This window comes from Ixodes scapularis, unplaced genomic scaffold, assembly GCF_016920785.2.
Source record: "Ixodes scapularis isolate PalLabHiFi unplaced genomic scaffold, ASM1692078v2 PGA_scaffold2__306_contigs__length_199485367, whole genome shotgun sequence".
Lineage (NCBI taxonomy): Eukaryota > Metazoa > Arthropoda > Arachnida > Ixodida > Ixodidae > Ixodes > Ixodes scapularis.
In genome coordinates this window covers 111,940,239-112,084,417 of record NW_024609857.1, presented here as the reverse complement: position 1 = coordinate 112,084,417, position 144,179 = coordinate 111,940,239, and the positions used below count along the sequence as shown (strand labels likewise).

The 144,179-nt window shown below is 45.3% G+C and overlaps 2 protein-coding genes across 2 annotated transcripts; both read left to right on the top strand.

Annotated features, from left to right (window-relative positions):
* Positions 1 to 32,165: 32,165 nt before the first annotated feature.
* Positions 32,166 to 32,852, top strand: LOC120849138 (the record flags this gene model as incomplete). Its single annotated transcript, XM_040221285.1, has 1 exon — positions 32,166 to 32,852. A coding segment is annotated over one exon (687 nt), but the record flags the coding sequence as incomplete, so codon positions are not given.
* A 30,102-nt stretch (positions 32,853 to 62,954) lies between these two features.
* On the top strand, positions 62,955 to 122,155 carry LOC120849132. The gene is made up of 3 exons (XM_040221278.3): positions 62,955 to 64,502; positions 121,340 to 121,686; positions 121,765 to 122,155. The coding sequence occupies exons 1-3, from the start codon at positions 62,955 to 62,957 to the stop codon at positions 122,153 to 122,155; spliced, it is 2,286 nt and encodes a 761-aa protein (XP_040077212.1).
* Positions 122,156 to 144,179: the final 22,024 nt, after the last annotated feature.

Below are 144,179 nucleotides of genomic sequence, written 5' to 3'. Positions count from 1 at the left end.
GTTTCGAAAACGTTTAGTGTAACAGTTTCGTGAATTCGTTCTTGAGTGTATACTTCATAATATAACACTTTTGTTTGAGTGTTTTATTTTAATACGAACATATTCATAACGAATATTATGTGTAAGATATATCATATGCCGTTTATGCAGGTCTGCTGTATAGCCTGAGTGACATATTATCTAGGGCTAATCCTGATGATAATTCGAATAATTAACTAAATTATCCTTTTTCACTTGTATTTAGTCAAAACAAACATATGGTCTCATTTAGAAACTTTTTGAGCGTCTTCGGAAACCATCCAATCAGTCAATGTTGTAAAGACTTGAAGCACATGCGAAGCGCGGGGGCACACCTTAAGTTACGACCCATGCTGCAGGCGCAATGCAATTCATGTGAAAACACGGATAATAATCTAATCATCCGTGTTTTCACACCGGTAGCCATGCGCCTTTTTCTATGTGTACTATCCTTGAGCATCCTCGCGCTTCCCATGCGCTTAAAATGCTGCTAAACATTACTGATTTAGTGGTTTTCAATGACGCTCAACAAGTTTCTAATTGGAACATTATTTTGCACTCAATTAAAAAGTTAAGTTATTAATTTAGGCCAAATATTCTGCCTGTTATGGGAATAATACGCCTATATTGAGTCAACTTTTTCAGGGGTTAATTTCCATAATTTTTTCCTAACATTTTAATGTGGTATTTTTAAAATGTGTATGTGATTTGGTTTTATTTTAAATTTCAAGTATTTTCGCCTCTTTCATTTCTTTGGAGTTCACGGTCGTAGTGTCACGGGAATCTCATAAATGTACGTTTCTCATTGAAAGAACTGTGTGTGTCTCTGTTCGTTCTTTACGTGTTTTATTCCTTCTGTGTATTCTGTTGTTTTTCAACGCCCTCTGCTACGCGTATTGTATATTATGTCACCCTGGCCGTATAATTGACCTAAATAATCTGCAGCTCAATTTACAATTTGTTTTAATAAATCTCTGAATTAAAATTAGAAACTCGACAATGCAAGAGTATACGGTCAATGTTTTTTTTTGTTTTTTTTACATCTAAATTAATTAATAAAATATAACATACTCCTCTACGACTCAAGTAATATGCCGGCATAATCTAACTGTGTTCCCTGAAACATTTATAAATGCACTACGTGTTCTTAATTAAGAAATAAATTAAAGAAAATAAACAATCACGTATCGCTTGCAATCGCAGCTCAATTTGGAGCGCGGACCTTTCAAAACGCCCACCTTCCAATTTTTATGTGTACGCACCTAATACTACTTCATTGAATTTTAGATAACCCTTATTTTGAAGTAATGTATTGACAAATTTAGAGCAGTAAGATTATAATTGGCAAACTGGAAACAAAAATGACACAAGACAGTGTATCACAGCTTCATGTATCATCAGAATTGCTATACCAAGACCGTGTTTACTTTTCAGAGCTCACATCACTTCCTTTTATATTCTGCGGCTGCCGAGACCGATGATTACCTCTTCATATGAATTTTAAAGAAGTGCGGTTTCACTACATCAACTTACTCTAACGTCCCATGAAACAGTAGCTAGAACGCGGTCTTGTTCCCTCCACGTGCATTTGAAATGTATGTACACGTTTTCCTCACCGAAGTAAAACAAAATCGAGAGCTAGAGGGTTTCAACATGCATTAACGGAATAATATTACTGTAAAAACTTAATCTTGCAAATCGTGGTGTCTGTAAGACATTATCATTCTCGCGGTATGGCAAAACATTATTAAAGCATATTAAATAGGATGATTGTACTTCCTATCACAAAGGAAACATTCTGCATTCTAAATTCCTCACAACATTAAAAAACTAAAACATAATTTTTGGCTTTTTGTTTCTAAACTTTGACTAAATTATTTCACAAATTACAAATGAATTATGCGACCCTTTTGGTGTCGGAGGCTGAATTATCTCTGCCCTAATGAAGAGATTTGAGCCACTTGAGACGTAGCTATGAAATACTACGCCAAAATAACACAAGGAGCAAGGCAGGAGGCATATCTGCCCTTTTTTACTTAACTGATGCCCTACTTCGGCAGAAAATTCTCCAACGTGATTCTGATAGCAGGACTTCGACAAAGAAGCATATATTTAAATTCAATTTGTGGCTTATAAACACGAAGGTGACCGAGGCACAGCAGAGAAGTGCGATGTTTTGGCTACGTATAACCCTATTGACTTTTAATCCCCTAATGCCCCATGCGGTTTGCGCTTAATTTGGTAATAATTGTATCTCGTCTAGGTTAAACCGTTATTTCTTACCGAAGTCATACTGCCCGATCCGGTGCAGAGTTTTGAGAAGCGAATGATAAATAACAGAAATGCCCAATAAAAGGGGTCTTCAACGTGATAAGATTAACTGAAACGGTGCAGAAATGGCCAGTACAAAACTGGAATGGTCCTGCGTAGTTAATAGTAAAATGTTTCTTTAGCTTCCTTGAAATTATTTCCTTTATGTGGTATTAACAGCGGAAATACGAGACTAAAGGATAATAATAATGATCAACCAACTAGTCCACCAGATGATCGTAATGAAATACTTTTCTCAAATCAAAAATATGTTTATATGCAAGCAACGCCTTCTTTTTTCGTCCGTATCATCCGATTACTCCAGAATGTAGATAACTTCAATAAATACTTTAGATTAACTGTGCTTAAGCCTATACACTGTAAAAATAAAACAAAATATCCAACTATTTTGATTTGACAAGCTCCCACCCTCCTTCAACATAACACTCGCGTACACATTTACAAATTACCTTGCTTTCGGAGGCGGTAACAATACTCAGGTAAGGCTGGCATTGAGAGCTAAAGAAGTATCAAAGTTTAGAGTAATTTAATGATTTGTTTAGTTTTAGTTCTTGAACTTACACAGACTTATTTCCAAATGCAAATGTCAGGGCGAATTCGCCGTTAACTGGTGGGCTTGTCGGGAAGTCCTTGATGCAATTAGCAGTGCCTCCAAGTACTGGATCCCACTCGTAGTTTCTGTACAGCGTGTACCAGGTCTCCGCTAGTGGAAAGCACTTGTTAAAAAAATATTAGCTTGATTAGTACGCACAAAATTTCATCGTAAACTAATGCCAACGCCAGCTCTACCATCTTTTATCAAAAACATATGCAGCGAATGTGTAACATGACCAGCCACTAAACAAAAGATCGTTATATTAGAATCGATCTGCCGTAATGAATATGCTACCTTTCCACAACGTTTGCCGCTATAGTTACATTCCAATTATAAAATAAAGATCTCAAATGGCACGATTATTTTCAATCGACGATACAAGTCTTATATCCAAACAATCTCCTGAATTCGTCCCAGGAAAATAAAAGGTAGAATTACTATAGTACAGCCATCAGTCCGCTCAAGAAATTCTAAAATAGGGCATCAAGCATATAGTTTAGGTTATATCAACAAAAACATTGAGGCTCTAATTTATTGAATTACTGTCCATCCAGTTACACGCTATTGGTAATAATTTAGACAAAACTCTTCTGGATGCCTTCTTGCTTTCACTCCTATCAAGCCGCGGCCTTAGTGCTCCAGGTAAGGTGTCAACAACAGATATAGCAGTGATGCTGTTACTGTAAAAAACAAATTGCTGTTATTAGCAAAGTAAACTATTACGTGTTTATACTTGTAATTTAGTAATTTAACAGTACTGTCAGGCGGTAATTTCTAGAAAATAATTTACTACTTTCGTAGTTATTTCTTTTCGAGTCCCATCTTTGAAAAAAAATTATGGATCACCAGTCGACAGCGAGGCAAACACACACGGACGGGATCAAAATGCTAAGCGAATGAAGAAAGGCTTTCGAATAAGACATGGCTGGAAGGCCACGGTTGGCGGCGAAAACTAATTGAAGTCCATTCCAGGCTATAATATCGAGGGCACGTCGCTACGAAGATAAAGAGATTCTAAAGCCTGTCACGGGGAGTCACGAGTTAATTCTAAATCTCTTGCCAAGGATCCACGACTTCTCCTATGTTTCCTTGTCCTGCGTGGATAAAGATGCTTTTTGTATGTTCCAATCACCCCTAAGCGGGTAGTGCGGTGGAAACTGCGCGCTCGTTGAAACAGTTGTGCGTCGATATTTTTTTTAAATAGATCACGCCTCCGCCAATACCGAAGCGCCGAGAGCGTGGGTAGTGCCAGGGGATGAAAGAAAGACGGTTGACTGGCCCGACGAGCTATAGCTACCACCGCACTCTCAGCTTAGGAGTGAACGGAATATACGCTTAAACGACATAAAATGAGAACAGCAGGCTAAACTTGGAAAGTTAAGTCAGGGAACAGCAAACGCGCAGATATAGCCGCTGGTTCGTTTGGGAAGGACACAGCTCAGGAGGCGCTCGCCACCCCTTTCCTTCTGTGTTGGCCTGTCTCCTCAGAAACCACCCGGCCCCCTTGCGTGACAACGCGTGATAATTAGCGCTCTTCTGGTGTTATTGAACAATACTCATTTTGAAGAATTCCGTTTATGCGCCCAGCAGTGGTCTTGAGAGGAAGCGATTCGACTACGTCCAAGTCAAAAGACAGAAGTTCTAGTCATTTGCTCAACCTTGTGCAAACTGGCATCGTGAACGATGGATCCCGTTCACCAAAAGCCCCACCAGGGACAGTTTAGCACATGTCATAACAGTCGTTAAGGCTTCATAGAAAATCCAGCTGCCATGGCCCGATCACTCGAAGTGTACGACTTCTCCAAAATCAGGAGGATACAATCACGTCAGACATTACCCGATCAATTTCAGCGTTGACTGAACAGCAAAATTAGTGAACAGTCGATTTTAGTCATTTCTTAAAAGGTAACTGCAAAGAAAAAAAAGTTTTTTTTTAAACAGCCTAATTGGGACAAGCATGTCACAAAACAAACGTTCCGCGAAAAAAATAATTTTTTTTATCAATATTTACGCCACAGGACGTAATTTAGTAGAGTCAGAACCTCTCCACATTTGAAACTCCCGCTCTTTCCACCCCCGCGGAAGAGGAGTACGCCCCGCCCCTCACTCTCCTTGCGTTGCGGAGTTGAACGACGCAGCGTCTTGACTTCCGGCAAGATCTGGCAACTACGCCAGGCCGCGGTATCGTTTTGGTTTGACGCGGTTTGCGAGCACATGTAGCGAAGACGTGACCGGACAAGTGCCCCTGTGATGTTCCCGGAAGACGGAAAGTATCGTTCGTAATCGTCGTGCGCACTTTGAAAGCGAAGGAAGTCACAGAATCCACGAGTGCGCAACCACAAGCCAAGGTTCACGACAGCGCTGCGTTGGTTTCGGCGATCTCGTTCTGTTTGGTGCAACACGGCGATGCGACAGAGCTGAAACGTTCGTGGTGTGTGTAATGCGGTGCTAACACGGAGCGCAAATTGGTTGTTCGTCAGCTGATCCAGTCAAACTGGTCCGGGAGGACGCTGGGAGCGTTTTTAAAAGTAAATCTGCCTCGTTCTGTTTCAAAATGTGGAAGTTTCCCGACGCATACCGTGAGTAGAAAGCTGCGGGCGTTTTCAACAAAATTACGTCGTTTTAATTGAACATTGGACTCCGAATCGTTGTCCTAAATCTGCCGTTTTTATGCTTCGTGTTGTTGGACTGCGTTTGCACAGCGACGTGTTGCGCTCGCCATGCGGTGTGAATAAATTTGGGCAAGATTTCGTACCTGTCTACAGATGCATGAACTGAGACCACTTTTTACGTAGTGAACATGGTGCTTTTTTATTTTGTGTGTCTAGTTGTGGACGTTACGTGCGCCCGGTGCGAATCTCGATGGCCTCCGGAGCGATATGACGAGAACGTAACTAGGCACGTTGGTCGCTACGCGAACGCCCGATTGCCTCCAGCCAAATAGCATTCCTTTCGGGGCGACATGGCTGCTGGAAGGCTCACTGTCGGGATCACGCATCTGACATCTTCGAAAAGTCAGCATTTCCACGCGCAAACAACAAAACAAACGAAAAAAAAAAAAAAAAAAAAAAAGCACGCTAAGCAAGCAAACAGGAAAACGAAAGAACCGCGCTATGAAAGCCAAAACCCCGCGTCGCTTCCTATCACTAACACCTGCGACAGCTGCTGAACACACACTACTTCACTTCAAGAAGTCTCACTCAAGCACCTGGGTCAGCACGAAACGACGAAACACTGATCACTTCGGCGAAACGATTAGTCGAGGTAGGCGAGACAGGCGGGAGCAGCGACTTCGGCGGCCATGAAAGAATGGCGAAGCTTTTGTTTGTATGAATCCAAACGGAAGTGCCCGTCTTGTAAACCTTTTGTAAAGATAAATAACTCTCATCACATGGGTTATTCTTTAAACGTAAAAATATGCCGCTCAAAAGGAAATTGCAACATGTAACAAAGGTTTAACAACCAAGATCTAAGCTGTCAATCAAACTCTTAGCCAATGAGAACCTTTTGGGATTGACGTCACATAATCACAACTTCGTGGCGCGCGATTTAAAACGGACGAAATAGCCGCAAACTAAAATGAGTCTCACGCAATAAATATTGCTGTAAAAAATGTTTTTTCTCGCGGAAAAATTGTTTTTTGACATGCTTGTCCCAATTAGGCTATCTAAAAAAAAACTTTTTTTTCTTTGCAGTTACCCTTTAAGGGACTCTGTATTATGTTCGGAACTTTCGTCGTCACGGGCACAAATTGCTGCCTGAAGGAATTTAAAATAATTTGGATACTTTTCAAAAATGAACATTCAGTCTGCGTTAATTTGCAATCCTATTTACATGCGCGTATTTCTGACGAAAGTAGTGAGTAATTTAATTACTTTTCCAGAGTAATTTTGCCATCTGTGGTCGACAACTTGAAACTCGATCTAGTTGAAACTAGGGAACCAAAACGCCAAGTAAAAAATACCTGATCCTCATCTTGATACTTCCCAAGTGCTGGATTTAGCTCTGGCCAAGACGAACTTGCGCAAGTCCCATAGATAAATATTGCAGTGATTCCCGCGAACAAACTTGTGTACATGCCTTGCATGGCCATGTTGACCCACAAAATCAGGTTCCGTGGAGTTAGGGCCCCGAGTAAACCCACTCCGGTTTTATAATGGCGATGATTCACTAAATTGTTTTATGCTTTACTGAACAAAGTGACGGCACATCCGGCGCGAATTTCCAGAATATTATCTGCAAGAAGAAGAATAAAAAACCTTTCCACCTGTTTCTCCCTTTAATAAATGTTTCAAACTTTTCAAATTATCCTCGTAGGCTATCCATCATTTGACTTGCTGGTTCTGAATTGTCCTCGAGTTTTTTGTCAGTAAATACCAGTAACGCTATAAAAATGAAGTTAGGATGTAATTCAGTGTCCATAAAAGAAACAGACGTGACCGTACGTAAAAATATCTTTTTTGTTCTTAATGTTTTAGATAATTGAACCAACACACACCGTCCAAACAAGACAGGTATGAACATCGCCTTTTGTTAAACAAAATGCTTTTACCTCTTGGAGGAATGAAAGACACGGGGCTCATTAATATCTATGTTCTGTTCTAGAATGAACCACCCAGCTCGCGCTTGTGAGTTTCGTGGAAAAAAACGTGCCAACAAGAATACAAAAAGATGTCCATGAATGCGTTAAAACTAGGTATTATTAACAGCACAATATATTGGATGGCGGCTACTGGTTCAAAAAGAAAACGACGGATCCAGAGCAGTGGCGTAGCCAAGATTTTATTTCGAAAAGGAGGGGGAAGGGGTTCAACGCTTTTTCTCCCCCCCCCCCCCCCCCCCCCCCCCCCCCCCCATGGCGCAGGGTGAGCTTGGCATTACGGACGCTCAGGCAAAGATTAGGGAGGTGCTGTTAAGACAATTCAGGTAAAGCTGCATTGTCATTTTTCAAAACGGAGCAGGCTTCATTTACAGGAATACGGGCGTGGTGGCTCACTGTTCTACTGTCGTCGTAGTTGCGGCCCACCAACTTTCAAAGCTTCCTTAGAGCAGACAACTCCGTCCGCTTTTTCAGGTAGCATTGCCTTACCAACGCTTAAAGGCCAGACAAGACACTAGGATAGCCATACTTTCACAAAAAAAACAATTAAGCAGCAAGAAAAAAAAAGAAATCGACGCTGGAATGTTAGAGCAATCTACCGCCCACAAACACTAGGGGCCCATATATTGGGCGCAGGTAATTGAGAACAATCACAAAATGAAAACTGATTATCTAATAAACGATTAACGAATTTGTGCTACAGAACCAGATGACGAAAAAAAATGTTATCTTTGCTGGGTCGCTTTATTTCTCAGCGTGGTCCAAAGACAGCTGCAGCATATTCTCAGGGTGATTAGAAGTCATCAGTCCAAACTCGTCGGTCCGTCATTCGGAGAAATTACATGACACACCATACACAAACTCGCAAATCACATGCCGAACGTGGAAAGAAAGTTGACTACCCTTGCGCCTATGCGTAGTTGGAATATGAAGGCTCGTCTCTTCGGAGTTTTTGATGTTCCGTGCAGCAATGACATTAATCTAATAAGGAATTACATCGGATGCCACCTACATGCAAAGCAGAAAGCAAGACGGACTTCGCATCTGTGAGCGACCATCGAGATGGGCGTTTCGATGGAGGGAAATTTCGCAAAGTGAGAGAAATTTCGCAGAAAATAGGAAAATTTTAGGCGTCCAATGAAAGAAAGAAAAACATGAAACGCCCGTCACGTCTGCGCTACAGGCAGTCGCCCTCTTTGCGGAGGCCCTATTTCAGAACGTCCATCGTCTCCTCAAAATCCTATTTACTCTGCCCGTAACAACGACGGAAGCCGCTCGTTCTCTTCCCTGAGACGTTTGAACACATACCTGAGAGCGTCCACTTCGAATGAGTGACCACTCGTTGTAGCGCTTTGTAATGTTTACCGCGACATTGAATTTCAAGCGGAGGACGCAATGGATATTTGTTTCTTCATGAACGCAGGCGGCTGCATTTAACTGTGCAGGCGCTTGGCATAAATGAGATTATCAAGAGAGCCTGTAAATCGCTTTCTGAAATAACTAGTCACAATTACCTTTTTATTCGAGGTAATTTCTAGGCGAAAGCTAATACTTTTGATACACAAGGTGTGCGTGACCGCAGCGCCACCCGTTTGTTACAGTGCAATTGTTTCTTACAATTCATTTGTTATTCTTTACATCCCTGACATTGTTTTATATTATCACCATGTGTTTTTTTTGTTGACTTTAGTTTTATCAAACTGTGTATTTCAGTGAAAATAGTTTTCTATAATTTGCTTTGAAATTGCCATCCTTCACCCCAGAAATATTTTGAAATATCCCCTTCTCTATATTGTGTGACCAAGTTCTGCACCCCATCTAATAAACATGAATGAAGCAATATTGCATATTTTATTAATTTGAGCACTTCTTACCTCACAAATATTTTTCGCGAAGGTATATATTTTGGAGAATATCCGCGCTCCTCAGTTCCTCCGTGCCTCGCGCAAAACTTACTACAGCGGCAAGCAAGCGAGCAGGGGGGAGGGGGGGGGGGGGTGATGGATCCCCAAACATTCCTCCCCTGCCTAAGCTACTGATTCAGAGTAACGGAAAATTAAGCCTTTACTTTTGAGCCCACGTAACGCGACTCTTTCGAAACTCATTATTGAGTAACGCTTTTAGTTACATGTTGAGCGAATAACGAGTAGCGGTATTTGGACACTTTTCTTATTAACGATTGCATGTCTTATTCCTATCGAAGACAGGCACCGAAACAAACACAAGGACAAGAAGAGACGTAAACACTGGGCTTTTTCCTGTGGTTCTTTTCTCGTGCATTAGTCCCAATATTATGATATTTCGTGAAACTGGTTATTTTATAAGGCTTGGGCTTTGCATTATTTTTGTTTAAGTCAATTTGAACACCGTCTAATTAGGAAGTCCGGTCTATCATAAGGTTTTTATTGCGACGAGTGTTCCACCACGCATACCATTAAAAAATTACCAACAGAGTTGCAAAAATTATAAAACAAATTAAAAGAAACAATGAAGCGGAATTCAGTTCGAATGTTTGATAAAAGTAGTTCGAGCTTTCCTGATGCATTGCGGAGCAGTAGGCTCTCTCCGGTGGCGGACCTTATGGTGAAGGAAGTCAAAACAAACTTGTAGATAACTGTTACTATTTTACATTTGATCTTTCAGCTCAATTCGGACGGCCGATGTCTATGTGAATGGTATTAAACTTATTTTTTTGTGAGGTGACAAATATTTCATCATAAAAATGGTGGTGTCATTATTGAAGACATTAAAAATTAATTGAAAAAAACGTATTTGACAATGCTGCATAAATTTCCCCATTAAAAATAAAACTACTAGTTTAAACTTCATATATATGTTGGGAATGACTAAGTCACATTCAGTGAATCCAGGGATTGCGTTTCCTTTCTTATTAAACAAAGGCCGATCTGGAACCTAGCCCGTAAGCATTGGTAACGAGTGTATCTCGTGTACGTCAGTACCTGATTTAGCCGGTGAAATCCAAAACTGATAAAATGGCAATATAACTTTCTTGGCGCAGAAACATTGAACAGAAAGAGGTATGCATTCATATTTTTCTTCAAGATATATGTTCACTCTAAAAGCGGGATACACACTTCAAAGGCAGGCAACAACATTCTATCAGTCTCTATTGAAGGACACAATTCGAGCAGACGAATCATATGTGATAAGCCGAGATGCTTATTTTTCATGGAATTCACAAGGAATTCCTGATATCGATTTCAATTATCATCTTATACATCTGATCGCTACACTTGCAACATGATAATTTGCCACTTTTTGACATATCAAAATATTTTCTTTTTCTTATTGAAAGAAAATTGCTCTATAAATACAAAATTAGCATCATAGTGATACAAAAGACCATCCTCTTTCATTCCTGGTCACTTAATGTTGTAATACCATAATTCCCAATATACTTACAAACCCTCGTTCTACAGTACAATGCTATCCCTTATTCGCGCCACAGAGCTGTTCAATATTTGTCTGTTAAATACATTGACTGTTCAAACGAATCTCGGCATTTAGGATGGGTTAAAAACGCTATTATTTATATTAACTACCACGCTTAACATACATGCTCAGGCAAGCTGTGACACCGTCTGCATCACTCAGAACATGTCGCATCTAGCCAACACACATTCATTTTCCGAGGCCAAAAATGAGGATATTAACATCACGTGCAACATTGTATAGAAGCCTGTGCATATCTAAATTCTGCTGAAGCTTGAGCTTCTTTGTAGCGTCGGGAATGCTTGCTTTCAGCCAGAATGAACTCCAAACGCCTTTGAAGTGGAACCCCCATGGCTGACTGAGCTTTGAGACAGTCGAACGGTCTCATATTCAAAATTAAACATCTGAAAATGTTGCAGACTGTTTTGTTTCTGGAATAATGCAAAGAGTGTATGTAACATATTCGCTACAATGAAGAACACAGCCACACCTTTATTTTTAAAGAATAGCTCTACTGATTCCGAGGAAGGCATCCTCAATAAAAAATAGAGTTCTTTCGAACTACTACACAAGACATGTCTCGAGAAAACTGCCACAATTAACGGGTAATTGATTACCTAATTTTCGCTGACGTCAAAACTGCATACAAAGGAAATGAATTAAAATAAACCCTATTTGTTCCTTTTTTCTGTTATTAAGATTTGTCGTCAAACACAAAATTATTTAACACTTGGCCTTTTATTTTGACGTTGGTACAAAAAGAAATTGGGAAAAAATGTGGCTGGAAATTTTTGGAATGTTTTCGGTAAATATTGCAAAATTTTTACCCAAATTGGTAGCGATTGAACTTGAGCTAGGTCATAAGAATCACTTAAGTAAATTATTATTTTCAATACCGATGACTACTCAGTATGATCGTTGGTAGCATTGGGGAACCGAATCATATTTATCGCTTAATAAAGGGCATGCACTCATGCATTTCTCGATATTTTAGTTGTGCATGACAACGTGTGCTCTTTAGGGTACTTTCTTTCGTACACTATCTAACCAAACAAGCTGGGCGCCACCGAAGTTTCTGTGGAAATTGAAATAATAAATGGCTAAGGACCGATATATAATATAATATTGAGATTATTGGTTGAAAATTATTAGGATTATAAGACATTCTCAAGAGAGGTGAGGTAGTTCCATAGGCGACTAATTTGTTTGAAACAAACATATCATTTTAGGTAGCTGATTGCACAAAACGTTCTGCTGGTAAGCCTATCAACTGCACTGTCCGCCCAGTGCAGTTGATAGCGGGTAAGCCTATCAGCGCCACTGTCCGCTTCGATAGCATGCTAGTGTTATGGTAAAATTTACACTAATGCTAAATATTTTTAATAATATAGCTTATTTTTCTTTTTCGAGACATGTGTTTGAGCATTCCGCGATGTTTGCAAATTTCTGGGTTGTACGTCGCATTAAAACTTATGAAAAATGAGAAGGAAGGAAACTGAAAAAAAAACAAAAAAACTCATCCCTGTGAGCATTTTAAAATTACATTTTGAAACTTTTCTTGGTGGACTGATGAATAAATCGGTGGACTTTATTTGCAGATATATAGGTATGGCCCGTGATAACGACAAACGCGCCCAGGGCGTTCCAGTAAAAGTTGTTTCGCAATCACGTTCATTGATCTTATTTTATGGCGTTGAAATGCTGAGGAACTAACTGAATCATGGTATTATCATTACTGAATATACGTCGAAATAAAATTTATTAAAAGCAATACTCTTGAAGCCCACGCTAGCAAACAAACCCCTCAAATCATTCTTTTTGCAATTAATATACGTGAAGATACATTTGAGAGCATTCAATCTTACACAATGTAGCAGGCGCCGAAGAGCGTAACACAAAACAGTGGCGGACATAGTTCTTTCGTGGTCTGCAAATACATTAGGCGAGGAAGAAACTAAACCAGTAAAAACTAGTTTAATATAAAACCATTTTGGTGGGCGAAAACGTATGTTGCAAGTTTTCGCTTTTATTATTTTTGTTGCAAGTTATTATCTAGAGTAGATACTACTTTAATACCGTCTTTTTAATGTAGGCGTGAAAATAAAAACGCAAGAAGGAAGTTGAATAAATATACAAAAAAAAAGTTTATTTCGAAGACTTCCATTGCCAAAAGAGGTTGTGAAGCTGGCAGCGTCAACAGATATGGCAGATGAATTCAACAGCAGTAATAATGCTGCATAGGCTGAAGGACGCGCGTACTACACAATATTATGTTTGTTTATGCAGGTTGCTGCGTTTGGCAACACCTCTAGCGACAAACAATATGGCTCACTAATATACATATCTAAAATCTTCGGAAAATACCATATACTGTAAACGACTTAGTTTTAGCGGGCTCATATTTTCGCGAATCGGGCCAAAGCTCAAAATTTGAAATTATTCGCGGGTTCTGATTTTTGCGAATCGAGTGTAGCTTCCGTAGCGTTCACATATTGCCCGAATTGTTCGCGGGACGTATTTTTTGCGAATCGTAGGTGATTCGCGAAATTCTAGAAAATTAGGTCATCGCGAAAAATTTGTCGTTTACAGTAATATTGAACTTCATCATTAGGGAGCCACGTCAACACAAATACATTTTTTTTAGATCTTTTCTCGCAATGACCAACTTGATTTTGACATCACCTAATGTTTTGTTGTGGAGCTTCGGGAGCGTATACATCACCTTTAGTTTTCATGAACTATACAGCAACGTTGGTTTTGGTAGATTTTAATAACCTTTCCTTTTCGATGCTTGCACACCGGAAACATAAATTTGAACTCGAAATAGCAGACGCGTAAATCATATTTTTAGTGCGACTTCATGTCTGTCAATGTGTTTTGTTCGTAACATTTAAGTCGCTAGTTCCTCTATTAAAAGAACAAACATAAACACGAACACATCCGTTGCTCGTAATGTTTATGACGCACTTAAAATTTGATTTATAAAACAACTTCCTCCTTCATGCCTGTATTCTGACAGAATAGTTCACTCGTCTGTCTTCCATTTAAATATGACCATGTTTCCACGTCGACCCCTTAGTCATAGGCTTTTGTTGGTCTGCCTTTTTCCAGAGAGAGTCATTTGTAATAAATATGCAGATTGGATCTGCCTTCTATGTAGGATTATATTTGTTGGCAGCGTTTCAATGGAATTTACAGGCTCGCTTTTAGCATAAGAATATTTGCAGAACACGTTGCTTACACACTTGATTTAAGTTAGTATATTAGAATACTGTTATATTTTCAATTATTCCAGTAGCAAGCTCTCAAAAATTTTTCGTGAACAACACTGCACTAAGGGTTCGTTTAGACCTGCGGATTCGCGGTGCATACCCGTGTTGGCGGCAAGCTCATTTTGGAGCCGGGTGCAAATATCCACTCATCGCTGCCGAAAAATTTGTCTCGGTCCAAGATCCATATGGCCGCCAGCGACGAGTGGATTTGTCCAGCTGGCTGCATAATCCGCTCGTTACCGGCGCGGATCCGCCCGCGCATACCGCAAGTGCAAACGCACACTAAGTGTTTGATTGCAGAAACTGATTAATTAAGTCAATGTACTGATCGAGTAGGTCAATCTTAATAGCCATTGTACGGGTTGGCTTTTCATGTGACCTAAAATGTCCGTGAGGACCCGAAACATAAGCTACAACTCTCAATGTACTATCAATGCATCTCAACTATAGTTGAGAGTCCAAATAATTATACGGCTGTTTTTAAATATGCTTCGAACTTTTGAAGACGTTGTCGTACACTAGCAGAAAAATGCCACATTTTATAGAAAATGGCAAGAGTCATATTTGTTTACTTCATTCGCCTTCATCGCGTGGTGCCGGGTTACCAGGGAAACCTGACTCCTTCGCTGAATATGTCTTTCCATCTAATCTATTGTTACATATATGTTATGTTCGTTTTTTAGATCCTTATAACTCCTTTTTCAACTTTATTCCGCATTCAATTTAAACCGAGTGTAAACCGAGGCTAAGTGCTCACCCAATTCTTTTTGAAAACTGAAAATAACAGAGATTTGTTTATTCATTCCGTCCGTCGTCAAGTGGTCTTTATGTTCCTGCGAAGAATGTTCCAATAAAAATTATATTAAAATCTCATTATTGAGAAGCACGAAGTAAGCTAATGAATGATCTTTTCGAGATATTGATGCCATGTTTGGGCTTGCCTGGTTGAGGCGTTTCCGAATGTCTGACACGTCTCGTACTACAACGTCCCAGACAGACCTCCAAACTAGGAAGACACTCGCGGTCATTAAAACACTACTGTAAAATAAATTAAGTTGTAAACTTTAACAGTGTGCAATATCTGCGTCTAAGAATTTCGGGGTGTGGTTAGACGAACGTACTGATTAATCCGTCTATCTCTGTCTTTCTTTACCTTCGCGTGAGATATTTTACTTTTCGTGAGCAAAAAGGCGTTGTATTGCTGCAATCTTGAGTATATGGTTACTGGCAGCTGAAAAAATGCAACGGAGTGGCAAGTTTTGGAAATCTTCTTATCCCGTGGCACTCGATGAGATAGCAGCCTTTATTGACAAAAGCGCGGAAAACGAATCTTGAATAACAAAAAAGCGCGAACATAATCTACAACGCTTACAGGCATCCTGCTGGGTTATAGAGATCATTTTCATCAGGAGAGGACGCGCTTAATATCTCTAAACATCTTGTTACAACTTTATAACCCTAACGCATTTTCTGCTGCTGTGTTGTGGTGTATGTAAATACAAGAAACATCTATCGCAAATTAGAATTCTTATTGATTTTGAACAAATTATAACACAAATGAGAGACTTGGACAGTTTCCTTGTTTATGATTGAAACGCCTTTTTTCCGTAATTCCTCGTGACTTTCTTTTTCTGTTCCTGTCAGAGATATTCCTCTTTTTAACGCATGACCATTATTATTGCGAAATGATATTACTCATAACCTGCGAAGTCTAGCTGTCCATATCAATCCTCATTATTTGCATTTCAACTCGCACGACTGTTTCAATGCAGTCATCTTAACAATCTTCCAAACTAAGCTGTGCAGAAAACGTTTAACGTTTTTTGTTGCCACTGAAGGACGGGTTTACATTTTAGATCGCAAATGTCTCGAAGCTAATTTGTCGCATTATATAATAAAATAATTCAGAAGGTAAATACACCAGTTTTATTTTCCGGCTGCTGTCGCTCCTGGTATACTTTGGTGCAGTACATCAGAAAAGATAGAAGAGAAAATCACTGCAAGTAACATATTTATCTACATGGCTCTCGGGAACAAGATCGCACGCGTTATCTGTCCTGGTGAAACGTAAAGCTCGGGGGGAACCGAAATATATTTTTTACGTCAGAGGATATCCGTTTTTGTTCTTCAGATACGGCAAAGGCAACTGAATTAAGCTTGACAACTTTTTTCTTGGTAAATGTTTAGCTTACTGACGACAGTGCAAACATTGCTAACCCGGATATTATAAGTATATTAAACGGTCAGGACGACTAAACATTGATGACACTGAGTTGATCACGGCACAAAAGAAATTGTATTTATTACTACGTGCACATCCCATACAATCCTCTGAACTTTGCAAGGTATCGTTTTTCCTAACTGTTCTTTTTAATTTTTAATAAACATACCTTTTAAAGCCCCTTATACCGTCCTTAATGCAATTCTAGGACATTGCGACTGCGCAACAAAAATTTCCTGCGTCATTAGGAACAGGGCCAAAACAAAACCATAGAGTGTGTCTATTTTGATGGACGGTACAAACCATAGAGTTATTATAATAAACGCTAGAGGCTCAGCTGGCGCTAGTGTCTATGGGACTTCCGGTTGCAAATTGAAGCAGACAGCATGCAGTCTACTTTTCCAGTCTTCCTGTGTCTTCCTATGGCAAAACGCGCATGAATTTTGTCTCGTCGTCGGAAAATAACATGAGTAACGCTTGTTATTTCAGTTGTACCGGATAGTATGCACCTTTATTACTATTGTAAAAGTGTAATTGCTTTAGTTACAGCAATTTTCTTTAACCACTGAACGATGTTAAACTTCGCTATATTTCAGGCCCAAACCTCTCTTCCATGGCAGGTATGTAGAAACGACCGACGATTCTAGGCAAAATAACGATCGAAAGGAATGTAGAGTGTGTTAAAAGTCCGCCAGCATTCCGTTGGTGCTTATATATGGCTAATATGCCTGTCCTCTCACTATAAGAAAATAACCCCGTCGTGCATCTTTACAAGTGGCTAAAAAAACGTTCGAAACGTAAAGAATAAAGTACATGGGCTACGAAAGGTGTGTTTTCTTATTATTTCCTATGTCGGGCAGTTTTTATCGCGCACCTGTTCTCTGACTTCCCCCTATTTTCAAAGATTTGGAGCGCGCTGGTGATGATTTGTGAGCACAGAACAAGCATCTTCGCACATATTCATGAGCAGGAAGAACAAAGCAGCCCTCATTTATTGCAAATCGGACTATATTACATGACTTTCAATTTATTTTGATCGCCTGCATGCAAAAGGAGTTACTTATCCAGTGTTATTGCGTAGTTCTTGTCGTCTCTCTTGGTTTTCCACATGTCCTTCGTTCGTTTGGCACGTAAATCCCCCATGCTGGAAAGCGCCGACGCCGTGTTCGCGCTAACAGTGTCCGACAGTCCACATAAGTACATGTACCAAACAGTTTTAGTAACGTTTTTTATGCCACGATTTTAAAATAAAAACGCCGTAACTGACCAATTATTTCATCTGCGTGACTGGGAAATCTTCTAATGTGCCTATTAGGTATGAATTGTTCGTGATATTTGCTCTTATAATCGAGCGCGGAGAGGAAATGCACCCGTTTTTTTCCATAGGAATACATTACCGGAAGTCAATTTCGGACTGCTTGCTGTCTGCTTCAATTTGCAACAGCACACTAGCGCCAGTTGAACCTCTAGCGTAGATTATAATAACTATATCGTACAAACTGGCCGGTCTTGCAAAGTCGTTTTTCGGCCTTGTGCGTGTCTTGATCAGTATTAAACAGTATTAAAACTTTGCGGCATACCCATTTGAACTTTAGCAAACAAATTTTGAAACAACGTATTTTTAATGAATTGAAAGTTTGTCAATAGTAATAGAATCTCTTGGAAGCAATTCCAGCTTAGTTTATTATAACACAGATTGTTTTTTTTTATCGATCGAATACCCTCAATGCTATAAGACTGGTATTTTAGGAAAAAAGAATACACATCAGTGGTGTGCGAATATTCAAAATTTTGAATAGTAGCTTCGAAAATTTGTTTATATAATTTTCGCTTCAAGAGCAGTTCTAATATTTGTGCTGTTCGAAGTGTTGGGAAACTGACGGCCGCGACCTTGTTTGCAGTCTAAAACTCAGTAACAAACGAGTTATAAAATAAAAATATATACTTCCACATGTGGCAAGACGTTATAAATATTAATTAGATTGGGAACTTTTAAATATTATCATTGTAGTCTTTTCATCAACTTCACTTAATAACATGCAAAAGAAACCGAGCAACTAGCACCAGTGACGCCAGCGCCATCTTTGCTAATCTTCGCGCCCTGATTGCATGCCCTCGTTTCTCACCACCCCCGTGTAGAGACATAAAGTTAGAAAAACAAGTTTAAAATAAAAAAAAAAGCCTTAGAAATTTTTTATATCCTGCATAATTGCTCAGCTATATTTTTTGCGAGAAACTCATAAACACCATTTCAAGGCATTTAATATAAACGATTCCGAAAAAATATTATATTATTACAGCGACAAGATTAGGGAAGGACATCGACACTGTAAAAATGGCGGAAGCTCGGATGATTGGCAAGATGAACTCAAACGACAGCGTGAAAAATCCAGTTCAGAAGTATTTCTCTAAACTTCCTTCTCAAAATGAAGTCCGGGGTGAACAATGCAAAAAATGACTGAAGGCACCAACCGGAACAAAAACCCTTTCAAACCACCCGAAGGAGCTTGTATTCGGCCTACGAAAAAGAACGCGCTTCACGTGAAAAATAAAAAAAAAGACTGCTGGGCAGTCTACGCCGCTGCCGTCCGCTTCATCAAATTTTTGACTACACCGAAGGCGAGACAGATATCTCAGAAGATTGCACCCGTCATCGCGAGCGGCTGGCACTCCAACAGTATCGTCAAGGAAAATGGCTTTGTCGAAATGCTGAGGTGCGCTACGCCTGAGCATAGCGTTCCTTCTAGCACCACGTTCTTGAGGTCGGTAATTCCCGATGTGTGTGCCGCAAAGAAGGCTCAAGTGATGAAAACCTTCCGATCAATCTTTGATGCTGTAGTCGACTGCTACTGTTTGACCACCGACAGCTAGACCTCGCTCGCTTGTCAGAGCTACGTAAGTGTAACGTGACACATAATGGACAAGAAGTTCACTCTAAACAAAGAGGTGCAATATTACACCCTTTGTCCCATATAATAATACACCCCAAAGCTTCAGTTCGACGTACATCGTCAGATCGACTTACGTCGATTCGACGGTACTAACTTTCACGAGAGGCTTGAGAACCGTGTGGTACAACTTATTGAAATTGTTAATCTACGTGTTACTGTCTACGAAAATAATGGGGTTTTTCTTGGCCTTACTGCAAAACCTCAGTGTTTTCTTTCTGTGGTCTTTGATACGTCTTTGGCTATTTAAAACGTTTTATCGCACCGTTTTCAAGTCCCTCGTAAAGTTTGGAGCCGTCTGTTCGACTCTAGTGCGCTGTACGTCGAACTAAAGTTTTTGGGTGCACTATATGGGACAAAGGGGTGTAAGATGATATTCTTTTTTTAGAGTGTTCGTGCAGCACATTTAAACTCTCACATGTGGTCCAATGACCAAAGACTACACCGCAGGGAACATTCGCCGGTTTCTGCAGAACGTGATTAAAGATTGGGGAGTTCCAAAGATTTGCCAACCTATATTGTCCCTGACGATGGCAGAAACTTTGTCGGTACTGTGGAGCATTCGCAGTGGCACAGAGTTCAGTGCTTTGCCGACACTCTACAGATTTTCATCACTGTCGCAAAGAAGCATGCACCTGGATTCTTTTCAGCTGTGTGTAAAGGCACGTTCAATAGTTGGCCACTACAAAAGAAGCACCCGAGCACGTGCCCGATCCAACATACCTCGGCAAACCTCACTCATGAGGGCCCTCACTCACCCTCACTCACCCTCATCTTCACAGGTGAGGTGAGGGTGAGTGAGTTTCTGAACCAGGAAAATTCATGAGTGTGAGGGTGAGTGAGGGCCGTGAGGGCTGCGAGGGCGGTGAGTGCCGTGAGGGCCGTGAGGGCCATGAGGGCCATGAGGGCGGTGAGGGCGGTAAGCGGTATGAGGGCCATGAGTGCGTGAGGGCGGTGAGGGCCATGAGTGCGTGAGGGCAGTGAGTGGCATGAAAGGCGTGAGGGCCGTGAGGGCCGTGAGGGCGGTGAGTCCATGAGGTGGTGTGAGGGCCATGAGTGCGTGAGGCCCCTTCAGATCGAGCATCTTCCTCAGCAATTTTGGTGGTAATGGCGGGTTGTTCTCTAGCTTTCCCTAGATCGACACGAATTGCTGAGATCGGGTCCGGCTCGAAATAAGCAAGCAACTCGGAGCAATTCCACTGCGTTTGAAGCGGCTGCATCCAGTCAGGACGCAACATTTTCACGTGATACCTCGTGCTGGTGATGATGACACCGGAAGGCTTGGTTCTGGTTTGAAATCCTCGTTTTTTCTTTTTTAATAAACTGTTTCAGAAAGGTGCATTAGTATTCTTAACGTGATTTAATTGTATAAAAACACGTTCATAAAGCGTAATTGTGTCTAAATAGTGCAAGAAAAATAAAATTTTATGATAACGATGGCAAATTGCAGCAATTGGTTGCTGCGTGTGATCGCGGGCGGCCCGTGTTGCTGGTGTTGCGACGTAAAGTTTCTGGGCGAAATTGCCCCATCTGAAGCTGGCCTGAGTGGCGTGATGGCCATCAGTGCGTGAGGGGCGTGAGGGGTGCGAGGGCCGCAAGGGCGGTGAGGCGCGTGAGGGCGGTGAGTGGCGTGAGGGCGGTGAGTGGCGTGAGGGCGGCGAGTGGCGTGAAGGCGGTGAGTGGCGTGAGGGCCGTGAGGGCGGTGAGGCCCGTGGGGGCGGTGAGGGCCGTGAGGGCGGTGAGTGGCGTGAGGGCTCTTAGTGCGTGAAAGCCGTGAGGACGGTGAGGGCCGTGAGGGCGGTGAGGGCCGTGAGGGCCGTGAGGGCGGTGAGTGGCGTGAGGGCGGTGAGTGGCGTGAGGGCCATGAGTGAGTGAGGGGCGTGAGGGCCGTGAGGGTGGTGAGGGGCGTGAGGGCCGTGAGGGGCGTGAGGGCCGTGAGTGCGTGAGGGCCGTGAGGTTCAGTGAGGGTGAGTGAAGGGCTGAAGGTGAGTGTGACTGTGGGGGTGAGGGTGAGTGAGGGGCTGAAGGTGAGTGTAGCTGTGAGGGTGAGGGTGAGTGAGGGGCTTAGATGAGTGTGGCTGTGAGGGTGAGGGTGAGTGAGGGCGACCTAAAACGCCGACCCCTGCGACCCAATACATGCAAAGAAGTATGCAGATGGAACCCCTCGAAGTCATGCAAGACGTGCCTACGCGATGGAACAACGAACATGCGACGATGTCCAGGCTCATTGAGCTTCGCACTGCCTTCTCTGCAGAGCGTTCTGAGTTAGTGTGGAAAACCTGTCATTTGCGAAGTGGAGGCTAATGGCTGGACTGGTCAGTGTACGTCATCTAATTCAGCAAGCAACGACGGAACTTTCTGCGACCTAATATCCAACACTCTCGCAGGTGATTTTTTTGCCAGAGTGCACTGAGATGACTCAGATATGTACATTTCAGAAGCCAATGAAGTAGCCTCCTCTGCAATCAGCCTGCTGCGAAGTCTCAAGTCCAGGTTCGTAGATGTGAGGATCTCTCCGCTATTGGGGCTGGCAACACTGGTCGATCCTCCCTACAAGGCAATCTTTCACTCCACACAAGCCAAAATTGTGGGTGAGTATCCTGCCTTTTTCGAAAGTTGACAAACTGCACTCAACTGGAACAGCAGAAGCCAGAGGGCATGGAAGTGCTGCAAGTACCCCAGAAGAAGCAAACTCTGTGCGGACGGCATAACTAAAGTCAAGATAGCTTCCGAAGAAACACGGCAGTTGGCTGGAATATCCCAGTGCCAGAAGAAAGTAAATGAGTATCTGAAAACCCCACTGCTTGGCCGTTCAAAGGTGTATATGTATTATTCCTACTTGTCTTTTCTCGTATATTAGTCCCAATATAATGATATTTCGTGAAACTAATTAATTTATAAGGCTTGGGCTTTGCTTTATTTTTGTTTAACTCAATAAAAACACCATCTCATTCGGAAGTCTGGTCTGTCATAAGGTTTTCTTATTGTGACAAGTGCCCTACCATGCATGCCATAAAAAAATTATCAACAGGATTGCAAAAATTATAAAACAAATTAAAAGAAAGAATGAAGCGGAATTGAGTTCGAATGTCTGATGAAGGTAATTTGAGATTTCCTGACGCATTGCGGAGAAGCAGGCTCTCCGCGGTCGCGGAACGTATGGTGAATGAAGTCAAAACAAACTTATAAATAACTGCTCATTTTGTAAATTTGATCTTTCAACTCAATTCGGACGGCAGACGTGTATGTGGATGGTATTAAAAATATTTTTTCTTTTTTTTTATGAGGTCACAAATACTTCTTCATCAAAAAATGTGGTGTCATTATTGAAGATATTAGAAATAATTGAAATAACATTTGACAATGCTGCATACACTCTAAGAAAAAAGTTGGCCTCAAGGGACTAACGGCAGCATTTGGTCCTCTGAACTCCCAGTAGCTCCCCGAAAGGACCATCTGGTTCAAGCTAGGTACCGTGCGCAAAAGCTGGGGACTAACTGCGCTCGACTAGGAATAATCGATAGGCGTGCGCGAGCAAAAGCAGCCATTAGTCCCCCTCAGACAGGGTGCATCTGTATGATTTAGTCCCCGAAGGAAAACGGAATGTTCGCCAGGAGGGCGGATGATATTTCGCTTGTCTTGGGGATCGGCGAGACTCAGCCCAGCACGGCTGAAAGTGTTGACAAAACTCGGACGAAACTGGCAAATTTGTTTAATTTGCCACGAACGTTCAGACATTACATGGTACAGCTTCGCGCATATTGCGAATGCGAGTTAACGAATGTGTTGACTCTACTTCACCCAACTATCTCGTCAAAAATGATCTGTTGACATTTCACAAGTCCCATTCACGTAATTTGCCTTCGCGCAAAAAATGAGAATTTATCCAAACGCAACACCTCCAAACACTAAGACTTTTTTCTCCTTAATGAATCTTAAGAGCTTGTAGAAGACGCGCTTTCAACACCGGAGTCTTGCAGTCAGAATAAATGGGCACTTCAATCGCTAAAACTGAGTTACTGGAACAAGTCGAGCCTCGTCTCCCCGTCTCTTCTTAACCAACCTCTCTAGGTAGTCCAATGCCGAACTCAAACTTTGCAACGACAAACTTGATGCACGACACGTTCTACATAAAAAGCACAATCAGAGGCAGTATCTAGACGCCTTCATACGATCGTCGTCGCAGTTTCAGATAAAATTCCAGATGAACAACGAAGAACGAACCGCGCCCGGAGCATCATCCATGGCAACACCCTGCTGATACAAAACAAATGCGAACTAAAAAAAAAGGCCCCCGAGAAAACTGAAAAGAGAGAAAGAGAAAGAAAAACGTGTTTGCTTGTACATCAGTTGACCGGCGTGTTGAAAATGGCGACCTTTGACCTTCTCCTGCCCTTGGGGCATTGCTTTGACCGTCTGTTGTGTGTAGTGGGAGGGGGAAAAGAGATTTTCGTGTGCGCGCCCTTCCCCCTGCCACCAACCCGCTACCCCGCACTCTTTCTCCCTCGGGTCCCTCGGGAAAATGGGAAGGGGTCTTTGTTTGAAAAGAACCTGCTTTTAGTACAACCTTCGTCAGAACTTAGAAGCTGGTCGCCGTTTTTTTCCCTGTGTCGTCTCCGACCATTGCGGGATCCGGTTTGGATTCGTGGTGCTGCAACACTGCGCTTTATCTGTTCTGAAGCCACAAGACAAGGGAACTCGATTAAGGTATGTCAAAGTAATTTTGTTTATGGTATATTCATTAACTCCGGCTTAAGAGAGTGTTTTATTTTGAGCGCGTTCTCTAGCTCCCAAAGCGGGCGCCGTGCTCTATTCTTTTTGTCACCATGGTTGCTTATATTGTTATGCAGCACAGAGACATGATATTCAATTGTATTGAGCAAAACGCCAGTTTTACCGATGGCTTATTTTTCTGCGTCTTGCAGACCCTGGCAGCATCGCTTTACCATAAAGGCCTGTTCACACAAGCAGCAGAGACCTACAAGCATAGCGCTGACCTAGCGGTAAGCGCGTGCTGACGGGAGCTTTCACAAGCTTTGCATCGCGCCGCCAAAACTGTTTCGCGGCAGACAAAAAGTAGCTCACGACAGGTGAGCAGCGCTACTTCAGCGGTTCACTGCCTGCGAGAACCGGCCTTAATGGAGACATTGATTCGATCGTACAGACTTTCACGTTGATGGCGGGAGCCCGTTCCGTCACTTTGAAGCATAGTTTGTTCATGCACACGCTGGGTCTGTAATTCGGAGCGAACGGTCTACTAACATATAATATTGCGCTGGTCCGCTGTCAACAGATCGCATGTTAGATGTGAACCATTGTAGCATTTTCATAGCCTATTTGTTACTTTATTATGTGTGTGTTATATCTCAAACTTTTGTTGAGCGATTGGGTATTTCAAGCTGTCCCTGTTGCTAATCATCCAAATTCCTCGCAAACAGGCAAGAAGCTGTCTGTGCCCCAATAAACGGTGCTTGGACGACGACCGGTTTGGACGGACGTCCGAGTTTTCAAGCCATCGTCGACGCAAGTGCACTCTTCGGAATTTCGCCTTATCGTGGATTCTACCGCTCATGAACTTCGACTTCAGTCATCCTTGAATGTGATGTGTATCTACTAGGCAATAAAGCTACGTTTAACCTGAACTGCACTATTTCGTTTCGGAGATGTGTGACTCGGGACCAAGTGTAAAAGATAAACCTTTAGTCCCAGGGGTCTAAATCCGAGGGCGCAACGTTTCGACCCAGGGGTCCAAGTACAGGGGCCTAACAGTTGGTCCGCGGAGTTCATTTAAACGGTGTAACAATTTGTCCTAGGGGTCCAAGTGCAAGGCCCTAACAGTTCGTCCGCGGGGTTCAATTGAAACGGTGTAACAGTTGGTCCCGGGGGACCAATTGCACGGGCCTAACAGTTGGTCCTTGAGGTGCAATTGAAACGGTGTAACAGTTAGCCCCAACGGTGCTACTGCGACAGACTGATGGAGGGGTGCAACTGTTAATCACCTTGCCGTTAGTCCCCGAGGGGACTAATTGTGGCAGCGTACTTGCTCCCCTCAGGGACCCAAGTCGCGCTACCCCTTTTCTCAGAGTCTACCTTTCCACATTCAAAGAATAGCTACCTCTTTAAACTTCATATACCTGTTGGTGATGGCTCAGTCACATTCATTGCAATCCTGGGATTGCGTTTCACTTCTTTTCAACCAACCTTCTTATCGATCAATCAACCACGAGATACAACGAGTGTATCTCGTGTGCGGAAGCACTTGATTCAGCCGGTGAAATCGAGGACTGATAAAATGGAAATATAACTTTAACATAAAATGATTTGCATTCATACTTTTCTTCAAATTATATATTCACTCCAAAAGATGGAGACGTATTTCAATGGCAGGCAACAACTTTCTATTAGTCTTTATTAAAAGAAGCAATCCAAGCCTTCCCTTCGTGATGAATATTTTTCATGGAGTCCTCAAGGGTAATTCAGAATATCGACTTCAATCGTCGTCTTAAAGAACTGATAATGTATTTTCACTTGCAATGTGATAATTTGTCACTTTTTGACATATCAAAGTTTTTTTCTTTTTTCTTATTTAAATAAAATTGCTTGATGAATACAAATTTAGTATCATAGTGACACAGTGGACAATCCTATTTTATGCGCTGTCACTCACTTTAGTAACACCGTTGTTCCCAATATATTTACAAACCCTCGTTTTACTCCACAATGTTATCCCTTATTCGCGCCACTGAACTGTTCAATATTTTTCTCTTAAGTGCATCGAACTGTTCAGACAAATCTCGGCATTTAGAATTGACTACAAACGCAATTATTTTATTAATTACCACGCTCAGCATACATGATCAGGCGAGCTGTGACATCCTTTGCATCATTTAGAACATGTCGTATCTAGCCAACACATTTATTTTCCGAGGCCAAAAATTAGGATAATATTATCGCGCGCAACACTAAACAGAAGCCTGTGTATGTCTGAATTCTGCTAAAGCTTGAGCTTTATTGTTGCGTCGAGAATGCTTGCTTTCAGGCAGAAAGAACTCCAATCGCTTTTCAAGTGGAACTCGCACGGCTGGCTGAGCTTTGAGACAGTTGAACTGACTCTCATATTCAAAATTAACCATCCGAAAATGTGGCAGCCTGTTTTGTTTGTGGAATCATGCAAAGTGTATAACATATTGGTTACAAAAAGAACTCAGCCATAGTTTTATTTTAAACGAACAGCTCTTCTGATTGCAATAAAGGCGTCCTTATTAAAAACTAGAGTTCTTTCGAGCTACTACACAGGACATGTCCCGAAAGAACTTCCACAGTCAACTTTTAATTGATTACCTAATTTTCGCTGACGTCATCAAAACTGCATACAGTGGAAATGAATTAATAGAAATCGTATTCGTTCCTTTTTTATGGTCTTAATATTTGCCGTACAAAAAAAGACTTGCAAAAATAAAGTATTTTTTATTTGGCCGTTCATTTTGATGTTTCTTGTTACAAAAAGACATTTGGGAACAAAAGTTTAGCTGGCAATTTTCGGAATGTTTTTTTGTAAATATTGCAAATTATGACTCAAGTTGGCTGGCATTGAACTCGAGCTAGGTCAGAATAATTATTTAAGAAAATTATTAATTTGAATACCGACGACTGCTAGGTATGATCCTGGGTATCATTGGGACACCTAATCGTATTTATGGCTTCAAAAAAGGCATGCACTTGTGCATTTCTCAATATTTATTGGAGTATGTCAACGTGTGGTCTTTAGGGTACTTGCTTTCGTGCACTATCACGCAAAAGAAGCTCGGCGCAACCCACGTTTCTTTGCAAATTCATTCAATAAATGACTAAAGCCGGATATATTACATAACATTGAGATGAGTGGTGAAAAGCAAGCAGGATTATAAGACATTCTCAAGAGATGTGAGGTAGTTCCATGGGCCACTAATTTGTTTGAAACAAACATATCATTTTAGGTAGCTGATTGCACAAACGTTTTGCGGGTAAGCATATCAACTTCACTGTCCACCCAGAGTCTGTGCCCTTCGTTTACATGCGGGTGGTATGGTAAAATTTACACAAATGCTAAACATTCTTAATAATTTTGCTTTTTTCTTCTTTGAGACATTTGTGTGAGAATTCCGCGATGTTTGCAAATTCCTGGTTTGTACGTGACAATAAAACTTATGAAAAACGAGAGGGAGCGAAACTGAAGAAAAAACAAGATTGAAAAATAAAAAAACACAGCCCTTCCAGCATTCTAAAATTACATTTGGAAACTTTTCTTGGCCGCAGGTGAATATATTGGTGCAATTTATTTTCAGATATATGGAATTATATATATATATATGCAATTTATTTGCAGATATAGGTATGGCACGTGATAACGACAGAAGCGCTCATGACGTGCCAGTAAAAGTTAGTTCACAACCATGTTCAATGATTTTATTTCAGGAGGTGGAAATTCTAAGGAACTAACTGAATCATTGTGTTATCATTACTGATTATAACCCGAAATGAAATATTTTAAAACAATATACTTTAAGCCCACTCTGGTAAACATACTCTTCAAATTATTTTTTTCCAATTAATATACGTCAAAATACATTTAAGAGCACCAAATCTTCCACAACGCAGCAGACGCCGAAGAGTGTAACACAAAACAGAGGCGGACATAGTTCTTTAATAGTCTGTAAATACATTAGGCGAGGAAGAAACTAAACCAGTAAAAACTAGCTTAATATTAAACCAGTTTGGTGGGCGAAAGCGTATGTTACGAGTTTTCCTTTTATTTTTCTTGTTGCAAGTTACAAACTAGAGTTTATACTTCTTTAATACCGTCTTTTAATTGTAGTGCTGTACATAAAAAAGCAAGGAAAAAGTTGAATGAATATAAAAAAGTTTGTTTCAAAGACTTCCATTGCCAAGAGAGGTTGTGAAGCTGCCAGCTTCTTTAACAGATATGGCATCTGAATTAAGCAGCAGTAATAATGCTGCAATGGCTGAAGGAGGAAGCGCGCACCACAAAGTATTTTGTTTGTTCATGCAGCTTGTTGCGTTTGGCAACACCTCTAAGGGCGCACAATATGGCTTACTAAAATATATGTGTTTCGTTATAGAGCTTTGGGTAGCTGTGCATCACTTTTAGTTTTCAAGAACTAGAGCAACGTTGTTTTTTTTGTAGATTTTAATAACCTTTCCTTTCCGATGCCAGCACACCGGAAACATAAACGTTTGACTCAAAATATGAGACGTCTAAAGCATATTTTAGTGCGATTGCATGTCTATCAATGTGTTTTGTTCGTAAAATTTAAGTCGCTGGTTTCTCTAGTAAAAAAAAAGAACAAACACAAACACGAACATATCCGTTGCTCGTAATGTTTATGACGCATTGAAATTCTTATTTATAAAACAACTTCTTCCCTCATGCCTGTTTTTTGACATAATAGTTCTCTCTTGCGTCTTTCAGATACATACTACCATGTTTCTACGTCGACCGCTTAGTCATAAGCTTTGTTGGTCTGCCTTATTTTAGACATAATCATTTGTAATATTTATAAAGATTTGATCTGTCTTCTATGTAGGATTATATTTGTTGGCAGCATTTCACTGGCATGTGCAGGCTCGCTTTTTGCATAAGAATATTGGCACACCACGTTGCTTACACGCGAGATTTAAGTTAATTTATTAGAATACTGTTATATTTTCAATTATTCCAGTAGCTAGCTCTCCAATATTTGTCGTCAACACTGCACTAAGGATTCGTTTACACTTGCGGATTCGCGGGCGTACCCGTGTTGGTGGCAAGCTGATTTTTCAGCCGGGTGCAGATGTCCACTTTTCACTGGCGAAAAATCGATCCAGGACACATATGGCCGCCAGGGATGAGAGGAGTTCGCCACCTGGCTGCATAATCCGCTCGTTACCGGTGCGGATTATGGATGGCCTCGCACTCCTGCAGGAGGAGCGACCAGCGCAGCAAGCATTGGTTCCTTTCCTTGTACCGCATCTCCCAGCAAAGAGGATGGTGGCCACTAACAACTTGAAACTTACGACCCGTGAGGTACGGGCGAAGCTCATCCAGAGCCGACTTGCCGGCAAAAGCTTTCATCTCTTTCTATGAGTTGGGACTCGGAACCTTTGAGGGAGCGACCCATGTACACTACAGGTCTGAAGTATCCATCTTGGTTCTCTTGAAATAGCAATGCTTCTAGCCCAAGCTTGGAAGTGTCGGTGTGAACTTGGACGCCAAAGCGTACGTCTTCCGAGAAAAGCTTAAGAAGAGGTGGTTCCTTTAGGACCCCAAACGCTGCATCTTGTTCTTCATTAATGAAGTCTGTTTCTTTCTTGAGAAGTTTGCGCAGAGGAGCAGCAAGAAAACTGAAGTTCGGGATAATCTTCCGAAAGTAAGATGTTACGCCCACAGAGGATTGAAGTACTTGGATGTTGTGGGGAGCCGGAAACCAATGGACAGCTGCACACTTGGAAGGGTTTCGTAAAACTTCATGCTTCTTGACAATGTGTCAAAGGTAGATGACTGATGAACAAAAAAAAAAACTTCTTTGGCTTGAACTTCAGGTTCGCTTCGTGGAACCTCAAACAAATGGTTTGCAGGTGCATGACATGCTCGCACAATGTTTTGCTGTATACAACACAATCGTCCAAGTAGACAAGTGCGTTGTCGTACTTGGCATTCTCAATGATAGCGTGTACCACACGCTGACAGGAAAACGGAGCACCCTTGAGTACCAACGGCATTCGGAAGTACTTATACAGGCCCCACAAAGTAACAAAGACCGTTTTTTCGACATTGTATGGCCGCATGGAAATTTTTAAAAACCCGGAAACCAGGTCAATGACAGAGAAAATCTTGCTCTCCGTCAGACTTTGCAAGGCGTCTTCAATTCGCGGAAAGGGGTAGACAGTGTCTTCAGTGACCGCTTTGATTCTTCCGTAGTCGACGTACAATCGTGTTGATCCGTCCTTTTTTGTTACTAAGACCAAGGGGGATACCCACAAGCTGCGCGATGGTTGCACAGCTTTGGCATCGATTGGGTCTTTGATTATCGCCCTGACGAGATCACGCTGTACCGGCGACAGTCGACGTGGCCTCTGGGAGACAGGTCTCGCATTACCTGTCGGAATGGAGTCCTGCTCAAGCCGACAATTTTCAACGTCAGTGCTTGTTTACGCGAAGCAAGCCAGGTTTTTCTCAAGAAGATTTTGAGTATATTGAAGCTTTTCAGGTGTTAGCGTTGAAAGAATGTTAAACGTGGCACCCTCAACCGATAGTGGGTGGTCTTCAGGGCCAGCGACTTGGCAGCAGCGGCAGCGGCACAACGCATCACCTAATTGTCTCCTGTATTTACCGCAGGACAGTGCCCGGCGAGCAAAAAAAACCGAAGTAACTGCCGAATTCATCTGCATTTTCGCTGACACATCGTTGCCGGCACAAGCAAGATAGAAGCCTTCGCACGCCCCCGTATCAGTCGCGGCGTCACAGCTGACGACTACCTGTCCGATTGGTTCATCGACATTCCACGTCTCCAGAGGAGGACTACAAAAGCTCAGAACTCAAGCAACGGCGCTTCACTTGGCAGCAGCGGCAGCGGCACAACGCATCACCTAATTGTCTCCTGTATTTACCGCAGGTTGGGTACCGTATCTTTATCTCATTTGTGTGTATAACTGCTGCTGCTGCTGCTACCTTTCCGTGTTCTCAATTGTGTTTCTAGTGTATGTTTTTTACTTTTTTTTAAATGTCTAAGGATATGACTAAGTTGGTAAATGAACTAAAATATGAGCTAAAGAAACAATTTAGATCTATGAAAGATGCACTAGAGAGGGATTTCAGAACTGATCTCCGTGAGATAAACACTGAGCTGAAAAGCATAAGCGATGGGATGAATTTCGTGAACAAGGAGTTCGAGGCAATTAAGCTGAAGCTCTAGTCTGTCATAAGTGAGAACGCCATTCTCAAAAAAGAAAATGCTGAACTCACGCAAAAATGTGTCATGACGGCCGGACTACTGAAAGAAAATGAACTCAGACTTGTTCAGTGCGAGCAGTATTCGCGACGCCACAACATCGAGGTAAAAGGAATACCTAAAACCGAAACTGATAACGTTAATGATCTGGTATTTAAACTTGGTGACCTCATCGGAGAGCAGATCGCCCTTTCTGATATAGAAGCATGTCATCGTGTTCCCACGAGAGATCCGACAAGGAGCAACGTGATAGTGCAATTTCAGCGGCGACAAAAACGAGACTCTGTTCTCGACAAGGCAAAGAAAAAAAGAATTACTTGCCAAGACTTCGGACTGCCTGAAACATCGCCTATCAATGTAAATGAACACTTGTGCCCCGCCCTGAAAAAGTTGCTAGGAATGGCGGTCTCAAAGAAGCGTGAGCACCAGTGGCGATACGTTTGGGTACGTAACTCTAAAATATTTGTAAGGACGGCGGATGGGACCCCTGTCATTACTATTTCTGACTCTGGAGATCTTGATAAGATCCGCTAAATACAGCTGACGTGTCTCTTTCTATTTTTCCCTTTTTACTACCATGGTGAAAAATTTAGGTGTTCTGACGGTAGAGTGTCTAAATATCTTCCTACAAAAACAGACAACTAGATCGTTGAGTTTATTTCATTTAAATGTGCAATCCGCCAGATTAAAAGAGGATGATCTTTCATTGTTTTTTTGACTCAATCCAAACTTCTTTTGATGTTGTCATGATGATTGAAACGTGGTATAGGGATGATGATAATTTTTCTGTTCTTCCAGGCTACACTCATTTCTTTTTAAACCGCAGTCATAGTCGCGGTGGTGGCGTTTCATTACAAACTCGTGCCTCTGGTTTTGAAATACTCAGTGATTATTCTATTGTGACCCGAGATTATGAAATACTTTGTGTTAAAAAAGGAAATCACATTTACTCTGTTCTATATCATCCTCCAAATGGTAATGTTTTGAGTTTCATGCAATTTTTAGAAGCGTTGTTTTGTTTTGCTAATCAAGAGAGGTGCCTCTTGTTTCTGGGTGGTGATTTTAATATAAATATGCTTGAACATTCTCATCTTAAAGATGATTTTCTTGGTTTATTGACTTCAAACAATTTTTCCAATGTAATTATCCCTCCAACACGCGTCACATGCACCACATCGACATTGCTTGATCTATTTCTAACTAATCATGATGAAAATAATATTAGTGCTGGTGTGCTTAGTAGTGGGATCGGCGATCACCTTCCAATAATCATGTTTATCAATAAGAGTATGTCAGATAGCGCAGTTTCAAACTTTTCAACAATGTCTCAAGACATAAGTTCTAGGACACTGGAAGAATTTAGAAAAACAATCAGCACTATAGACTGGAGTCTCATGTTTAATTCTACAGATGCTGATGGGTGCTAAGATTTTTTTATAAGTACTTTCAAAAATGCTTATTCCACTTCATTTCCAATCAAATGCATCCGTCGAAACAAGAAAGCTAGGAAGCCGTGGGTAAATGGTCACCTTTTGAAACTCATTAGAAAGAAAAACATACTTTATGACTCTTTTGTGAAAACACGAGACGAAGAAAAATTACGCGAATTCAAAAAGTTCAGGAATTTTGTTAACGCTCAATTAAGACAAGCTAAACAGCCTTATTACGCGGCTAAATTCGACTCATCCTGTTTAAGGCAGCCCGATATAGTCTGGAAGCAACTGCATTCTCTTCTGCGTAGCCAATCTAAAGATACAGCCATCGTTAACATGACTATAAACAATGAAATTATTTGCGGTAGTGAACTTGCAGATAAATTCAATGATTACTTTGTGAGTGTCGGAAATAGCACTTACAATAGTAATGCCAAAGATAACGTCTCCCGCACTAGCGAAACTATGTTTTTGAATCCCACAGATACTGCAGAAGTATCCTCGGTGTTTATGAATATGAAAAATAGCCGTAGTCGTGATTGTGACGACCTCTTAATCAAACCTGTTAAATTGGTACTAGATTTGATATTACCATGCATAACTCATTTGTATAATCTCATATTATCATCTAGTGTATTTCCTAAAAACATGCAAGTTGCTAAAGTTTCTGTACTCTATAAGGGCGGGGATAAAAATGACATGAGTAATTATCGCTCCATATCGATTCTTCCTGTATTTTCGAAACCAATAACAAAGATAATATATTCTCGACTATTAACCTTTTTTGAAAAATATTCTGTGTTGACGGACTCGCAATTCGGTTTCAGAAGGTGTAGGTTTACAGAAACTGCTTTATTAGTACAAAAAGAGACAATATTAGAAAATTTCGAGAGTAAACTTTTAACGTTGGGGATCTTTGTAGATTTCAGTAAAGCATTTGACCGGATAAATCACAGAACTCTTCTTGATAAATTAGATTGTTATGGTATTCGAGGAGTTCCATTAGCACTCATTTCGTCCTATTTACAGTACCGTTCCCAATACGTTCAAATTAATAATAACAGATCTTCTATGCAACGCATTAGTTCCGGGGTCCCTCAGGGAAGTATTCTAGGGCCATTATTGTTTATCACATATGTTAATGATACTGTAAATATTGAAACGTCTGCTAAATTTAATATATACGCGGATGATACCAGCATATCTTTTTCTGGTTCTAGGGAAGGGGTGCTCACTTTCAAAGCGAATTATGTTTTAAATATATTAAAACGTGGGTAGTTATGAATTCCCTTGTTATTAACACATCCAAAACAAAGGCAGTTTTATTTCAGTGTCCAGGACCACGCATTAGTTTGTCGCGCGATTTGTTTCTGGGGGATTGTGCGATAGAGTGCGTCGATAGTATAAAGACGTTGGGAGTAATATTTTCTTGTCACATGTCCTGGAATAATCATGTTGCCTATATTCATAAAAAGATATGCAAAGTTGTCGGAATACTGAATAAATTCAGGCACATACTTCCGGTAAATATCAAAAAACTAATTTACAATGCTCTGTTTTACCCTGCGCTCTGCTACTCCCACCTGGTATGGGGTTCGACTACAAAGGCAACATTAACAAATTACGCCTATTACAGAAAAAGGCACTCAGGATAATCGAAAATGTTCCGCGTGACTATCATTCCCTTCCTCTTTTTGAAAAACATAAGGTCATTGATATAACCAATTTGTATGCACATAGACTGATAGCTAATTATCAACGATCCGTAAGAGAAAATAATGTCATTTCTTTAGATCTTGGTAATCTAGAAGCAAACGAGTCTGGATATCCACCACGACGTGGGCCCCCCTGGCGTATTCCCTTTTCAAGGACAAATTTTGGTCTACAAAGATATCGCCACCAGTTACCACTTTTATTAAACACACTGTTTTCCCGTGATATTGAAATGCACTCCATTAGTCAATGTTCCATTCAAGAAGCTTTATAATAAGTAACCACCACTTTCTTTGTATACTGTTGATTGCGAAGTTGAATTCTTTATGTTTTTCTCGTGTTTATCCTCTGTATATGTGTATGCCTATGTATGTGTGCACATATTCGTTCTTTTTGTCTGTATGTGCCGGTGCCGCTCTTACCTTGCTCTGGGGCGCTGGGACTCGTCAAGCTGCAGACCTGCAGCTTTTTTTCCAGCGCCCCTGTCACAAATGTACCGTTTGTGGCAAAAATAAACGAATTTGAAATTTGAATTTGAAAGCAATGGGGCGAACCAGGTCCTCCGGCGAAGGCAGCTTGAGCAAGTTAAAATAGACTCAGTTTCGTCGTCGCCAAGCTCGACGTCTTCAACCTTTGTGACGCCTCTAGCGACTGCGTCAGTATAGAGCCTCTGGTCGAGATGACGGCTTGGTCACGAATACGTAGAATGTGCTCTTTGTCTTATTCATAAACATTGGTTCATCTAGAAGACAGCGGAGGTTGTAGAGCAATTTCGTTCGGCTCCCTTCTAGTTTTGTTGATTGTCCTCGGACACGATTCTTCAAGCTTGCTTGAACAAGCTTTCGCGACCGCGGACGTGCCAGCTTCTCCGTAGCCAAGATCACCTTATGGCATGCCGTAGGCGGAGAAATCGAGAGGCTATTTGCACCCCAATCGGTCATGGCCTTGCACGCTGTCAGAAAACGGTCACCAAGGAGCAACTTCTCTTCCTCCAGATGTGGGAGCAGGATGAATGGCTGGTTCAGCGTCTGGCCGTCATTGCCGAGATTCGTGAGGGATTGACCACTTGCAGACAGAAAGGGATAGAAGAAGCTTTAATCAGAAGGTGCAACTGGTCGGAGATAGAAACGTTGATGAGAATTTTCATTGCCCCCGAATCCAAGAAAGCTGTCAAAAGCTGTCCTTTCAGTGGAGCGTGAATTGTTTTTGTGTCCACTGCTGAGCCACATGAGATGCGCCGAACTACTGATATCCTCTCGCAGGCGTCGGAGGCATAATTTTGTCATTTCCTTGCGTCGGTGCTGCAGCGGACTCAAAAGGGCCGTTGCCACTCCAACATTTCCGGTATGAGCTCCTGCCGACACCACGTGACGAAGTGGCCGCTCTTCGTACAATTCAGGCACAGCGAACGAACTTCAGGGCGTCGAAACGGAGACCGCCGAAAGTCCTGCTAAGCTTCTAACGGGCGTTTAGGCGGCACGTGCTGCTTTTTTGCTTCTCGCGTGAAGAAAGAGGCTGCTGACAACTGCGTCGTCCGCGTTCTGACGAGGTAGCGACCGGTCCTGCTTTAAGAGCAGGAAGGAGAGTGCTTTCTGGGTTACCTGCGCAGCTTGAACTGACTCTGCAGTTCAAGCTGCGCCAGACACAGCCGGTTGGCATACGACTATTTGGTCGAAGTGGAGGAATGAGTCCAGCAACTAATCTAACGAAGCAACGAGTCTGTCAAAGTAGTGCTTTCGTGGTTTGTCAGAGAGTATTGCCAGGATAACCCTGTATTTCTCCCCCTTCGTCTCCTGGTAGTTGCAGTCGTCGATGAGCTCCAGTTTGCGGAAAGCGAAGTCTTTGCATGACCTTGCCGAACGCTGTCTTGCGCCGAACATCTTCTGTTTCGCTGCAACTTCGTTGTCCGGGTTGTAACGACAACGGAAAGAGGTCTTCAAGTTCATTTGCTCCCACGTCGTTACGCTAGTTATCTTCAGGCGGTACCTCATCCACATGAAGGCGTTCGATTGTAGCTTGGACACAGTAAATGGGATGGCCTCACTTGGTGCGACTCTAAACGTCTGGAACTAGATATTTATCTGGTGAAACCAAGCGATGATGTTCTGGCCTAGCTGAGGAACCGAGCTGACTGCCACGTTGGTCAGCGACTTTTTCGGCCGGTCTGATGCGACTGCAGTGTCTACGGCTGATTCAGCTTGAACAGGAGCTTTTTCTTGGGTGCCTTGGGCCTCTTTTTCTTGGCGGTATCGATCTCGGATACGTCCTCGGTAGAGATCACGCTGCATAGCGATTGTGCTGACGAAGTGCTCCCCATCTTTGCTTCGAGCTGATCAAGACGATCCATGAAAGGTGCCAGCAGTCCACAGATTGAATTATCTGTTGCCTGTAGGGCGCGACACGTTCTTTAGTTACTAGATCCGTTGCGCAGAGGTCGCATTCTTGATCTCTGTTAGCTGTAGGCGTTACTGTATCACCTCTCCTTTCAGGATCTCCGTGTCGCTGACTACTAATTTGTATGCGGCGTATTTGGCGTCGTCATTGACCCTTCGAAAGGCTTCGATGGAAGGTTCCGTCCTCTTAAAGTTACCTTGAAACTTTGGCCATCCAGGTGATAGTGGTTGGTGAAGACCCAATCGAAGTGAGTGCCGCCCCCACATAGATTGTTAACGTGAATTTTCTGAAGACTCGAGTCCCCGTTCGGCCGTTATGTCTGACTATTCGTTGTGGTCTTGAAGAGAAATGAGCTCCAAACTCAGGAAATTCACGTGATCTCTGAGCTTTCATGCACAACCTCTTTTTCATTTTTATTCTGTTATCCGGCACCAGCGCCAGCGCTCGCACGACACGCGCGATCCGTCTTTCGCGGCAATTCAGACAATCCAAGGTCATTACATAAGGGTTTGAGTTTTTGAAAATGAACATGTTTGCAAAGTGTTTAAAGGAATTGAAGCGGAAACAAAAAAAATGTAGATTACCTTTAAAGTATAAATAAGGTTTAAATAAAAACAAACTTAATACCAGGATTTCGATACAACACAACAGTGCCAAAAATGCTACGAACAGGTTAAGGGAGAGCACGTGCTTTTTTTTTTTTGAACAGGAGACACTGCTTCAAAGCAATTCAACAGGTTCTAGGCCTTGACGTAGAAGGCGGAAAGTGGATGGCCCTTCACCTGCATATGCCTCTTTTTTTTAACACTCGCGGCACGGGTAGTATGTTTCTGCACTGTACAACTGCCGGTTTTAGAAATTTATAACTGAACGCTAATGTGCCTGAAAAAATAGGTTAGAAAAGCTATGAAACCTTAGCACGGGTGAATGTGGAGGTTCCCCTTCACACAATGAATACAAGCCCTTTCCACCTCTATTCACGGTTGTATGAGGATTTGATAATTGGCCAAGGATAGGGAGCTCCCTAGAAGGACCTAAAAACAACCAGAGAATGGGAAAATAAGATGATTGTACTCTTTTACTACGGGTTCGAAACGAAAAGGTGTTTCTGAGTGTGATGCAAAGAACCGTCCTAAACGGGCGCATATGAAATTAAATGAATGACCTGACAAGAATAATTATCAGTGACGCACAGTTTCTACACACAGTTCACAGTGCGCTAGAAGGTCCCCTGTTATTAAATATGTTCAAGATAATACAGAAGACAAAATGTAGAAGTGGACGTTATTACGACGGTAAAATTTTCAATATATATTTTGTTTAATTTTATTTACTCCTTGAATTTCGGAAATGCTTAAACGCACTTAATGTATAAGACTAGACATTACGGCTTCATTTGGGTTAGAAATCCACATCGAAAATTTATAACATCGATAGTGTTATGTATTGACGGGTGGCGCACTCTGCCGAGCGGGCGGCAAACGAGATCCTCGCCACTCCGCGGACACCAGGAATCTCCACCACTCCTCAGCAGCCAAGCCGACTTTGGATGCATCGAGCTATGTGTGTCGCTGTCTTCTGAAGTGCCGATGAACGATGATATTCTACAGAACTGTTGTTAAGCAGGAACTCAGTACTGGCGACTAGAATGGACCACTGAGTTTGCTGAACCGTAAAACCTGACGGCCCTGACGCAGTGAAATTGGGCTTTGTTTTAAGTGCAGGAAAATTGCGACGTTTGGTCGCATCAAAATGTTCCAGCGCGCATTTCCTGAAAAATTGAAAAGTTCAATGTTACCTACGAGGCGAGACTAAACTTTTACCTCGAAGCAAACGACATCACCAAGAGAGAGAAAGTGTATGTTTATTTACAGGAAAGCAAAGAGGTCAACCTGCTTGTGAGTGATGGTTTGCTACTCTGTCTGAAAAGAAAGAGAGTAGAGAGACAGCAGACAGAATAGAGAAGTAAAACAAGAGTGAGGTCACAAATTGATATGTATCCCCCTCCCCTACACAGATCACACATATACACAAGCACATATATACGCACTCAAAGGTTGGCGAAAAATAAATAGCCGCACGTAAATTAAAAAAAAGAGTGATGTTGGTTCTCAGCTCTTGGTCCAGGTGAGTGTTCAAATCAAATAGGAAGCCTACCGCCTTCTTGAGTGTTTGTGGTGCTGCTACTTCGACCTGATCCAGCTGCTACTCACCCCAGCAACACCCGCAGTGAAGCTCTTCGTCCAGATAGTTGCCATCTTGAAGGAATATTTGGCGCCACAACCATTGGAGATGGTGCGCCGCTACGCGTTCTACAGACGGAACCAGGGTTTGGACAAATGGGTGGTTCTAATTTGAACCCGTTCGCATTTTTACCTTCTCGTTCTTACCTTCTCATTTCAACCCAGCGCAAAACCACTTTCGCGTTTCTCCCTTTCTCATGCGCGGCCGCCTGGTGTGAGGAATACGAGAAGAGTAAGCAATGACAGTTGAAGCGGCAGCCTGAAGCACACGCGAGATAAGGGCAGCTGAACCGGCAGTAGAAACAGATGTCAACGCCGTTCGCCAGAGCCAAGACGAGTGAGCGAACTCTCCCAGCGACTCGGCAAGAGAGATGCAGCCCCGCGGGAAGAGTAGGAAAAATGAGACACGTTTACAACTCCCTGCAATGCCGAATTAGAGCGCATCTCTTGCGGTAAAGGAAAGGAGGGTACGGCCCTTCCCTGTCCTGCTTCCCTCACATTTAGCTGGAAATTTTCGCTACATTTCCCGCTAAATTTAACGGAAACAATTCCCCGCTAAATGTAGTGGGGAAGTATCTCCGCTAGATTTAGTGGGGAATTTTTTCCACCAAATTTAGCGCAGAAATTCGTCCGCTCAATTTAGCGGGGAAAGTTTTTCGTTAAATTAAGTGCAAATTTTTTCAGCTAAATTATATTTTCCGTTATATTTATCGGATATTTTTTCCGCTATATTTAGCGGAGAACTTTTTTCCGCTGAATTTAGCGGGGACATTTTTCTGCTAAATTAAGCCGGGAATTTTTTCCGGTAAATCTAGCAGAAAGTTTTTCCGCTAAATTTAGCGAGGAATTTTTGTCCGCTAAATTTAGCGGGAAAAATTATCGTCTCCTCCACCTCCCCCTCGTGATGTCACTACTGAACCTCGTGACATCACTCGTGACCGTCGTGACGTCATATTTGACGTCATTATGGGAAACGTCCAAACGTCCCACAATACAACGCGCGGTTGCGCCGATGCCGGTGGCGACGGCGACGCCACTCAAGCCGGAAAGGCTTTGAGCGGCGTCGCTAAAATGCGCATATATGCAAAAATGTCCAGACACGCGATTTTTTTTTTCAAAGAAGGGGTGCAACGATTTTAAGATTAAAAGAATTTGCACCACGTCATTTCTGCGTTGTTTATGGTGTCCCGGAGGATAGAGAAAACATCTTCCTCATTAGGAAATGTCGCGGTTCCGCTGCATAATCGCAAAGCAAAAGTGAAGCTTTTTCCCCCACCTGCTGCCGCGAGTGGCAGCCGAAGGAACTACGGCAACAAGCTTACGTGATCTCGCTCGGCTCTAAGCTGCAGCATAACAACGGCTAAGGTCAGTAGAGAGAGAGAGAGGAAGCGTCCTCCGAGAGAGCACATGGGAACCTACGCAGCACCCTGAATTACGTCATTAGGAGTGCGACCAGGTGTGACCCTGAAGCTGACAGTGAGTTGAGGGGTGCCAGAAATGCCAATATTTATCTTTTTTTTTTCTTACACAACAACTAGGATACGCAGGTGAAATTTGTTTTCTGTTCTTTACGTCAGATGTGTCAGAGGGCAACTTCCACAAATTTTGACCGAAGTCCGGAAATCGTTGTGCCCCCTCCCCTCCTTTAAGGACGCCCAGTACCATTTGTGCAGAAAGGTCGACCACATCGAGCGCGTGAGTCGCTTGAAGCAACGACGGCCAGTTATGGTGGTGTCCGAGAGGACCGCGGGATTTAAAGCGTCCAGGAGCAAGGCGATCATATTGAGCTCGGGCTAACCACGTGGTGCGTGCTATACAAACCACCTAGGCGCTCCACCGCTGCAACAAACAGTAACCACCGGACGTCTATGACCATCGAAGACACTCCATCTGACAGGGAGGTGGACTCACGGACAGAATTCTCAATTATTTTGGAGCAAACCTATCAGAAGCTCATGAACGAAGATGCCGTACCGTGCGAGCCATTCGAATTAGAAGTTAGAAATTTCCAGGGCCATACAGTGAATGTCAAGTGACGTACGCCATGTCCATGTCCAGTATGGCGATTCCGTGGGGAACCTGAGCTTTCTGTAGCACAGGGACAGCGGAAAAACCTTCTCGTCAAGAACTGGTTTGAGCCCGGGGGAATGATGCTCCTGGGAGTGCATCTGGTGACGGAACCCTCGGTTGAAGGCGTCTTTCCAATGTTTGACAGCGTGTTGAAGCAGGGATTTGGGAAGTTCATGGGGCAATCGGTGATGTTGCACCTATACCCTGCAGTATCTCCGATCTGAATGAAACACCGGCGGCTACCCCCTTTGCGCTCTAGCCTAAAATTAGCGCCTAACTTGATTGCCTGATCGAGCTGGGAATCTTGAATCTGGTCACGCAACCGAAGTGAGAGACACCGATATTGATAGCCATGAAAACCAATGGACGCATCAGAATATGAGGAGACTAAACGTACACCCTCTACAAAACATCGTTTTCTCACCTATACCAAATACATGTCGTGCAGCACCTCCTATCATCGCTCTCAGAGGGTAGTCTTTGCAAAACTGGACCTGGCAAAAGCCTACCAGCTGCTGGTGGTTCACCAAATGGCGGCAGGCGCGCAAGCAACCACAACTCATCGAGAAGAATTCTGGGTAAAGCGACTACAGTTTGGCGTGAGTACGGCGCCGGGAATGTTCGAGAATTAATGAACGACCCCTTGTAGGAAATCACCGGCATTATGTCGTACACTTGTGAAGTCCTCATTGCTGCAGGCATCACGAAAGATTTCACTGACCGTCTCCACAAGGTTCTTCATCGTTTTCCTTCTGCTCGAGTCCAGGAAAAAACGTGATAAGTGTCGTTTCAGAGTGACATGAATGAGGTTTTTGAGTTTCACCATTGATGAGACGGGCCAGCATCCAAAAAACGAAAAGTGAACACGATCCACAACGTACCGGTTCCACCTAACGTACCGGACTTCCACGCATTCCTAGGATTGCTTAACTTCTACCACACCTTCCTAGAAAACAGGGTAGCGGAGGCCGAGCCGCTACACCGGCTGCTCGACAAAAGACGCTCGTGGAGGTGGTTGGCTCTTCCTGAATAGGCTTTTAAGAAGTACAAGGAACCGCTGTCCTCAGCAATTTTGCTCCAGTACTGCAATAAAGCAAAAACGGTTATGCTTACATATGACGCCTCACCTTACGGCATTGGAGCCGCACGCAGCCATCTACTCGAAAACAACCACGATGTTTACATCGCATTTTACACCTACACACTAACATCCATAGAGCGGAACTAAGCACAAATTGATAAAGAAGCACTAGCAATAGTGGCAGGTGTGAACAAGGTCTTTCACTATCTGTGTGGCAAGAAGTTTAAGCTGTAACAAGCCACAAGCCAGTTTTGGGACTGTTCACGCCTGCAAAGCAAATGCAACACATACAGCCTCCACGCATGCTGTGTTGGACAGTCCTGAATGCCTTTGACCCTATCCTAGTGCATCCGAACCGGGATAGACACTAAACGTACCGACGCGTTACGCCGTCTGCCACTTGCTGTGCCGGAGTTTGTTCTGCCACTACCCCTTGCAGTTTTATGGGTGGAAAACACACCAAATCCTCCACTTCACGTCAAGGATGTTGCACAAGTGATAATTAACGACCCCGTCCTATCAAGGCTTCTTAACTGGGCACTGAAAGGATGGCCATGTGCATGCTCTAGGGCAGATTTCCAGCAGTTCAGGATACAGCACAGTGAGCTCCCGGTGTACGAATAATGTATCCTATGGGGCCACAGGGTAGTTATACCCGAGGAAGGAGGGAAAGTGCTTCTGGAGGCCGCTCATATCGGACACCCGGGCATTGTACAGATGAAGGCCCTGTCTCGCGATTGCGTGTGGTTGGCCTAAATTGACGCAAACATAGGAATCAATGTGACCAAAAGCACGACATGCCGGGAGTCACGACCTGCTTTTTTTCGAGCTCCAGAGCACACGGGTGAACTAACCAGGGCGCCTTGGTACAGGTTGCATATAGATTTCGCTGGACCGTTCCCGAGACAAGCATTCGTGATCATTGTGGACTCATTCTTCAAATTGTTGGAGGTAGTTCCTGCGTTGACTGCGACGACGCGTAGCGTCGTGAACATTTTGCGACACCTCCTCGCTACGCATGGAACGCTGAAAGCAATAGCATCAGGCTGTGGAGCTCAGTTTACTCTGAAGAGTTCCGTATGTTGATGAAAGCTGGCCTGATTTGACAGATCTCGTTATTACCCTTCCCCCAGTGAACAAACAGGCAAGCAGAGGGTATAGTGCGCACGACAAAAGACGCACTACGGCGTACCGCAATGGGTGACTAAGGGCAGTCCAGCCGTTTTAATGCGATAGATTTTTTCTTCTACTGCCCCCCCCCCCCCCCTCCCTTCCCGATTTTGTAGACGTTTCTGAATTCCTAATGCGCAATTTTCCCGCTAAATTTAGGGGAAATATTGACGTCTTATGACATATACACCGATTCGGTTTCCCTGCTAAATTCAGCAAAATGTTTGATGTCACGTGCCCTAACGTCGGGGGACCTAGTAACCAATGTAGTTTCCCGGCTAAATTTAACGGTGAAATTGGCGTCACATGAACTATACACTACTTAATTTTCCCTGCTACATTTAGCGGGAACGTTGACGTCACGTGACCTGACGTAACGTGACCTGCAAACCAATTCAGTGTACCCGCTAAATGTAGCGGAAAACTTGACGTCCCATGACCTGTGCACTAATTCAGTTTTCCAACTAAGTTTAGCGGGAAATTTGATGCAACGTGACCTGACAACACAGGTCCGACAAACCAATTCAGTTGCGCGGCTAAATATAGCGGAAAAAAGTATGTCACGTGATCTATGAACCAATTCAGTTCCCCCTCTAAATTCAACGGAAATATTGACGTCACATGACCTATACACTCATTCAGTTTCCTGGCTAAATTTAGCTAGGAATTTGATGCAACATAACATCAAGTCTCGGGACCTACAAACCAATTCAGTTTCCCCGTTAAATTTAACAGAAAAAATTACGTTACATGGCCTCTAGATAGTTTCCCGTATAAATTTAGCGGGGATTTTGATGTCGCGTGACATGTCATCAAACGACCTTGAATCCGATTCAGTGTCGCCGCTATATTTAGCGGAAATATTGACATCACATGACCTCTACACCAATGTCGACAAAATGCGACGAAATGATGCATGAAGTCCTGCACCAGACGGCACCAACCACGGAGAGTGCCAGGCTGCAAGTTGAATACCACTCGGTTAACCGGATAGCAGTAGTGCAGAACAGATATCAGCGGAGGTGCCAGTGAAAGCTGCTAGTGCAATTAGACAGAAGAGACCAGACCTCGCTTGATTTGTTGGGAGCGTTGGAAGAACTTCCCTTAGGGGAACGGGGTGTCATGTACTGACCGGAGGCGCCGTCTGACGAGCACATGACGAACGAGAACGGCGCTACTCCGTGGACATCAGGAGTTTAGTGTTTATTGAAACTTTTTGACAATACAGGATTGTCATGGTGGTGAGGCAAAAGGTGAAAAGAGATCACCTGACCACGCCCCTACCACCAGACTACACTTGCAGCAGATGCAACAGGCAAACGAGTGGTACAGTGATACAGTTACCTATAAACAAAAACAAAGAATACACAGATAGTAACTAGATCACTACACTACATATGCTCGTGCAATGAAAAAATAAACAAGCAGCAATATACAACAAAAACATATGACCTAGATTACTACAATTACATCTGTACACATAATTTAGAAGACCACAATATTATGCTGAAAGCCGAAAATAGGTTTTGATTGTTTTCTGAAAGTCAAGAGGTTGGAATTGTGATCGATTACATCGATTAAAATCAGGATGGAGGTTGAGAAGTGTAGGAGTCTGCCAAGATAGTAATTGCGTGCTGTAATTTGTTCTACTTCTGATTTTTTATTAAATTTATATTTCTAAAATTGTAGTGTGCATCACTATTCGTATATGTAGAAAGGAATAGTTCACGGTCAGTTTTAGCTTGGGAGAATATAACCTCAGACGATCGTTGATTATACAGTGCCTCAATATTCAGCATACGATGTTGTTCAAAGTATTAAGATGTACGATCGCGGCTTCATAGGTTTTGGAAAAACCGTTTGCTTTTTTTCTGTTAAGTGTAAACTAGTCATATAACATTTAGATGTAACCCGCCAGACAAGTAAAGAATAGTGACGTCGCGAACGAACAGTAGTGAAGTAGAGCTGGCGCTTTAGCCATATTGGTAGTAAGGCATGAAATCTAGTCAGCATACCAATAGACTGTGCAATATTACGCTTCACAAAATTTACATGACATGTCCAGTGAAGGTTTTCATGAAAATGAATGCCTAAGAATTTGTATTCGTTAACCCATTCTGGTGACCGCAGCTGAATTACTATTTCGGTCGTAAGGTTCAGTGCTCTATTAATTGAAGAAAAAGCAATATATTTTGCTTTGTTAACGTTTAGAAGCAGTTGATTCGCATCACGCCACTTCGATAAGTTTTTTAGCCACGCGGTTTTGAGAGGGATAAGAAGTGATTAACCTCTGAACAAAAAAAAAAAAAGAAAAACTCTCGTGTCATTGGCGTAGAGTACTGCCTGGTGTATGGGGGATAGCAACAATCCCATTGGTATAAAAAAGGAATAGTACAGGTCCTAATATAGATCCCTGCGGAACACCGAATTTCATATATGTAGTGTGCGAGGCTTAACTATTAGCTACCACAAACGAATACGATTTGACAGATAACTGCGCAACAGATCAAGCGAAAGGCCTCTAGTTCCGTAGTGTGGCAGTTTATCAAATAGAATATTATGTTTGATAGAGTCAAATTAAAAGCTTTGTTAAAATCTACTAAGCTGCCTATAGTGTAGGATTGATTTTTTATATCGCTGATAAGTATTTCTCTGATGTTCAGTAAAGCTGACTCAGTCGATTTACCTCTCGTAAATCCATATTGGTTCGCAGAGATTAGTTGATATTTATGAAGAAGATTAATTATTCTGGAATTTATTACTTTCTCTACTTTTCGTTAGAAAAGTGGGAGTATTGCTATTGGCCTGTAATTGCTGATACTATCAACAGCACCACCTTTGTGCAAAACGGAAATTCGAGCAATTTTTATATTTTCGGGAAAGATTCCAGTAGATAAGACAAGGTTGGTGAAGTCGCAGACTACGTCTGATATTAAATCTGAAACGGCTTTATATGGCACCGCTTTTATTTGATCATAACTGCTGGAACAACTATTTTAAGATCGCTTATTAAACTGACAATTTCTGTAGGGGTAGTAGAACGAAAAGAGTGGAAACTCGAGCCGATTCCCGGCCCAGGAGCTAGGGACTACGACGACTGCTCAGTGGCACCTCAGTCACACACTTAATTTAGACATTTATCATAATTTCACCCTTTATAAATAACTCTACAATATAACCTAACATTTCAAAATTAATAGCAACTCGAAATACTTTTAAAAACATTTTGAACAGCTGCGGCTTTGGCTGCGGCTCAGTGGATTGCTTTGGGGCCGTCGACTCGGCGGACGGTGGCTTTCCGGTCACGTCGCGCAAAAGGTCGGTTGGGCTGCGCCTGAATGGCTCGTGCGGGCTTCTCGTCACCCTTCCGTTGTTAGAAAGGCGAGTCCTTTTACTGACACCGTATTTTGCTTGCTTTTGGCTACAGTTGGACGCACGGGCTAAAGCGCGACCTAATTGCTCTGGATGAAGCCTCAGCAGATGCACATGTGCTGTGTGCTCGTGCAGTGAGAGCGCCAATCAAGGCACTCAAGGCATACTTAATTTCATATCTCATGTGCATCGCTGTCAATGCTGGTGGCGCGAGCGCGTGGCTCTCGCGCCAGCAGCTTTGACAGCGTTGTACCTGGCGCCAGGTATGAAGCAGGGTACAGGTAGCCTTCATGCGATCTTTGCTTAGGGTGAGGCCATCCCTAGCAAAGCGCGCTCACGAGGAAAATACAAAAAAAATGGGATGTGTCTATACCATGAAGGCTTTTCTTTTTCACCACTCTTTATTGTCGCTTCAACAATTTTGGTTTCCAAATTGGTACGAAATGAAGGAACTAAATTCTCGTAATCTCAAATTGACTTGTGCTATTTTCGTTTCCCAGCTAATGCTGCCAGGATGTTTGGCCACAGCAGCTACTGTTGCGTAGCCTGGTGCGGAAACAATGGAAGAACGTGCAAGAAGCTTGGAACAAAGTTCCGAGTTCCACACGAGACGACAGGTTGTCCTTTGTTTTAACAACGTACTGGATGCATAGTTCTAGTGAAAACCGGAGAGAAAGCTGAATGTTTAATCAAAACTCATTTCAAATCTTAAATGTGCTTTACTTCTGTTAGTACTGAATTTAGTTTAAAACATTTCATTCCATGATAACCCGACTGTGGTGGACTTGCTTCCCAGCTCTACAAAGCAGAATGAATTACAACTTTATTGTTACGCGGTGAATTAAGATGACATGCAAGGGAAGCACAACTCGGTATTTTTTTTTTATTGGGACGGCAAGATTTTTTGATGTTTATATAAATGAGCAAGGCAATAAAACTAGCTGATGGTCAATGTCAGCATTAGTATAAAAGTACCGAACACCTAAAAATAGAGTTACACTTCTTTTTATAGCATTGCACACCTTTTAACCAGTCTGTAAAATAGTGTATGTGTGCAGTCAACAAATATCTACAACCTTCTGAAGCACTATTAGCTTGCTTATCACCTCCTTGTGAAACCACAAAATGCAAACCATTGCGGTCAAATATTTTATTTTGAACAAAGAAACATAGTAAAAAATATTGAACTGCACATCATCTTGCAGGTAAATGGCGTGGCTCAAGTATGCCAAAAGAGACGACCTTCTGCGAAAATCGTCCAATGAGCTACATGCGACGTATTTCGTCTGCAGCAGTCACTTCACAGCGCGTGACTTCATGGACCTTGGGCGAACAAAGCTAATGAAAACCGCTGTGCCTTCAGTTCGCCCATCGGCATATTCAGATACTGAGAGAGCTAAACGTAAAAATTTATTTAACTCTCTATATACGAGAAGTATATTACTTGTGTAAAACTTTATTTAAACACCATGCTGCTTCTACGGCTTCGCAAACTAACTTCTAATAGATGAAGCTCTTCCAGACTCCATGGAAGCGACAGCCCCACCGTGCGGCGCAGACCCCATGAAGGCTACAGCTCCATCATACAGTGCAGCCTCCAGCTTCCCGCCCAAAGGTCCTTCAACCGCTGCTCATGGTGAGGAAGGGCTTGTGTTGGAAACAACAGCCTGCGTCTAATAGACAAACTCTTCCAGACTCCATGGAAGTGACTGCCCCGCCGTGCGGCGCAGACCCCATGGAGGCTACAGCCCCATCTTTCAGTTCGCCCTTGGAGTTCCGACCAGTGACACCGTTCACAAGGTCCTCCTCTGAACCAGTTTAGAGCTTGTAAGTGTCCCATTTCTTTGGTTCACCTGCGTGCCCATATGCTACTACTAATATAACTATAATTTATGTGTGTCAAGGTGGATATTAGTTTGTCTACTTATCCGGTGATGGGGCTTTTCATGCAAAACCTGTAATATACCTTATATGTTGTGTTGTCGAGGCATAGGGTAAAAATCTGTAAATTTAGCCAACATAGCTTTGAACGTACATTTTCCCATGACTTGTAATTGTCTGTAGTTTAGGGGCATATTATCTACTTGCAGATTATGCCACTTTAAGGTAATGTTGGCTGTGCTGGTTATAAGCAGAACTGCTTACCTGCTTTGATTTCTTTTTCTTTCTTTTTTTTTGCCGTTTCAGGTGTTTCTACGCCTCCTCTGCGCAGTTTTGCGTCGAGACAGAAGGACATTATAAGGCTTCTCCAGGCCAAGGTTTCAAAGTACCGGAAGACCATCGCAAGGCTGCGGAAGCAAGAGAAGAATATGCTTCGATCAGCTTCGGAAGCTCTCGACATCATTTGCCCTCACGTGACAGACGATGTATTATGGTGTTTCACCTACTGTCAAGCCATGTTAAATTAAGATCCAAGGGCAAGGGAAAACGATTCCCGTTATGGTTGAAAACGTTTGCTTTTCATTTCAACTTCCGTAAGCCGCAGGGATACGTTTTTTTTTTGTTTTTTGTTTTTTTTTTGTCTCCCTATTTTACTCTTCCTAGTCATCGCACCATAAGAAGAGGGCTGTCGGATGTCAAAATGGCACCTGGAATTAAACCAGGTATTATGTCATCCAACTTTACAAAAACACAATCATGGAATAAGCGCGATCGCGTCTGCACTCTCATCTTCGACGAGATAGTGTGAAAAAAAAGCTTGTCATATGACGTGTCACAAGATGTTGTTCATAAATTTACGGATGATGGCTGCGAACGAACCTCAACGATTGTCGACATAGCCCTGGCTATCCTTCTTTGCGGAGTTTCCCGGAGATGTGTTCAACCTGTTACCTATACGATTGGGCACACGTCTGCGCCACCCACCGTAATCCGGAACCTGTTGGTCTCACTCACCGAGCAGTTGCAAGATATTGGAATTACAGTTAAAGCTGAAATTTGTTCCAAAGGGCTTCCAATGCAAGCTTAGCAAATCAGCTTGGTGTCTTTGTGGCGCAGCTTTTTTTTCGTAAAAAGTGAACGTGTTTACTTCATTTACGATGTTCCCCCTTTTAGTGAAGACAACTCGGAACAACCTGCAAGCCCACAGGCTTCATATAAAAATGAAATTGAGGACTGGGCAGATATTTTGAAACTGTACCACTCCACACATGAGATGCGACTGCGGTTGGCACCAAAGTTAACCGAAAGACATATTTACCAGAAACCTTTAAGTAATATGAAGGTTAAGCGGGCGACTCAGGTATTGAGTGCTTCAGTGTCCCTCGCGCTTTTAGCTCTTATCTATGCTAAACAGCTGCCTGAAGCAGCCACGTCAACTGCTAAGTTTTGTGATCGCATGGACAAGCTGTTTGATTGTTTGAATAGCTCCAGTCCAACGAAAACGGAGCACAATTTGCGCCATGCTATTTGAAAAGCGCAGCCGGATTTAGTTGAATTTCTCAGACAACAGCTTCCATGGATTGCGTCTTCGAAGTTCGAAGGCAAACGTCAACCACACACTATCATTGGGTGGCAAATTACTATCAAAGCCGTCTTGCTGCGGTGAGAAGATGTTTGCCATAATTAAGACTTTGAGTTTCTCCTCACGCGCCGACTTTAACAAGACCCACTTGAACATATGTTTGGACAGATAAGACAAAAGCAGGGATGCAACTCGAATCCCAATGTGCCTCAGTTCATATCTGGGCTGAAACACATTTGCATTCAGAAGCTCCTCAAACTGTCACCGAAGGAAAATGCCGAGGAGGATGAGACGGACCTCCTCCAGGAGTTGTCGCCATTTTCACTTAGTAGCGAGTCACTCGTGGATGTTGTGCAACTTGTCCCACAGGACGACTTTCCAACTTTGAACAACATCCCTGAGTTGGCAGCCCATGAGGAGTCCCATATGTTATTGACAACTCTGCCACTTATTATGCTGCTGGCTTCCTTGTTAAAATTTTTACTGAGAAGCCTGCAGAAGGTTGTTGTTCTGACTTGCTTAGGGATGAGCACAGTAACTCTGATAAGCCACATCAGTGTTTTATGATGCTTAAAGCGTGCAACTTCCCAGGGAAGCTGTTCGGCAACTTGACTGTGCCATCAAGCGCAGCTTTCACACTTGTTAAGCAGCTCGAGTCACACTTTCTTTCTAATACTGAAAGTGTAGCGCGCCTCGGAAGTGTTTGTCAATCATTGTACATAACTTTCCCACGTGTTCGTGATTTTAATTTTCGCACTTCAGGGTGTCGTGCACGGTTTTTAAAAAAAGTTTTGGAGGATTCGATTGTGCTGGCATGTCCGTTTCGTCAATAGAAACCTGGATAAAGTTCGCTTTCATTCTCGCGTCTCTGGTGTACAGCTTGAAAAGTTCAGTGGGTAGATCTTCATTCCGGTAATGTGTTTCAGCCTTCATGCGGCATTTCATAAGATACCTGCAAGAGTAAAATTAATTTTTTGGGGATTTTAGAGGCCGTGCAGACAGCACACTAGGCTTTTGTTGGGATTATTTGCAGCAAGTAGGTTGCACTCTGCTGGTATATTGTAGTGACTGCTTTTTTAGATGGTCATGTCTGTTTTTTTCCTTTATGGGCACGTGCATTTTGTAAGTTCCCATTTTGATCTTCGTTAATACTCTCTTACGTCACTCATCTTGGATGCCACTTCCTTTTCTTTTGAACATTGTTTGTGCTTTAGATATATGTGAAGCGTGAAGGAGATTGAGATCAGGCTGTCTACCAACCTGAGGCAAGCCTGAAATTTTCAGGGAATTTCGAATCACCTGGAAAAGTCAGGGAATTATCAGGAAAAATGTCAAAGGTTGGCTAAATCCGGAAAAGTGACCAGTGAAAGCGGCAGAGTGGTGCGGAACGAAGCCCGGCGATCAGGTGTCGCCACGGCTCTGCTGAATAACAATGCCCAAAATGTCATCCTTCGAAGGAAGGAACAGCCAGGCAATTTTATCGAAATAGTCAAGAAAAACTTGCAAAAATCATGGACTTTTGAAGAAGCCATTTGGTAGACACCCTGTAAGATGCATTTAATTAGGCAGTGCAGATTGCATGCCAAGCCTTGGTGGAATCATTTCTGATGAGTGGGTCTCAGGTACACAAGGCACCAGCCTGCTTGTAGCAGTCTTTTTTCAGCCATTTCATGTGTGCTTTTTATGATAGTGGTCATGTTAAACCTTACATGTTAAATGTTATATGTTAAACATGATATGAACGTCAAACCCCCGCAGGGGGCACCTGTGAAAGCAGGTGTTTGGAGAGTGGCGTCTCCACGGACCCCGAGCCCCGCAGGTGGCGCCTGCACCTTAGGTGCTAGGTGCTTGGTGAGTAGCGTCACCACGGACCCCAGCCACGTGGGCCACCATACCCGCACGCAGGGGGCACCTACTTTAGTAGGTGCTTGGTGAGTGGCGTCACTACGAACCCCGAGCCATGTGGGTTCGCCCACCCACGTCTGGCTGTGCGTGGCGTACCTGTGTCCGGGAAAAGGAGACCCTGGTGGTTGAGCTGAGCCCGGGCTATGTTTGGACCTTTCGGGGCCCCCCGGGCGAGGCAATACACCGCTTCGACCCCTGCTTCTCGTAGACGGGTGTCCTGGCTTGGCCCGACCAGGATGATTCAGTCAGTCGCCTCTTCTACCCTCTCCTTCATTCTTTCACCTTTCCTCTCACTTCTTTCTCTTTTCTTCTGCACTCTCTTCCTTCCTTTTTCACCTTCTTAGGCGGCAAGGGCTAACCTTGAGTGGAAACAGGTTCTGTCCCTGGAACCACACTAGGGTATAGTGCCCGGGCAACACTGGTAGAGTAATTGTGTCAGCCAAGCCTTTCTTGCTATGGCACATTACCTAACCCCTTGTTGGGCTCCGTGGTGGGCGGTGCACCCGGGCACTGAATTTTCTCCCCCATCTCTATGGGTCTGCACAAAAAATTCTTTCTTGATCGGCCACCGAAAAGGGGTCGCACCGAAGCTTCTACTTCGCACGAGACACATTCTACACCACCTATATTCCCGAAATTCTTGGTACTCCACTCTGAAGGTGACAAACCGCTCTTGAAAATGTCACCATTTCTTGTTGCAAAAGTCCTTGAGAGTGTGATTGGAAAGAATTTCAAGGCTAAAAAGCTGGCATCTGGCGATTTACTTGTTGAAATTGAGACCAGCCACCAGAGTTCTGTGCTACTTGCACTCAACTCTGTGTCGGACTACAAGGTTACCGTGACACCCCACAAGAGACTGAACACCATCCAAAGAGTCATCTCGGAGGACGACGTTCTGGACGCGTCTGAGAGCGAAGTAGTGGAGGGCCTTTCTGACCAGGGGGTTGTAGCTGCAAGGCGCATCTCCTTGCGTCGTGACGGCCAAGAGTTGAAGACTAGGCACATTGTGCTTACCTTTGAGGCCCCCACACTTCCCGAGTCCGTGAAAGCCGGATACCTTTACTGCAGAATTTGTCTGTACGTTGCAAACCCCAGAAGGTGCTTCAACTGCCAAAGATTTGCACATGGCTCACAGAACTGCCGTGGAAAAGCCACATGTGCTAAGTGTGGCAAAACTGACCGTGCAGCAGACTCTTGCTCCAACGACGCAGTCTGTGTAAATTGCAAAGAACCCCACCCCGCTTACTCCAGATCGTGTAAGTCGTGGAAAGATGAGAAGGAAATTATTACCCTTAATGTGAAAGAAAACCTCTCATACCCAGAGGCGCGTCGCCGCTTCGCGTTTTTGCGCAAGGGTGGCTTTTCGCAGGTGGTGCAGCGGGGACCTGCACCACTGAAGGTTGCAGTGGCAACTCAGACATCCTTCCCGGATGCTAGGAAGCCATTGCAGTCCCCAACACCCCAGCTGAAGCTTCAGTTTCCTGGGCGTCCACTCTAGGCTGGAAGGCCTACATCCTCCTCCAGCGAGAGTTGTTCCTCTTCCACGGGGCAGCAGCCTATCCCCTCTCATGTAGAGGGCTCACAGGCTGTATGTCCTACCCAAGATGGGTCGGCTGTGTCCGCACCTGTCAGTGCTTCGCGGTTTCCTTCCAAGGAGAGGGGACCACGCTCCCGACCGAATTCTTCGGAGGGAGCGTCCTCATCCAAGGAGCGGCACGATTCTTGTGCCACTGCTCCAACACCCAAGGGGCAGGAGCAGGTGGGTTTGGACGACTGCCTGCCCAGTACCTCTGCTCCTCCGGTTGGTGGAGGTCGGGGCCGGGGTTTTCCACCTCGCGCCCAGAGCCTCCCTAAACCGGCTAGAACAGCCTCTGCCCAAAAGGCAGAACCAATGGAGGAGGGTGCCGACCCATCCACTCCTGCGTCTGACCCAGACGACATGGAGTGGCAGGTCCCCAAGGGCAAGCTCAAGAGCAAAAAACCAATTGTACCACCGAAGTGACAATTACACTTTGCAAGACTGGTATGCTCTCTCAACAGGAATATCATCTTGCATCTTCAGTCACTACACTAACCTCACATCACCAAGTTATCTTGCTCATTCCCATTGCTCCACCTACTCCTAGGGACGAGCCAAGACAGAGGAGTAACGGCGACTCCCTCGCCAGTGGTCTCGGCCCAAAGTCTCGACGCCCTTGGAGGTCGGAGGGGGCAGTTCCATAAAGACCAACCAGAGGACCACTGGCGACTCTCTCGCCTGGGGCTTTATTTTAGAGCGCAGCCCTTAGGCGCCCGTTTCCAGCTTGAGCGGCGTCGGCGTCGCCGTCGCCGTCGGCGTAACCGCGCGATGCATTATGGGTAAATTACCCCGCTCAATCTAGCGAAAAATTTCCCCGCTAAATCTAGCGGAAAATTTTTCCCGCTAAATCTTGCGGAATAATTTCCCCGCTAAATCTAGCGGAAAAATCTCCCCGCTAAATCTAGTGGAATAATTTCCCCGCTAAATCTAGCGGAAAAACTTCCCCGCTAAATCTAGCGGAAAAATTTCCGCGCTCAATCTACCGAAATAATTTCCCCGCTATATCTAGCGGAAAAATTTCCCCGCTAAATCTAGCGGAATAATTTCCCTGCTAAATCTAGCGGAAAAATTTCCCGCTAAATCCAGCGGAAACATTTCCCTGCTAAATCTGGCGGAAAAATTTCTCTTCAGGACAGGTGACCCCCAGGTCACGTGACCCCCACGTGACCTTGGCGAGGGGGTCATGTGACCCCTCCAAGGTCACGTGACCACCCCTCCCCCCGATAACACGTGAACCTCAGTACCCTTCCCTCCTCCTCCTCAAGAGCTGCGCTCTAATTCGGCGTTACAGGGAGTTGTAAACGGCTTTCATTTTTTAATTGTTTTTCATTACATCATCATTCATGTCCATTTCGACTTTTACCAAATTTACCTCCTGTCACTGGCTCGGTTTTACTCTAGCTCCCATTACACAAAGCTTGTGACGTTCTGGTAAAAAGTTAACTGCCTAACATTAATCATCTCTGTTTTTTCACAATGGAACTGTCGTGGGCTTTTTTCCAATTATGACGACATCACCTGTTTAATAAGTGAACACCACCCCGCTGCCTTTTGTTTGCAGGAGACGTACCTTAAAGAAAGTCACTTAAAAGTTCTTAGACACTTCAAAGTGTTCAGAAAAGATAGGTGAAACGCATCTGTAGCTTCCGGTGGTGTTGCAGTGGTTGTCCAACGCAAGGTGCCGTTCACTGAAGTGGCTTTGCAAACCTCTCTCGAGGCTGTGGCTATCCGTTTGCTGCTTGACCACGTGATTACCGTATGCTCAGTGTACATCTCCCCGGGATGTCGGCTGCAGTACGAGGAGCTAAATAATCTAATAAGGCAGCTTCCGGTGCCTTACATCATTTTAGGTGATTTCAATGCACACAATCCCATCTGGGGAAGCTATAGAAGAGATTCTCGAGGGGCACTGGTTGAACGGTTTCTTTTTTCGACAGGATTGTGTCTGCTCAATACAAAAGAAGCCACTTATTTTAGTTCAGCAACTTGTAGTTTTACTTCCATTGATCTTTCGTTTTGTCATCCTTCTTTGTACCCCCTGCTTCTATGGAAGGTCATTCCAAATCCATATGGGAGTGACCACTTTCCACTCATTTTAAAGTTCAACCATCCTCCTGCTGGTCTTTTAACACGTACCCCTCGTTGGAAGCTTGAAAAGGCTGACTGGTCAATCTTTACAGAAGCCTCACTTATGGCATGTTCATCCCTTGATGATCTTTCCATCGACGATGTCACCGAGCACATTACTCAGCATATCTTGCAGGCCGCTATGCTAGCCATTCCCATGACATCCTCACATCTTCCAAAAAGGCCAAAGCTGTGGTGGAACGAAGACTGCCGCCAGGCGAAGAAAGAACAGAATCGTGCATGCGGTATTCTCAGGCGTTATCCATCCCACGGCAAATAACCTGATCGGCTTTAAGAAAAAAAGAGCGCAAGCAAGGTATATCCGACGGCGAGCCAAGCGGCAAAGCTTTAGAGGGTATGCTTCCTCAATTAATAGCAGTGCGACCTCGAAGGAAGTTTGGGACCGTGTGCATAAAATTGAAGGCTCCTACCGGGTATTTTCTGCCCCACTCCTGAACCAAAATGGAGTATGCCCTGCCAGCCTAGAAGAACAGGCGAATGTCCTTGGTGAGCATTTCGAATTTGTTTCAAGTTCTCAGCATTATACTCGGTCATTTCAGCGACACAAGCTACAGGCAGAGAAAAAGACAGTTCCTTTGTCAGGTGGCTTGCAGGAGCCCTATAATTCACTATTTACACTTTTTGAACTACAGCTGGTACTTCGTTCATCCAAACAGACCGCTCCTGGGCCAGACGGCATTCATTACAAAATGCTTCAGCACCTCCATTCATCAACTCTTGAGCTTGTTTTATATTTGCTCAACCGCATTTGGCTTGAAGGTTGCTTCCCCTCATCTTGGAAAGTGGCTCTCATAATTCCCCTGCTGAAGCCAGGAAAGGATCCTACCTGTGCATCTAGCTTTAGGCCGATAGCTCTCACGAGTCGTTTTTCAAAGACACTAGAAAGGATGATACATAAAAGGCTTATATTTTATTTCGAAAGAAACAAGCTACTTGACCGTTACCAGTGTGGATTTTGCTCAGCTCGATCGACGGTTGACCATCTGGTCCGCTTTGAGACTGCTGTGCGAGAGGCCTTTGTAAATAGACAGCATTGCTTCTCTGTCTTTTTTTTACTTGGAAAAGGCATTTGATACAACTTGGCGCTACGGCATATTGCAGGATTTGTTCAACATTGGTCTTCGGGGCAGAAGGCTGGGTGCCATCCATAGTTACCTCCGGGATCGCACTTTTCATGTGAAGCTTGGGGCAACTCTTTTTAAAGAATTCTCGCAAGAAAATGCAGTCCCACAAGGCGGTGTGCTCAGCGTCACACTTTTTATCGTAAAAATTAATTCAATTTCTCGTATTATACCGTCATTTGTTCAGTACTCACTCTATCTTGATGATGTAGAAATGTCAGTCTCATCTTGTAATCCGTCCATCTGTGGACGTCGACTTCAACTTGCGATCAACAATTTGGTCAAATGGGCAGATGTAAATGATTTTAGGTTCTTCCGAAGAAACGGTTTGTGTGTGCTTCTCTCGTCGCCGCGGAATTTTACTTGAGCCTCCCTTAACTATGTATGAAGTCATTATTGCAGTAAAGAACGAACACAAGTTTTTAGGTCTCATATTTGACTTCAAAATGACATTCATTCCACGTGTTAAAAGCCTCAAAACGAAATGTGTAAAATCACTTAATATACTAAACGTCTTGTCACACGTATCCTGGGGGGCTGATCGGTGTTGTTTATTGCGCATCTACCGCTCAGTCGTACGGTCCCGATTAGATTATGGCTGTATTGTGTACGGCTCCGCACGGGCATCGGTGCTCAAAATGCTGGACCCCATTCATCATCAGGGGCTCCGACTTTCGACTGGTGCTATTCGCACATCTCCAATACTCAGCCTATATGTAGAGGTAAATGAGCTCTCACTGGAGAAAAGGAGGTTTGAATTAGGCTTCATGCACTCTCTGCGAATTAGGTCTGTTCCTGGTCGCCCGACCCTGGACTGCATAGAACAAGTACACTATGAGCAGACTTTCATAAACAAGCCTTCATTTGTTCCACCTCTCGCCATGAGATTTCGTTCTTCTGCTGAGTCCGTAGGGCTGGATGTGCTACCCTCAGTTGTGCAACGCTTGAACTCCGTAGCTCCTTGGGACCTCACGCCCATCCACTGTGAGTTGAAACTAACAAAATACAACAAGAAAGAGACCCCTAATGAAGTTCTGAGACAAGAATGTTTAGAACTCCAGGACCAGTACCGAGACTTCACAAGTTTCTACACTGATGGGAGCAAAACTGATTCCTATGTAGGCTGGTCAGTGGTAGGGCCTTCCGTGAAGTGTGTCCAGAGAATGAAAAATAATGCCTGTATTCTTTCCGCAGAACTTTACGGCTTACTCCTTGCCATAGACCACATTCTTAAAAAAAAAGATCCGTAAGTCAATTGTTTAAACTGACTCACTTAGTGCTTTACGAGCTCTGGAAACAACGGGGGATGTTCAAAATCCGCTTGTTCTAGAAATAAAGAACCGGTTCCTTTCAGCATCAAAAAGGAAGAAAGAAATAACATTATGCTGGGTACCTTCCCATGTAGGAATTCCTGGGAATGAGGATGCTGACCGTGCAGCGAGCACTGTTAAGGATCGACAAGTGGATCTGCACAAGATACCCTACAGAGATTATAAACATGCCCTGAAAAAATCTACAAAGTTCAAATGGCAGGAGGAGTGGAACCAAGAAATGAACAATAAGTTGCATGCCATAAAACCTTTAATTCAAGAATGGGAGAGTGCACGTCATCATGAGCGATTTTATGAGGTGGTATTATGTCGACTCCGAATCGGTCATACACGCCTTACCCATGGGCACCTTTTGCGAGGGGAGGATGCTCCAGAGTGTGAACACTGTCACATACCATTAAGCATCCTGCACATTTTACTTGTATGCCGTTTGTATGACCAAGAACGCCACAGACACTTTGCTAAGGTTTACCAAGAGCATACACCATTACATCTCGCCCTTTTACTCAGCGATGAGCCGTTGATTCCACACAAGTGTGTTTTCAACTTTCTTAAGAATGTAAGACTGCTGGACCAGCTATAATTTTAATAGTTCGTCATATTCATTGCCACATCTTATATGCTTGTACTCTCATGATCACTGTTTTATTGAATTACAAACTACTATAGCTCTTTCTTCTCTTTAACCTTGATTTCAGCAATAGTTCTAGTTGTTGGCGCATTATAGCCTTGGTCGCTGCTGCGCTATTAAACCCCAATCAACCAACCAACTATGAACGTAAAACGTTTATTAGTTCGTCGGTTGGCTCTCAGTTAGTATTATTTTGGTGATTATTGTTACTTAAATCAGTAGGAGCTAGGTATGCTTAACTCTGCAGTGAAGGCTGCGTTAAGGTTATTTCATGAGTATGTGACAGACTAAGTAGGTCTATACTAGTGGCAATCTCGTTTAGGAATTTTCTTGTCTGTTTTTTTTTATTGTGGTCATTGTGCATCTCAGAATTGTTATGCTGACCTTTTATTTGCATACAAATTTCATTGGATAAACGAGCTTTGATACTGCATGACGAGATTTTTTTCGTATCTGTTGCTGATGTTGCATATGTTATATGTGTGTGTGTGCCTTCCATGGAACTTGCTTGAGAATACAAAACAGGTTTTTAATGCAATTGCCGTTGTAATTCCAGTTGCTTGATAAGATTTTTATGCATGCCATAATATGCTTGTCGTTATTTTTTATGTATGTTTGTGAATACTTGCTACAACCTGCTTGATTTTCTAGTTTTTGTAATTATATCCGAGGCACGAACTGCCCATCATATTTTTTTGTTTCGAAAATAAACTGTCGATTACTTCCTGGTGGTATTCTTCTATACAGCACAAACCTACAGGGCTTTCTGGTTTGTAAAGTCAGTGTTGACTGTTTATAGTATTGTCCATTAGTTTTCCGCATTAGGATTCACACATAGGTGTGAAGCAATTATAGCTGAAATTTGGCATGCGAGAATAGTAGGAAAGACATAACTCGCGGCAAACCAGATGGTGCAGGCTACCACCCAACACACTACGCAAAACTAGATATCTATTCATCCGGTAAGTTTTTTTTTTATTGTGACTCCATTCATTGAGTTGGGGACTACGACGGCCGCTGAGTGCGCTCCTTGCCAGCTAAATGGGCCGCTGGGGCCTATGGAAGTGTCCGCTCTTTACCTTGTGTAGATTACTCTATGGTAGTAGGGTCAAGAAACATAGTACGGGTAAGGTTGTGCTTTATGTGCTTTTCCAAATTTCCAGTGGTCGTTTGACCGGAGGCTCCAAAGGTTAAAAAATGTCGATTAAACTCATTATCAAGAGCCTTTCCACTTAAAGTTTCGTCGCCTATTTTTCATTTTAGTTGGTACACTGTTCCGTGTTCTCTGCAATAGGCCTTTGATAGTACGGCAAGTTTTCTGCGGACCATAGCAAATGTCTGCGAACTTATCAGTATAGTAGCGAATGCGAGACTTCTTAATATCAACCCCTATTTTGTTTCTAAATTTTTGGAACGCTTGCAAATATAGATAAGTCTCTGCTTAATATAAATGCATGATATAGTTTGCTTCGTGCCTTAGTTCTGTGCAATAAGTCTAATGTATCCATGACTTTTTTTTTTTGCCTTTTTATTTTTCTTTAATATTACGACAGAAAATGCACAATCATAGAAGCTGATAACTTTGTTCAGGAACAAATCGAACACATCATTGAGATTTGCCATCTGTAATAAATCACTCCAGTCCACTGAAGCTACAAGTTGACGAAAATGCTGATATTTTTTCTCTGTAATAATTCGCGCGGAAGTGTTTGTAATCATTTGTCTGGCAGTATGCGACAAACTTTCTGGAATGAAACAAAACAGTGATAAATGATCACATATCACTTGTGAGTACCCCTGCCTCACTGTCGTTTTTATAACAGCTCGTTAAACATATGTCGATTAGTGTTTCTCTAGAATCTGTAATGCGAGTGGGTATATCAATTATATTTGAGAAACCGTTTGAGTATAGAATATCAATAAATTCATTAACCACAATAGATTTTTGCAAAATGTTAATATTAAAGTCGCTCATTACTATGACAGTCAATTTGACGTCGAAAAACATTCTAGCACAGGTTCAACAAGTCTCCACATTGCTCAGCGGCCGCTCCGACATTGGCCGCATTAAGCTATGATTGCCGGTTATCTCCTAAACCACTGGTAATTTATAATATTGTAACAAACAGTTGATGTAAAACAGGGATTAACTAGAAAGTATACATATAATTTTATTCTTAAGGAAAAGCAAATTCGTGTTCGCAGTTCGAAAAATAGGGGCATCGTATTTGAAAATAGATAAATGAGCATGATTACATTCTAGGATGCACGAATACTGAATTATATATAGTACTAAATGGCCTAAATATTTATTCAAACTGTCGCCCGACGTATTGTATATCCAGCTGCATCGCTAAAATAAAAAGAAGGCATTGTGATACAACATATTTGATACATATTTTGAACAGAAAGAAAAACTGTATACACGAACTCATCTCTGTTACGTCACGGCGCGGTAGTGGCGCGTCGGGCGCATTTCCGGTCTTGGGCTGTGGGCAGAAGGCCCCAAGTGAGGCATGTATTCCTGCGTTGTTTTGAAAGGAATTTCACGAAAACCTATCTTCTTGTGAAAACGCCGCGACTGGGACTCTACCAAAAGAGTCGAGAAAGGTTTGAAGATCAGTTTTCATGTGCCCGGTTCGTCCGAGAACGTGGATATGTGCCGTGAAAATGGAAAACCAGACGCCGTCGGACACCGATTGCTTGGGCGGAAAGCACTTTGGGTTGAATTCACGTATATCTGAGGTCATCACATTTATTTGTGTTGTTCCAACATGAACACCGGAAAACCCTCAAGTTGTACGGACCACCTGCGGACGACGTTCAGTGCGCCTTCAATTTCAAACGGCCGCCTGATCGTTCGAACTGTCGTCTGCTCTTCCACACGCTACTGCTTGTCGTCTGGTCTTTTAGACGACACCCGCCCGTAGACTAAATGTTGGCCCGGTACTTGCGATAAGAAGTAAGTGCAGGCCTCAAAAGACTTAAGTGGTGCAGGCCTCAAAAGACTTAAGTGGCCTCAAAAGTCTTAAAGTTGGTAAGCAAGTTCGATGTAAACTCTAGACACTGGGAGATGTTGATCATTGTTACCAGTGGCCATTGTAGTGTGCTGTAAATAATCCAGATGACGTTTTCAGCTGCATTTGAGATGGTGCCGCGCGCCGCGTGCTTGACAGCGGCACGCGCTGATTGATGTAGATATTGAAAATACAAACAGTCTTGATCGAAACTCCGAGCTGGCGTGTCGTGTCTTCCTTTACCGGTGTGCCCGCTTGGTCCTCAGCCACCGACCATCTCGCGTCCCACGCGCCACGGCAATGTAAGCCTTTCCAGCATCTCTACTGGCCTTTCGGGGCGCTGTCTTTATCCTAGCTTTCCCTGTCTCTTACCACCCACCCGTAATGGCCCCACGCGACCACTACATTTTGGCTACGAGGTCTTTTCTTTCATTTTTTTTTTTCATTTTCGCCTCTCGTGAACATTTGATCAGACTCCGTGCCGGAGATGAGTGGTGGCAACACCGGCATGTATGGTTTTCTTTTTGTGTGTTAGTTAATATTGTAGCGTTCAGAATGTTAGGTCCTTTTGGAATATTTGCATCCACCACATCTTTTCCGTGCGAAATGTAGTACATAAAATAATGTCGACGTATCGCGACACTCGTTCCATTTCGTCCGTCAACGTTCCATTTCAAAAATCAGTAGTGGTTACGCGTAACGCGTTCGAATGGTTCTTTTCCTTTTACGCATGTAGTGCGCACAGCACGGAAGCGTCCATCTCTTTTTCGTAACTCAGAAAACTGTTCCCGTTCTCATTTGGGGTGAAATTTCTATTATTTTTGTCAATCTTTCAAACTATCTCGCAACGGTAAGAGGATGGCGACGGCTTCCTTACCGACGCTACCACCATTTCTTCCCACGCCAGGTGCCCCTGCGCAGCCTTGGCTAAGTTGGAAAACGTCGTTTTTCAATTATCTTGTGGCCATAGAGGCAGATGAAAGCTCTCCTAAGCGCAAGCGCACACTACTGTGGGCGTTGCTTGGCTTGGAAGGCCAACGAATAGTTTCGACATTTCCTTCAACAGTCCCCGCCAGCAGCGCGGCCGTTTCTGAATTTGATGAGCTCGTAGCGGCACTTGATGAGCATTTTGCTGCCAAAGCTAACGTTGTCGTCGAACGCAAGCAATTTCTCAACCGCGTCCAATCACCGGGAGAGAGCGTCCTCGACTACCTTAGCGCACTCAGGCAACTTGGTTATTTTTGTGATTTCGGAGAGTCCTTTGAAAACCGCATCGCGGAAGTCTTTTTGGCCGGTTTAAATTCATCGGAGGTACAAGATCGGGTAATCCGAGAGTCTGCGGAAGCTGGACTACCCAGCCTCGAACGTATTGTGCTTCTAGCACAGCAGTTCGAACAGGCGTCTCGAGATTGCGATCGGTACCGCCAATTTCCCTCCAGTTTATCGCGTTCTGGAACGCCGCACGCCGTTCAGGTCGTACAAGGGGTTTTTATTCAGCGTGAACAAGATGGCCGACGATCGAATTCGAATTTGAACATCCAAGATCAAAATGGAGAGCGGCGGCATGCCATTTCCTGCTCCCCCGCAAATGTTTCCTTCTCGCCGCAACACCAGTCGCGCGAGTCGCGCGCACACACCCGCACTTTCGTGAGCCGAGTACCGCGTGATGCTCCGCCGGGCGCGCGCGCTCTTAGGCACGGGGCAGAGTTATGTCATTTCTGCGGTCGCCGACCCCATTCACGTGAGGAATGTCCTGCTTCAGGATTGTCTTGTTTTTCTTGTGGCAAACTAGGTCATTTTTCAAATGTTTGCCGGAGTTCTCCTCTATCGTCCGCTGCCAGCGATCGTCGTCAGCTGGCCTTTCCGCCGAGACGTGGTCGGGCCGCCGGTCGCCGGTACCAGCGGCTTGGAGTTGGCCGTAACCAGACAACCAGCCATGAAAGCGTGGCATTTTCTGACGAAGAGGAGCAGCAGCCGAAAATTTGCACCGTCGGGTCACCGGAGGTCCTTCCAAAAGGACGCGCCGACAGTCGCCCACGGAATTTCACCGCTGATGTTCATGTGAATGGATCTACATTACCATTACTCATTGATACTGGCTCCGAAGTTTCAATACTTTCCGAGAGCATGTTTAACAAGATTAACTCCCAGCAGCAAATCCGGCTAAGGAAACCACCGCGCACTCTTGTGCACTACCTCCGAGGGTCCATTCCAGTCGTGGGATGTTTCCAGACCAAAGTCGGCTTTAAAGAGCGATCCGCCGAGATACTTTTCTACGTTGTTCGCAATGGCCGATCCCTGCTTGGGACAGATGCCGTGCATAAACTTCGTCTCATTTTGTCGGGTGCTCCACTCAAATGTTTCCATATCAATTCTGCGGACTCTTGCGCAGCCATCCCAGGCCATGTAAGGTCGGCCGAAGTTCCGCAGTCCCCAGGTGCGGCGGAGCCCAGTCCTCCGCCGAGTACTTCAAGTGCTCCCTGCAAGCACCCTCTATCATCGTCCACTGTTCACGGCTCTCAGCCATCCACGTCGTCTGAGTACTACTCAAGTAGAGGCGTCTTCGGAGACCAGACTTCAAGGGATCCGTCGACGTCGCGACCGTCTTTGCAACCTTCCTCGGTGAGCGATGCATCGAAGTTACCTTCTGGTTTTGAAGAATTTGAGGATCTTTTTTCTCCTGAATTAGGATTACTTAAAAACCAAACACACACAATCACTGTCCGGCACCATGTCCCGCCGGTACAGGCTAAACTTCGCCGCTTGCCGATCACGTTGCGTGATGCCGTCAGTGCGGAAATTCAGAAGCTCGAGTGCCAAGGCGTTATCGAGCGCGTAAACGCGTCGGAATGGGTATCCCCCATTGTAGTAGTTAAGAAGAAAGACGGTGGAATCCGTATGTGTGTCGATCTGCGAGCGCCAAACCAGGCTGTCGTTATTGATTCTTTTCCACTTCCGCACATTGATGAGCTTCTGAACTCCCTCAGTGGAGCTTCCCATTTTTCTAAGTTAGACCTTGCGTCTGCTTATCACCAGGTCCGTCTCGACCCCAAGAGTCGTGACTTAACGGCATTCATTACCCATGAAGGGCTTTTTCGTTTCAAACGAGTTTGTTTCGGTCTGGCGTCTGCACCAGCGGCCTTCCAACAGATCATGTCTAAGATATTAAAACATTGTCCAGGAGTCCAGTTTTATCTGGACGACGTCATTGTCTATGGCTCCTCTCAGAAGGAACATGATAGAAATCTCAGACAAGTCCTCAAATGTATTAGAGAGGCCGGCATGAAGCTAAATAAAAAAGCCGTTTTCAATGCTACTGAACTGTCATTCCTTGGTCATCGTCTGTCTGCGGAGGGTCTAGCACCCCTTCCGTCGAAGATTGACGCGGTCCTAAATTTTCCAGTTCCATCGGAACCTTCGCAGTTGAAGGCCTTCCTAGGTCTAGTAGAATATTACAATAAGTTTGTCCCCCATTGTGCTACTCTGGTAGAACCCCTCCGAAGGCTTCTGCGCAAGGGCGCATCTTTTGTCTGGTCGACCGACGTAGAGGCCAGTTTTCAAAGTGTCAAGTCCTGCCTTCAGCAGGCTCCCATTCTTGCAATGTTCGATCCAAATCTTCCAGTTGTCGTCTCCACAGACGCGTCCAATTAGGGACTAGGTGCTGTTCTCCAGCAGCAGCATGGGAGGAAACTAAAGACTGTTGCTTTCGCTTCCCGCTCTCTCTCCGAAGCAGAGCGGAAGTACTCAGCAGGAGAGAAAGAAGCTCTCGCAATCCTCTGGGCTTGCGAGAGATGGCACGTTTATCTTTGGGGTAGACATTTCGAAATTCACACCGATCATCAAGCTCTAGTCACATTAATGTCCACTCAAGGGACAGGTGTCCGTCCACGGCGCATCAGTCGCTGGACGGCTAGACTTTTCAACTACAATTTCACCATGAAGTATCGCAAAGGAAGCGACAATGTAGTTGCCGACGCTCTGTCTCGCCTTCCGGTCTCAGATACCGAAGAAGGCATGGCTTTTGAGGAGGAAGTGGTTTCAATCGTCTGTGCATGCCTCACAGAAAAAGAATTCAAGGAAGAAACTGCAAAAGACCCTGTATTGCCCATTGTCATGACATATCTTTCCAACAAATGGCCTTCAGAGGACAAGTTGCCTCCAGAATTCAAGCCGTATTTCGTTGTAAGAGACCAGCTCTCAGTCACCGATGCCTTGTTGTTCCAAGGAGAGAAAATAGTGGTTCCGTCCACTCTCCGCGATCAAGTGATTGATGTAGCTCACGAAACCCATCAAGGTATCTCGCGCACCACCAGTATCATCAAGGAGCTTTACTGGTGGCCGCATTTAAGTCAACATGTCAGGACGAAAGTTCAGAACTGTTCGGTATGTCAGTCGACAGACAAGCCTGCAAAGGCACCTCCAGCACCTCTTCAACCAGTTGAATTCCCCAACCGTCCATGGGTAAAACTGGGCATGGATATAGTAGGTCCCTTTGAACGAGCCCCAGCTCAAGAGAGGTTTTTCATTACACTGGTAGATTACCACAGTAAGTGGCCTGAAGTGGCACCAGCCCACAACGTCACGACTGCCACAGTCATAAAGTTTTTGAAGTCTGTCTTTGCCCGCGAGGGTTTGCCGCAAGAGATCACGACAGACAATGGTCCACAATTTATTTCAAAGGAGTTCAGCGATTTCTTAAAGACGCATGGCATCAAGCATGCAAAGTCATCCTTCTACCATCCCCATGCTAACGGGCAGGTAGAGCGATTTAATCGAGTTCTTAAGTCTGTCATTCAGTTGGCACTCGTCCAACATCGTCCGCTTTCTGAAGCCATTACGGAATATCTTAGTGTTTACCGAAGTACTCGCCATGCAGCGACAGGAGAAACACCAGCATTTCTTCTACATCGTCGCACTCACCGAACGCGACTGCACCTCCAAGGGCGAGGGACCCCAGAGTCCACCGTCCCTTCACATGTCATTCAGGAAGAACTTCCTGACAGAGTCAAAGAGTATCAAACAAAGATGAAAAAGTATTCAGATGCCAGGCGAGCAGTTAAGCACCCTGCTTTTGCTCCTGGTCAATCAGTAAAGGTTTTCAAACCCAACATTAGAGGAAAGATGCGAAACAAGTATGCTCCACCGCAACGCATACAGGAACAAGTAGGGCCAGCCACATATAGATTAGATGACGGAACCACATGGAACGCAGCCAAAATGACACGTACCACGTGGAAACCGCACCAACGTCAGCCGTTGTGGCTTATGGACGATGACATATTCCCCACTTCAACTAGTGCGGCCCCTGTTGCCGTTCCTGCATTTGCGGCCCCTGTTGCCGTTCCTGTTTTTGCGGCCCCTGCTGCCGTTTCTGTTTTTGCGGCCCCAGTTGCCGTTCCGGTTCTTGCGGCCCCTGCTGCCGGTCCTGTCCCGACGGACCCTGTTGCCGCCCATGCTTCTACGGCACCCGGTCCTGGCCATGTAGCTCTGGTGCCTGGCGCTGCCCATGTACCGGATGTACCCGGTGCCCTTCACGTTCCTGCTCCCGCGGCACCCTGTGCCGTGCAAGGTGCGGTGGTCTTCGGTGGCCTTCCCGCCACCCCAGTCCCCGGTGCCATTCCTGATTTCGGTTACCAAGCGGCTTTCCGCGCCGCCGTACCAGGCAATCAAGCCAGCAGCCAGCCACCAGTCCCGCCGGCTGCCCCGGCTGCAGTCTTCCAAGAGGCCCCCAGGGTCGCTGTCCAGGAGGGTTCTGAACCTTCCGTTCCTTCAAGTGGTGCCATATTGAGCACCGCATCAAGTTCATCTCAACTGGGACTCGGGTATTGCAGCGAGCTGCCATCATCTAGCTCCGCAACGGTCTCGGCGGAGTCACTTAACTCCGTGGGACCAGAGGTCGCCACACTTTCCGAGCCTCCAATGGACCATACTTTAACAGAGGGCTCTAGAGATACTCTTGACGTGACATTAGAATCGTCACCAACAGCAAGTGATCGTGATGGATCGGAGCCATCCACCCCTACGACTCCCCAGGCATCTCCATCGGACAATCATCGCCCAAGGCGACAGAGACGTCTGCCGGCACGATTGAGAGACTATGTGTTAGAGTTTTGTTCACCCAGTCCCACTACGGGTAGAACATTTGACATTTTGTGTTACTCCCGTATGCAGTATTTCCTTTCGTTATTATATTAGTTTCTGTTTATTTTTTTCGCTTATGGTGATTAGTAGGATTTTGTGTGTGCGTGAACTCTGTATTTTCTTTAAGGAGTAAGCTGTTTTCTTCTCTTCCCTAATAAATTATTTAACATTTATTTTTCTATTAAGGGAGGAGAAGATGTAGTGTGCTGTAAATAATCTAGATGACGTTTTCAGCTGCATTTGAGATGGTGCCGCGCGCCGCGTGCTTGACAGCGGCACGCGCTGATTGATGTAGATATTGAAAATACAAGCAGTCTTGATCGAAACTCCGAGCTGGCGTGTCGTGTCTTCCTTTACCGGTGTGCCCGCTTGGTCCTCGGCCACCGACCATCTCGCGTCCCACGCGCCACGGCAATGTAAGCCTTTCCAGCATCTCTACAGGCCTTTCGGGGCGCTGTCTTTATCCTAGCTTTCCCTGTCTCTTACCACCCACCCGTAATGGCCCCACGCGACCACTACAGCCATCACCGACTTGTTATGCCTGATTCACTTGGTCCGATTCTGCTTGCGAGTTTCAGTATCGACGTCGACCATCTCAGCTACGGTCCACGCTTTTGCAGCGCGAGCGACGTCGCGACTGAAAATTACCAGCGAAATCTCATCATGCGAATCAGGCTTTAGCGTACATTCTGTGGCGTCCACGCGGAATGAATCACCGCATGCCAGATTATTCACGCGAAGTTTTGCGGTGTAACGAGCCTCGGTAATTTCGCTGAGGCCACTCAAGTAGTCAGGCAAGGTCAGGAAGACGTAGAATTAACAATTCGAACGTGAAAAGGGGCAGGGGACTGACACCGACGTCGAAAACATCGCATTTCAATGGTTTGTTCATGGGCGACGCACTCTAAAAAAAAAGGGTGTAGTCGGGTGCATCGGGCGCAGATGCACCCTTCTTCTGAAAGATGGACCCCGCGTTGCCCAGCCAGTGTACTTGTACACCGACAATGAGCATCCTCCCCTCCCTTAAAAACCTCTAGATGTATCAGTGCACCCCCACGCTAGCCACGCGCCCAGATCAGCTTGTGCTTGGATTCCCCCTTGGGGGTCACTTGTTGGGTTTCGAAGTTGCTTAGGAAGTATGAAGCTATCTTGTTCATTCGATATTGACAGTAGAGTGGATGCTATGCTTGTTTTAGGCCAATCAGGTCTCCGGGTAGGATCACGTGACTACAGTCTCCATGCTAGAGAGAAGGCAGAGCACGGCACCTGCCTGAAGGCCAAGGCCACGGCTAACATCCACTGCACTATTCGGGTTGAACTTTTCAGAGGATATAAGTCACAAATCCTCCCGTTGTGTTAATTTTTGGGCTGCCCCTGAAGATAAGCCTTTGAGAAGTCACCCCCCCTTTGGCCTTGAAGAAGCTGCAATTTTCATACTCCTCTCTTTTTTTTTTCTCCCCAAGCTGAAAGCATCGAAGAAGGAAAAGGTTTCACGGATGGCGCAGTAGCTTTGTTCGATCTCGGTGCTTCCCGGCCTAGTTTCCTGTGTGCTGTGCCGCAACCTGCGGGGCTGCCGTAGATTTCGTCCACGACGACGTATTCGAGTGTACCAAGATTTCCTGTGTTTGAAAAATCCTACCCGTATATCGGCAACAAGCGAGCAACCCCAATATTCTGGGACACAATATACTTGCGCCCTCTCTTGGTACCCTATTGGAAAACCCCAATATGAACAGCGTATTATGGATATTGGTAAACAATATCTTTTTATTGTATTGCAATACAATATAGACAGTGTATTGGAAAACATTACATTTATTGTATTGTATTACAATAAGGATTTGTTATGGGATTCCAATATCCATAATACGCTGAAAATATTGGAATCCAATATTGTATAAACCCTTATTGGATCCCCATGTGTCGTATCGGGATCCAATAAGGGTTTACGATTCCAATATGCTCAGCGTATCATGGATATTGGAATCTAATATATTATATCGGCTACCAATAAAACTATATACGGGTTGCAATATCACGTTCAGCGCAACATTTCTCTGCAACGCAGTTTCTTCTTGTGTGTATTTCTGAGTGATAAATTTAAAAAAAAATGTTGCTGTTGTCAAATTGTGAATAAAGAAGCAAAACACTGGACTTATCCATACCAAATATATTTAACATATTCCTGAACTGGAGGATCTGGCATTTACTGCAAAAGAAAGTTAATTGTTTAGGACTCTCATTCAAAAACTCGATGTTTGAAAACAGATTGTGAAATCCTCACCCTAATGAAAACAGCACCTGCTAGCTGTAGCCATATAGAAACTGCAAAATAAAAATTTGTGATTAGTTTGCGACAAGTAGCAATCCTTCACCAAGCCGGATAGATTCAAAATTATGTCTGCGTATGATTGTGGAAAAATAAGCTTCAATGCCACTGCTACAGGTCAGTCTGAGCTCGGTCAATTAAATATACGTATCCGCTCGTCTGGCTTCACTATTCCTGCTTCGCACCTAACTAGAGTATCTGGAATGCTCACCTTTGAGGAAAAACGAACTGGTGCTTGCTTGTTTGTAGGCCGTGGAAACTGGAAGAGAGATTTACGGTTAGTTGCGTCCAAGTAGCAGTTACTTTGAGTAGCCACGTAAAGTACACTAAGTCTGAAAGATTCAAAATTACATGCGCGGGACATAGATATCCTCTTGCGACGTAACTGGGCACGTGTCAATGTCGCCCGCTTGTATTACAGAAAAATAAGCTTCAATGCAGGAGCTCCCAGTCGTTCTGAGCTCCGTCAAATAAAAATGCTGTACCGGTCGTATGGCTTCAGTATTCCTGCTTCGGGAATCTGGAATTCTCACCTTTGAAGAAAAGCAAACTGGGACCTGCTGGCTCATAGGCTGTGGAAACTGCCAGAAAGATTTGCGATTAGCTGCGTCCAAGTATCAATTTCTTTGACCAGCTACCTACAGCACACTAAGCCGGATAAATTCAAAATTACATGTGCGTGACATAATATGCCCCTTGTGACAAAACTGGGCACACGTTTTGTCGCCTACAGCAACACTGAAGCCAGACAGACAAGCGGTACGGCACCTTTAATTGACGGAGCTCAGAACGAGTAGGGACGCTTTCACTGAAGCTTGTTTTGCTGCAATACACACGTGTATTGCAGCACAACAAGCTTCAGTGAAAGCGTCCCCAGTCGTTCTGTCAATTAAATATGCCGTACCGCTCGTATGGCTTCAGTATTGCTGCTTCAGAGGAATCTAGAAAATCTAGAATCCTCACCTTTGAACGAGAACGAACTGGTGCCGGCTGGCTTGTGGGCCATAGAAACTGCAAGAGAGATTTGCGATTAGTTACGTCCAAGTAACAAATTTTTTTTGGTAGCCACCTACAGCACGTTCAAAATTACATGCACGGGACACAGATGCCTCATGCGACGGAACTCCCTTCGTCCTTGTTTTCTGTTAACTCTGCTCACCTTCACCACTCGCCTCCAATTTCTGCGCTACTTCTTTAATCTCGATTCCCTGGTTCCCAAAGGCCATGCCACGGCTTGCACCAGTCACGGATCTGTCAGCTCTGCGACTGGCGCTATTGTGGCAAAGACGCCACAGCACCTGGCGCTTGATGTGCTCTTTCAATATTTTGAGCACGGCTCAAAACAGGTGGATGGGTGTCTGGTATGCCCTTTGCTTATTTGCGGATCGTTCCGAATCAGAGGGTAGGCGCTTCTGCGACCTGGGCGCATGCTCGGTATTTTACAATAGTTGAAACCAAACTCTGCAGGAATCTTGAAACATAACAAACATAATGTGCACGCCAAAAGGCATAGCAAATGAAACACCCATCATCTATCTATTTTCGTTTCTTGTCCGCAAGAAGCTGTCGTATATGTAGCTTCCTTGCTTAAGCCGTTCCTCCCTAGTGTCCCGGTTGGGTCTCGTCCTGATGAATCGTCGGTGGAGACCTGAGGAGCGGTCAACATCAGATTAGACCTTTTTGAGACAGAACCATATACTTGCTGAGAGCAAGTACACCCAAACGAATCTCAGGCATGTATTTTATAGTGCGTTTCAAATTGAGACGCATGATGTAAAATGAGACGTCAATACTGCCGCACCCCTTTTGCGAACCCAAACTTTTGAAGGCCTTGTCCCCCTTGCTAGGGCGACAAGGCACATGAATCCCGGCACGTGGATGAAATTTTTACCTTAACATCCCGACTCAATGCCCATCCCTGAATATTCGACCACCACACTTTTAGAAAAAAAATTTTTTTTTAGAAAACACCGAGTCATTTACCACCCCTACAAACGCCTGAACCAAGCATACTCGTACCGTGGCTTGTTTGCTCCGTGCCGCCCCCGAGTTAATTCGGGCTGACAATGTTTTTTTTTTTTTTTTTTTTTCAAATTGAACCCACATTCTTAGTTCTGGGTTGTCTTGTAGAAACAGGTGGATACTTTTATAAAGCTTCCTCCCTATGCGCTTCCGAGTCAACATTTTTGCAATGGCCAACCCCCGGGCTTTGATTTTGCGCTCCTTGATGAATGCTGAAACTCATATAGGCGGGCAATAGCTCGCCTTGAAAATACTAGCTTTTGGTGGCCGAGAACAAACTCGTGTTCCTGATTGGCAGACACTTGCTGCCAAGAATTTCTGCACATATCCTAAAGATTAGTCTAACACAGATGCTTTGGCCGGACAGAGACACAAAAGCCTGAAACAAGACCACTATACAGACAGGACATAGAGTGTCTGTGAGGAATGAAACGCACAACTCAGATAGGCGTCAATCATTCACCTTGAAAACACATGCCATGCGCGGCGAAAAACAAACTTCTGGCCTTGATTAGCTGGTTCTTGCCACCAAGACCTGCATGTATAAGAAAGAACCCGGTCTTAATTAAACTTGGGTGCTTTTGCAGAAGAGAGACAACAAAGTACTAGTGCAAGACCACCAAACATAGGAAATGACATCCAAAAGGAATGAAACACAAAACTGATATAGGTGGGCAATAGCTCACCTTGAAAATACTTGCTCCTTGTGGCCGAGAACAAACACGTGTTCCTGATTGGAAGCCATTTGCTGCGAAGAATGCCTGCAGATATCCTAAAGAACCGAGTCTTAGTCTAACACAGATGCTTTGACCGGATAGAGACACAAAAGCCTGACACAAGACCACTATAAAGACAGGACATAGAGTGTCTGTGAGGAATGAAACGCAAAACTCAGATAGGCGTCAATCACTCACCTTGAAAACACTTGCCATGCGCGGCAAAGAGCAAACTTCTGGCCTTGATTGGTTGGAGCTTGCCACCAAGACCTGCATGTATAAGAAAGAAGCCTGTCTTAGTCAAACTTGGGTGTTTTTGCAGAAGAGAGACAATAAAATACTAATGCAAGACCACTACACATAGGTTATGGCATTCAAGAGGAATTAAACACAAAACTCATATAGGCGGGCAATAGCTCACCTTGAAAATACTTGCTCTCGGTGGCCGAGAACAAGCTCGTGTTCCTGATTGGAAGCCATTTGCTGCGAAACATACCTGTAGATATCCTAAAGAACCCAGTCTTAGTGTAACACAGATGCTTTGGCCGGACAGAATACAAAAGTCTGGTACAAGCCACAAAAAGCAGGAAATAGTGTCTGCGAGAGATGAAAAAAGACCCAAGTGGAGAGGCTCGTTCTGTTTCAGGTTAGTCAAATAGTGTAGCTCATTTTGCTAGAACGGTGCATATTTGCTAAGAAAAGTATCTATATTTTGCCCCATTTAGCAGAGTTTACTGCCAAGGGTACCTGCACACCAGAATAAGTCAGAATAAGTCAGTTTTTTTTTCTTCTTTTGATGAGCGACAACAGAATCCTAAACAGGTGATGAAACAAAATATGAACCCAGCAAGACAGGCTAGTTTGCCTTGATGCAAGCACAGTGCCTCGGCCAACCAAATGAGGTTCTATTCTTTATCACTGGTCATATTTGGTGGGAATAGTAAAGTAAATGAAAATAAGGCAATCTCTCTTGCAGCCGACAGCTGCAAACAAAATTCATATACCTCGATGAACGACCTGGAAACAAAATTGGGTGGTGGCCAAGTGGTTTAAGGTGTCAAATTTCAAACTTACACACTGTAGTTTTGGTTTAAGTCCTCCTGGTGTATATTTTTATCCTTATAACTATATTTACATTGTTTTTTTGTATTTTTGAGGCACAAGTACTTAATTGATACGCTAATTAACCTTTAGAAGCGTTTTAATTACACTCCATGCCTTTCTAGTGCTCGTAATTGATTCTTGGTGAAAGCGGTCTTAAATTTTTCTTTTCTTGCTGTCGCTGCTGCTTGCTTTCTCACCTTTAGAATGCTGACAACTCGACACAAAAGTAATGAAAAATGTGTTTAAAATGTCACGAAGATCAGCATTTCCAAGCTGTACCCCTGCTTCATGCCCCGACCATGCCACCATACCATAGCTGAGTGCAGTGACAAATGGTCCCAGGTTTGTCACCCGACCGTATATGGGCTTACGGTGTGGTGCGACTCATGCCGCACCTATGCTTCGCGATGGAGCCAGTGAGCGAGGTGTGGCACACTAGAGCTGTGCAAGCCACAGCTTTACAGCCTGCAAAGCGTGGGAAGATCTCTCTCCCTTTGCAGAGCTGGCATTAGCTCACCGAGAAGCTATTGCAAGCACTAGAAAGCCACCGAGTGTGAATAAAAGCTCTTCTGAAAATGAATTAGTGTGTAAATTATGCATCTATATGTTAAAACTTAAAAAAAGTATATATGTATATATATATATATATATATATATATATATATTTAAATACTAAAAAAGTCAAAAAAGAAAAAAAAATGTTTCCAAGTGGGTTTGCACCCAGAGCTCCACGGCCCTTGAATTCAGTTCCCTAAAGCCCTCTTCAGACGGAACAATTTCGCCCAGCAACTTCATGTCGCAACACCAGCAACACGGGCCGCCCGCGTTCACATGCAGCAACCGAATTGCTACGACTTGCCATCATCATCATGAAATTTTATTTTTCTTACAGCATTTAGACGCACATTTATATCCTAAAACATGTTTTTATATCTTTAAATTGCACTGAGAATACTAGCTCATCTTTTTGAAACAGCTTATTTTCATAAATGATCCATTTCAAACCAGAACTAAGTCCTCAGTTCTCATCATCACGACCACAGGGGTGTCACGTGAAAATATTGCATTCCTGATTGGCTGCTGCCGCTTCAAACATTTCCGAGTAGTCAGAGTTGCTCGTCCGCTTCGAGCCGGACCCGGTCTCAGCAATTCGTGTCGATCTAGGGAAAACTAGGGAACAACCCGCCAGCAGCCCCAAAATTGCTGGAAAGGTTGCCCCGTCTGAAGCGATCCTATACTCTGTTTCATACATAGAGTGCAACGCAGTCAAAGCTAGCGCACCGGTTTGCATTGCTGACCGTGCCTACGTTCGCTCCATAAGATAGTGCGTCCCCAGCAAAAAAATTTTAAAAAGTCGGAAAATGTGCCTCCTCGGGGCTAGTAACTGATAGTGGCGTTATGATTTCTACGGAGCACAAATGTTTTTCAAGGAAGAGGAAAAGATAATGTAAAACCACCTTAAATTGTTTTCGTGTTCATCCGTGCAACAGCCGCTGCGGGTTTTCGGGTTGTGTGGCACTGGCTGGTTTTGAGAAGATGGCGTGTTACGCAGCGAGCTCAAGTACCTCTCCTGCTCGGATGTTTTCGAAGATTCGTGAACACAATCCCCGGAGAATTCGGTCGTGAAGTCCTGGAGACGGCCAGTAACGACACTGGAGTGTGCCCTGTACTGTCGCGAAGTGCAAGGCGCAGTACCTATCTGGCAAGGTGGCGTCCCCGAAGCAAAGACCTTGCAACGTGAAAGTTTCGAGCACGGGGACCGTCAAGCATGAAGAGTTCACACAGAACGCCATTCGCCTGAAGGTGCATCGCAAGTGCTCCGAGAGGAAGATTGCTACCCTTGACAGCTATTTCAAAATAAACTGTACAGGCCACAACTATTGTCGATTAACGTCTTATTATAAATTTTGGGACAAGGCCGCTATCAAAGCGATTCCTCATTCCACGCTGCACGAAAGAAAAATATAACTCGGTGCTGGAGACAAATAACACTTGCAAAGCGGCAGACCAGATGGTAGAAATCTGGCCTCTCGGCGACTTATAAATAAAAATCAAGAAGGAGGAAGTGAAATATGCACTTCGTCAATGCGCACAATCTTGCAGGAAAAGTATGTCTAAAAAAAAAAAACTGATCGTAAAATGGGTTCGAACCACGGCCACCGAGACGTCAATATCGCCAGACCAGCGCGTTCTACCACTCGTCCACGAAACGCGCGGAGTAACACTTTTTCTATTTTTTCATGCGCACCACTTTAGTACCTTTGACAGCGTTGCACGCTAAGTATGAAACAGAGCATAAGACACCCTATTGTCTGGTACAGAGACCATTTAGGAACGCTTGGTTGTTTAAACGATGTACTACACATGTTACAAAAAGAAAAAAAAAACATTGGGTGTTTAAACGTTGTACTACCCTTTTTTCAATAGAAAAAAGCAACAATAAAAAAAAAACACATTTCAGAAGAAAAAGGTTAAGGAAACGGAATGTACCATTATGTTCAGTGAAGATTGGTGACAAGACTCGGGACTCAAGCAGGAATGCAGTTATCCTTGGTGTGGCCCCATGAGACTGTCTTGCTGCCTTTGCTGGGGTTTATCTAACTGAAGTACCCGTACGAAAAGTAGAAGAAACACATGTGCATAACACTCATTATTCACAAGAAAATTTGTCAATGTCCAAAATGACCCATGAAGAAAATTATGCGAGTAATTTTCAGGCTGCGTTGGCCGAGTCACCTCTCGTGGCCAATGTTTCATAGCAACTTCAATAGTAGTGAACAGTTATAGGGTATATTACGAACAAAGTGCAATTTGGTTTTGTAGGAAACTATAACACACAAAACGACACTTGAATACAGCATGTTGAGGTACCTCTAAACAAACTCCAGGGTTTCATGGCGCCTCCTTCAGATACCTGATGTTGAACATGAAATATGTGCACCAAGGAGTGAGCAAACAGCGACTTCAGATTTGTCTCTAACCCCAGCGACATGTCGACAAGGAGTGCAACGTGTAGAAGGTCGTCTAGAAGTGTGCCAAGATGAAAAAGCAAGATGTAACGATATCAGAATAAGATCACACCAACGAGGCACCATTGTGGTGAGACAAACTACGATGTAGAGACAGCAATCGGGAGTCAACCGACGTACGGCCGCGATTTACTTTGCGGCAACTGAAATGAAACATGGCAAAAAAAAAATTGAAAATTAGAAAACGCGTTTGTTTTATATTATTCGTTGAGCGCAGCCGGTAGCAGAGCAGTTGGGCGGCGTCACGAAAATCTGACAGACTCGCTAGCTTTTCTCAACTTCGTACGGCGCCAGTCGGCACCACAGATGAATGGTCGGCACTCTTAGTCTACCAGGGAAGAAAAAAGTACGAGCTCAGAGCCCAGCGTCGATCGCGACTTTCGTAAAGAGAAGCTCCGGTAACACTTCGGCGACTCGTGAGCGTTAAACAACGCCTCTTCGAACGAGCCCACGAATCCAACACGTCGAACGGTTTGCGCCGGTAAGCACGCTGGGAGCCAGGGTGCTGGAGGTGGAATATCCGAAAGAGACGAGGCGCTGGTTTCTACGTCTATTTCGCACATGAGATAACAAGATAGCGAAGCTAGCCGAGTGTCAACACTGACTGACGTTACATCAGAGTACACGCAGTCGAAATGACGTCTGCAACAGAGCACAGCCAGACGCTTTCAGCAGGGGACGCATGCGTTCAAATAAGCTGCGACTTCAAAACATCATGTCTCCCTTCTGTCCTTCAGTGTTCACTTTGATCTGTGTATACCAAAGCACTCAATGCTGCAAGTAATAAAGTCGTCTATACGTACCTTTCGAAGCGATTGAAAGTGCGTTGGTTTCACTAGGAACCCGCAAGCAAAGTGCGCGACGAACTTGACGAGCTGTCATCCGTCGGTCCCGCCATCGCCGCCGTCTCGCCGGGTTGGCGCGGTCGCGGTCGCTGCGCAATGGCGCAATCGCGCAATCTCGGCGGCTCAGCTAGGCTTGGCTGGATCGGCGTATTCGGCCACTCGGCGGCTCGCTCAGCCCCTCGTCTGGCTCGATGGGCTACTCGCAGCTCGCTCGGCTCGCCACCCTTCGGAGTTCGAACTGCCTTCGAAGCTCGAGCGCTCGAGCTTTCGCGCGCGCGGGTTGACGATGGAAACTTTTCAAATAAAACGAGTCTAACGTATCGTTTGATGGCGCAAATGCACGTATTTTTCCCGTCGTTTTTTAGTGTGTGAATCTTGCGAAACAGGCGACGAAGAGTGGTGGGTGAAATGTGCTCGTGTGTGTTTGTGGATTTTGTGTACGACGTAGGATTACCCAGAAAGGTGGGTCAATATCGATAAATCTGCGGGTAAGAAGCACGTGACCTGTCAAGCCCATTAATCCTCATTATTTTATCATGCGAACTGACATTATCACGTATCGCGTTCGATTTGGGTTCCAACATCGGTAACCTAACTTTTGTTGCATTAAAACTGCAATAAACATTTGTTTGAAAACGATCACTCCAATGAGCACGTCGTTATTGGGCTTTCTCATTGAAAGGTAGGTCGCGGGTGTCCCAGCTAGTTATTCTCAGTGGTTTGGTGGTTGTCTAGCATTTCAAGCGCTCGAGGCTGTGTGTACTGTGTGCCGTACGTACACTTGCGCTTTCGATCAATGTGAATGTGTTTGCAACGCGGAACGTTTGTGTTCTGTGTGTATCCACCTCCAAGATCGTTCTCTCTCGTATTGCCGTATGGTAACTCCTGCTGTTCTACGATATCATTCACGCGATGTCGTATATGTGGGCGTACCGATATCCACATGTTGCTTCACGGGCGATCAATACTGTGTTACGTATCCTCTTAGTCCGCAATATATGCCGACGTAATTTATGTTGGTAACTTGGAATTCGTTCTGAGATTTATCCACGCGATATTGTATTCTCCTTTGGGCCCGTGATCGACGACCGATATTTATATATCGTGTGGCCGCACAGTATGTCCATGTCGGTCACCAATATGCACGCGGTGTCGTATTTTATTCCAATAACCGTAAGTTCTGTCGGGATATTGTGCTTCGATATCGTGTCGTATACCAATAACCGCAAGTTATATCGGGATATTGTGCTCCAATATCCTGTTGTATACCAATAACCGCATAGTATATCGGAATACTGTGCTCAGATATGAATTCCCATCGCGCGTATTGGGTTATTCGGATAACAATAATTTTTTATTGGTTTCCATCAACTTCATTGGAATACAATATTTACAATAAGCCGAGTTCATACTGGCCTTTTTCAATAGGGTAGGTGGGCAACATCGCTGAAAAACAGTCGAATCTATCGATCCGATTAAAATCACGCAAAGTTCCCCCGGAATTATTGAGACCATTGTGATTGACAACTTCAGGAAAATTTTCACCACTTCGTCACTCTTTCTCTAGGTTCCCAGGAAATAAGAGTGATTTCCCCCATAGACTGCTATTGAAATCTCGCTTTATTTTTCACGTTCAGTGAGTTAATAAAGCAACCCCTCAATATTTCAATAAGTTGCCGCAGGTATATATTCTTGAAGATTTATGCTATCGAAATATTCAAGCAGTTCTCATGTCTATCAATTATCCCAGGTTCCCAGCGAGATAATTACACCTGTAGCTTCCGCCGCGTAAGGCATCTTTCCAACAAGAAGAGGAGTGGTACGGGAAAGACTACTTTATACTCCTCAGCAAAGGCGCACTTTTTGGCGATGTGCGCCTTGCTGGGAACCTACAAAAAATACCTCAGACGTTTGAAAGTTCTTAAAACATGTACCCTGGTAACTGTTCAATATGATTCCCGGGGAACTGTGCGAGATAGGTCTTGGTTGCCGAGATACGTAGCACTGAAGTAGGCTCCTTTGACAAGATCTCTCCCCGAAGCAGTGAAGCGCGTATTTTTTGGCGAAGTGCGCCTCCGCTGGGAACCTACAGAGAACGCCTCAGACGTCTGAAAATTCTTAAAACATGTACCCTGGTAACTGTTCAATATGATTCCCGGGGAACTTTGCGAGGTACGTCTTGGTGGCCGAGATACGTAGCGCTGAAGTAGGTTCCTTTGACAAGATCTCTCCCCAAAGCAGTGAACCGCGCATTTTTTGGCGAAGTGCGCCTCCGCTTAGAACCTACAGAGAACGCCTCAGACGTCTGAAAATTCTTAAAACATGTACCCTGGTAACTGTTCAATATAATTCCCGGGGAACTTTGCGAGATACGTCTTGGTTGCTGACGTACATGGCACTGAAGTTGCCTACGTTTATGGAAATGATCAAACCGCTGAGTGTTTTGCCAAGTTAATGCTCAGCTGTGGAAAAAATTGCTAAGTCTTTGTCATGGCGACAAAGCTGAAGGGCACAGAATGTTCGTGCGCAAAGATTGGCGAAGATTGACATATGATGTGTCAATGGACGTTTTGCAGAAATACGGGTTCGAGAGTAAATGGATCTGTCGCCCTTTCTCTCTTCGGGCTGGCCGAAAGGAGAGGGACGAAGGCTTCTTTGTATTTACCTCAGGGCAAAAGATAATCGTAAAGATAAACAAAAGTGGTTTTAGAGGGAGCTTCATCTAGGTCACCTCGACACAATAGTCTATTCACTTGCTGAGTCAGCGCCCACAAACATGGCCGCCACACGATAAAGCAACGCTTTTATTCAAGAGCTCTGTAAAAAATAAAAGGCAAAGCAAACTCGCCAATCGGATAACCGCTTTTGCCTTCAGCGGTCATGCTTGTGTGTAGTGACTCGACATTAAAGACGCAGTGGACATGCCTGCGGCCAGGGGACGCTCGTCTTCTAGCCATGTACTCTCGAACCGATATTTCTGGAAAACGTCCATTGTTGTGTAAGCTTTGCGTGGTAGGACGTCATGCTTTGCGTTGTTGGCGTTAAGTATTGCGTGGTGGGATGTTATGCTTTATTTGGTACTTTATGCTTTTAAAGTGCAGTATTTTATCTAGTGTGGGAGGTCCGATCTCTCTCTGCAACTGCGTACACAAATAAAATGTCAAACTTTGCCAATGTTTGCGCGCGCACATTTTATGCCGTTCAGTTCTGTCAGCATGACCAAGACTGCAATTTTTTTCTTTCGCTCTCGGCATGTTCGTACACGTTCCGCGTTGGTGTGAGGTGCTGGAACTGGCGGAGGCCCGCCTTCCTGCTATTCCCTCTCAAGCTTCTTCCGTCTGCTCTACTTTCACATACATTCGGCATTCGTCTGCCTCGTAGGAGACCCAGCAGTGCAACGTATTGGACTCCAGCTGCTCTTTATATAGGCTGAAAGGTAGGAGCACTGCAGTCGATTTTGCCTTATATTGCCGCGCGCTCGGTTACTCGGTTCTAGAAGATTCGCGTCTATAGGGTCTATTCACATGCTGAGTCATCACCCACAAACATGGCCGCCGAGCGATAAAGCGGAACTTTTATTCGTGAGCTTGGTGAAAATAAAAGAAGGCAAAGCAAACTCGCCTATCGGCAAACCGCTATTGCCTTCAGCGGCCATGCTTGTGTGTAGTGACTCGACATTAAAAGGCGGTCTGACGTAATGTGAATAGACACTTTCTCCGGGCGTAGCGTCTATCATTTCGTTCCCTTTCCTGGTTCTGGAAAGTTCCAACTCATTCTCACCCCGCACGCCCGACGCTCCAAGCTTCCGCGCCGAATGTTCGAGATGGCGTTGTCACGCTTGGTAAGGAGCCGCGCGTGACCTCGTCGAGCCAGTCTTGCTCTCGCTCGCTCTGACGCCGCAACTCGCCGCCGCGTAACCGCGTACTGCTGTTCCGACGCCCGTTACTTCTTTCGTTTTGGTTAGCACAAGTTCGCCCCATTAAACTCTCAGTCTAAACGTGACCTTCGCCGCCTCATCGTTTGTCCTTCGCGACAATATGGTGATAACGTGATATCAGGCGACAGGTGGCTTGATACAACGCTTTAACGTATAGAGTGTATTCATATGACGTCAGAGTGTCTTTTAATGTCCAGTCACTACACAGAAGCATGGCCGCCGAAGGCAAAACCGGTTACCCGATTGGCGGGTTTGCTTTGTCGTTTTTATTTTTCTCAAAGCTCACTGCTAGCTTTATTGTTTGGTGGCCATGTTTGTAGGCGATGACTCAGCACGTGAATAGACCTTATACACATGACGTCCTACATCGTCCATCTATTGAAACGTCTGGCGCAGTGAACGCCGACGGCTCTGCCAATAGCTCAGTTAGTAAAGTGCTTGGCTAGCGATATCTTGATCCTGGGTTCGAATCTTCGAATCCCGTTGGGGTGGGACTCCAATAACCAGTATTTATTTTCAATTTATTATTCATGTATTTTTATTTGACTCTGAGCTGTGTAACGGTCAAACGTTACAACCCTACATTACTATTTTCCATTACATTCCAGCGTTAGATTTTTCATGTGAACCAGCCCTAAACCACATTCGGTGTTAAAAACCTTCAGTGTGTTTAAAGTTAAGGATGCATGTAATCACGCATGCGACCTTGTTGCAAGAATAATAAGTGACACAAACAACCGCCCGAATCAAATATATGCAAGAAAAACAAATTTAAAAATATTTCATCCTTATTAGAGGCCGTCTCATGTACCGCAGTTTGTGATTACACTGATGAATTACCTACCATAATACCTATAGCTGTACATCAAATATACAAATCGACAAATTAAGGAATAGGGTTTTGACAAACAAACGTAAGTTCAAAGTTTCGACGCGTTCAAAGAATTAATTTCAAAGATAGACTCACTAAAAGCTTGAAGTTTAATATATTCACATATTTACAAACTTGACAAAAGAGGTTTTCATGCCGCGTGCATACTACTCTCTACATAGTAGCATGGCACTAAATTGCTGACGTGAACAATTGCAAATGTTGGATCAAATATCGGTAAATCATCATAGGCGAAGATCAAAGCTGACGTGACTTACGCCGTGTTCTGCGGTAAACACACATAGCCAAGATATGAGACGCACGGTCTACGTAACTGTAAACAGTACATAAAAATAACTGTACTTCAGACTCTTGGGGTGTTCGGTGCTCTGGAGCCTTAACTCAATAATCCATAAGACAGAGCAAAGTTGCTGTATTAATCTTTAGCGGAGCTGGCCAACATGGTGCGTAGTTTTTTTTGCACATTTTACTCTGGTTGTTACTCCGAGATCGCAATTCTGCCCGCTGTTCTCCTGCACTCATGGACTCAATATCAACACCCGGCTTGCAGTCGTCAGTTCCATAGCTGAACGCTCTCGTTTTCTCCTGCTGTCCTGTATCCCTCCCGACTTCCAATACTCGTCGTCGTGCTTTATGTAGCTGCGAACGCTCCCCGCCTTTGGCATAGCCTCAAACCTTTTCGCTAGTTTCAAAGCATCAGCTGCTGCGTTCCATTTGTTGCTTTTTCCGTGGTGTAGGGTTTTGAAACGTCGGTTTTTCTATCCTTTGAGTTGAATACCACCCAAGACACCTAAACTGCTCATGTTTTATAAAGGCGTGATGAGTAAGTATATGTATGTAAGGCGTAATGCGGCTTTTTCCGTAGCCTTTTCGGGATGTATGGCCCAAATCCAGGAACGTCTTGAGAAATTGCTGTGTTTTCTGGTCAACCCTTTCTCCTGTTGCGTTTTTCTCAAAGTGGGTCATAACATCAGAAAAGATGCTCCAGAGCGAAAGGACTGCAGATTCAGTATCTGAGTGCAGTAACCCCTTTGCTTTTTCGGGAATACTTCGCAGGAGCAACTTGCATTCGTCTCCCGTTAGTGTAGTGAAAGCATGCCCCTTCTTATCGTCTTCCCAGACATCGAACCTCGCCCCAAGAGTGCTAATCAGTGCTATAAATGTAGCCATATGCTTGTTTTTTGAGGTCGGGTTTTGGACTTTGGCCTGGCAATCAAGGTCATCAAGTTCGATTACTAATGCATCTGAAAAGACGATGGCAAATTTCTATTGTCATATGCGATGTATCGGGGACGACAGCGTAGGGTTCAATATCAAAAAGAGGTGAGAACTGAGCTCCGTGTTTAAGCTCATCGCAATCGTACTTCATCTTGTCGCGAGTCCTACCAATAGGTGGCGCATTGAAATGGGTGAATTCCAAGTCAATGTTTGTTCGCTCATTTGCATCAGCGATGCAAGACGGGCAGGGGAAGTTCGAAGAGGCTGACTGCAAGTCAAGCGCTAACAAAATAAACTTCAGGTCAGCGCCTAGACACACCTTCACGCTGAAAGTGACGCCCTCCAAAATAATCTTTTCTTTCTTAATCATGTCATTGATTTCACTTATTAGTGATCGGAATGACTCCCTTATGGCAAAATAACACTCGTGCGTTTCGACTACTGCGAGCAAGCGATGCCACCTAGGGCTCTGCAGTTACTTGTCGGAGCGAATGACAACAAAAGAAAGTGTCCTCCAGGACGTTTTCTTGCTGTCTTTGCAGCCGTCTCCTTCTATCTTGATTACAAGACGCTGGACACTTATAGCCGTAAGCTTTTTCTTTTCGTCTGCAGCAATTTCTTTAATTGCAGTTTCCAAGTCTCTCAAAAACGAGACTTACGCACCTTTGGCGTTTCCTGGAGCTTTAAAAATCTCTATGTGGATGGTAAGTGTTTCTCGGTAGCTGTCGAGAAGTTTTACCGAAGGTAAGTATTTTACTGTTCTACACAGCTGCTGCCAAAATGTGTTGCTAATTGCGTGCTCGTCTAGAAGCACTGCTATACCGCGTACCATCTGCTGGTCTGAGGGATCCAGGTCACTGTAGGAAATCTTACCACAACCATCATATAACCGATTTGCTGCGTGTTGGACAGACACGCGTCCTTCATCGAGATATGTAATCTTTGAAGTAAGCCCTTTAGATCACTTACAAAGATATCGTGAAGGTTCAACCCGAAACTGCTTAACAAGTCATTCACTGCGTCATCAATACTGGCTCCGGCAGCTATCAGCTTCCTGCAGTCGGTTTTTTTACATCCCTCGCCCATCTTTTTTCCACAATTTAATGTTCCCTCGCGAACTACTAGGGTAGCTTGCAGGGCCGTCTTCTCTTTTTCGAGAACACATCTCTGTTTTAGTTTTTACACTTCACGGCCAAGCTTTGAGACTACCTCCTTTAATGTGTTACTGTCATCGGCCTTATCTGCAAGTAGTTCGTGCACAGAACCACTCCCTTGGTCTGGAATGAACTCGTCTTCCAGAGGAGCGACATTAACGTTTTCGGCACTTTGAATCGTAGGAGAAGGGATCGTGACTGTTATGTAGTGAGTCTTCAGCAAAAAGCTGGCCTTGCTCCGTCCTTTTTGCTTTGCGTAGGCATGTTTAACTTTCTTACAAAGCGCTTTCACCCGTTCCTCAAGACGTTGGCGGGCACCTACGTCCAGCATGTGGGGTAGCTTTTCTTCAATCTTCCTCGCATAAAACTGCGTTGAAAGATGCTTTTCATCGTCTATTTCAAGAACGCTTTGATTCCTCAAAGTTAATGTGAGTGTATTTTCTTTTAACTCAACTGAAGGTTCACAGTCACGACCTGCCATCTTTATTCTGTTTTTTGTCCCTGTGTCACAAAGTACACATGCAATCTCTCCAGAGGAAAGCCGAGCCCAAATTTTCTGGAAGATTTCTGGCAACGCAGAGTTCCTTTTACCCTCACTAGGAAAACGATGCTCACAGCTTCACCAAACTTATCCTCTCTGCTGTCCCACCCTTCTGGCAGGTCGAGCCTGTCAAAGTCCTTTCTCTCGGATAAAATCCAGTCATTGGCTAGCTTTTTTTGGTTTTGAAAAACCCAACGATATATATCAAAGTCAAACTCTACCCTTATGAGGCCATTGCTCTTACGGCAGTTTGCTAGCTTTTTTTGCACTTCAGACAGTAGCTTGTTTGCGGCGTCTTGAAGGCGCTCCGGGGATGGCTTCCTTGGCTGCTCCAGTTCCTGAAGACAGGCCGCATTCAGGTGGCGCCGAGGCTCGAACGTGCATTCCCACTTTGGATATCCTTTCCATTTAACCAGTATTCCCTCGCGCTGCCAACACAGTAGGAACATGATTTATATAACACATTGAAACAGTAAGCACGCGAACGGTTGCTTACACTGATTTTGTGTAAGCGCGCAAATTGTAACACAATTAGGTTTTCGGTTTTCAAATTTACCTATAAAAAACATCTTCACAGCTGGTTAACGTTAGCTTTTCAGCTTGAGGCTAGAATGTAGTTTGCGAGTTTTATGGCGCAACAGCGACGGAGGCTATACTGCACATGTAATTTGCTGCTTTGGGTCAGAAAACCCCTTTTATGAGCGCGTAAATTTGACTTTTCATGCTTGCATTATTGCTGTATTCTCCCACTGCACTGCTGTTTGAGTGGATGTCCGTGGACACGACAATTTCACAACCTGATCTGTTCCCTCGCCGAGTCATATACAAACAAGCGATTTTCAGCGGTTAGAATGCAAAACAAAATATCAGAAAGCATAAAATCACAATTATGCTGATCATGTAGCCATCTACAGGGCATAGAGATGCATAAAAATTAACAAAGGCTTAATATAAAAATAGCGAACGGCGTAACGGTCGCATACGGGAACGCAAGCGCTAACCGCCTGTGGAGTCATACCGGTAACACTACACTGTAAAAAATTTTCACCCCATTTTACGGGCAAAAGTTGCCGGTTCAATATTGCCGGTATGGTTTGCCGTAATCTAGAAACGGGACTGTCTGTAAAACCAAGGCATATAATTCCGTAAAATGACGAAACGTCCGTAGTTCACTTTACAGACAGTTATCCATTTTCCATTTTACGGGTAAAAGTTGCCGGTTCAATATTGCCGGTATGGTTTGCCGTAATCTAGAAACGGGACCGTCCGTAAAAACAAGGCATATAATTTCGTAAAATGACGGAACGTCTGGAGCCCACATTACGGGCAGCTATCCGTAGGAAATGTGAAAGCTGCCCGCACTAAATACCGAAGGACTATACCTTTCCGAATTATATAAGGCCAAAGCCTCGAGCCATCCGTACCACCTGCACCTCCGATACATCAGGCGACTCACCTGGCAGAGCTCTAGATCTGCCAGGGGTGTCACCTGACTTATCAGAGGTGCAGGACTGGTGCGGATGGCTCGTAGCTTTGGCCTTATATAATTCGGAAAGGTATAGTCCTTCGGTATTTAGTGCGGAATGCTTTCACATTTCCTGCGGATAGCTGTCCGTAATGTGGGCTACAGAAATTTCGCCATTCTACAAAATTATATGCCTTGTTTTTACGGAGAGTCCAGTTCAAAAAGACGTAAATGTCAAGTGTTTCATTATTTAGTGCAAAAAGCTTCCATATTCAAGCAAGCCTAAGTCACATGAAGCTTTTGGGGTAGATTGGTATGGAGAGTTCATAGCTCCGTCATTGTAGATATGAACTTGAATAATCTTTCATCCTCAGCCAAAAAGTTCATGTTTTGCAAAAGAGAAAGAGCACACAACCGGTACTTCTCCCGGCCAGGACTTTGTTTGTGTGAGCTCAGCTGTGCCTATAGATGCCAGCTCAACAAACGAACCAATTAAGAAGTTTCGTCACAATACCTTTATTGGAAAAAGGCATGCCTTGCTTTAACTTTGGAGAAAATTTAAATTATAGTTGTCCTTGTGCTGGCCATTTAGATGCCCCTCCATGCTTGTGCTTGAAGTTGTCATTCAATTGAAGACCTCCTCGGTATCTTCATGGTGCATGTAAGGGCAGCTTGAAATAAAGAGCAGAAGAGGATTTGCATTCAAACACAATCGCAACAGATTGTATATGACATGCATGCTTAAAGTAAGTGAGCAACGTGCTTACTAACTAGCCTAGCTCCTACTAAACATGACATATAAAATAAACCCCCCATAAATTGAACCAAAGTAAAAATTTGCATTGATTTGAATACCGAACATATCAAGTGCTTGAGAAATAAAACTAGCCAATTAAAATTGCACAACTATTCAGTGATATTAAGCACATTGGATTGAGCCAGATCTCCCTTAGTATATAAAGTAGGCTCGCGATATAAGCATCTCCCTTAGTATATACAGTAGGCTCGCGATAATTCAAACTCGGATATTTAATACTTCTGGTTAAGTCAAACAAATTTCAAAACTTTGGTTGACCCGCTACGTTTTCAATGTATTTATAAGCCGCTTAACTCGAACGATGTTTTCGTGTAATTCATACTTTTTGTTCTCGCAGCACCATTGAGCGCACTTCTTTCGGAGCACCGGTGCACTGCGGAGAAGCAGCACCCGTGGAGCTTGCTTCCGCTGGTGTTGCTTTTCCGCAGTGCACCGGTGCTTGGTAAGAAGTTTGTTTAACGGGGTTAAAGCAGAGCAGAACCGTGTATAAACTGTTTTACTAAAAGAGTGCGAGAGATAAAAGGGGAAAGGGCTATCGGCGCTTTCCCCCTTGCTGGCGCGTTAAAGACAGTGAAAGCCCCAGATGAGAGGCTTTGCCAGTGTTCGGTGTAAGCATTGCCCGAACTTTGCTCGTGTTTTGTTCTCTGTTTTAAACTCCCAAACTTAATTAGAGCCACGGGCTTGGATGGCAACAGTCCCCCGGTCATCAAGACACCATTGCTCAGTTATTCGGTGCACGAATAACGACAGAAAGCGTCGAATACTGTCCGAGAGCCTGTGTAGCTTGCACGAAATCCGGCAAGGCGAGTGCGACTGCAGTGTTTTTAAGCTCCATCGCTTTCGACATGACCCCGATTTCCGGCAGTAGTGGCTTGCGTCCCTAAATCGAAAAGACTTTTCCCCAACGCCATCCTCTCGGCTGTGCTCGGAACATTTTGTGAATGGAGTGGGCATCACATTTAACGCTGTACCGTCGATGAACACGGGGTGCGCTCGCGAGGTGTGTGCAAGTTTTCTCTTGATATTTGCTTTCAGCTTGTAACATTTTGGAACTGAATTTATTTTTATATAGATATTTCGAAGTGATGACATTGACTCAATTTTATTATCTACAGCACTTAGTTGAAGGCTGATTTTCGTTGCCAGGTGTGGCTGGCGATTGCCAAAAAATTAGTTCTATTGCTTTGCCTGAATCCCAATCTCCTGCGCAATACCAGAGAGCCATGAGCCCATGCTGACCGTCACAATGCGACTAGAGCCTTCTTATTTTCAAAATTAGTACATAATGTAGCTGGAAAGAAACTTTCAATTTCTGTTGCTTAAAGTTGAAACATGCTCATGCATCACTGTTGATAAACATAGAAACGTGCTCATGCATCGGTGTTTATAAACGTTTTATTCGAGGATCCCGTGCCAACGAGTGTGTCTTTTGTCGAGAACTGAAAACAGCAAAGTCGAGATGGGCCTTTTGCCGGAGCGAGTCGGTCAATGATTCAACGATTCGAAATTGATGCATGAGCATATTTCAACTTTCAGCAACAGAAATTGAAGGCTTCTTCCCGGCTACATTATGTACTAATTTTTAAAATAAGTATCTAGTCGCATTGTGACGGTCAACATAGGTTCATGGCTCTCTGGTATTGCTCAGGTGATCGTGATTCAGGAAGACCAATAGAACAAGCTTTTCGACAATTTTCAGCCACACCCGGCGGCAGAAATGAGCCTTCAACTCAGCGTTGTTGATAAAATTGAGTCATTGTCAACACTTTGAAATATAAATATTAAGATAAATTCAGTTAGAAAATGTTACAACCAGATTTTGTTGTGTTCGTCCGTTTTTTTATCGTTCCCCATCTCAGGGTTTACAAGATGACGATTGATTACCAGCTCGCCTGCACTCTCTCACTGCTTACAGCCATTATCTCGAGAAAACTTGCACGCACCTTGCGAGCGTACCCCATGTTCATCGACAGTACAGCGTTAAGTTCAATGTGCGCTCCATTCACAAAATGTTACGAGCACGGTCGAGAGGATAGCGTTGGAGAAAAGTATTTTCAGTTTACAGAAGCAAACCACTGCCACCGGAGATTGGGGTCATGTAGAAACAGCCGCACTCACCTTGCCGGATTCCGTGCAAGATACATAGGTCCTCAGACTGTATTCAACGCTTTCTGTCGTTATTCGTGTACCCTAAAACCGAGCAATGGTGTCCCGATGACCGAGGGACTGTCGCCATCGATGCCCGTTGCTTGAATTAGGTTTGGGAGTTTAGAACAGAGAAGAAAACACAAACGAAGTTAGGGCAATGCAGATGCCTAACACCGGGACGCAAATAGAGGGCTTGACAAGATCTCTTGGCCAACCAGAAGCCGAAAAGAATCTCCTAGCCGCGGTTTGGGATTGGAGGGCAACGTTAAAGAGCACCTCATGTTTAAGAGAAAAAAAAAAGCCGCTCACCTGATGTGCATTTCTGGAAACAGGCTTTGACTAGCAATAAATTATTGCCTCAGGAATGAAGTGCTGCTTCAGTAATGGTTCCTGCACAAACAATTCAAGTGTAAAAACACAAGCCCCAAAATTTTCTTGCCATCCTCCTCCGTCTACTTTTTTGTGCATCTAATTAATATCATCCCTTGGCAAATCCTAAAGATTTCGAAGTGCTTATCCTATGTCTTTCTCTTAGAGCCTAGTTCATGTTGCAGAAACTTGGCTGAGTGGATAAGCTGGAGCGTTCATTGTTCATTGAGACACTTTTTCTTTCACCCCATCCTGTTCTTGAAAGCAGAAAATCCTCTCCCTTGACCACGGTCATTAAGGACTTTTTACAGATCATACACAGGAGGTTGGCATTGCCAAGACAAACTCATGTCTTTACTTTGAGCATGGAATAAATGTATGTCTGATCTACGGAAAGTTCCTGTTATACCAAGGCTCGTACTATTTCGTTGTCAAAGGAGCAGGCATTGTTTATAAAAACTTAGCTTCATTACATTGTTTCAGAGAACAATTGTTCTTTTTTTAATAGGGATCAATTAATCATATTAGGACAATTGTCAAATAATGGCAGATTCACGCGATAGATTGAATCGCAATTTTCATCCGTGGACCGTTTGTCACGTTACCATCATGTCGGCTATTCCTCCGATTTGCACCTCGTCAGCAGACGCCCAGACTTAAGGGCAAAATGCCCTTCCATGCCCAGATTTTTAGCGGGTGAGTAAAGGCCCGTTCACACTCTTGCGACCGAGTTAGACCGAGAGAGACCAGACCGATTTTTTAAGCCTCTTGCGACTTTTTAGGACCAACTCCGCTGCATCGCATCCGGTCCTAAGAAGTTGCAAATGGCTTAAAAACCGGTCTGGTCTCTCTCGGTCGAAGTCAGTCGCAAGAGTGTGAACGGGCCTTAACAGCCTTAACAGTAAAAGCGTTTATGGTAGAGCACCAACAGCAGAGCAATATTTTTGGTTTTCGAATAAGCCAAACAAAGATAGTTCACTGTACTTTGTCCATTCACTGTTTCGTTTTGTCGAACCATTCTTATTTTCCACTCGTGAAAGAAGCTGCAAGAACTTTGCCCAGCCGACAAGCCGCAAGTTCTGGTACTCCTCCGGGTTGGTGTCGAGAAGCGTCAGTGAAAACTTGCCTAGCAAGCTGCAAGCTTCCCTGCATGTCCATCCAGTTTTCAACCCAGCCAAGATCTTTCTTACGGCTGTAGTGTGCTGAAGAGTGGTGCACAAGCAAGCAGTGCGCGAAGGTATTTCCAAATGCCCCTCCGCAACACCAGGACTTCATCACTTAGACGCTGAAGCCTCTTGGAGCAGGACGATACTTGTGTCATATGGTTAGTAAAGCTAGTAGCGCTTCACGTTAAGCCTGTCATGATGCTTTGTCTTGCTCGGTATATAACAGCAGCACACAATACTTTTTCATAATAGCACAGTGATCGTAGTTGCAAACATCACTTCTGACCTTGGAAAACTGTGCCACAGTGCGATGTTGGCATTTTGCGGGGATGCAGGGCCGGGTATAGGTTCAGTTTGTCCTCGCTGTCATCTGCTCGTCTCCTCCGTATGGATGTGCTTGGAGGACTGATGTTCCGTGGACGTCTTGTCACTTGATCAATTTATCTGCGGATAAGTTCATGTGAATCGGCAATAAGTGGACAGCGGAGTCTGCGGTGACTTAAAGGGTTTATAACACGAAAATTAAACGGATCTATTATTCTTGAAATGGATTGCTCAAAGACTACTTAGTATATACACCAAGTTACGCAATTTTAGAGCTCTGCTAATTGCACTATTCAATTTACGAATTTGTATCATTTTCATCTGGCGACCAGGCAACACTGCCCAAGTTAGTCACATCATGGTGCCCATAAAGCATGCGACCATGAACGCTCTTTCATTCTAGGGGCCCCCATGATCGCCCAAGCTCTCCTCGCCGCGGTACGATCAAAACCGCTCGCGCAACTCGGTAACCCAAATGCTTTTCTCGCTCTCGCCGCCGGCCCGTCGACCTTCCACCCTGCATGCGCCTGCGAGATATTCCCGGGCGACAGTGACCACAACGAGTTCGTCCGTAACTTTCCGTCACTGGAGTTTGTCGCCAGCGGGTCGCAGTCAAAATGAACAGCTTTCAACATCTCTTGATAGCAATCATACTCATCGCTGCTGCAATCAATGTCGAACACTCTGACAAGGCGAGCGATGTCGTAGACGTAATCATCACAAACCGCATGCTTGAAACGTGGAAGGTAAACGAGAAAACTGAAGCTCGAGACGCCAAAATAGCCAAATCTGTCAGTGCTTGCAAGGAGACATCGCGCTGGAGGCTGGCTACAAAGCCAGCCTCCAGTTCTGCTTGGATCCGCCCCTCCGAGGAATTCACATTTAAGTGGATTTATCCACGAAACTATTGCGCCATTCTCAAAACAAATCTAGCAGGGTTACAGGAACATACAATGGGTCCTAGCAGTATAGCTATCTTATATTGTATTTTTGGCGTGTCATTTCACGCCAAACATTTTCGTTGACGTTGCCTGCAAGTCATAAAAGTGTGTCTCGTATCCAATTAGACATTGTCGAAGGAACGAGGAAACTGCATAATAATGTCGCACACTGTTTACCTTAACCGTTTCCTTTTTCTTCAGTTTTTGATCCTATGTTGTTTTTTCTATATTTATTGCACGTACAGCCCAAGCAGCACATGTCTCCACAATCAGTCGCCATCCTTAAAAATGTGTACAATAAAAAAAATACATGCTGCCATCTTTGAGCAGCACCGCAAACTATGCTCGGAACAAGCCTGGGATGTAAGAAAAGAGCCAAGGGGCGAGGTATAGTGCGCGGATGAGTTACACCCATCCTAAACGGTTTAGGAACAACCCTAGGTGGACGAGCGCGGCTCGTCCAAAATGGGTTAAGGTGCACCAACACCTTCCACGTTGTTGAATCTTATGTAGTCGTATATGATCCTAAATTACCAGACTAGGTTACAGAAAGTAAAGAGTAAGAGGAGGACGGGACGTCATACCTTTTCATGTTCTCATTATTTCGCCAGTCCTGTATTAAAAGGTTTTCATAGTAAAAGTGACGGTTGTATTTTATCTACCCTTTTGTTTCTCGCAATCTCCTGCCTACCAACTCAACCAGCAAAGTAATGCCCCCCTCCCGTCCCCCCCCCCCCCCCCCCCAACACACATCCAACCCGCAATAGATATTTTTGCATACAAGATGCCATGAATGTGCTGTGCATGTGAACCAAGCTGAAGGCAAATTTGCGGTCTGAGGGAATAAAGAGTTACAAAACTGACAAACATGGCAGTAGCATACTTTTCACTTTTGCACATGTACAAGAACCGCTAATTTCTATTAGAAAAGCGGAAAAGCCCAAGGCTACCAGGTTACTCACCGACAGCAACTACCAGGAAGAGAAAGCGGGGGGTCATGATTGTGAGGGCAGCTGGTCTGTAATGCTTGTGCTTTCCTGAAAGTTGCAAGTAAGACTTTTAAAGAAAAATGACCCAAACTATTGCAACAAAATATTCTTTCATTTCATTTCTCATACCAAAAAGGTTGGCATGAGGAACTTTGCCCAACTGACACGACGCAGAATCTGGTACTCATCTGCGTCGGAAAGCTTCTGTAAAGACGCGTCTACCACGCCGCAATCACTTTGAATCTCCAATGAATCTTTCACCCAGCAATACCTTTCTTGTGGCTGTGGTGTACTGAAGGCACAAGTGCAAAGTGAGTGGAGGCATCTCCAAATGCCACTTAGCGGGCCCAGGACTTCACCGCCTCCACGCCAAAGTCTCCTCGAACAGGACCATGCTTGTGTCTCTGCCATGGTTTGGTTTAGTAAGGCTAGTGCCAATTCGCACTAAGCCTATCATGGTGTTATGTCTCACTCCGCACGTAACAGTGGCGCACAGTTCTTGTTCAAAGCAGCAAATGTCGATTTCGAACTTGGACAACACTGCCACAGTGTGGTCACAAACATGTTCGGCTCGTCCTGGCTGTCATTTGCGTGTCTGCTCCTTTGTGTGGATGCGCTTGGGAGACGGAGGTACCGCGGACATGATCAATCCGTCTGAGGATCAGTTCGTCGTGTGAATCAGCCATCAATGAAAAGTGCTGTTCATTTTGAACTTGATATAAATAGCCCTTTTGCAAAATCCCCCAAGCACGAAGATTTGTGCGAGACTGTCCCTCGCCTAGCCGCTCTGCTTTGAGATTGCACTGCCTTGTCGCTTGCCTCCTCTTAATCCTCTGTTTTTCGATTCCATTACCTGTCCTTATCTATTCCAATGTATATTTTAGTGCTTCTAAGCATAGGCGTAGACTTCGGGGGGGCATCGAGGCTCGTGCCCCCCCTGGTGAGATCCGCGGGGGGGAGAGGGGGGCAGGGCAGGGCCCCACCCTCGGGCCCTGCCCTGCCCCCCTAAGATACGGCGGTGTGCTGTATCTTAGTTAAGTAAGCAGCAGTCGAAGGCATGCGCTACAGCGCGAGTAAATGGAGCGAGCGTGGGTGGCCAAATCACAGCGCGCTCGGCTCTCGTATCACGATAGTCGATTCAGAGCTGTGCCTATCCCTATGACATGCGCGCGGCTGTTCATAAACGGCTCCTCTCGACTGTACGCGGGTCTAATTGAACCAACACAAACACCTAACAGTGCGATAGGAATCTGTAGCAATGGTAGTACTCATACCGGGAAACGACACGCGAAGCGGCGTGTTGTCCGTCGGCACTCCCATCGAAAAAGGCAAAATAAAGACACAAATACTACGTATATACAAGAACTATTGTGCACAGAAGAGAATAGAAACCCTTAGAAGCGATAAAATATACACTGGAATAGATAAAAATATGTAATGGAATCGAAAAACAGGATTAAGAGAAGGCAAGCGACAAGGCAATCCGATCTCAAGGCAGAGCGGCCAGGCGAGGACAATCTCTCCCACAATTCCTCGCGGGCGGGCCGAGGCGCTCGGGAAAATAGCGAATCGTCTATTAACTGAGCAGCACCTTTCTGTAGGATGGCTAACCCAACCTAAAACCCCTGGATATGTTTGTGTTATTTTCTTAAGTGGTGCCAAAGTGCCAGTGCACGAGGCCCGTGCAGCACTTGGACGCAAATGGCAGTGTAGCCCTGAAATGAAAGGCATTTGGAGGTGAGTTGCATGTGTCTCTCGCGTTTATACAATTCAAGCTGAACCCTATGTACGCGATTTAGCGAGCGACGGCAATGAGCGGCGGAGAGCTCTCATTGCTCGGTTTTTGGATTTCTAGAAAGCTTTGCTCATCGCATCGGTCGCTTGCTCCCGTCGCTTTCATGTGGCTTGCCTCGTCGTGCAGCTGATCGAGCGATAGCAAAAAGGGTCGCCATCACTTTTCTTGTTGCTCGCTAAATTGCTTACATGCGTTTTATACTTTATAGTTGTTGGCACTTGCCAAAATGTGAAGCATGCATTTTATTCAGGGCTTTGTCCTTGCTGACTCTCAGACTGCTGGGATAACTTTGGGTTCCAGTGAAATACGACCACATGATTTCTCCCTTTGCTTGTGAGCTGAGGAGGAAGTAGTTGTAAACACTTTTTTTCTCTTTTTCTTTTGACACTAATCAATGCGCGTTTTTTTTTCTCTCTCTCTTAAACTTTACAGTGAAGTACTGCCAGAGGGTTAGTAAATAAGTGCCCCATACACAGAATTTTTTTTTATAAGAAGTCAGTGCCCCAGTCGAGAGAGAACTCGTTTATACTCTTCGAAAGCACATCATCAATACAGACTTTATTTCTAAAGCCGCACGTCACGCAATGTTTCGAGTAGTTTCCTAGGACGAAAATCGAGCTTGAATCTAACCTCCCACAGTGGAAGCGAATACAAGCGCCATCACACTAACGGGTACCTTTAGCAGTCATGGGTTCCGAAAAACACACCGCCTAGATATCTGGTACCAAGCCGCCACCCCATTTGCAGAAATCAAGCTCCCTGATACACTCACCAAGTCCCTCGCTTGGCCCCCTTTGCCTCCGGTGGGACCGTTGCCTTTGGTTGCGTTCCCGCAATCTGAGTGCCCGTGCAGTGACAGGTCGGTTCCGTGGCTTCCTTGGCGAAAGCTCGAGGGTCATCCAATGCGGAAAGCACCTGTGCGACAAGGAACCACACACGTTCGCTTTCACGCCGACTCCACATAAAAGGATCACGTCATAAACGCTCCGAACAGAAAGGACTCAAAAAGTAAAACGAGCGAGCGAGCACTCACCAATTAGACTCATATCAACAGCTGGTTTTATGGGCACGCCGGCACCTAGGACACTTCCTTTTTCCAAGAACGTTCTTCGATGTTTGTCCCTAAAGTCTGAAAGCGCCTAAAAGTTGCGAAAGTTTTGAAACTCGCATCGTTTTTGAAAGTTTTTGCGTTTTGTTACGATGGCGATGGCGAAGCGGCGATGCTCGTTGGTTCCGAGTTCTGACCAAGTTTATGTGACGCAACGTGAATTTGCTTGTTTTATTAGACTTAAATTAAAACTTTAAGATACAAAACATTGTTTTAAGATTTATCAAATTATTTGTAATAAAGCATGTCGAAGCGCATTGTGTACTAAACTAGAGCTTGGCTTCGTCAGCTTCGTTTCAATTTAACATGGCGGCGACCACTATTGTGCCGTGTACCGTGCTCGACCTATTTGCTGTGCATTGGTTGTCTTGTTATCCGCCTCCTGCGACCCTCATCAGCCCCAAGCATGCTGTCTAAGTATTGTGTCCTCGCCGGAAAGAATATCCAGTCTTCTTAAAAGCGTTGCTCGAATGTCGTCGGCACCCACGAACCGACTCGGCAAGCCTCACGTAGTTGCTTGGTTCCTCCACGTTTCCGGCGATGGATCCCCTAGCCCTGGCCTCAGCCCTACATGACGTAGCCGGTGAAAAACGATCTACGGCAACGCGGTGTCTTTGGAATGCGATTGCTACGATCAGTGGCTTTTAAAACCTCAGTAGCCCCCCTTCAATAGTGAACTCTTCGATGTGAACGCCCTTACCTTCAGTGTCCGGAGACTGCTGCAAACCTCCGACGAGAGCGGACGTCTTCTCCGGGCTCCGCAAACCCCAGAGAACTGTACACGACTGTACGTGATCCTGGTATAAACATCGCCGCGCTCCGTCGGCCCGCCGCAGCACGTCCGCCGAGAGATCGGTTCGCTCGAATCTCGTTCTGCGAGCGGCACGCCCGTTTCTGCTTCGAATATGGCTACAGCCGACATCGCCGCTTCGCAGCTCACCAATATCTTTGCGTCCATCCTGAGTCAGGACATGAAAATCTCTCTAGAGCGAGACGACCAAGGTGGGAAATGGAACACCCCTGGAAAGCCCCGCAAATCTCGTCTTCCGGCCGACTTTGACCCCGAACTTCACGTAGTTATAGTGCATCTCCCAGTCCGTCCTGCTGGCGCAGCTGCGCTGCCTCTTGACAGTTTGCCGGCGTTCTTGCAAGCCGCACAGCTCCCTGCTCATACATGTACCGACGTGTCGCTCCACCTCCGGCAAAATAACCGTCCTCCGCACCCATCACGAAGCGATCGTCAACTGGCTACTTCGCATCACCAATATCACCTTACAAAACACTTCCCCTCCCGTCCACTCCTACCTAGCCGCTCCAAACAACTCCTGCCGAGGTGTTATACGCGGAATTGCCTTGGAGACCACCCCCGACGAGATCATCAATGATCTGGAGTCTTATCAAGGTGACATCCTTCACGCAAGGCGAGTAGGCACAACAGGTTCAGCCATCATCACCTTCATCGGAACCCATGTCCCTTACACAGTGTACTACCGCCGCCTTGAATTTCGCTGCCGTCCCCACAAACCTCGAGCCCATCATTGCAACAGCTGTGTCGAGTACGGACACCGTACTCTGGCCTGCCCGGGCAACCAGCGACACTGCCCCCCGTGTTCCACCACCCAGGCCCGCCCAGACAAACCCCATCCCTGTACTCCCTGGCTTGCGTGGCTTCAACTCGCAGTGTGGTTCTCAAACAGGGCACTTGGTCCTGAATAAGCTGCTGCACCTTCACTCACTCCATGAGACGCATCCTTCAACAGTTCTAGCGGCATGTAAAGCGTGGATGCAGGATTCGGATTATGGCAGTCACCTTGTCAATTGCTACAGTGGAGCACACTGCTTACAGAAAGGATCGTGCTAAGAACTGTAGGGGTGGGCTGGTCGTGGTACCTTTTCTATTACCCTTTTGGCGACGCCACGACCTGGAGCTGGAACCTCTCACAAGCATGGCAAGGGGCTGCTATACTGTGCATGCTACCTGCCTTCCGTGAAAGCTGAGTCCTATGACCTGCCCAGCGAGCCACTGGTGCTCATTAACACGATTCAATTAAATGTGTGCATACTAGACGTCTTCAAGTTGAGTTGCTCAGAGTGCAGTGTATACCATGGAACCATTTACAGTGACCCCAAATACTCGACAGTTCGACGGTACAGTGTGCTTGGTCCACTTGTTCTCAACATGTTCATTAATCGTGATCCCTGCAATCAACTCCACTGATGTTACGGACGACCTGATACTGGTGCCGCTTATCAGGTGGTCCCAGAAACCACCAGGGTTTGCAGAACAACATCGACAAGGTCTACTATAAACAGCCAGCTATGCTTCTTCGCACAGCCTGACGACAGTTTTGTTCAAAACGTGCGGAACACTGGGTTTTGTACTTAGCGTGTCCAGTAGACCAGGCCATAACAGACTTAGGTGCCTTTCACCAGTGGCGTACCAACTTGGTTTTGAGTGGGGAGGAGCAAACTAAACCCCCTTCTTCTCCCCTCCTCCCCCTCCCCCCCCCCCCCCCCCCCCCCGGGGCCGAGGAGCGGTGCCCTTGGTATTATTGGGCGCTGCCAGCCAGTGTTTGCCCTGCCCAGTGGTGGCTGTTTTAGGGGGGGGGGGGGGGGGGGCAAAACACATGACTTGCCCTCCCGCCACTCTAGGAACTGGGGCACAAGCGCCCCCTTGACCCCCCCCCCCCCCTCCCTTGGTATGCCCATGCCTTTCACAGCCCTGGTCCTGCCACACCTAGAGTATCGCAGCTCCATATGAGACTCCTGTGAGGTTGATCTTGTAAGATCGGTTGAAAGTGTTCATCGAAGGGCAACTATACACTATTCTTCGGCAGCCAAGCTCACTCCGGATCACTCACTGCTTTGACATTGGCTAGAATTCTGGCCCTTCACTGGACGACCAGGGTTGATCTCAAGTGTGGCCCTCCAGCGGGTTGTCTTATTATGCCTCCTAAGCAGCGTTGTGGAACTGCAAGTTCACAAGACAGCACTGAAGGGAGTTGTTTGCAAGAATTGTGCTGGTGCCTTTCAACCATTTCGTACTGTAGAGCAACAGCCTTCCTTCTCTTCTTGGTGTGGTCTTCACTGTTCTGGCAATCCCTTTATTTGCACTCCCGCAGAACCCCCCTAACAATCATCACAAGCTCGAAAACATCTGTAGACAGGAAACTCGCTACCTTCACTCCCGCTGAGGTAGAGCAGTGCCTATGTGCTTTAATGAGGATTGCAGACTTTTACTTGATTTCTATTTTGTGTTTCCCCCCACTTTTATTTGTTCCTTCTGCAGGGTACTGCGGGTTTCTTGGTATAGTCTTTGGGCTCTTTACTATAACGAATTGCTCTTAGCAGGATTAAACGATAAAAGCACTACTAACACTTTTATCCTCTACTATGGTACTTTGTGGCACACAACTGTACTATTTTATTCAACCTGACGAAAAACGGGTTTTATGTCCGTTAACTAAGAAACGAACACACTGTCCGTCAGAATTACGACAAAGTGTTTGTAAAATTACGGAAAATTTTTTACAGTGTATGCTTAGAAGCAATAAAAAATTCATTGGAATAGATAAAAACAGGTAATGGAATGGAAAAACAGAGGATTAAGAGGAGGGCAAGCAACAAGGCAATGCAATCTCAAGGCAGAGCGGCTAGGCGAGGGACAGTCTCTCCCACAAATCCTCGTGCTTGGGGGATTTTGCAAAAGGGCTATTTATATCAAGTTCAAAATGAACAGCACTCTTCATTGATGGCTGGTTCACACGACGAACTGATCCACAGACGGATTGATCATGTACGCGGTTCGTCCGTCTCCCCAAGCACATCCACACGAAGGAGCAGACGCGCAAATGACAGCCAGGACGAGTCGAACATGTTTGCGACCACACTGTGGCACTGTTGTCGAAGATCGAAATCAACATTTGCTGCTTTGAACAAGAAACTGTGCGCCACTGTTACGTGCGGAGTGAGACATAACACCATGATAGGCTTAGTGCGAAGCGCCACTAGCCTTACTAAACCAAACCATGGCAGAGATTTTAGCATGGTCCTGCTCGAGGAGACTTTGGCGTGGAGGCGGTGAAGTCCTGGGCCCGCTAAGTCGCATTTGGAGATGCCTTCACTCACTTTGCACTTGCGCCTTCAGTACACCACAGCCACACGAAAGGTCTTGCTGGGTGAAAGGTTGATTGGAGATTCAAAGTGATTGTGGCGTGGTAGTCGCGTCTTTACAGAAGCTTTTCGACGCAGATGAGTACCAGATTCTGCGTCGTGTCAGTTGGGCAAAGTTTCTCATGCCAACCTTTTTGGTATGAGAAATGAAATGAAAGAATATTTTGTTGCAATAGTTTGGGTCATTTTTCTTTAAAAGTCTTACTTGCAACTTTCAGGAAAGCACATGCATTACAAACCAGCTGCCCTCACAATCATGACCCCCCCCCTTTCTCTTCCTGGTGTTTGCTGTCGGTGAGCAACCTGATAGCCTTGGGATTTTTCGCTTTTCTAATAGAAATTAGCGGTTCTTGTACATGTGCAAAAGTGAAAAGTATGCTACTGCCATGTTTGTCAGTTTTGTAACTCTTTATTCCCTCAGACCGCAAATTTGTCTTCAGCTTGGTTCACATGCACCGCACATTCATGGCATCTCGTATCCAAAAATATCTATTGTGGGTTGGATGTGTCTTGGGGGGGGGGGGGGGGGGGGGGGCGGGGCATTACTTTGCTGGTTGAGTTGGTAGGCAGGAGATTGCGAGAAACAAAAGGGTAGATAAAATACAACCGTCACTGTTACTATGAAAACCTTTTAATACAGGACTGGCGAAAAAATGAGAACATGAAAAGGCATGACGTCCCGTCCTCCTCTTACTCTTTACTTTCTGTAACCTAATCTGGTAATTTAGGATCATATACTACTACATAAGATTCAACCACGTGGAAGGTGTTTGTGCACCTTAACCCATTTTGGACGAGCCTAGCTCGTCCACCTAGGGCCGTTCCTTAACCGTCTAGGGTGAGTGTAACTCATCCGCACACTATACCTCGCCCCTTGGCTCTTTTTGGACATCCCAGGCTTGTTCCGAGCATAGTTTGCGGTGCTGCTCAGAGATGGCAGCATGCAGTTTTTTTATTGTACACATTTTTAAGGATGGCGACTGATTGTGGAGACATGTGCAGCTTGGGCCGTACGTGCAATAAATATAGAAAAACAACTTAGGATCAAAAACTGAAGAAAAAAGAAACGGTTAAGGTAAACAGCGTGCGACATTATTATGCAGTTTCCTCGTTCCTTCTACAATGTCTAATTGGATACGAGACACACTTTTATGACGTGCAGGCAACGTCAACAGAAATGTTTGGCGTGAAATGACGCGTTAAAAATACAATATAAGATAGCTATTCTGCTAGGACCCATTGTATGTTCCTGTAACCCTGCTAGATTTGTTTTGAGAATGGCGCGATAGTTTCGTGGATAAATCCACTTATATGTGAATCCCTCGGAGGGGCGGATCCAAGAAGAACTGGAGGCTGGCTTTGTAGCCAGCCTCCAGCGCGATGTCTCCTTGCAAGCACTGACAGATTTGGCTATTTTGGCGTCTCGAGCTTCAGTTTTCTCGTTTACCTTCCACGTTTCAAGCATGCGGTTTGTGATGATTACGTCTACGACATCGCTCGCCTTGTCAGAGTGTTCGACATTGATTGCAGCAGCGATGAGTATGATTGCTATCAAGAGATGTTGAAAGCTGTTCATTTTGACTGCGACCCGCTGGCGACAAACTCCAGTGACGGCAAGTTACGGACGAACTCGTTGTGGTCACTGTCGCCCGGGAATATCTCGCAGGCGCATGCAGGGTGGAAGGTCAACGGGCCGGCGGCGAGAGCGAGAAAAGCATTTTGGTTACCGAGTTGCGCGAGCGGTTTTGATCGTACCGCGGCGAGGAGAGCTTGGGCAATCATGGGGGCACCTAGAATGAGAGAGCGTTCATGGTCACATGCTTAATGGGCACCATGATGTGATTAACTTGGGCAGTGTTGCCTGGTCGCCAGATGAAAATGATACAAATTCGTAAATTGAATAGTGCAATTGCCAGGGCTCTAAAATTGCGTAACTTGGTGTATATACTAAGTTGTCTATGAGTAATCCATTTCAAGAATAATAGATACGTTTAATTTTCGTGTCATAACCCCTTTAAGTCACTGCAGACTCCGCTGTCCACTTATGGCCGATTCACATGATGAACCTATCCGCAGATAAATTGATCAAGTGACAAGACGTCCACGGAACATCAGTCCCCCAAGCACATCCATACGGAGGAGACGAGCAGATCACAGCGAGGACAAACTGAACCTATTCCCGGCCCTACATTTCCGCAAAATGCCAACATCGCACTGTGGCACAGTTTTCCAAGGTCAGAAGTGATGTTTGTGACTACGATCACTGTGCTATTATGAAAAAGTATCGTGTGCTGCTGTTACATACTGAGCGAGACAAAGCATCATGACAGGCTTAGCGTGAAGCGCTACTAGCTTTACTAACCACATGACACAAGTATCGTCCTGCTCCAGGAGGCTTCAGCGTCTAAGTGATGAAGTCCTGGTGTTGCGGAGGGCAGAAGTGATATTTGTGACTACGATCACTGTGCTATTATGAAAAAGTATCGTGTGCTGCTGTTACATACTGAGCGAGACAAAGCATCATGACAGGCTTAGCGTGAAGCGCTACTAGCTTTACTAACCACATGACACAAGTATCGTCCTGCTCCAGAAGGCTTCAGCGTCTAAGTGATGAAGTCCTGGTGTTGCGGAGGGGCATTTGGAAATGCCTTCACGCACTGCTTGCTTGTGCACCACTCTTCAGCACACTACAGCCATAAGAAAGGTCTTGGCTGGGTTGAAAACTGGGCGGACATGCAGGGAAGCTTGCAGCTTGCTAGGCAAGTTTTTCCTGAAGCTTCTTGACACCAACCCGGATTAGTACTAGAACTTGCGGCTTGTCGGCTGGGCAAAGTTCATGCAGCTTCTTTCACGAGTGGAAAATAAGAATGGTTCGACAAAATGAAACAGCGAATGGACAAAATACACTGCACTATCTTTGTTTGGCTTATTCGTAAACCAAAAATATTACTGTGCTGTTGGTGCTCTACCGTAAACGCTTTTAGTGCTACTCACCCGCTAAAAATCTGGGCATGGAAGGGCATTTTTCCCTTAAGTCTGAGCGTCTGCTGATGAGGTGCAAATCGGAGAAATAGCCGACATGATGGTAACGTGACAAACGGTCCACGGATGAAAATTGCGATTCAATCCATCGCGTGAATCTGCCATTATTTGACAATTGTCCTAATATGATTAATTAATCCCTATTAAAAAAGAACAATGGACCTTTTTCCAGTGAGCGTCTGCGCACGCGCACACCCTTTTCCCTTGACCTTCAGCGCCCTTTCGCCATTCTTGGGGGGCACTGTTTTCTTGCGACACTAATCTGTTCCTATGGGAGAAGGCGAGTCCGGTTGCCCTTCATTTGTAGTAGGCGGCGAAACCGCCATGAGGCACTCCTTACTGAAAAAAGGTCCATTGTTCTCTGAAACAATGTAATGAAAGGAAGTTTTTATAAACAATGCCTGCTCCTTTGACAACGAAATAGTACGAGCCTTGTATAACAGGAACTTTCCGTAGATCAGACATACGTTTATTCCATGCTCAAAGTAAAGACATGAGTTTGTCTTGGCAATGCTAACCTCCTGTGTATGATCTGTAAAAAGTCCTTAATGACCGTGGTCAAGGGAGGGGAGTTTCTGCTTTCAAGAACAGGATGGGGTGAAAGAAAAAGTGTCTCGATGAACAATGAATGCTCCAGCTTATCCACTCAGCCAAGTTTCTGCAACATGAACTAGGCTCTAAGAGAAAGACGTAGGATAAGCACTTCGAAATCTTTAGGATTTGCCAAGGGATGAAATTAATTAAATGCACAAAAAAGTAGGGGGAGGAGGATGGTAAGAAACTTTTGGGGCTTGTGTTCTTACACTTGAATTGTTTGTGCAGGAACCATTACTGAAGCAGCACTTCATTCCTGAGGCAATAATTTATTGCTAGTCAAAGCCTGTTTTCAGAAATGCACATCAGGTGAGCGGCTTTCTTTTTTTTTCTCTCTTAAACATGAGGCGCTTTTTAACGTTGCCCTCCAATCCCAAAATGTTGTCCATCCGTCCGTGCGCTTTGCCTCTAAATTTAGTGGGGACATTTTTGTTGCGTGACCTCTACACAAGTTCAGTTTCCTCTCTAAATTTAGTAGAAAATTGATGTCACAGGACCTACATACAATTTCAAGCCCTCTGATAAATTTAGCGGAAAAATGGAAGTCACGTGAACTATGCAGCAATTCAGTTTTCCCTCTAAATTTAGCGGAAAAATTGATGTCATCTGACCTATGCACCAATTCAGTTCCCCTGCTAAATTTGGTGGGAAAATTGATTTCACATGATCTGACGTCATGTGACCTACAGACAAATTCAGGTTACCTGCTAGATTTAGCCGAAAAATTGATTTCACAGAACCTATACACCAATTCAGTTTCCCCACCAAATTTGGCAGAAAAATTTATATTGCGTGATCTGACGTCATGTGACCTAGAGACAAAGTAAGGTTCCCGCTAAATTTAGCAGAGCGATATACGTTACGTGACCTTTGCACCAATTCAGCTTTCCCACTAAATTTGGCAGAAAAATTGATGTCGCGTGATCTGACGTCATGTGGCCTATACACACATTCAGTTTAAAATAAAATGAACAAAATAAAAAGAACTACCTTTTAAATACTTCATTTCATGCATTATAGCACTTTGAAGGTAAAAGTCACTTCCAATTTTAAATAATGTTTTTGCTTTAAAAAAACAACTTTTCTCTAATTGTTTTGATTGAGCACCAGTGCTGTAAACTGCTAATAGCAGCCTTGAACAGTAAAGTTTGCACATCAGAAGGGTTGCTGATTTTTAGCAGTGTCTTTTGTCTCTTCCAACTCTTCAGTTCTGGGGGGAATAAGTCATCGCAAGTCAATGCCTAATTCCACAGATGCATATCAGGTGAGCACCTCTTAATAAAACAACTTTGCTCTCATTGTTCTAATTTAACACTAGTGTGAAAAATCTTGTTTTACTACGGTTTTTGAGGTGAAAACGGGCATAGTATTTCAGGTTAAAAAGTCAAATTTGGGTGTGTTACGTGCCAAACCAACGACGGGCATCTGGCACGCCCCAGCGGAGGACTGAGGATTAATTTGAACCACCTGGGGATCTTTTGACGTGCGACAGAAAGCTCGATTACAGGGCGCCTTCTCCGCAATAAGCCTCCGTCAGATTGCGGGCACCTCGGCCGGGATTCGAACCCGCCACATGGGGATCCGTAGGCCAGCGCTCTCGCCTCGGAGCCACCGAGGCGGCTATTTCAGGTTAATGAAGTACTTTATAGCCCATGTTTAAAGAAAAACTAAAAAAGTCCTTGAATTACAAAAAAAAAAAAGTTAGAATGTGGACATCTTAAAAATGGTGTCCTAAGTTTTCTTTTGATCCTGTTAGTAGGAGCGTCATAATCATTCATTAAATTTTCAGCGGAGCCCTGCATGTTGCAGCACACCGAACAAAGCAGAGCGCAAGAACGGTGAAAAGAAAACTAGCAAAAGTGACGTCATTGGCAGGGTCCGATAACTCTTGTTCACCAATCGGCTGACTTGGGGATGCCAACAATGACGTCACGACGCTTTGGACAGATTACAGGTGGAAGAGAGACTCACTGCATGCCCTGCTGCAATCACTGCACATATTTTTGAAAAATAAATGGAGTTTACGTTGACTTTCGCCCAAGTTTAGTGCGATCACTGAATTCATGGGACAAAATGCTATGGAAGTCCACCCTTAACTCAGATTTCTTAAAAAGTGCTTCAGCTTCGTTTTAATGCTACTTTGACTTAGTTGCACTAGCCGGTTCCAGTTTACATTAAGCCCAAGAAGCTAAGCTATTAATTTGAATGTGACATACAGTAAAACTCTCATTAATTCAAATTCCAGGAAGCCACGAATTTTGCATGAATTGTCGAAAGCTCGAGTTATCAGTTCATCAAATATGTTGGAAGATAAATTGTGATTTGCTATATGGATGGCTGCACACACAAAACAGATATCTGATGATTTCCTCTACATAGGCCTACTAATAATAAGCAGGTATGCCACTCATGAAACATTGGTAACATTTATGACACAAGTTTATTCAACCCTCAAAAATGTTGTTTATCGGGGACTGTTTAGACAGCGAATGACACCTCAAAACAAAATTTTGTTCAACCAGCAAAAATGTTGTCTCTTATACAGGGTAATTCAAGGAGAGGCCTGGCTCTTTAAATCGACCTCGAAATTCGGTTTCTTAACCTATCGCGCTACAACTTTGTGCAGCTTTGCCCACAGATGGTGCATTTTTTTTTGTAAAATTTGCAAAGAGCAAACTTACCCGAGGAAAAAGTAAAGAAAGAAAAAGGCTTAGCTCCTACGGAAACTCGGCGAAGCCACCGGTCTTCAAACAACACGGCGCCGTTTCGCACGGAAGACAAGACATGGCGCAACGAATGCCGCCAACAAACGAGCATACGGCGCCGAGAGCGGGCGTCTGTTGCAGACAATCTTTTCGACTCAAAAGCGGTGCGCGTTCCGCAGGCGGCGACAGTCGCAGAAACAAAAACAGGCGCTGTAACAACAAGGAACTGCAGTTCCTTGTCTGCTAAAGACGCCGGCTCTCGGCGACAGCTTGCGCCATCTCTTGTTTCCCGTGCGAAACACTACCATGTTGTTTGAAGACCGGTGGCTTCGCTGCGTTTCCATAGGAGCTAAGCCTTTTTCTTTCTTTATTTTTTTCTCGGGTAAGTTTGCTCTCTGCAAATTTTACAAAAAAGATGCACCATCTGTGGGCAACGCTGCACAAAGTCGTAGCGCGATAGGTTAAGAAACCGAATTTTGCGGTCGATTCAAAGAGCATGGCCTCTCCTTGAATCACCCTGTACTTGTGTGAACGCTGTGACGTAAAGTCACGCCTCCACATCACAGCGTCCACGCAAGTTGCTGTTGAAACTGCCGTGCAGCACCCCTTTTTCGTCGCTCATGTCTCCTCTGCTTCAGAGACGTATATAGGGAGAGTTTAACCATTCGTTGTAATGTGCACGAGGCAAATGAGGAAGCACCATTGGCCGAAGGTGGGCTGGGCATGTTCCAGAGCATTTTCAGAACTGCAAATATTGTCACGGGTGGTGAGTCGTGACCAATAAACAAGAAATAAACAGAAATAAATAAACGTTTAATGTGGCGAACTTGTGCCAAAAATAAAGAAGGAAACAGAAGAAAGCAGAGCGTCGCGGGCGTCGAAGTCGGCGTGTCAGCAGAATCGAGCGCTGGGGCGAGACTGACTCGACAAGGTCGCGGGCGGCCTCTTATCTAGAGTGCGTCGCTATCTCGAAGATTCGGCGAAAGCGGCTCGAGCGTCGCGTGATCGGGCGAGAATGAACACGCACTTTCTAGAAAACAAAAGCAGGAATAAATGATAGAAGTTACATGCGGTACATGAATAAACGAGAACTTTCTGGAGGTCCGTGACCGAGCGTTGCTTTCTCAGCCCTGGGCGCGGCAATATGGTCAACCAGAAGCTGCGCATAATACCCTGGCGGTGGTTGCGAAAAGCAAAATTAATAAGTGCGTCGTTGTAACTCTTGGTGACTGGAAATATGGTGCACATGATGTTTTGATCACGGTCATGCAACATCATGGTGGAAGATACATAAAGATTTAGAAGATATAAAAAGCATGCACGACCAACAGAACGATTGACATAATCCGAGCGCCGGGAATCTTCCGTGGAAGCGATCAGACTTTGTTTGAGCAAAACAGAAATCAAGTGGCACAATCGTTTCTTACATCTTCTTGCATAACCATAATCGAAACATTGTGTGCACCATAACCATGAAGAGGTACTGCATTTAACCCTAACACACTTATTAAAACGGTTTCTCACCACCTCGGCTAGGAGATTCTTTTCGGCTTCTGGTTGGCCAAGAGATCTTGTCAAGCCCTCTATTTCCCGGTGTTAGGCATCTGCATTGCCCTAACTTTGTTTGCGCTTTCTTCTCTGTTCTAAACTCCAAAACTTAATTCGAGCAACGGGCATCGATGGCGACAGTCCCTCTGTCATCGGGATACCATTCCTCGGTTTTAGGGTACACGAATAACGACAGAAAGCGTTGTATACTGCCTGAGGACCTATGTATCTTGCACGGAATCCGGCAAGGTGAGTGCGGCTGTTTCTACATGACCCCAATCTCCGGTGGCAGTGGTTTGCTTCTGTAAACTGAAAAGACTTTTCTCCAACGCCATCCTCTCGACCGTGGTCGTAACATTTTGTGAATGGAGCGCACACCGAACTTAATGCTGTACTGTCGATGAACATCGGGTATGCTCGCAAGGTGCATGCGAGTTTTTCTCGAGATAATTGCTGTTTCAGGTTGTAACATTTTCTAACTGAATTTATCTTAATATTGATATTTCAAAGTGTTGACAATGACTCAATTTTATCAACCACAACGCTGAGTTGAAGGCTCATTTCCGCCGCCGGGTGTGGCTGAAAATTGTCGAAAAGCTTGTTCTATTGGTCTTCCTGAATCACGATCTCCTGAGCAATACCAGAGAGCCATGAACCTATGTTGACCGTCACAATGCGACTAGATTCTTCTTATTTTAAAAATTAGTACATAATGTAGCCGGGAAGAAGCCTTCAATTTCTGTTGCTGAAAGTTGAAATAAGCTCATGCATCAATTTCGAATCGTTGAATCATCGACCGACTCGCTCCGACAAAAGGCCCATCTCGACTTTCCTGTTTTCAGTTCTCGACAAAAGACACAGTCCTTGGCACGGGATCCTCAAATAAAACGTTTATAAACACCGATGCATGAGCATGTTTTTATGTTTATAAACTGTGATGCATCAGCATGTTTCAACTTTAAGCAAAATAAATTGAAGGTTTCTTTCCAGCTACATTATGGACTAATTTTGAAAATAAGAATGTAGTCGCATTGTGACGGTCAGCATGGGCTCATGGCTCTCTGGTATTGCTCAGGAGATTGGGATTCAGGCAAAGCAAAAGAACTAACTTTTTGACAATCGCCAGCCACACCTGGCGACGAAAATCAGCCTTCAACTAAGTACTGTAGATAATAAAATTGAGTCAATGTCACCACTTCGAAATATCTATATTAAAACGAATTCAGTTCCAAAATGTTACAAGCTGAAAGCAAATATCAGGAGGAAACTTGCACACACCTTGCGAGCGCACCCCGTGTTCATCGACGGTACAGCGTTAAATGTGACGCCCACTCCATTCACAAAATGTTCTGAGCACAGTCGAGAGGATGGCGTTGGGCAAAAGTCTTTTCGATTTAGAGACGCAAGCCACTACTGCCGGAAATCGGGGTCATGTGGAAAGCGATAGAGCTTAAAGACACTGCAGTCGCACTCGCCTTGCTGGATTTCGTGCAAGCTACACAGGCTCTCGGACAGTATTCGACGCTTTCTGTCGTTATTCATGCACCGTATAACTGAGCAATGGTGTCTTGATGCCCGGGGGACTGTTGCCATCCAAGCCCGTTGGCTCTAATTAAGTTTGGGAGTTTAAAACAAAAAACAAAACACGAACGAAGTTCAGGCAATGCTTACACAGAACACCGGCAAAGCCTCTCATCTGGGGCTTTCATTGTCTTTAACGCTCCAGCAAGGGGGAAAGTGCCGGTAGCCCTTTCCCCTTTTTATCTCTTGCACTCTTTTAGTAAAACAGTTTATACACGGTTCTGCCCTGCTTTAACCCCGTTAAACAAACTTCTTACCAAGCACCGGTGCACTGCGGAAAAGCAACACCAGCGGAAGCAAGCTCCACGGGTGTTGCTTCTCCGCAGTGCACCGGTGCTCCGAAAGAAATGAGCTCAACGGTGCTGCGAGAACAAAAAGTATGAATTGCACGAAAACATTGTTCGAGTTAAGCGGCTTATGAATACATTGAAAACGTAGCGGGTCAACCAAAGTTTTGAAATTTGTTTGACTTAACCAGAAGTATTAAATATCCGGGTTTGAATTTTCGCGAGCCTACTCTATATACTAAGGGAGATTTGGCTCAATACAATGTGCTTAATATCACTGAATAGTTGTGCAATTTCAATTGGCTAGTTTTATTTCTCAAGCACTTGATATGTTCGGTATTCAAATCAATGCAAATTTTGACTTTGGTTCAATTTATGGAGGGTTTATTTTATATGTCATGTTTAGTAGGAGCTAGGCTAGTTGGTAAGCACGTTGCTCACTTACTTTAACCATGCATGTCATATACAATTTGTTGCGATTGTGTTTGAATGCAAATCCTAATCTGCTCTTTATTTTAAGCTGCCCTTACGTGCACCATGAAGATACCGAGGAGGTCTTCAATTGAATGACAACTTCAAGCACAAGCATGGAGGGGCATCTAAATGGCCGGCACAAGGACTATTATGTAAATTTTCTCCAAAGTTAAAGCAAGGCATCCGTTCTTCCAATAAAGGTATTGTTGCGAAACGTCTTAATTGGTTCGTTTGTTGAGCTGTCATCTATAGGAACAGCTGAGCTCACACAAACAAAATCCTGGCATTGAGAAGTATAGGTTGTGTGCTCCTTCTCTTTTGCAAAACATACACTTTTTGGCTGAGGATAAAAAATTATTCAAGTTCATATATTCAATGACGGAGCTCTGAACTCTCCATACCAGTCTACTCCAAAAGCTTCATGTGACTTAGGCTTGCTTGAATATGGAAGCTTTTTGCACTAAATAATGAAGCACTTGACCTTTACGTCTTTTTGAACTGGACTCTCCGTAAAAGCAAGGCATATAATTTTGTAGAATGGCGAAATGTCTGTAGCCCACATTATGGACAGCTATCCATATGAAATGTGAACGCTGTCCGCACTAAATAACGAAGGACTATACCTTTCCGAATTATATAAGGCCAAAGCTACGAGTCATCCGCACCAGTCCTGCACCTCTGATACGTCAGGTGACACCCCTGGCAGATCTAGAGCTCTGCCAGGTGAGTCGCCTGATGTATCGGAGGTGCAGGTGGTACGGATGGCTCGAGGCTTTGGCCTTATAAGGCGGAAAGGTATAGTCCTTCGGTATTTAGTGCGGACAGCTTTCACATTTCCTACGGATAGCTGTCCGTAATGGGGGCTACAGACGTTCCGTCGTTCTACGAAATTATATGCCTTGATTTTACGGACGGTCCAGTTTCTAGATTACGGCAAACCATACCGGCAATATTGAACCGGCAACTTTTACCCGTAAAATGGAAAACGGATAACTGTCTGTAAAGTGAACTACGGACGTTTCGTCATTTTACGAAATTATATGCCTTGTTTTTACAGACAGTCCCGTTTCTAGATTACGGCAAACCATACCGGCAATATTGAACCGGCAACTTTTGCCCGTAAAATGGGGTGAAAATTTTTACAGTGTAGCCCACGCAGAAACGAAGAGTCCCGTCTTTCTTTTTCACCGGGACTACCGGTGAAGCCCACGGACTCTTTGAGTGCTGGACGATGTCGTCGTCGAGCATTTCTTGGACCTGCTTCTGGATGACTTCTCTCTCTTTCACAGAGATACGATACGGCGACCGATGAGCAGGAAATGCGTCGTCATCAGTAATAATTCGATGTTTCACAACCGTCGTTTGGCGCACCTTTGACGACGTGGAGAAGCGCTCACTGAACTCGGCGAGAAGGTCACTGAGTTGTCGTCTTTGTGGGTTAGGCAGGACTAGATCGATGTCAAACTGCGAATGCGGCGTTGTCTCGTGTGGCCCCGAAGAGATGTCTTCTGCTATTCCGGCGATTGCGGCTGAGTCCATGAGTTCCTCGGCGTGACCCACGGCGGTGCCTTTCGTAAGGTGCTGAGCCTCCTGTCGGAAGTTTGTTACGAGTGCAACCGTGTGTCCGTCTTGCAGCTCCGCGATGCCTCTTGCGACACCGATCCCTCTTCCTAGAAGCAACTGAAGGCTTCCCTCGAGCAGAACATCGCCGAAGAAAGCCCCGTCGATCCCGATGGGTACGAAAACACTGGACCGCGGCGGTAAGTTCACGTGATTTGCGAGGACTCGGACCGCGGATGACGTCGCTTTGGGTTCGTCCAACGCTGGAGCAGATTTTCGTAGCGTCAGTCGGTTTTCTCCGAGGTCGATGACGGCGCCATACTCGCAAAGGAGGTCCATTCCTAGGATAACGTCTCTCAAACAATCTTGCAGAACGACGAACTTGACAGGGCACGTCTCACCGTGGATCTCGACGCGAGCAGTGCAAATCCAGACTGGTATGATCAGGTGCCCACCGGCGGTCCGTATCTGTGGGCCATCCCACGGCGTCGTCACTTTCCGAAGGCGTTGGGAGAGCCTCCCACTCAGGACGGAGTAGTCTGCTCCGGTGTCGACGAGAGCCGATGGGTCGTGGCCGTCGATAACCACGTGTAGGTTATTCTTCACCGTTGCAGGAGCGTCGCTTCGGTCTCTGGTAGTGTTTGAGTGGGGGCCCTCCGACGTTCGTGAAGGATCTTGGCGTCGGTCGTCTTCGGCAACTCCACCTCCAGGGGTTGCCGCGCCTATTTCCCCGGCGAGGAGTGAGGGGCGACAGGCTTTCACGTCGGGGACGGTGCATCGGCGAAGCTGGCCGTCGTGGCGAAGGTGACCGGAACTCTCGGCGGGACGCACGCTCAGGGGACTGAGGTCGTCGCAGGTACTCGTCGATCTCCCGAGGTCGTTCACCATAACGGGGGCGCGGGTCGTTCGGGTGGAACCCGCGCAGCCCAAGTCGTCGGTATGGGCATCGGCGGTAGGTGTGGTCTGGTTCCCCGCAGTGGAAATACAGAGGGCGTCGGCCGGGCGTTCGCCACACGTCGGTCGTCCTAGGTACGCGGGGCTCCTGGCAGGTGTACTGGACTTGGTCGTCGTGGAATCTGTCGTGTTGCGGCGCAGGAGACTGGCGTCGGGGCGGCGCGACATAGGTGCGAGGAGGAGGCGGTGGCCGTCGGGCCACTGCGGCGTAAGTCAACGTGGGCTCCTCGGTGGCTGCCACGGCGACGGGAGCCTCTGGTTGGATGGCTCTCTGAACTTCTTCCCGCACAACTTTGGCAATGGAGAGCGTCGCTGGTCGGTTTGCGTCTGGCAGCAACCGGCGAATTTCCTCCCAGACGACCTCCCGGATGATTTCGCGGATGTCCGTACCAGGAGCGTTTTCGCTGCTAAGCAGAGCGGTTGCAGTGACGCTTGGGTGCCTCTGGTAGTGGAAAGCGCGCGCTTGGAGGGCGCGCTCGATGTTTGTTGCCTCGGTGACGAAGGCGTCGACGGTTGCCGGCTGGTTGCGAACGAGGCCTCCGAAAATGTCGTCTCTCACCCCGCGGATGAGTTTTCGTAGCTTCTTCTCTTCGGTAGCCCGAGGGTCGGCGCGGGCACTCAAGCGCAGAACGTTCTCTACGAAGCCCGTGACGCTATCGTTGGGGCCCTGGGTTCTGGTTCGCAGTAGGTCCTCGGCTCTCTCGGCGGTGGTGGTTACTGAACGTAGCCTGGAGATCGGTCTTGAAAATGTCCCTCGACGTCAAAGAGGACTCATGATTCTCGTACTAGTGCTTGGCGGTACCCTCAAGCGAAAAATAGACGTTGTGCAGGCGCTGCTCTTCGGTCCAGCAATTGTGGCGGGCAACGCGTTCATACTGGTCAATCCAGTCTTCGACGTCTTCGTATTGCTCGCCGTGGAATGGAGCAGCCGTCCGGGGTACGACGGGCAGGTAGTCGACGGCTGGAGCGGTCGGGGTCTCCGACGGGTTGGCCATCGTTGTCCTCCTTGTTTGCCTGGTCGTGGGTGGCAAGGGTCCTAACTCCGGGGGTAGGCCAAGGTTCCGGCGACCTAATCGGATCTCGGTATGGTCTTCGTTGGGTTCTTGGGGGCTTGTGTTCGGACTTGCACTGCGGGAACGCGGAGTGGAGCGCTGCACGGGTATGCGGTTACCCCGCACCTCCACCAAAATGTCACGGGTAATGGCCAAAAAACAATAAACAGGAAGAAATAAACGTTTAATGTGGCGAACTTGTGCCAAAAATAAAAGCGAGCGTTGAAGTCGGCGTAGCAGCAGGGTCGAACGCTGGGGCGAAGCTGACTGCGGCTTGCCACGCGGAGCCCTTTTTGTACACGCGTAGACTTCTCGAACAATCGGCCGTGGAAGGCTCGCGCATCGAACATTCTGACCTCGAACATTTAACAGAGTTCTCGAATTTCCGACAACAGTAAATTTCAACAATAAATAAAAGACATGTCACGACCAGGAATCGAACCCTGGCCTTCCGCGTAGAAGGCAAGCGCGATAACCGTTAGGCCACGGTCGCTTTTTTTTTATGTGTCTTTATTCAACCAACAAACATATGGACAAGCTATTTACACAGATTTACATTGTTTCCTTCAATCGGACCCAGTGCTTATGGGCGATTTTCTTTTAAAATTTTTTAATTCGTGTAAGGCTATTGAACTCCGTTATCCACTCCGGCGGGCACTCGTTCCGTTCGTATACAGAGCCTATCTGTGCAATTAAGTCAATAAAGAAGATGCGCGCCGTTTTAGGGTGACGCTCCGCATGTCTGCAGTCATCCTAGACTTCCACAGGCTAAACAAACCGAGGAGCATTATCATATCATATGGTAGGCTCTCGTGCTGTTCGGTAGATAAAAAGCAAATAGAGTGGGCTGTTATACAAAGTTATTTCTTCATAGTTCGTTTCAACACATCCCCAAAAAAAAAAACACTGCGTCCCAGCAGTACATAAAACAGTGTTCAACAGTTTCGAGGACTTTACACAGCGGGCAGTTGACGCCCCTAGGGACAACCATGCCTCGTTTACTCAGCCAGAGTTTAACAGGCAGGGTATCGCTATGCAAACGAAAGAAGAAAGCTTTGCTGAGGGCGGAATACACATCTTTTTCACATGAACTAGAACATCTTTCCCTGGTTCATCCGCATAAAGCGTCCGATACATCGGTGCGGGGAATAAATTATCAAGGAGATCGCGGTACAGCTTTTTTCGCGAAACGATGCACAAGTAATCAAGCGAGTACCTTGCTGTCAAAAATTTGAAAGAGTCGACCACAATTCTTTCACAAAGCCCACCAGGCTAGCAGGACGATCAATGCCCGAGGAAACAATAAAAGAAGGAAGGTGGGGAGCAAGCCTCGTATGGAGCATCACCTGAATGAGGGGGTTCGTCTGGTCTCTCAAAAACAGGAAACGCGAAACGGTCTGACGGAGAAATAGATGCGGCAATGCTAGGCCACCATTTTGGACTCGACGAAAAAGGTTGTCCCTTCGCATGGATTCTCCTGCATTCTTCCACACAAACAAGGCAAAAACACGGTGCATCTTTTGTATACATATTCGCGGACAACTAGAAACTTGAAGCACAAACCACACCTTCGCGGTCAGAAATATGTTACATATCATGGATCTCGTGAAAATTGACAGGTCGCAGGAACCCCAATTTGTTGTACGCTCTTTCATTTCAGAAGTTACATTTGTCCAATACATCGATGTCTGCCTTAAATGCTGGAAAGGTGCTCCAGGGTACTTGCTGGGCGAGCAACTCCATTAGATACCTTCGTAACTGGGTGCTGTGGCCCACTCGCCATGCCATAAGACACTGCATTTTCTCATGTTAATTACAGCGCCTTTAGAGACGCAGAATGCCTTGCACAATTCCAGGGCATACGCGACGCTTCTTTTGTCAGAACAGAAGACGTCGTCTGCGTACGCCAAAATTTTTACTTCTACGCCTCCCATAACATACCCGTGCACTAGCTCGCTGCGCAACACACAAACAGAGAGGCTCCAGGTATACAGCGAATAACAACGGAGACAAAGGACAACCCTGGCGCACGGACGACAGCACTTGTATTTTAGGGTTTAAAGCGTTGTTCACAAGGAGGTTTGTAGTACAACCGGAGTAGGCCATTCTAATCCCCTCTAAAACAATTTTGCCGACGTTCGCGCGTTCCAGAATTTTCCAAAAAAACTCGTGACAGACGCGGTCAAAGGCTTTATCTAAATCAATTTGAATTAATGCCACTTGGTTTCCTTCGGATTTACAACTTTCGAGAATAGACCGAGTGAAGTGTAAGTTACTCTGAATTGCTCTTCCCCTGATACTGCAGGTTTGATGCGGTCCTACTAGCTCAGTAACTGCGCGTTGTAGTCTTTCGCTAAGAATCTTTGCAAATATCTTATGATCTACATTACAGAGCGTGATAGGTCGGTATCCAGTAACTTGCCTTCGTTTTACTTCGTCATCTGATTTAGAAATCAAAAACTGTATGGCTTTGAAGGAAGGAAGAGGGCAGCGCTTTAAGTTCGAAAGCTTCGCTTATATCCTCAAAAAGAAAAGGACACAAAGAACTTTTGAACGTTTTATAAAACTCAGCACAGAGACCGTCTGGCCCAAGCGTCTTATGCATAGGAAGGTTTTCAATCGCGCGTCCTATCTCGCTTTCCGTGATTGGTTCTTCCACCCTTCCTTCGCCTCTTGAGACAACTCCGGTGCAGTACGAAGTAAGCCCTCGAAGGTCGCTGTGCCGCTCGGTTTTTTGTCGCCCCTGAAGAGGCTACAATAATGTTCATGGAACGCACGCTGGATGACATCTTTGTCATTGCTGACACACCCGTTATGTTCAATACTCGCGATTTCTTTTCCGAGCGCGTACTTTTTCTCCTCGCCTAGAGCATTCTTTGTGAGCTGCTCCCCGAAAAGAAATCTTTCAGATCGCGCTCGTATCACTGCTCCGCGATAACGCTCTTGCTGGAAGGCGTCCAGCTTGGCCTTGACCTGCTTTATGTCTGCAACGCATGACCGCGGTTTATCGCTTTCACTTTGTAGTAAATCTATCCAACATTTGCGCAGCACCTTTTCTTCGTTTGAGGCCAAAACTTGGAGCTGCAAGGACCTTTCTATTGCGAGTTGTTTTATTTCCTGCTTAAAATATTCCCATCTCTCTAAGAAACTAAATTGTTTCATCATGGTTAATTTTCCACAAGTCTTCGTCACTCACTCAATAAAAATATCATCTTTGAGAAGTCTAACGTTAATTTCCAGAGCTCCCAGTCAAACTTTTTTTTTGGTTGCATATCTTTACTACCCGTAGTCACTGTTACTAGACAGTGATCACTATAGAATATCGGACTCACGTCGTAGTTCGTTACTTCGCTGGCAATATCGGCTGATACATAAATACGATCCAAACGCGCGTGTGAAGAGGACTGAAAATGGGTGAACCGAAGTTCGGGTTTCGCATCTGTCAGTGGCGCAGCGTTTTCTAAGCCATACTTATTCAATATGTTCTTCAAAAATTTTGCGCACCTGTCTGTATGCATCTCTCCTGGCGCTCTGTCCTCCCTTCTGCAAACGCAATTATAGTCCCCTAATAAGACAACCGCACGATCGCACTCCAGGTATGGCTCGAAGTCCGAAAAGAACTCACATCTGTCACTGACTCGGTTTGGTGCGTATATACACAGAACCCTCCACTTTTGATTGTGCAACGTGAAGTCGCCTATTATAAACCTACCTCTTGCGTCCGCGACTATATTTAAATCTCTCAGTTCTACTGCTTTAGAGAGAAGTAAGAAACAACCGGCCGAGAGACCCGCAGCATGGCTGACACATACTTCGTATCGGCTTAAAAAAGGTCTTAAAGCACGCTCAATGTTGTCGTCATGTTCCATTTTAGCTTCCTGAAACGCAAGTATGCCGATGTTTAACTCGCTTAGTAAACGCTGTAACTGGTACTGTCTTTTCCCCCGAGTTAAAGCCTCGAATGTAGAGTGTTCCGATACGAATTGGGGATGGTAGGTCCGTTATTCTTTGTTTGTTTGTGTGACGCTAACTGAGGGTTACGCACTTGCTGAGAGGTTACAAAGAAAAAAAAAAAGGAAAAGAGAACACTCGAAAATCGGGCTGACGTACACTCACTTTGAGTCTTTGTGTCTACGTACGTCCTTGGCAGTACCTGGCTTTGTTGTTTTTCGGCTCTTTTTCGTGCCTTTCCCGTGATCCTGCTGGGTTTCGTCAAGAGTGTCTTCCACTGACGCCGTCGGGGAGACTTGTGCGAGCGTCCGTTTGTCTAAATGGACCGACGCGTCGATCATGTCCACTTGATCTGTGTCCTCGTCTCCCTCCTGGAGTGGATGGTGTACGAAGTCGTTGTCGGTAGCCTTTGCCACTTCCTCGACCGGCTTTGGTTGACATCTGGGGGGTGGTGGCGATGTTTCATGCGCCTCCCTTACGGCATTCGTGGGTTCCTTGGCATATTGGGACGAAGTCGCTGCCTCGTCGCTTGGACGGGTTGTGGCCGGCTTCTTGGTTCATCTCCGGTCTGCCCCTCTGGCAGGTCGCTCGCAGCGGTGTCTTCAGCCTCTACCTCATCCATTATTAGGTCATTCACGTCTTCGTTTCGGCGTTCTCGGGCGATGAAGGCGTACGTCTTTACGCAGCTTTCGCTGTCGTGTCCATAGCGATGACACTCGTTACAACGCGGAACTCGACAGTTACGGTGGATATGTTCAGTACGGCGGCACCGGAGGCACAAAGGAGCCCTACCAGGAACGATGACTAGCACTTTGCATCCTTCTATGCGTGGCTCGTGCGGAATGTCTTCCATAGTCGTACCTTCCTTTAGCGTCATTTGGACGAGTCGCGTATTAGACTCGACGTTCTCCAATCCCTTCTCACGCAAATGGTCACGCCTAATGTCCGTCACCTTGCCGAAGCGTTCGAGGTCTCGACGTACCTGGGAGTTTGGCACGTCATAAGGAACCCAATGCAGCTTGACTTTCACCTCCGTGTTGGCGGGGTCAAAAGCGAGGCAACGCCCCCCTTTGATCCGAAGTTCTTTGGCGTCTACCAACCGTTGCTTTGCGGAGAGCGAGTGCAGCCGAAGCATCCAAGCATGATTCATTTCGTGGGCTCCCGCCGACGCCAATTTTTGCAGGATGTTCAGCCTTTCCAATTTTTCCTTGAAATCTTGAATCTGATAAGGCCGGTAGCGCATATCACAGTGCAGAAAAACTGCGTTCTTTGCCAGATAACCGGTGGGCAGGGGTGGCAGAATGATCTTGTACTCCTCAGCATTTTCAGAAACAGAAGAACCGCGGCCAGGCCTGGCCGTTGCTGCCGCTCCGTGGGAGCCCGACATCGCACGTCCGTACTCGGCGGAGGCCAGAAGTGAACGCCTGGCCAGGCCAGAAGTGAACGCCTGGCCAGGCCACGGGCGCACCGCCTAATTGGTCTGCTGCGCTCGCGGCACTATGGTCTGGGGCCTGTGATTTTTTATGAAATGCCGGACGGAAGTCAAAAGCCAATAGCATTTGCCTCGCGCACTCTCACAAGCAGTGAACGTAACTACGCTCAAGGAGAGAAGGAAGCGCTTGCTATTATCTTCGGCCTCAAGCGATTTCATCGCTATTTGTGTGGACGTCGCTTAAGTCTGTACACTGATCACCAGCGTCTGTTGGGCATTCTAAAACAGGCGAAACAAATTCCAACACTAGCAGCCACAGAATCTAAGGATTAGCTGTGACACTTCCTGCATATCAGTACAAGCTCAAGTTCCGGAACGGCCACGACATGCAAGTTGCGGATGCGTTATTAGGGCTGCCACCAGCGGCGAAAGAGAAGGATGACGTCCAGAATGTCTAGTTGCATTCGACGCAACGCCGCTCATCGCCCAACAAGTGACGAGGGAAACAAAGCGTGATTTGGTCCTCACGGCAGTTATCAACTACACGCTCTCGGGGAGGCCAAGAAAGTATCCCGAAGAAATGCGAGCGTTCTTTGTGAATAGGTACGAGCTGTCAGTAAAAGGGGCGAGGATGTTTGACTTAAGGACCTCGAGTCATCATCACCAAACCATTGCAAGCCCACGTATTCGCTCTACTGCATGAAGCCCATGCAGTAGAGCGAATGTGTTAGCCCTATCTTACGTTTGGTGGCTTTTTCTCGACAAGGAAGTGGAAGACACTGTACGCCTTTGCCGTATTTGCCTAGGCGTCCTTCAGCGAAGACTCCCGGTCCACTGCAGCCGTGGCCCTATCTAACCAGAGTGTGGCAAAGCGTTTACAAGGACTATGCAGTCAAAAACAGAGTTAACTTCCTCGTGCTGGTCGACGCTTACTCCGAGTGGATCGAAGCTTCTTGCATGAGTAAAAGGACAAGTGCACAGACAGCCGAGAAATTAGACATACTCTTCGCAGCCTACGGCTACCCGGAGGAACTTGTAACCGACAAAGGCCGACAGTTTACCTCGGACGAGTTTCAAGAGTTCCTGCAACACCGTGGTATCAGGCATACCAGGACACCTCCCTACCACGCTGCATCAAACGGAGCCGCTGAAATACAGGTGCGAACCACTAAAACTTCGCAGCTCAAGCAAGCGCTTCGCCACAACTCAGCAGGAGCGTAGCGCACAACACAAGAGCGCACTAACGACTTCTTGTTGTCGTACAGGTGCACGCCAAACTACACGACAGCACAGACTCCAGCCGAGCTCTTGCTAGAGCGAGTGCCTAGCATAAAGTTGTCTCTGCTCAAGCCATGCATTGCAGGTGACATAGCGGATCGTCGGCAAAGGAGCGACGACCAACTCAGCCAGCAAAGAGGTACAGCGGACTGTTTCTGGGTCCACGAGAAGCTCTACGTCAAAACAACGCGAGGAGAAGCCGAATCATGGCAGGAGGAAATCGTCGAACAAGTCCTCAGCCCCGCTACGTATCTCGTCAGAGTAGACGACAACGTGCAATTCGTCCATGCTGACGACCTGCGGAAACGATCGTGCATTGCACCGAGACCACCTTCTACACCAAGTCAACACGTCACAGCGGTCCCGGACTGTCGATGAGATGATCAACGCAAACCTTGGTAGAAACTCCAGCCAACAGAGGCCAGTGTTGCAGTTGAAGAGCTGCGGACCGTGCCTGATCGTCAGCGCAAGAACCCTAACGCCTCAACGAGGGATCACAGTCGTTCGATGGCCAAGTCGAAGGCGACATGATGTCATCACCAGCAACCTCATCTCATGGCGTTGCAGACTTCAATGGGAATCTGACGGCTTGAAGCATCCCCGAAGAAAGGACGTCGACCGCCGCAAAGGATCAAGGTGAAGCACCGGCAAAGCGGCGAAGCATTCGCACCCGGCGACCTCCCGACAAGTACCAAGCCGATGATCAGAGAGCGAAGGCCAAATAGTCTAGATTAATTTACAAACCTTTCTTTTGTTAAGAAAGGAAGAGTGTCATGTCTAATTAAAAACGCTACCTTGACGTCAGCGCCCTGGCGTCATCGCCCCAATAGCGGCGGCTAAATAAAGAGAGTGTCCAACAAATAAACACCCTTCTTTTGTTCCATTCCCGCCGACTGGGTTTGGTCTTCCTATCTCGGCCACAATAGAACAGCGTGTCCGCGATCTCTGAGCATTGTTTTTGTTAACAGAAAAACAGGCCACGCACAATTGTAATCGCAGTCTTCTATGGTTACCACCATAAAAGCTTGCGACCCAATAAAGGCGTCGGAGCAAGGCACCTGGCAACACTGCATGTTCGAGGCCACGGAGGCCTCGTTACCGCCACAGTAACAGCGCCGTGTGCAACAAAATATAGTTCTTGTTTTTCTTTAGTATTTTTTAACGGCAATTCGATTCGCGGGATATCATTTCTATTGACACTACGCTACTCTAGACGGCAGAAAGGCGAGGCATGACTTTTCAACGAAACACAATTCGGATCAACACTTCTCTAGAACCACGTGGGCTTTGAAGGATGGTTGAACGATCACAGCCCTGCAATCGACCACTTCCGCTCAAAGCGTCGCCATTGCATTAGCCCCCCCCCCCCCCCCCCCCCAACACACACATACACAGATTCGGTGATATATTGAGCGAATGGTTGCCCCACGAAATGTTCCCGAAGAGCTCGCTACCTTAGCGGACGGCAATGTTGCGATGGTAGACGTTCCCCTGAAGTTAGTCGGTTTTGCAGCAGGCGACTCTTGGTGAGCAGACGGCAGCCGGTTCCTCCGTGCCTCGAATTTGGTGCAGTGACACAAACGCTCCCGTGACGTGGTGTCACGCGCGTAGCTCCGACGACCCTATTGGGTAGCGGTGGCCGTAGCCTCAACAGTACGCCAAGATTGCCACGGCTGCTGCCGCCAGAGTCGGTGGGATTATCGTCGTTCTTTCCAGAATTCGTGGGTAGATCGGACTTTACAGAGAATTGTAGTTTTGAGTAAGTATCTATCTTTTCTCCGCTTAAAGTCGGGAAGCATGCGATGAGTACATAAAAGTATGCTCCTTGGTCTCTAGGGCGAAGTATCCGAGCGGTGTTGGCGGCCATGAAATTACTGTAGGATTCCATCGTCACCTACAGAAAACGCTTCGCGTATTCGGAATTACTTATAGATTTCGTCGTACGCACGTTTTGCGTAATAGCAAAAACAAGATATACGTAGAAAACACTTCCTGCTGTTACGCGTTCAATCCCAGAACGAAAGCAAAGCAAAGCGGAAAAAACACCTGGTCCCGTCACGTGATACCGGTATCTACGGCGTCATTGAGCGATCGCAACGCTCCAATCGGTCTCGCTCAGGGCTAATAGACGCTGTTTCCACGAGCATCGGCCCCTCCCTCAACCCCCACGGCCCGCCTCCCGTCGTTCAGCGCGCCACCCTTTTGAGGACGGCTGCTAGGGTAACTGCAATGTATTCTAAGCACAACGTCTGGATGGCGTTTCACTGCACCCCATCGAACACGTAGTTTTGAAACAAATCTAGATGGCGCTTAAAACGACAAGAAGCAGCCGAAAAAGCCGCAAAAAAAAAAGAAGAAAACTGCGGACCAGTGTTGTTAAAAAGGGCAAGTCGAGTTCCTTTCATTTTATGACACGTCCAACAAGAGCGCTCGAAATCAGAACTCATAACTACAGCGAACCTTATCTTATCGGCCAGCAAGAGCACGCGTTTTACATTCTTACAACCTCATGTCACAGATATTTTCGTGTACAGTGGACCCTACAAAAATAACACTCGCTCCTGTCCTCACTTCAGTCTGCCAGCATTTCCTCGTGCGACCCCTTGTCTCAGAGAAGAAAACAAAAAAGGAAAAAAAGAAGAGCGGTGTGCATCTGTCCGGGTGAGCCAATAAGTATGTAATTTCTTTCTCCGGAGAGCCTAAGCTATACTTCGTTTTAGCTTCCGTCCGACCGCAGCCAAAGCTGCGTGTGGCCGGAGCCAATCAAAAGCCGGCAATAGGTCACGCGATCTCGCCTGCACTTTGTATCACTCCGCCGCGCCGCTGGTCGGCCGCGCCGCCTGCGCTCGCCGAGTATTTCGTCTGCTACGGGTGTATCAACGATATCGTCTGCTACAGGTTTAAAAAGTGCCCTTTCACGTTCTAAAACTTAGTGACAGGGGATGTCATTACGTAGGCTGGCCGCTGGCGTCTGTGTCCGAGCTTTCCACCTGGGTAGCTAAACTCGTGGAGCAAAACATTCTTCGCTTTCTGACGTAGCGGGGGGAGTGACCAAAAGAACTCCGCAAAGTTTCCTCCTCCCTGCGCGCGCTCAACCTCGCAACTTTTGACGAAAAATCCCCCGCGATCCCTAGGCGGTGCACGAGAACACGAGACAGCGCGGGGAGGCGAGCGTTCACGCCGCTCGCTGTACGCAGGCTGTACGTTGTCTTTGAGCCCTCTAGCGCCGACAATCCCGCCATGCCTCGCCCGGGCGAGGAGCGAGAGCAGACGACGAGAGTGAGTCTGCTACGATGCGGCATTCGCACAGCGGAACTGAAAGAAAAAGTTGGTTTTCTGTTCAAAACCGCGTCCCGCGGGTTACAAACTCAAACGCGAGCTTGAATTGTAAGCGTCTGATATTTCATGAAGGGAGGAATTGACGACACGTGTTTTATTTGCAAAATTTGAGTCGCTTTGTTGTCGTACAGACGCTGAAACCTACCGGTGTGTAATAAAGGCTCAGGACCAACACAGAGGCCGCGAGATCTCGCATCATCTGTGTCCGGGTGAAAAGTGGAACATTTTTCGACAAAGCTCCCACAGCAGAAACCTGTGACGCATTCACTCAGCGTCCGGGAAGGCTAAACATGGAGACGTTGCCCGAGACTCAAGCAAAGTCATATTTGAACGGCAGCTATCTTGCCCCTTCGTATTTTTTTTTTTTTTTGAGAAAGCTCTCGTTCCTAATGCCCTCACCAGGAAAATAAAAAGTCCTACGAAACGTATTGCTAGGTGTTTCAAAGAACTAGATTTAAGCCGTACCCTTTCAGTGGTTCACTCATATTACTAAGCTTAAAGCGAAGCAAGCTCTTGCGCGTACAGTGCCATCAATTTCCTCAAGTGTATGCTGTTTTGTAGTCAGCTGGTTTCGGAAACTTACGCCGTCTGTAGATATCTCTGACAGCCGAGTTCCTTAATTGGAAGTCATCGCAAATATAAGTTACACGTTGTAGAAACCAACGTTTATAGATAAACGATGACAGCGACTGGCGCTCTCGCATTCCCACCCATCACGTCGACCAAAAAGGCGCTAGTTTCGGTTTGAGGTCGGTACTTTTCTACAAAATCTATGGCGACAGCATCAGTCTGCACTCGGTGCATTTGGCAAGTTCGTTCGGGGCATGTTCTCCGTGCAGCATTCCGCGGGTGCAGTGCATTAGAACTATCACAATGCAAGTCTGGATCGCAGATCGGGAGCCCGCCACTGGCCTCACCAACGGCCATTGCTTGACAACAGGCAATACGCCGCATCCTGTCTAGATCTCACTTCGGTTTCGTCCTTGTTGTTTTGGCGTATTGCACCATGAGGCAATACACGCAAGTCTAAGGGAGAAACACGCAAAAATATGAAGCTTGTACGCGGTGCTCGAGGGGAGTATTTTATGACGTGCGGCGATGATTATATCTGGAGCTTGGAGATCGAATAGACATTCGTCAAAAGTTCGAACATCGATTAAACACAAAATGGGACAGAGGACCACAGACTTTACCGACGTCGCTTGCTTCGGTTGCAAAATAAATGGCACGTACAGCGCCTGAATGGCATGCTCCGAGTTTCAGTTTGTCACGGAAGTCCTCACAGCAGTTCAAAGAAAAAGCTTTCACCATGAAGTACTGTGCGTGCACAAGCGGTTAAAACGATGCGAATGCCCCCAGTAAAGGCCTTCTAACTTATCGTTTGCTGAGCTTTGATGACTCCGGAATCACGGATGACTCCACAATAACTCTCGGTAGCCCTTGTCTCATTTAACACATCACAGTTAACGCCCAACAAAGTCGCGACCGCGACCCTCAACCACACAACATTTAGTTAAACAAGATTGGTATTCTAACGCGTTTAATATTCTTGCCCACAATATTAACTGTTATTTTCGGAAACACGATAGAAGTTTCATGGTAGAGAACAACCTACTAACGTAATAAAATTGAGTTTTCTCGTTTCTCCTATAGCATGCATTAGATCGTGTCAAGCGATGACTGCCGGTGGTGGCGCTCGACCCCAGCAATACAGGCCTCTATCCGCGATCTAGCCTCCTAAGAAATCAGTGGTGGCAATGCTATTAGACAAAAATCGTTTATTTGCATCGGTACACCCATACCTGCCGGATGTCGGGACGAGGCGCAAAACCGCACATCCGGCCAATATTGAAGCCGGTTTTCGGCCGAAATTGCCTCGACACTTGCCAAGAAGCAACGTGCTGTTTCGGCGACCCGTTGGTGTAATTTATTTGTTCAGTCATATTATTGGGTCCCGGACCACTGTGTACACCCCAAACAAGAAAGGTACTGTGTAATTACACCTTGACGAGAAGCAGGCACGTAGCCAGAATTTTGTTTAGGGGGGGGGGGGGGGGGGGGGGGGGGGGCGGGCGTTCATAACAAAGTGCTCTATGAGGGGGAGGGGGGGAGAGGAGGCCCCAGCAAAATGGAAGATTTCGGGGGGGGGGGGGGGGTGGCCTTATGCCCCCCCCCCCCACCTGGCTACGTGCCTGACGACAAGGGGTATTGTACTTTTCCATCTTTATAAAAAGGTGTAGTGCATTATCACACGTTTTAAGAAACGTGTTTAAAAAATCACACATTTTCGAAGGTGCGAGGTTTACATTTTTTTTATACCGTCTATTGCTACAGTTATTAGGTTGTTAGTTATGGGACACCCCACTTAAATGTATAGCCTGACGAGAAGGCGTATTGTAGCTTTACGTCTTAATAAAAAGGTGTAGTGCATTATCACACGTTTTAAGAAACGTGTTTAAAAATCACACATTTTTAGAGGTGTGAGGTTTACATTTCTTTTGTAAGGTCCATCGCTACACTTATTAGGGTGTTATTTATGGGACACCCCACTTACATGTATAAAGGTGTGAAAATGTTTAATGTGTATATACCTCTAACGAAAGAAAATCTCTTCCATGTGATTACATCGCGTGCCGATGAAACGATCTGTCGATGACACGTCGTTCGATGAACTGATTTGACCACCAATGAGTGACGACTGCCAGTAGAATTTCGGGGAAATAATTCTGCCGGCTGCCAGGAGACTCGACCCTGCCCAAGAACTACCCCGGTCCTTCTTTGTTTCGCAACACTCTGAATTGTATACCAGCTTATTAATACCTCTTCGGATATTACAAAAAAAAAAAAAAGAACGATAGCAGCCGCGAAAACTCTGACAGCCCGGCTCACAGTCATGTGGGAGACTGACAGGTGCTCGTCAGTCGCCACCATGCCTTGAAAGCTACCAGTTCCGAAGAACCGGAGCGCGCAGAGAACTTGTTGTTCCACGGTCATGGTAGACGCGATTTTCCGCCGCCTCAAAGTCCGGGCGCCGAACGAAGCTCGTCGCAGTCAACGCACAACGGCTTTCGATAGCCGGTACTGTCGCCGAAAGTCGTCGTCGGGGAGTTGAAAGGTGTCCCCGATGGTTTCAGTAGCGACGCCGACGGTGGCGGAAGATAAGCTCGGCCGCAGCGTACGGCACCGCCATGTTGACAAAGTTTAACTTCGCCTCGATCCGAAGCGAAGATCTCGAGCTCAAACCACGGCTCTCGCAAAGTTTGGAAACGTCACTTTGACGTCAGCGACAACTTCGACAAACGAGGTTTCTTTTTCACACAAACTTCGGAGAGATTTTGAGCGTCAGCAGGTCGCCTAGGGACAATCTGCAAAGCATTAATTTTAGCTTGGCGTAGGGATGTAGGGACAAATGGGCGCTACGTCATCGGCGAAACCGTTCAATCAGCGGGCTCCTCGCGCCCCTCACGCGCTGCACGCGCGCCTCGATGAACTTTGCTACATTCTGCCTCTCTCAAAGAAATGAGCGTTCGAATGATTGACACCTCGCTCGGCGCGACGTCAGCGTCGCAAGAGTCCAATTAGCGCGTTCCGCAAACTTGGGGCACAAAGTTGTACTTGACGAGTTTAGCGACCCTGTTCGGCATAGTTTTGAGTTGCAAGTACACGTTGCAGGGTCCCCGATGACCCGACCGTCGATGTTTCCTTGTATTGTTTGGGTATACCAGAGCTCGAGGCGCAGTCCTTTCCACCAGCCCCTCGGCGTTCAATGTGATCGGCAGGTAAAGGGGTGCCCTGATTTCGCCGCGTATCTGCATTGTAGTGGCCCGGACGTTTTGCTTGTTTACAACGCATTCGCGGTACGACGCGGCCGGAGTCTCCTGCCGAGTTTGAAAGTAGACATTCATCACGAGTTCTCGCGCCTGACGCCCAAACGTGCCTTTGCGAAAGGGCGTTTTGAAGCGACTCGGTGAGGAAAGCAGCGAAGGACATCATTCGGCGATTACAGGAACGAAATCACACAGAAAAACCGAGCGCTGCAGCCGTGTTGCCAGCGGATATACATGTTTTCACCAAACCACATGCATTTATATATATTAATAGAAACATAAACTTCAGGGATTTGATTCCTTTAGTTGCAAATCATTCTCAGCAGTACACATCTGGAAGATTGTGCAGTTTATACGCACAGAACAGTTATTTTAAAATAAATTACTGTTGTGAACTACTTTGTGGTGCGTAGGAATGCTCTTCTCGAAGTTGCGAACCGTCCCTTAGCCTTTGGCTGCGCTCGGACGGAAGCTGAAACGAAGTATAGTGAGCTTATGTTAGTCCGGTAACGGGTCTTCTTCCTTCGGCCTGGTACGGCGAGGAGGGCCGGGAGTTCTACAGATATAGCTAAAAACTGGGAATTCAACTGAACTCTAGTGTTTTACGGGTACAACGCTACTGAAATTTACCTGGGGTTTTCATTTCTCATAAATATGGCTGAATAGAAAAACTGACTCTCTTGCATAAATAATCTGATGCAAGGAAGCTCTAAGAAAGCGTATAGGTGCGTATCGTTCGTCGTTTAAAGCGCGACGAAATTTTTTTTGTTGTTTTTTTCAGCTGGTGCTGTTCTTTTTATAGACTTACAAAACAATATTTTCTATTTTTGCTTTATGGGTTAATGGTTATCTTGAACATTATTCTGTAATTCTTTCAGAGTGAATGAGTTCCCTGGTACCACTTTCAGCGTTGTTATATAGAGATTTAACGAAATGATGTTATGTTGCTTTTGTCACTTTATTGGTGACTGTCTGGTTTCATTTTCTTGGTATCGTCGTTGTTGTGCAGCGTTCGTTTTTGTTGATGTTCATTTTAACAGTTCTGATGGTCCTTATCACTAGAGCCCTGCGCGGATAACAACCTGATCATCTGGATCCGATCCAGATCCACGGACTTTATTTTATATCCGCATCTGAACCGCATCCGCAATGTTCCTGAATACTTGTATGCGCATCTGATCCGCATCCACAGACTTTGTATACGTATCCGACCGCATCCACAGAATTCAGAACCGTATTCGATTCTCAATCTGCGCATTAATTTTACATCGTAAAATCAAGCATGACTAAAAATTAAAAAAAAAAATAACACGTTTAGAAAACTCTGTAACGCGAAATTAGAGCCCAGCACTTGAGGAGAAAAAGGGGAGAGTACGGACGGGAGGGTATGCCCCTCCTTCTCCTCCGTACCCTCCCCTCCCTCTTCTCCTCCTCCTTTCTACCTTCCACTAAGGTCAGTGGAGCACAAAAAGAAAACCCTGATCCTGAGAGGAGACCCCTCTCGTCGGATCTGAGCCCATTTCGTCCATGGGCTCTTCAGGCAATGCCGTCAGCTGACCCTTGGGGGCCAAATGCCTTGACAGCTCACCGGGCCTCCTCGGGGCAGAGGTACAGGATGGCTCTCCCTACCCCGAGGGGCAAAGAGGCAGGGGGAGCCAACAGCTGTGTTCTGGGGAGGATGCTTACCCAGCAGCAACCTTCCGGTTGGGACGCGGTACCACTGGCGTTGGTCTCGTGAGTTTAAAAGGGGACTTCGATGTGGCCCGCAGATTATCCGGAGACTTCTGCGATCCCATTGATGCCATCACTGGCGATACAGGTCCCCTCCGCAGCTATACCCGCTCTTAGACAGGAAAGAAAGACGATTCTTTGCCTGTAGGTAGATGTTTTCGTCAACCTTTATTGTAAGAATTTTCCATTCCTGTTTCCATTGCAAACAGCTTCGAGAGTAGGCAGGGTGACGACCGTCACAGTTCACAAATTGCGATTAGTTTTCAACGCTTCGTACGCTTTTTCATGGCCGAACTGAACCGTTGGCACTAGAAGCACCACTTAGGGTTCGCAACTTATGGTCGAATGCAGTACTCAAGGCAGCCTGCCTTTATAGTCTCAGTGAGAGTGGTGCTGTCAAAAGTAAATATAACATCCTTGTTCTTGCGATCTGTGGCATGACAGCCAACGTTGTTTGTAGTGACAAAGGTGACGAATGGAAAGGGGTGTAGGAAATCTCTAAAGCTACGAAAGGTCAAAGCTAGGGAGGCCTACAAGTAATGGAAGGTGGCTTATGTGGTGCTGCGCACGAGACAAAGGAATATCGGTGGCCCGGAGTCAAGCGGGCACACCGAGCAAGGAAAGAGATATCCAAATAGGTCGAAAGCTCAAACAAGACTGATTTATGAGGCAGTGCAGGGCACGCACCTCCCGAATTTAGGGTCGAGCTGGTGCGCTTGGAGTGGCACGCTGTAAAGAAGCGCGCCGAAAGAAAATACAAATACTACAGTGATGCGCCATGCCGCATTAACTCTCCGACTGGAAGGGGTCTCCACAAGCTCAGCGTCAATCAAATCTAGCAAGTCGTCCCCGGATATAAGTCTTTAACTGGTTTTAGTTTTCGGTGAGGAATGACACTAACTTTCTAGTCCGACAGTGCGTTGAGTGCCAGAAGGGCATCACTCTGCTGCTTAGTATTGATCTTCACAAGGAGGGCTCCCGTCGACATTTTCTTGGCGCTACATTTTTGTCCCACAACGCCTTCAAGTACCTTAGCAACTCTTAGGCGACAGTTTACTAAGGGACTTATCGCTTTCAAGGTGTGGGATTATAAACTTGGTAAACTTCTCAAAAACAAGACAATTCATTAGTACTTCGGTGCCAAATGTTTAGGTGCCCGATCAAGGAAAGGTTTATGTTTAGGACCCAGAGTAGATGGCAGGATGATTCGGTGCCCCGGGTGCACCGCTCAACACGGAGCCCAACACGGTAGTAGGCACTGTGCCTAACAAAACGTTCTATGCTTACAACAGTACAGTACCAGTACTGCTTAGGCACATTACCCAGGCGTGGTTACACAAACCGGACCTAATGCCACATAAGTTTGGTGCTCGCTGCCTCAGAAGGTAAAAAAGAGAGGAAGATAACGTACCAGAATGAGAACGGAGAAGATGAAAGTGAATGAAGAAAGCAGAAGACGCGACTGATGGAATATCCTAGCCGGGCCTTAGCAGGACACCCGTCTATAAGATGAGTAAAGGCCGAAGTGGTGTATTGCCTCGCCTGGTGGGATCCGAGGGGTTTAAGCCTACCGCGGGCTTACTTCAACAACCAGGATGCCCTTCTACAGCGATACCTATCATGGGATCTCTCCACCACTAGAATTTACATTCGTTGTTGATATAGTAGTAGTAGTTGCTGACATTGTAGTTGGCGTACGAGGGCGGAGGCTGTCAGTTGTCGATTTTTCCATATCATTGAAAAAGAACGTCCGCCTCCCGGGGATTCGAACCTGGGTCCGCCGCGTGCGAAGCGGAGGCATTACCACAGAGCTACGCCACAGCTTTTGTTTCTTTATTGTAACGCAAACAACTCAGATCAATTCGATTTAAAAATGCGCTGCAAGACTTCAGCGTGGCACGTTAAAAGGCTCTCATATCCAAAAGCGGTTAGAAAGTCCTAGCCAATGGGGCTTAGTCTCGCGCGTGCAAAAACACTCTCGATCTGCTTCACAAGAGAGAATAAATAAAAGCGAACTTCTTTGGCAATGGGGTCGGCGTCATGCATGAGCGCCAAGTACTACGAAGACCCAAAAGAAAAAAAAAAAATTAAATGGCACGCAGCCATCGTTCATCACTTCCAAAAAATTTGAAAAAACGAATGCCAGACGGGGTGATACACAGCTCTTTCTTTAGCGTGCGCTGGAACACGTCCCAAAAAAATACGGAATCCCTGCAAAAAAAAAAAAAAATAATAATACATGCTCAATAGTCTCAGGTTGCTTGCATAAAAAACAATTAACCGTCCACGGAACAACAATACCTTTTTCCTTTAGCCACACCTTGACCGGCGACGTATTGGTGTGTAACTTAAGGAAGAACGCTTTCACCGAAGGCGGTAAACAGATACGCTTAACTCGGCTTAGCACATATTGGCCACTATGACAAAAAGCAGTTCGATACGTCGCCGTCGGTAAATCTGACTATCAAATCGCACGCGAGTGTTTTCTTGCTCACTAAAGACTAATAATCGAAAGAAAAACGAGCAACCAAAAACAATACAGTATCAACGACCCCCTTTCGAAAACCCACGAGTCTTGTTGGCTCGCCACCATAAGAGGAAACAAGAAAGAATGGCAAATGAGGAGACAGTTTTGTTTAGATAACCGTGCGGATAAAAAGGTGCTCTTGCTCTCGAAAAAAAAAATGTGACACGAAGTTGTTTCACAAATAAATGGGACTGCCCGATTCAATCCGTTACGTACCCTGTGAAAGAGGTTGTCTCGATCGCCTCATGCGTTCTGAGTTAGATTCCCGAATGAACACAGCAAAAAGCACAGGGATACTTCTGAAAATTAACAGGGCCAAAATACACACCAAATCCTTGAAATAAAAAAAGAAAAAGCATTGCAAACTGTCACCCTCACAAAGATGGACAGATCACGATGCTTACAACGAGAAGCGCGGCTGTCCAGGTCGGTGGCGACCCCCGACCAAACGGATTTGGTCTCGCGGTACGAATTTAAGGGCACACCGAAGTATGCGCAGGGCTCGCGGTCCCAGCTTACGCCCTCGTACTCTGAAGGCGTTGGGGCCCATGCGCCGTGCCAGAAACCGCGGCACTTGTCTCAGTTAAAAGCTGCGGCGGTAGCGTTACAAAAATATTTCACCAAAGCGACTGCGGCACTGACACTTCGCTTATCACTGGAAAGCACTGCAATAACTTGTGCGTTATTCACATCTTTTATCTCAGCATTTTTCAGTCGTAAGCCCCGTCTACCTTTGCTGTTTAAAACACTTAGGCACAATATTTACAAATACAAATTAAACAAAAGCGACGTCATAGGGCATCCTTGCCTTACGGACGTTCACACATGAATCTGCTCAGTCACTTCTTCGTTTACAACGAGCCTTGTGGTGCAATCTTCATAGTCCATTTTGACACTTTCCAAAATGGCCTCACCCAGGTTACACGTTTTAAAACATACAAAGGGACGTCATCCTTGACACGATCGAACGCCTTATTTAGATCTATTCAAAGCATGGCTACTTGGCTCATGCCCCCATCACGTGCTTCTAACACGCTGCGCGCGGCATCTACATTCCTCATGATAGTTGCTCCTTGGATCCCACATGTCTGGTGTTCCCCCATAAGCTTACAAGCAACCATCTGAAATCGTTGCGCTAAACGTTTTGGAAAAATCTTTGTAATCAATGTTACAAAGTGTGATCGGGCGGTAGCCCGTGACTTGAGGTTGTTTCGTGACATCGTAACTCTTCGGGATGAAAACAGCATACGCGCGCGTATAAGACGGCGGTAACACTTCCTGTTCATACGCTTTACTACAACACACTGGCGAGAACGCCCTTGAACGTTTTGGAGAACTCGGCACATATTCCATCGGGTCCCGGCGTTTTTGAAATTGGCCGGTCGTCTATCGCCCGTTCGACCTCCTGAATAGTAATCGACAGCGACAGGTTTTCCGTCTCCCCTTCCGCTAACTGCAGGCAGCGATTCTAGAAGCTTCCCACACGAGGGGTCTTTTCTTCCCTGAACTTTCGTCTCAAAGAGCCGCTTATAGTGCGCAACAAACGCCTGCTGAATACTGCTTGAGCTCGTGCTGTAACGCCGTTGACATCGATTTTAGCTATCTCGTTCCGTAGCGCGTATCGCTTCTTGTCGGCTAAGGCCCGTTTCGTTGGCTGCTCACCCAGGAGCAGAGTGTCGAACCGAAATTTTTATCGGTTCGGTTCCGGTTCTGTTCCGGGGAGCAAAAAATAACGGTTCGAACCGGTTCGAACCGGTTTGAACCGCTAAATTGAGAATATATTTTCGCGTTCTTCTGGCTATATACGCAATTTACGCCGTGAAACGATTAACTATATAGTTTCTTCGATCGGCTGTGCAATTTACTTGTGTTTCTTAGGTACCAAAAATATTTAATTCAGTTATTTAATTTCGACGCAAGAGTAGAAAAAAATCTACATTAACATACATAACGTCGTGTTCATACGACTCCACATCCCTTTGTTTACCAGTAACATATATTTTACCTGAATCAAAATGTTTAAGTACAAGAGTAAAGAGTTGACCTGGTTGGTACATACCTGTAAATAGATCAGCTTCAAATTTAGAACTATACTGTGTTTTATCGTGCTTTTTTCGTGTTTAAGGAAAATTCTAAAGTTCAAGCTGATCTATTTGCACGGTATAAAATGTTGTCGCAAAGTGTGGTAGGTCGCCTAAAATACCCGTGTTTGGTTTAACTTTGTGTCGCAGTGTCAAAAATGAAATCGTGATTGTGTCCTTGAACTAAGGAATTAATTACATCACATAAAATTATAAAATGAGCACCTCGTGCTCATGCTAATTATTAAATAAGGTTTACGCAATACACTTCACAATATATATATGTATATGATGATGACACAACTGAGCTAAAAGCAATGAAATTTTCAGAATGTAACAAAAGTTTTAGGATAATTCCTTTCAGTCTATTTTTATAGGAACACCGAGCGGCAATCCAAATGCTTGTTGTTCTAACCAAACATTGTTTACACTCAGCACCACATGTATGCCACTAATCATGCAGCAAGAAATAGTCGCAATTGTTCACTCTAATCTATGTGCACCTTCGCACTCAGATCGAATCTGGCCCAATATAGCGCTTGCCCAAGTGAAAATTTTCTTATACAGAATAAGCTGGCATAGCCTGGCTGTTGAGGTTTGTTCTTGACAAGATGCCGGTCAATTTAATTTGCAAATGAGCATCACCTTTGCTAACTGATGATTTTAACTCGATAGCGTTAAGGAGCTCATGTCGCAGAAAAGCCGATGTCGGTGGCGTGACTGGAAAATCCTGATTGGTCGATAGGTTCATACGTCAGAGCTACATACCCAAGCGCAAGAATTTCAAGCAACCCACAATGCTCACGTGAAACGTGACATCACGCGTGGAATGAGAGTGATTAAAACATGACATGTAATGCGAATTAAAGGTCACCGTATGTCTCAAATGATTTCACTTTTAAAAGTAATTATTTTGCCTTAAAGAAAAAAAAAATTTAGAATTTTAGGTAGGATTCGAACCCACGACCCCTTAGTTGCGAGTCAGACGCTTTTTACTGGAAGCGGCGCGAGCGTCTAACACGACAAAAACGTGCTTTTTGGTAAGAGCGTTTTTGCAAGCAAAGTAGTTTCCGGAGTCACGCTTTTTGGTCTGCGCCAAAGATGCAGGGAAGAGGAACCTTTACAACACAGTATTTTCTTAAAACTCCCCCCCTCCCCCCTCCCCCCCACACACACACGCACTTCTTTATACAGCGGAACTGTCAAGGGCTTGTTTCCCCAGCGTCGTGTTCGTCAGCAAACAAATGATGACACTAAACTCTGGACAGCTACCGCCATCTATAAATGACGACGACAACCAGACTTCATTTTCACCATAGTACAGCTTCGCTGGTCTTCCTTCTTCACTAGAGTGGAAAGGCTGAAAGCATTTCTGAGGAATTGCCTCCTCCGTTGGTGTGTGTTCATTCGACAATTTTATTTGACACTTGTTAACCGCAACCCTTCATTGCTTTTATTTTGTACCCCGTGAAGTTAAGATGGGTCATAAAACGACATCGGGTTGGAATGTTCATGACTTTTCCGAGGCTTACTGATCCTAGTCTGGCCCAAGTTTACTCGCACAGACCACCACTAATTCAGAAGCTTCTTTGTCGCGGTGAAATTGCGAGGATCAAATGTGACTATTTCTTTTAGTTTTGCCTTCCCAAAGATTGATGTCGCAATTTTTTTTAAACGACCTGCCTGACGACAGTCGAGCGCGGCTCATGGATTGGACAGGAGGACTGCGTGAGCACCGCACATCGGCTCGTAACAATCAAGTCCAACCACTGCGGTGATGAGAAGAGCCGAACTCTAACAATGCCTGGAGCTAAGCACGTGTTTTCTTCCTTTAAAACCCCAGCGCGGGGGTATGATTAACGTTGGCGGCATAAGACAGGCGCCAGGCCACATGGTTGCTTCTGGCTCCGAATTGAGGGGATAAACGATGCTCATATTTCTCGAATTTTTTGGCGACTGCCATTGCCTAGAAAAAATAGCAGAGCCAAGTTCAAGCAGTTATTAACGTTAGGGAGTGATCCTGAGTAGTATTTAGTGATGTATAGAAATATTTTATAGCTTTTTTAAGCAAAGTACAGAGGGAGTCTAAACTTGGGCAATAACTTGAGAACGACGCTCGTGTGAGACTTGCAGCGACTGCCAACGTTCGGCTGTCTCTCTGAGGTCACTAAAATATCTTATTTTTTTTTTAGTACTCTTCCGTGCACACATGTAGTTCTATGCAACGTCATATTAATAAGTCAAATTTAGTAATTTCAGTACTTCTCTTCTCAGGGACATCTTTCGGATGCAGTTAGCAAGAACGAAAAAATATTTGGGTGTTCAATAATGTAAAATGGGTCTTGCAACAATTTTTCTTGTACTTTCAATAACTAGTGTTAAGAAATAACCCCTAACGTTGATAGCTTGCGGAAACATCGATTAGTTTTCCCCTAATAGCAGATGCAGAAAAAATAAAGGAAAGAGACAGCTGTCGATATCTCCTTAACTCGCAATTTAAACAAGCGGCCACGTGATCTGATACCGCCAGTGTTCATCACAGTCATGCTCTAGGCGGCTAGGGTTTCGAAAGCAAAAGCTTGGGCTGAGCTTCAGATATTGTTAGAGGTGGGCTGTTATCATATGTAATTGACATAAGCCGTTAACCGAATGTTTGGCGGTGCTCATTGTCATGAACCCGAGCACTCGACCAGGGGTTATGAAAATCGCTGACGTCACGGTGTCACGTGACTCTCGGTGTGAAATTGTGATGTCATGTTACGCCATGCTGTCAACAATGTTAATACATCTAGTGACTTCCTCAAATGAAATCGAGTTCACGCAGTGAGTCACGTGACTTCACGAGGTCACGTGACAACATGCATTGACACCATGACGTCACGTGAGAAAGTGACACATGGTTAATCGTAGTGCCATGAAAACCCACAACTTACCATACTTTTCGATTCTGTATATGACGATTTGATCCATAGATAAAAATACAGCCGCCAATTTTTTATTCCCATATGTTCATTTTGTGATACTAACAAAAAAGAAAAAAAAAAGAAATATTACCTTGAACCGTTTTGAACCGGTTACCGTTAAATTTTTTTTCCGTTCGGTTCCGGTTCAGTTCCAAGATGGCGGCGAAGATTTCGGTTCGGTTCAGTTCCGGTTCGGCTAAAAATAACGGTTCTGTTCCGGTTTTCGTTTCGGTACGGTTCCGGTTCGACACCCTGCCGGAAACAGCAGAAACGCCACGAAATGCGTCACATCCGCAGCCGCACGACCTACAGGCGCAAAAAGAAGCGTTGGTTTGGATCGCGCTTTACGTTGCCACCGCCGTACCAGATGCAGCTTTCTCGTGACGTGAGAATTGGCTCGAATTTGACGGAGGAGCAGCTGGCGGAGGCACGGGAACTCCTCCGGGAGTTCGAGATTATTTTTTCGGACCTGCCGGGGACGACCGGATCGGCAGAGTACAAACTGGACATGCGTACCGAGTTGCCGGTTCATGTGAAACAGTACCCGCTGCCTTTTGCCATAAAGGAAGTCGTAAACCAAGAAGTGTCTGACATGCTACGACTGGGCATCGCCGAGCGATCAGTATCCGCACGCAACTCCCTGCTGCTCGCCGTGCAGAAGTCGGACGGGACGCACAGAGTCTGCATTGATTTCCGCAGCCTTAATGAGTGTCTTGTGGACGACGCAGAACCAATGCCTCGCTCTGACGATCTGCTGGCAGCAGTCGGCCACAAACGATTTTTTACAAAGTTGGATTTCGCGAAAGGGTTCTGGCAGGTGCCACTGTCGGAGGACTCCAAGCCACTGACTGCTTTTTCAACTGACACCGGACATTATCAGTTCCGCTACATGCCATTCGGCATCAAGACTGCACCCGCCATTTTCACTAGATTGATACGGACGATTCTTTCCGGCGTGCCCGACGTTGTCTGTTATTATGACGACGTGCTCATAGCCAGCACAACCTGGAAACAGCACTGTGAAACCCTTCGTGAGGTTTTCACACGTATCCGAAATGACGGCCTAACTGTAAAGCCGCTCAAGTGTGAAGTGGGGATGCAGGAAGTCGCCTTTTTGGGTCACACGATCAGGGAAGGCGAGAAGTCACCACTCCCTAAAACCCTTCAAAGAATTCAAGACGCGCCGCGTCCGACCACAAAGAGGCAGGTCCGGTCATCTTTAGGGCTCACGGGTTATTATAGAGACTTTATTCCCAACTATGCGGGCCGAGACGGACGTCCTTTCCGATCTTACCAAGGAAAGGCCAGCCCGGAACCGTAAACTGGAGCTCCGAGCACGAGAACGCGCTTGTGCGCCTCGAGCAGCGGTTGACAAATGCACCCATCTTGAAGCTGCCCGATTTTGAGATAAGCTTTATTCTGCGGACAGATGCGTCTGACCGAGGCGTAGGCGCTGTTCTTCTCCAGAGGCACGGTGAAGTGCTGCGCCCCGTGGCGTATGCTAGCCGCAAATTGCTTCCTCGCGATGTTGCGTACTCGGGGAGGCACTCACTTGATCGAATGACGTTTTAGCGAACGCCCACGTTTCACCGAACGACACTTGAGCGAATAGTCGGACGCCACGAAGCGGCGTTTTCGGGTGGGCCAAATGGGTTCACATTTTTGTAATGAGCCGCCGCAGACTGTCGCCGCGAAGCGGCGTAAAGCGCAGCGCGGCGGATGGGTTAACGCGCGCCTTCGTTATTCGCTTAAACGTCGATTCGCTCAAATGTCGCTGTTCACTAAAATGTCATTCGCTCATGTGATATAGACCCGCGTACTCGACGGTAGAGAAAGAAGCCTTGGCACTGGTTTGAGGGATCAAAAAGTTCCAAGCCTTTCTCTACGGGGGAGGTTCCTGGTCCAGACGGATCACCAGCCTTTAAGGTTCATTAAGGAAACCCAGTCAGCTAACTGCCGAGTTCTCCGTTGGAGTCTCAGACTCCAGGTGTACGACTTCCACGTTGAGTATATTAAGGGAAGTGAGAATGTGGGAGCCGACTACATGAGCCGGATTGAATAGATAGGTGACCGCGTTTACATGCCGCAGCGTTTTTCTTTGTCATTGGTTCTGCGGCCTTTCTCCATTTTTTCTAGTGTTTGTCAATTGTCTAGAATTCAATACACGTTTTCTAGTATGAATATAGTAACTTAGTATGAATATAGTAACTTAATATAATACTTAGTGATCAGAACTATTAATTGCCTTATTTGCTTGCCGGTTTTGTCTGTGGACTAGAACGAACTTCTTTTGTCGAGGTGAACTGTTATGTGCCTATCGACTGTGCGTGATGTGTTGTGTTTGTCATTTCAAGTACGATCGTGGACTAGCCGGAACGTGCCGCTCCCATGGTACCCATCGAGTCTTCGATCGCCTGAAGGCCAGCCTACAGGAGACAAGACTTCGTGCTGTGTAGGTTGAAAGTGAAAGTGTTTTACGTGAAGGTTTTTACTATTATATTTTTTACTTTTTTTTCTCGTTCGTCCCCATTGTTTGTGTTATACACAATATTATTGCATAATATTTTTTAGAGAGGGGGCAGTGTCACAAACTATGGCGCCGGCCGACTCTCCCGCGATGTTTCTTCCTTTGTGTCTTCACGCTGCTCGCCGTGCCCCTTCGCCAATTTGCCTTTCCGGTGCGCCGGCTCGGGTTGCGGCGACCGGAAATCGGCAAGACGAAACCCGGTCCTGGGAGTGCCTTTGGCGCCGACAAAGGCGAGAAATACGTCGCCGTGGAGAGGGACGGTTGAGACGGCTTTCGTGGGGAGCGGATAGTTACGGGGCAGAGATTGTTGGGTCTACAAGGGGGTAAGACGTTCGTGGTTGCGGTGGTTGCGGGGTGGAGTCGGCGGGAATGGCGACCGGGCAACGCGATGTCTTCTGAGTCTTCTTCATCGTCACCAACGCCGTCTTCCTGCCAGCTCAGCACCGCCGAGAGCCCGACGATCCCCTTCGTCACCTAATTTGAGTGAGACCCGTCCGTACACTTCGGACTTTACTCTTCCGGACGTTTTATTTTCACTTGCTCTCCGTCCGTGGCTGGTTGCTTTGTTTAATTGTCGTCTGTGTTCCGGCCTCTGTATTGCCGTAGCGCGCGCCGACCGTTTTCTTTTGTTTCTTTTGGTTTTAATGTTGATTGAAGTTCCGTGGGGAACTGTGGGGTTTTCTTTTTGTTGTGCTTTGTTTGCCTATGTGCCAAACCTTGAAATTTCTATTTCTATCTTTTTTTTCAAGCAAATATATTGTTTATTGTTCTAACTCCATGTGTCCGCTTGAGCTCATTCCGTTCTTCCCCAACTTGAGCACACGCGCCAACCGCGCGGGCTGACCGGCCTCAACAAAAATAAATATTGTTCTCAGTCGTCGTAGAGGGCCGCCGGGCGAACCGTCAAGGGGGAATCGCGCCTCTAACCTCCAGGCGGGGGCGACTGTGACAGAGAAACTAGTTACAAATATTGAAAAGAAGTTAACGACACTCGGCCTATTTTTAGACCTGAGGAAGGCTTTCGAAACTGTTCAGAATAGTATTTTATTTAAAAAAAATTAGAACATTATTGTGTCCGCAGTGTAGCACTCGCGTTGTTGAAAAGCTTTTAATCCAATCATCTGAAAACGTAAAAATTGATAAACTTTCATCAAATAAGCTAGAAACGCGCTATGGAGTCCCAGGGTTTTGTACTGGGCCCGTTACTTTACTTAATTTACATTAATCATATCGCGAGCGTACCCGGGTTCCAGATCTAGTAATCTATGCGGATGACACTAATATCTTTATTAGTGGAGAAACACTTGAAAGCCTGGAAAAACCGCGAACACTTATCTTGTCAAGCTTTCAGGATGGCTGAGTTCTAACAAACCACAATTAACACAAAGAAAGCAAATTATGTAAGTTTTCAACCGGCATCAACATTTTAGACAAAGACTCACCAGATTACATTTGAAGGTCTATTAATAAAACAGGTGACCGAGCAAAAAATGTTTAGGCGAGTATTTTATTCAAGAGCCGAGGTGGAGTACGCACGTAGATAAATTAACATCCGAGTTATCGGGAGTTGTGGGTTGTATTTATAAAGTATCAAGCCTCATACCTATGTAGCCCATTGAAACGTTGTACTACTTTATATTTTTCTCTAAAATGTGCTATGGAACTCTCACCTGAAATACGACATCAATATCAGATTACAATAAATTATTATTTCTGCAAAAAAAGGTTATACACATACTCGCAAATTATAGAGGTAACGTGAGTGAACTGCGCACTGAACCCACCCTTTATTAAATACGATATCTTAAAAGAAAATCAGAAATATTACTTTAAATTATTCCAGTTCATTTATAAAAGAAAGTTATATGTTACGCGCCGCGAAACAGGAGCATCATCGTACCAGTTGCGTCACGATAAAATAAGGGTAACCTTTATGATAAATAATTACGGAAGGTAGAGTTTAAAATCTCAAATATTAACCAATCTTTCCCAATATTTATAAAGAGTACACGGAATTGCTGGTGGGCAGCCATGTACACTTTGTTTAAACCAAATTTACTTTACACTGTAACAAATATCTGTTATGATTATTTAAGCAACCGGAAAGAATAAACACAAATTCTGGACGCAAACAGACGATACAATTCTTTCATTTTAGACATATCGCGGGATGTTCGTACCCATTTGAAAGAGTTGTATCGTCTGTTTGCGTCCAGAATTTGTGTTTATTCTTTCCGGTTGCTTAAGTATTTACCAACACGCTCGTTTTTTAATGTTATGATTATTTGTTTCGCCAGTTAAGTTTTATTTCATTTTCAGTGCTGATTCCTGTGTTTTACTTGCATATATTGTATAGTCACACCTTGCTACGTACCTCGTAATATCGCCTAGTTTCTGAGGATTTTTCTGATCATATTTTTTGTTGTTGTTTTTTCCGTGGCGTTCGGTGGAACACTGTTTTGTATATTGAAGTGTAAGGGACCAGTTCCTCTTCAGGCTTGACAGCCCTTTGCACAGACACTTCTTTCAAACGCAATCCAAAAAAGGAGCAGGGAAAAAAAACATATTGTTTTTTTTTTATAAAGGAATAACTCAGGCCAATTATTAAGGCAACAGACAGAAAGATAAATGACTCCTTTTATATTGGAGGACAACGCTGGAGGCTTGAGATTTCTATGTATTCCAGCATTTAACGAAAACCATAAATTACTTCTACGTTATTGTTTATTTTAATTTCTAACGGGCGGGATGTTCGTACCCATAAAATTAAGGGTGCAGCGAGGTTGATTATTGTTGCTTTACCACGAAGATGGCGGAATTTTTTGACGAGCTTAAAGACTTCATCCATATTGCGAAAGTCACAGGAACCTGAAAGAAAAAAAGGAGTAACTAAAAAGGGCTCTGACACCCTAAAACATTTTTCTGTTTTCTAACAAAACTGGATATCACCTTACATATTACACTTCACATTTACCAAGTAGAAAAGGCGTATTCACAAACAACAAACCAAAACATTGTTTCAGAAACCCAAGTAGGCTAAGATGTATAGATGGAGAAATGGAGGTGCAATCCTCGCTTTTTCCGCTGCCTTGCAACCGGAAGTGTTGCATCGCGTTCGCATGTGTAAGTCTTCCTCTGTTTCACGCCCATGACACGACAACGCAATGAGCAAGTTGAGGTAATGCCGATGACGACTCAGTAGTGCCGAGTTTTCGACGTCACCTGAACAGGCCAATGAGGCGTCAACCTTAGACGCTAAAGAAGCGGATCATCTCGAGTGCAAACACTTCCAAAACTGTTGTGTTGCATTACTTTCTCAATAAGAAATAAAGAAAGGACGCCCTGTGATCACCGAAGTACAACTGTGAGGGTCAGGTTCATCTGAACTTCATCGACAACCATAGGAC

Bases quoted from the DNA above. Each gene is read 5' to 3' on its own strand.
- LOC120849132 (XM_040221278.3), top strand. From the start codon at position 62,955: ATGGCGACGGCTTCCTTACCGACGCTACCACCATTTCTTCCCACGCCA. The intron at 64,503-121,339 runs GTAAGGTCGGCC...GGTCCACTGCAG, and splicing joins GCGCAGCCATCCCAGGCCAT to CCGTGGCCCTATCTAACCAG. The intron at 121,687-121,764 runs GCAAGCGCTTCG...GTTGTCGTACAG, and splicing joins ACTAAAACTTCGCAGCTCAA to GTGCACGCCAAACTACACGA.